Source organism: Hermetia illucens, chromosome 5 (assembly GCF_905115235.1).
Source record: "Hermetia illucens chromosome 5, iHerIll2.2.curated.20191125, whole genome shotgun sequence".
NCBI classification, from domain to species: Eukaryota; Metazoa; Arthropoda; class Insecta; order Diptera; family Stratiomyidae; genus Hermetia; species Hermetia illucens.
In genome coordinates this window covers 56,838,344-56,980,374 of record NC_051853.1, presented here as the reverse complement: position 1 = coordinate 56,980,374, position 142,031 = coordinate 56,838,344, and the positions used below count along the sequence as shown (strand labels likewise).

Below are 142,031 nucleotides of genomic sequence, written 5' to 3'. Positions count from 1 at the left end.
GCTGACCCCGCTTGTGAACGGGAGAAAGGCTGAAGAAAAAGAAGATTCACATATATTGGGAGCTCCTCCCTTTAAACTCAACACAAAATAGCCTCATTACTATATGTGGGGGCGTTCACAGACCACATATTCTCACCATTTCTTGACAATAGCCTTGGCTGTTTCCGAATAAAGCGGACGTGACAGACATACAGCCATATAGACACACAGACAGATGGACAGATAGAGAGGCAGACTGACGGACAGGCAAACATTCAATCGATTCTAATGAGGCTTTGTTTCAGACAAAACCTTAAAAAACAACAAACGAAAATTTCAAGATCGCCTTGACGTAGTGCTTTAAGTGAGCTGGACGAGGACATTGCGAAGATGTTCGCTGAAGTGCGGTGTCCCAGCGAAAATCAGGTAAACTCGAAATGCCAAAAAGGCGTTGTAATCGTCTAATAGCTTGCTGTAGAAAAATCAGCATGACTCGTTTCATAAAAATTAATCTGGGAAAAGGTTAGGTTTATGTCGGTGAAGAAACAACCCGACGACAATTAAAAGGCCCATTGATAAGGTCGAGCCGTCAAGCTTGTCAACTTTTTGAAAAAGCACGGACTACTCCCGCGCACAGACATTCAGCAAGACCCACAAATACAGGAAAAATATTGTTTGCAGGCTAGGTGGAAGATAAAGGGTTGCCAGACGGTTTAAAGTTGCAAAAAATAGAAGAACCTCTGATAATTCCTATTTATTTTCTTCGCGTATAGAAAAGAATATTTGCAACGTGTTCATGACTCCTAGTGGAATATGTCGAAGCAAAAAGTGAAAAGATCACGAAAATTAGACCGGCCGATTGAACTTTTCTCACTTTGCATATTCTACAGCATTTCTGGAAAATTTCTTCAAATATTCATGAGGGTTTTAGAAACCATTATATTAAGATTATTTTGACAGATATTACAAAATTTATGACAAAGTGATTTTAAAAACAATTTCAATTTCTGTCTTCAAAGTTTTCTTCAAAAATAAGATCTTCATCGTAATGTTGTTATGCAACATAAATATTTTGCAGAAATAGGTAACATGTTTGTTACCTTTCATTGCATATAAAGTGAAAGAATATATTTTCTCAAAAGTGGCTCTAATAATTTGGACACCCACTGTAAATTTTCATAGATGGTGTTCTTCCTCCGTTGAACACAACTTACTGGCGATGAAGATAATTTGATGACAGAAATACTTTATTTCAAAGATACTATCTAAAAGTACCCTGCCCAGTATATGCTATATTCGGAGACTCGTGTCTATCGTTCTCAAAATATGAGGCGTTTCACACGAAAGATAAAGTAATGTAGCGATTATTTGTTACTGACTTTCTAAAAAAATTTAAACAATGGTACAGTCGGATTTAACAATTGTCTAAGGTCCTTTTTACCATCATCATCAACTGCGCAACAATCGGTATCCGGTCGAGGTTTGCTTTAATAAGGAACTCCAGACATTCCGGTTTTGCGCTGAGGTCCACCAATTCGATATCCCTAGAAGCTGTCTGGCGTCCTGACCTACGTCATCGTTCCATCTCAGGCAGGGTCTGCCTCGTCTTATTTTTCTACCATAGATATTGCCCTTATTGACTTTCCGGGTGGAATCATCCTCATCCACACGGATTAAGTGACCCGCCCACCGTAACCTATTGAGCCGGATTTTATTCACAACCGGACGGTCATGGTATCGCTCATAGATTTCGTCATTGTGTAGGCCACGGAATCGTCCATCTTCATGTAGGGAGCCAAACATTTTTCGGCGGATTCTTCTCTCGAACGCTGCCAAGATTTTGCAATTTTTCTTGCTAAGAACTGAAGCCTCCGAGGAATACATGAGGATGTACGGTACGATGTTTTGAGCGAAACTGTTTTTGTAAACAACCGTGCGCGGGTTTCATTGTCATAGCTTTTAAGTGTTGTGATTTTCAACCCTAGATAGGGGAAATTATCAACGGTCTCAAAGTTGTATTCTCCTATCTTTATTCTTCCTTCAAGGCAGTTTGTACGTCTCTCAGCAGTTGGGTGGACTTAAAGAAGATCGTACCCCTCGCATTTACCTCAGCATCACGTATCACTTTTCCCAGAGCCAGGTTAACGAGGATGCATGATAGAGCATTCCTATGTCTTAGACTGTGGTTGATGTCGAATGATCTCGAGAGTGATCCTGCTGCTTTTATTTGGACTAGCACATTGGTGAGGGTCAGCCTAGGGTACTTTTACTAATACCAAATAGTACAAAAATGGTCAATTTTTGTCCACTAGATAATGCACTTTGCCACAGTTCGAAAGGGTGCATTATGCCAGGAGTTGTTTCTCAAGGTTTTGCGCTGGCACCCTTTCTATTAACGTTGATTGGTTTTGCTTGGCACCTGGCGGTGTTCAACCTAGATCTGGTGGATGATAGATGGGTGCGGTCTTTTTTACCAATCGCTCGGAAAACAATGTTGTAAGTATTGAGGTTAGTTAGAACTAGGTCGTCTCAAAATCGATCATTATAATCGCAACTTCCTTGTTGCAGTCGTGGTGAAGTATATTCTACTATACTGTATTCAGAGATAGGGCATGTAAAGATACGGAGAATTTAACTACTACGTGACGCAATATCTCATGGGACATGGTGATTTTTGGAAGTAATTGCATCGCTCCAGATTGGAGGTGTTACCCGTATATCCCGAAAGTTCCTCAACAACCAAGGGCTCGGAGAATATTATGTTTCATCGCCCGAGGTTTACGAATGAATAAGAGTTTGACGGTCGCCATTAATGTAGTTAGCTTCATTCTCGTGGTTTTTACTAGTCATTTTCATGTTTGTTTCGAAGCTCCCGACAAAGTATTTGAGCAAGGGAAATGGATCATAAATACATTTAGAATGTATTTATGAAATACATTTAGAATATATTTATGACCACTTTTCCTTGATCAAATATTTTGTTTGCAGAACCTAAGCTTCGAGACAAATACAAGAATACCAAGACTTTTGTAGTACTTTTCTTTGAGGGAAAAGAAAGTTGCATTGCCATGAAATCGCGGTTAATTTTTCCAGGTACTCCATTGGCTAGCTTTCTCTAACTAGTGTTCTGGACAAATTGTTTTTCTAGATACATATGTATGTTTGAAAGCTTTTCATTACCTTACGGAGGTATTATGTTCAAATTACTCTTTCATACACCATGTGTAATATGGTTGTTTTGTCGTAAATTGGGTCCTCCGCGGTGTTGTTTTCCACAACTATCAATAGAATTCTAAGCGCGGCAGGAAATTTCCCCGTTGTCTGCAATAATGTGCACAAAAATTAAATGTGTAGGTGTTAAATACTAGTGGCGGCCACGACATTGTTTATCGAAACTGCTCCTATTCTCATCGATTACTGAACGACACAAAATTGAATTTTCGATATGTCCTTCTCTCACGTTGGGCATTGATTAATATTTCAAAAGGGCTATATCTTATGCAATGCATGTCGGTAAATATGTTACTTATATCTCGAAGTACGTGTATGCGTATGTATTTTCTGATAATGCTATCAATCCTGTACAGAAATTCATTAGCAAGTTAATTAGTCAAGTTTATGTATGAACAGGTGATAAGTTCAAGTGCTTCGTCATAAAATTCCTATTGAAGAATAACAAAACACTTATGATCTGGATTTCGGAAGGTTTCCCACTGGTTGGTCAAATGTACCACATTTTTTAGAGTTGATTATGCATGTAGTATCTGTCGATTGGAAAGTTGTGAAGCGGGAGGGATTATTGATAATTCAATTTGTGAGTTGGTGAAAAAATATAATTTTCCCAATCATGTTGGATTCTTGGAATAGATAAGGAAAAAATCCGTTTTGAATCTGTTCTTATAAAAGAAGAAAGTAAAGCAAATGAAAGTGCTAGCTAGTGTTTAATTTCATTTTTAGTCTGAATAATATTTTTAGCTAATGTACATTTCTTCCTATTAATATTGAAATATTTAGTTATCTAATTATTGTAATAACTCGATTTCAAATCACTGGTATGCTTTTCTTTCACCAGTCGGTTTATCTCACCATTTGCCCCTATTTGAGAGGATGGGAAAATCAACAGCTGCCATATGGGACTTTAACCTAGTAAATTCATTTCAATGAACATAAGGAGCTGAAGGCAGCTTTGAGTAGGTACGGACGTGATGCATTGAAATTCGAATAACATCACAAAGACGGGGAAGTGCAGCGTATCGTACGCCGTAACAAGCGCTGAAACCGAGAGAATTTACTATTCTACATGTCAGGACGGCAGGAGGCGTCGAAAATATGAAAGATTTCAATCGTGACAATCAAAGTCTGGACAAAATGTTCATGTTACAATCACATTTTCTAATCATGGATGTGAATGTTAGGCTGCTTATTTACGACAATGAGAACATGGCAGATTGTAGTAGCGCTTTAGCATGATTTCAAATCGACTTACACCTTCTGAGTCCCTTAAAATGATCTTGGATAAAATACTTGGCCACTGCACAATTTCTCAAAGTACCACGTACTTTTTAACTTTTAATATCGAAACTTCTTTAAATGTTCGAAGGAGGATATCTGGGAATAAACTGAATGAGGAGAATTGCATTGCATGCGTCCATTGGATGGAACCAAACAACTGAAATAATCCTTGGTTGCATGGAAGAAATTTGAAAACCTCATAGGAAGGAGGCTTATTTTCATTCATGTGTCATTCATCTTAATACCTTATGGGCAATATTGGTAAAATGCACTTGAGAAAGCCACCAGAAAGTTAAGCCATCTTGAGTGTTCTGTATGAAAGGAACATTTAGACGAGCTAGTTCAATGAAGCATATATCCTCAGTAATACCTATCCCACAAATGAATTTCATCTATTGCCACAAGGTAAAGTTTGAAAGGAACTTCAACTTCTGATGATAAATTTATAACTGCTGATTACCATACCAAAATGACGTCTGATGACGGCAAGTAGTTTAATGTCATAGTTTCGTTTCTGTGAAGCAACTTTGCCTTCATTGTTCTTAGAGTATGATATTGACAAATGTCATGAGTGATCTGATGTCAGTGGGTTGGCACTTACTTTATACATAGGTCGGTGGGAGAAAGTCGTAGTTAAATTTGAGATGATTTTTATTGCACTGAAGATTGTCGTTGAGAGCTAAATGAAACGTTTCTGAAAGACTCTCGTTTATGAAGCTAATATTAAATTATTTATAAAACTATGTATATTAATGGCTCAAGTGATAATCAAAAATAAATAATTTTTTGAATATGTAATTGGGTTGTATTTTTTTGCCTCAGGTATCACGCAATTAGTTGTTTTCTGTTTTGTATTTTTCTCTATCGTTTGTAAGACTTTGCAGGAAATTTGATAGTGATTTTATCATGAATTTTATATAATGTTTATGTCAATTGGGGGGTGGTCCATGGTTCATTCATGTATACACGTTCTTTCAAATATCCCCGAAGGAAAAGTCAGGACCGGTTAAATCCGGTGAACACAGATGCCAATTGAAATCAAGAAATTCTTCGATGCAGCAGTTGATTCTCTCGAAATTGTATTATTATTTTTTTTTTGGTTTCACTATTGTCTTTGGTTTTCTATTGTCTAGTGCTCAGTTGCACTACACAGTATATTACTAAATATCATTTTTAATGATTTTGTGTAAAACTAAACCTTATTACGATAGGTTTACCATCTGTTTGTCTGCCACACGCAGTTTTCCCAGAAACGATTATATCGATTGACATGAAACTCGGTGGAGAGGTGGGAACTGTGAAGCATACAGTGAGTTACATTGTTCTATGTAGAATTTAATGGAGGGGGGTCCCCATATCTACAAATGGTAGCGATACATTTTTTTTTCACAAAATATATTTTCCAAATGTGGTTTCAGTTCTGACATTTTATGCAAAAAGGTGGAGGATGGGAGCTGAAAAGCGATCATTTCTTTCAGGGACCTACTATACGTTGCCGCACATAATTGTTAGTAATTGACTGTAAGCTATCCTCACTTGAGCGCTAGACTAACTCATTGTTATTCTAATGAATTTAATCAGTTTTGCTGGATAGAAATTACGAATACTTTGCATTGGATTGAGTGATCGATACTGTTGTGCATCAACGTTACATTACCAGTAATTTTCCAGTATCTGCCTTTCTGAGACTATTCTACTAATGGTTGACCTTTTCCCTGGTATTTACCAACAATTGTTTCTGAGTAGGGTAAGCGCCTCCTTTCGATAATTTTTTACAATATTTTTTTAAGGTGCCCACAATAAAGATATCCCTCCATATACAGAGGGAGGCCAAATTATTAGGGCCCCTTACATTTTTCATCTAATTTTTAGAACATGATATTTTGTTCATGTTATTTAGTTGCTATTATCATTGTTTTTGAAAGATATGTGTGTCTACTATAGTTTGTTATATATCACTGTGACAATGTATTTTGGAACGGAGTTTATGGTGCCTACTATTATTTTGTGATATAATAGTTGTTTAGAATTACACGTGATTTTCATTGAAGGTTAACTTCGTCTAGAGATGCGCTAAAAAAATCAGTAAGGCCGGATCGATGTCGAGTAACAGAAATGGCGTCCATTAAATAATGAGCTTCATACCCCTGCGATAATGATAAAGTGACCTAATAATGCAAATAACATTTGGATTTCATTGTTGATATGTGGAAAAAGGTGACTAGACTTCTTTTTAATAAAAATAATCAGCCAGTTACCTTCCCTGTAGTCTTTGATTTGCAAAGTCCGAACTCAACAATTTTTTCCGAGTTTGCCTGATGATGTTATTAGTTTCGTATTTTTGTTTAACTTTAAAACTGACCGCAACGGTAAATGTTATCTAATAATAATTAAACAGACCCATTTGATATTTTCGCGTTGCAATGTATTTTTCCTAAGTGGGCTGCAGTAGGGAGTATGGACGTACAGTCGTTCCTAAAAGTATTGACCCACTGAATGTAAATTTTATAAGTAAAAGTTGTGTAAAGAATAAAAGAATTTACCCCATATTCAGGCGATACGTTGGCTCCTATCGCTTACAAAAAATTCAAAGGATAACGGACTGTGCCAATATAGACTCGGATCACTATCTCGTTGGCATGGTGCTCCGGGCTCGAATAACAGCATAACCCAGAATTCCCTCTGACAATCACGTGAAGGTTAACACTGAAGCCATCCATAGCACAGCCTTCTACAACACCTATAAAGGGGAAATGGATGCCGCAATAACCGCAGTCAACAGAGATCCTGGAGATGAAGCATCAACAAATAATCTTCACAATCACCTGGAGAACGTTATGGCTGATATGGCCCCAGTCGCGGAAAAGTAGGATTCGACGATGAATGTGAGCTAGCAATGGAGCAAAAGAATGCTGGATTCCGAGTAATGTTGCATTCCCAAAGAAAGCGAGCACGCGGTGACTTATCACGAACTCCGTCAAGCGAAGAAGTGACTTCACACACGGAAAAAGGAAGTCTGGGTGAACCAATAGATCTGTGAACTCGAAAAGTACAGGGAGCAACCGCACCAGGCGCGCAAGTTATACCAGCAAGCCAGCAGGATAAAGCCTTAGACACCTCGATGTTCATTCTGACGAGACAAAGAGGGAAACCTTGATTTGAATACTTTGATGAACTGCTCAGCAGCCACAAAATCGGCGAGTTGAAATCGACGGATAAATATTGCCATCACCAGTGCAGCAATTATATTATCACGTTGCTGAGTACCATCTATAAGATATTCTCCCCTAACTTGCTAGGTGTAAGGGACTACCCTTACACCTAGAACATCATTGGCCCATACCAAAGAGGCTTCACTCCAGGCAAATCAGAAACAGATGAGATTTTCTCTCTGCGGCAAGCGATGGAAAAGCTGTTGGAATATGGACATCATTTGTACCATCTTTTAATCGACTTCAAGGCCGCCTATGGTAGCATAGTCAGGATAAAATTGTACACAGCCATGAGGGAATTTGATATTCCAACGAAATTGGTAAGACTGACTTGGCTGACTCTGACTAATGTCCGACGTCAGATGAAAGCAGCAGGATCAATCTCGAGACCATTCAACGTCAACGACGATTTAAGACAAGGGTATGTTCTATCATGCGTTCTCTTCAATCTAGCCCTATGGCAGATTTCAACATCATGGGAAGAACAACCCGAGAGGTTCAAACTGCCTTCAGCCAAATCGAGCAGGCGGCAATCGGGGCGAGATCTTGCGCTGCCCATCAATGAAAACAAGACGAAATACATAGTGGCAATCTCAGCACAAAAGCATGCAAAACCCATATAATAGAGATAAGAGACTACAACTTTGAGATCGTTGATAATTTCTCCTAGCTAAGGTCGAAAATTACAACCGATAACAGCTACGATGATGAACTCCGCATTGGCAGCCAGCTGAGCCTTTGTAAGTTGACAAAAATTATTCCGGTAGATACTCTTATTGCACAAGACAATGATCTTGCCAATCCTCATGTATTCCTCGGAGACTTGGGTTCTAAGCAAGAAAAATTGCGGACTCTTGCCCGCGTTTGAGAGAAGAATCCTCCCTAGCACTTCTGGCCTCCTACATGAGGATGGACGATTCCGTACCTTATGTAATGATAAAATCTATGAGCGATATCATAACCTCAGGTTGTGGATAAAATCCGGCTCAATCGGTTACGGCAGGCGGGTCACTTAATCCGTATTGATGGGGATGATCCGGTCTGAAAAGTATATCAGAGTAATATCTATGGTAGAAAAAGAAGACGAGGCAGGCTGTGTCTAAGATAGAGCGATGGCGTAGGCGGTTGTAAGTTTTCTTTGGGAGACCATTGTCCCGGTTTTCTCCACACATCCTTCCATCTGGGTGACTGAATCATTTGAATTTACATTCGTCACCGAATAAAACATTTTCCCAGAAGTCGATTGGTTAGACTACATGCTTCTATTCAAATGACATGTATTTCCCCCTATTCACTTTATTCACACGGTTTTGAAGAGCGACCCTTCCTTCCAAACACGTTTCTCCCACAGTAATACTTGAATTTCTTTTCAGACGTCTTAAAATTTTACGTGGAGTTATATTTTCAGTCGTCTCCAATGTGGTTTCTTTTCTGCAGTTTTGGAGTTTTATTTTTTTAAGGTTTTGTGTAAATCAAACCTTATTAGAATTGGTTTTTCTCTGAAACGGGTCTAGAAAGGGGGTGTACATTTTTTTTCATCAAATATAGTCATGAGGGTATCAAATGGAAGTTCTAGTGCTTTCCGAACCCGGTCTTTGGTTTGCCATTTGTTGGAAAGGTGAGGAGTGCGGGGTGTTGAAATCATCGAACCCATTTTTAGAAACTACCCAACCGAAAAATCTGAAATAAAATCAAGAGGCTGCTACGATACAGTCCATATGCTTTAAAATACACTCCATACCGATACCTGTTCAAATGAAGTTAATAATAGCATGAAAAGTAAAAATTGAATAGTATTACTAACGACCTTATAATAGGTCAAACGACTTTTAATGAAGAAGCTTCCAACCTCCGCTTTCCCGACTTATTTATTGTGTTTTTCACGTAGTGCGACGCATTCCTAACTCGTTTCCCATTTTTCTTTACGGATGAAAAAAATTAATAAATTTCCTTCCGTCATGGCACTTTTATGCGCCTTAGACAGAATTACAGAATAAATCCTTCTTAAAACAATGAAACTACGAAGGAGTAAATGTAAACTTCGTTAAATATTTAACTGTACAACTCTATTCGGACTGCGCAAAGAAATAATTCGGAGATTCCCCTTATTCCAGAAAACATTCCTTACTGAGTGAATACTCCGCCGTATTTCTGTTAAATTATCCATATCAAAATTTAAAAAGATTTGCTAATTTCATTGAGTGAGTTAATATTTTTGGCACTGACTGTATATGTATTATATTTATCCCATTGTCCAATTTTCGGATGCACGTCTTTCTGTTTGTCTGCCACACCAGATATACTTAGAAACGGTTAAACCAATTGTAACGAAATTTGGTGAGAATGTGCAAATGGCGCCATTTTGTATTGGAGGAAGGGCTCTTCATAGATACGAAACGGGGTGTAATTTTTTTTGCACAGAATATGTGGTGTATCAAATGGAGAGACTTAATTAGTACTTTTCGAAAGTGGTCTTGTTTTTAATATTGGGTGAAACATATCCTCTGAAAAGTGAAACAAGTCTGGTGTTCGGAATTTATCTAGTCGAAAAATCTGAAATAATTCACAATGGCGCATGTATATAAAATCTTGGCCTTTAAACACATCCCATTCCGATATCTACCCAAATAAAATTAATAATAACATATTATAATATTTTAGAAATTTAGCGAAGACCCCTCCATCCTAGAAGTACAAGATTGGAATTGGTATAAGGGATAATATAAGGCATAACTTTGGAAACTTTGAATGAAATCCAATTAGTATTAACAAAGTTATAGAAGATCAAAGTTTTGCATTTCTCGTAAATTTATTGTACTTGAAGATATGTACAACATCATCATCATCATACAAAGTGGACTTTTATGAAGGGCGGGGTCTATGGGGATATTTCAGTTTTCGTTTTTTGTTTTTTTTTAGTTTTTTACTTGCGGATCCCGGCGTGCTTGGCTATGCACGAATACTTAAACATTAGATGAAATACATAAGGTTCTTTCGCTCAATGTAATACGTCAGTGTATACAACATTTTTTGTTCGATTTTGTGATGCATGAATAAATAAATTTTTTGGTGTTCCCTCTCTGGAGCATGTTACGTTTGCCCTTAAGCTTTATTAACGGAAAGGATAAACGCACGGGAATTTGGTATTAATGGGGTGCGCGGTATTAGTGCAACTTATCCTTTTGTTTTGCTGGGGATGATTGTTGCTTCGATCAAATTTGCCATTATTTTTTTCATCGAAAGTCTCGTTTCGTTGTAAAGTTTTGGTGAACTACGATTTCGAAGAAAACTTTTAAATTCATACGATGCGGTGGCATACCGGGTGGTGGAATATTTAAGAACTCAATCGGATAATTGACTGCCTCTTCATCATTCCTAGCAGTATCAATGGTTTTGTGTGACACCAAGTCACCTGGAAAATTTTGTTGAGTTAGAGCATCAACATTTGCATTTTTTGGTGTTATATCAGCTGATCGCACTATTCACTTCTTCACCGCGTATGCACCACAGACAGGCCGACCTGATGCCGAGAAAGATGCCTTCTGGCAACTTCTCGATGAAAAGACTAGTCACGTGCCTGCTGACGATTACATAATCATTGCCGGCGACCTTAATGGTCATGTGGGTGAAAAGGCAGACGGTAACAGGTGCCATGGGGGAAAGGGGTTCGGAGCGCGCAACGAAGGTGGCGAGCGTCTTATCGATTTTGCGGACACCTATGACCTTGTACTTAGGTTCAATCGTTTGATGAACCATGTATCCCACATTTTATAGTGGGAACAATAAAACGCAAATCGACTATATTCTCATAAGACGCCAACATTTAACCACTGTCACTGATTGCAAAGTCGTTCCCTATGAGACCATCGCACCTCAACATCGGCCGTTGATTGCTGTCCTGCGAATTAAGCCACCGATAAAACGGCGTGAGGAACACACTGGCCCGCCGCGCATTAAATGGTGGCGATTTGGTGAGAAGAAAGAAGAAACGGTCTCACTCATTCGATTGCCGGCCATTACGAATGTGGAAGAATCATGGAACCAAATGAACGACATGATCTACAAAGCGGCCTCTGCAACCCTCGGGGTCACCAAGCCGGGTAAGCGGTACATCAACCGAGATACTTGGCTTTGGAATGATGATATTGAAATGAAGGTCCGTGAAAAGAAACGCCTCTACCACAAATTTCTCGACGATAAAACACCTGCTAATTGGCAAATTTATAAGAACGCCAACCGGGAAGCAAAGAAAGCAGTCGCTGTCACCCGAGCGAACCATTTCAAAAATCTTTACGATAAACTGGACACTCGGGATGGCGAGAGAGATCTGTATCGACTTGCTAAAAGCCGTGATGAACGCATACAGGATATCGAACACTTCTGTTGTGTTAATGACAAGAACGGTACTTTGCTTACCAACCGTCGAGCCGCAACGGATAGATGGCGAGAATACTTCGAGCAGATTTCAACTGAAGAATTTGCTCATCCTCCACTTCCACAATCATTGCCGACATTTGGAGCAGTTCCACCAGTCAGCGCAACTGAAGTCGAGGAGGCAATAAAACAAATGAAATCGGGGAAAGCAACAGGACCTGACGACATCGCATCTGAGCTCTGGAAAGCGAAGAACTGGGACCCAACACTGTGGCTCAGTGAATTCTTTAACCGGGCTATTCAGGAAGGAAGAACACCATCTGACTGGCAAGAAAGTACCACTGTTCCAATATGGAAAAAGAAAGGTTGCCCAGCAGAATGTTCAAATTACCGTCCCATCCGGTTACTTTCCCATACCATGAAGATTTTTAAACGCATTCTTGACAACCGTATTCGCGAAATCGTTGAAATAACCGTGAATCAAGCCGGATTTGTCAAGAACTGCGGAACTACTGACGCAATACACGCTGCGCGGTTACTCATGGAGAAACACCGTGAGAAGCATCGCCCTCTTTACACTGCCTTTCTGGATCTAGAGAAAGCGTTTGACCGTGTACCACACGAACTCATCTGGTATGCTTTACGACAACACTTCGTGCCAGAAGAACTCGTGCGCTGGGTTCAATTGCCCTACCACGATCCGAAAAGTAAAGTTCGAAGTATGCCGGGTGTATCAAAACCGCTTCGTGTCCCTGTTGGTGTTCATCAAGGAAACGCCCTCTCACCACTCCTCTTTGTCCTTGTTATGGACACCGTCACACGGGATATCCAACGTCCAGCGCCCTACACACTGCTTTATGCGGATAATATTTTCCTAGCATCTGATAGCAAAAATGATCTCGAGCAACTTGTTCAAAAATGGAATGATCGCCTCATGCAACACGGTCTCAGATTGAATTTAAACAAAACTGAATTTTTGACGACCGATCCCCATGAAACAGGCACAATCACTGTCAGCGGCAGTGATCTGCCCAGAACTGAGCAATTTAAATACCTCGGGTCAACGCTATCAGCCAATGGAGAACTGCGTTATGAAATTGCTTCACGCATTAACGCAACCTGGATGAAGTGACGTTCCACAACTGGTGTCCTTTGTGATCGACGTATCAACGAGCGTCTCAAATCTGAAATTTACCGCAATGTCGTCCGTCCAGTCGCTCTCTATGGTTCTGAGTGTTGGCTGACCATAAAAGACAATGAACGGCGTTTTGCGGTAATGGAGACGAAGATGCTACGTTGGACTAGTGGCGTCACACGTTTAGATCACATCCGAAATGAGGATATCCGCGATCGTTATGGGGTTGCACCGATCGTGGAAAAGTTGCGAGAGAAGCGTCTTCGATGGTATGGTCACGCAATTCGTGCAAACGAGAATTCACTTGCAAAGATTGGTCTGAACATCGAAGTCGATGGTAAACGACCAAAAGGCAGACCTAAGCAACGGTGGCTTGATACGCTGGATGGGGATTTGAAAGCCTCGAGATTGCACCCAGATCAGGCATTCGATAGAGCCAAATGGCGAAGCCGATCACGACGAGCCGACCCCGCTTGTGAACGGGACAAAGGCTGAAGAAAAAGAAGAAAGATTTGCATTTTTTGGTGCTAAAATGGTGCGTTCTCTTAACCAATTAAAATTCTGGTAAAGTCGGACAATGTTTGAAAAAACGCTGTCAATTAGTTCTTCTTCTTGATGGTAGAATACCGCAAAATTTGCTTGGTAACGTCTTAAAACTATTTAAGTCGCTTGCAACTTTGCCATCGCCAATTTCGAGTAGGCTGCTTTGAAAACTCACGGGTTGAGCGATTATTTCTGTCCATTTCCCCCCCCCAAAAAAAAAAATTTAAACATGCCTGCTTCACATATCAATCAGACAAATTGCTGAGTCGACATTAGATATCAGAGAGAGAAATATATGCGTCGGACAAATGTCGGTTTCTGACAAAACTTTTTCTGCATCAGACAAATGTCTATGCCTGTTTCACATATTACTCAGACCAATATCAAATAGACAAATGTCTGCGTCGGACTTGAACTTTTTTCTGGTACTTTTTTCTGATACTTTCGGATGAAGCTACATTTCAAAGGGAAGGCTTTATTAACATGCACATTTTGCATTGGAAAATACCCACTCCATCCGAAAAGAAAGGTCCCAATACCGTCTCAAAGTTATCATGTGGATCGGTATCTTGAGTGGACATTTGAATTACCAAAATCTGAACTGGCAAGCTTACTTACATTTTTTTCAAAATGGTCTCTTTTAGAAGTTTGCCAATATTTAGACCAAAGGTTCATCCAGAGATGCATTGGCCAAGTTGTCCAATTTTGTGGCCTCCCAGGTCTCCAGACTTGAGCCTGCTAGATTGGGGTTCGATAAAAGAAAAGTCTTGTGTAAACGCCATAAATAATATCAGGGAAATACGTCTGCGATGCTGAATTTTGCAAGAAATGCAAGATAGATAAATAGGTCGTTTTTAAGAAGATACGGTGTCTGCATTTGCTTTGGCGGTAAGCAATTCGAATTTGTTATTTAATTTTTTGTAGCTTAAATAAAAACTGTACGTTGAACATACTGTAGGTCATTAACACTAAATTACTTATTAAAACATTTTTTTTTACAGCATGGGGGTTTAAACCTTAGGGATCATCATCATCAGTGGCGCAACAACCGGTATCCGGTCTAGGCTTGCCTTAATAAGGAACTCCAGACATCCCGGTTTTGCGCCGAGGTCCACCAATTCGATATCCCTAAAATCTGTCTGGCGTCCTGGCTCACGCCATCGCTCCATCTTAGGCAGGGTCTATCTCGTCTTCTTTTTCTACCTACCTACCTTTCTATATATGTTGCCCTTATAGACTTTCTGGGTGGGATCATCCTCATCCATACGGATTAAGTGACCCGCCCACCGTAACCTATTGAGTCGGATTTTATCCACAACCGGACGGTCATGATATCGCTCATAGATTTCGTCATTCTGTAGGCTACGGAATCGTCCATCCTCATGTAGGGGGCCAGAAGTGCTAGGGAGGATTCTTCTCTCGAATCGGCCAAGAGTTCGCAATTTTTCTTGCTTATAACCCAAGTTTCCGAGGAATGCATGAGGACTGGGAAGATCACAGTCTTGTACAGTAAGAGCTTTGACCCTATGGTGAGACGTTTCGAGCGGAACAGTTTTTGTAAACTGAAATAGGCTCTGTAAGCTAACAACAAGCGTATGTGGATTTCATTATCGTAGCAGTTATCGGTTGTGATTTTCGACCCTAGATAGGAGAAATTATCAACGGTCTCAAAGTTATATTCTCCTATCCTTATTCCTCCAGTTTGACCAGTGCGGTTTGATGTTGTTGGTTGGTTCGTCTTCGGTGCTGACGTTGGCAGCATATATTTTGTCTTGCCTTCATTGATGTGCAGCCCAAGATGAAGGCAGTTTGTACGTTTCGGATGGTTCTTCCCATGATGTCGATATCGTCAGCATAGGCCAGTAGTTGAGTGGACTTAAAGAGGATCGTACCTCTTGCATTTACCTCAGCATCACGGATCACTTCCTCGAGGGCCAGGTTAAAGAGGACGCACGATAGGGTATTTCCTTGTCGTAAATCGTTATTGATGTCGAATGGTCTTGAGAGTGATTCTGCTGCTTTTATCTGGCCTCGCACATTGGTCAGGGTCAGCCTAGTCAGTCTTATTAATTTCGTCGGGATACCGAATTCTTTCATGGCCGTGTACAGTTTTACCCTGGCTATGCTATCATAGGCGGCTCTAAAGTCGATGAATAGATGGTGCAACTGTTGTCCATATTCCAAGAGTTTTTCCGCTTGCCGCAGAGAGAAAATCTGATCTGTTGCTGATTTGCCTGGAGTGAAGCCTCTTTGGTATGGGCCAATGATGTTCTGTGCATATGGGGCTATCCGGCCTAGCAAGATAGCGGAGAATATCTTATAGATGGTAGAGGTATCACGTTGCTGAGTACCATCTATTAACCTTAGGGATGGAAAATAAAAAAATGTGATACTTCAGTTTAATTCAATAAACAACTCACCCAATTGTTACTTATTCTGCTTATTGTATCTAATCCACTTATTTTTCGCTAGTTAAAATGCATATAAACCAGTTGGCAACTGTGCAAACCACAAACAACGTCGATCGTAATGGCAACTACGGTGATTTCATATGACTCCATGATTATGATTACGGTGATCATGGCCTGTGATTATGATCACAATCATATAATCACCCAATCACGCTTATATCTGGTTATAATTGCAATCATAATCGTAATCATATGTAATCATGATTATGATTTTGCCCTCCCTCTGCTATGAAGATTAATATCAGAGATTGGCACCCAAACAGCTTGCCTAAGTTGAAGAAAAAATGTTTTTCGGTAAGGATTGGAGAAGTAAAGAGTCGCCCCATAGTTAATTTTGTGTGTCAAAAGAGTATTTGTTCCTTGTTAGCTATATCTAGATTCGGTTCCGATGCTCCTTTGTTGAATGGAACGTATGTTGGGTATTTAGCAAATAAAAGGAAGATAGGGTGAGTGTGGAGAAAATATAATTCTCAATAGCCGATATTTTGCAGTTTCGCCTCTTTATCAAAGTCATTTAATTGGAGTAATGCAGTATTCCTTGCTGTCAGTCAGCAGCTCTTCCGATTCTTTTATTATGTGTTGGGCAAAATTCCTTGGAGAGTCACGTACTTTTTCTCTCATCCTATTTTTTTTCTCTTCGCATCTTATTTAGCTGGAATTCATAATAAAAGTAAAGCAAACTTCACAGTCAACTACTTATTAGTACGTTTTTCTTCCCTTCATTTTCCTTAATTAAATTAAAGTAAATATCCATTACCCGTCCCTTCCTATTTATTTGATTTCGATGCTAGGGAAATGCAGTTTCATTAACCCTAATGACCTACATTTGAATTCCGATTTTGACCTATGACAATTCCCTTGAGATCAATCAAGGCATAAATAACTTTTCTGTTTTGTATCATGGCATCAGTAAAAAGGGGTCTTTGATGTCTGCCTTCCTTATATGAGATGAGCCAATGTACAGAAAGGTGGTTGATTTTCCTTAAATGAAGTAAATTAAAAATGTAGTGAATTGGACTGCGTATTCTCGGAACGGGTAGAACGTGAATAGAATGCGGGAATGTAGAAAAAAGTGAGGACATTGCTGATTTTTCTTAAAGTATAAGTATATTATTATATAATACAATTAGCGATATTGAGATCAAACTTAAAGATAGAATGATCAAATGAATGGATTTCGTCAGAAAAGTGGAAACCCAGCAAAATATCAACTGTGTAGCTTTATAGAATGTTAAATAGAACCCCGCAGGTGGGAAAGCTGGCATGATTCATGAGTCAGTCAACCAGTCAGAAAAGGGAAAACACATCCCCGGTAAAGTAGACTTTTTGCATTGCACTGATCCGATATACTATGCTTTTTGTTGTATTCTCTTGCAAAAATTAGATTTCCCTATCTCCTTTTTATTATTAACGCTATTCCATTTTGTTTTTAAGATTATGTGTAAAACAAAACTTTGCCAAAATCGATTCACTGTTTGTACGTCTGTCTGACTTCCTTTTAGGGAGGTGAAAATCTTCAAAAGACTCTCGGCTAGACACGCTAGTGTGTTGACTTTTTACCCACTAAAACCCCCAACGAGAATCTCCCCTTCCCCCATAGGGCCACCATTACATCACGATTTGAGTTAGCTTATTTTTCTGTCTGGAGTTGTCAAATTGTCCATCGCACGCGTCCCATTTAACGCATAATGGAATGCTTGACGGATGGGTTATCCAGTTGTGTGCGTGTGCATGCTTATACGCAGGTCAGGCACGTGAGAACAAAAAGCCCCCCTTCCCGAAATAAAACTAAACACAAGGGGAATAAAGTTACGGTGAAGGGCTTTGCGAACTCAGTACTGGCGGTTTCGGATTGGGTCGTACGAGTTGGAATCGAAGATTACTACAGTCTGCAAAGATATACGTAGATTGGAACACTACAAAGGAGGAGGTCCGCGAGGCCTTAGAAAAGCAAATCATCCGCGAGAAAATGTGGATGTGGCCATAATTAGTGAGCCATATCGAAATCGCGGTGATGGGGGTGTGGGCTTGCGGAGAATAAGCCTTTCAGGAAATAATGGAGCACCCGGAGCGAGGTTTCATCAGAGTGAAGGGAAAAGGAGTTCATATCTAAGGCTGCTATGCTCCACCCAGCGTTACGCTTGTCAAGTATGAGCGGATGTTGTGCGTTCTGGTTCTGGTTGCAAGAGTACATTGGCCGATATCCATAGCAGGTAGTTTTAATGAAGGGGCTTTTGAATGGGTTAGCCAAAAAAGAATGTGATTGAACGTGTTCTGCTCGAAATATTCACGGAGTTAGACGTGGTCTTTGCAAATGTTGGGACCTCATACATTTTCTGACGATGGGGTCTAACGTGCATAGTGGACCTACCATAGGAAAGTGTCGCTTTAGCCACTTGGCAGGTCAATGAGGACTACTGATTACCAGGTACAGTGATTACCAGATAATCTGCATGGAAATCAAGGTCGAATCGAACTCGAAAAAGATCTTCCCCAGAATGGCGGGCAGTTTGCCCCGGCGATGTCAAAAGCTTTTAGGGAGACATGTTTTCTGCGGCGTTCAAGCCCAACATATCCCTGGATTGTACAACCAGGGAAAAAGTCACCCAAGTTAACACATGAGTAACGGAAGCATGCGATAGTACTATGCCAAGAAGGCGACTGCTCCCCAGCAACCCAAGTACTGGTGGAACAAATAAATTCCTAGTTTACGTGCCGAGTGTTCCCGAGGCTTTACCAGAGGTTCAATGAAAAACTAAGTACCGACACAGGCAACTGCGTGGCCGCCATTCAGAGGCGTAAAGAGAACTACTTCCAACAACTGTGAGATCATGACAACATACACCCTTGGGGTGGAGCCTTCAAGTTGATAATGAAAAAGATACGAAAATCGCGAATATTGCCACTCGGATGCAGAGGTGTATGCGACAGAGACTATGGGAGCGATAAAGTCCTGGCAAAAAAGCCGGGCTTCCATTGCCTGAAGAAAAAACGGAACCAGTTTTAATAACGAATTCCAGAAAGAAAAGCTCTGTAAAAATGGAGGTTGGTGGATATATGATCTTCTCAAAGCCGACTGTCAACTATCTGGCGGTGATGATTGATGCCAAACTGAGCTTGTATATATCCTTAGAGTGTGCATGTCAAATGACAGCTAGGGCCACCGTGGTACTTGCAAAAATATTGCCGAATATTGGCGGGCCGTGCGATACATTCTGGCTTACGGACGAAGGCGCTTGCAAACTCATCAGAGATGGAAGCAGGTGAATCGAATTTACCTTTTAGAACCCCATGAGATGTGGGCATGACCATAATCGTCATCCTGCCGAAAAAAAATGACTGTACTGTATTATGCAGGACGTATGGAGGGGCATACAGAGTCGTAAGATATCTGGTAACATATATGAGATAAATTTTCGAGGGGTCGCTGGATGCATAGGCTTAACAGGGAGGACAACAACCATACCCGGTGGGACACGGTTTTTGCTACAGGTAGTATCTGCATCTTTGGATTGGACGTTGAATTGTCCTGGATGCGGTGGTATAGTGGAGAAAGAAGAGCATATGATGTGTCGCTGCCCAAAGTTCGCAATGGAGGGAAAGGGTATAGTTGCGGAAATGATGACGTTGAAGAAGAATTGGCTCAAGGTTTTCTCCGCAACCTTAAAAATACAGCAGGAGTTGCTAAAGAAGGTAAGCAAAAATGGAGCAGAAGCACGAGTGCCTATAGGCAAACCTCTCCGCCAAGTAATTCCCACGGAGTTGAGGCTGGAGAGACCGGAGGCGGGTATTAGTGGTCGAGAATCCCACATGAGCCAACTTTAGCTCCGACGTTTACGCACTTGTCCTTGAACGAATGTGTTCTTCTAAGATTTTATACACTTCTGTGTACGAACAAGAAAACAAAAAAACAACATTAATATAACTGCATTTGCACAAACGATCTTCGTAACATTGTCTCAAGAAAAATACAACCTTGAATTTGATGAATAAAATATTTTTCATAAATAAAAATTTAATTTAGGATTGAATCGACACCTCTTACTATGTGAAGTTTGGACTTAGGTTTCAATTTGGTTTTAACAATGAATGAAATTTTCACCGTAACAAACATTTTTGCCGTAAAAATATTGTATTTGAATTTGAAGAAATTAAGAAAGCTTAGAGCAAACAATTTATTTACATGTGCCGCCTGAGAATTGGAATAAGTGGTGCCGTTTGATTACTAATTGAATACCTTCGCTTGGTACATTACTTTGGGCTAGCCTCGCCCTAGGGAACCTGCAAGTCAGGGCGTTACTTTCACCAAAGGGTGAGCAAGAGAGGAAAGGAATTGTTACTTTCGAAAATCCCGTGCGATCCAGTCCCTCACCGATCAAGCTCTGCCTGCTGCGTAACAAAAACCTGAACATAATGATCCATCTGTCGCCGCTTCTTAGCATCTTTCTTACAATTGTTGCCCGTACAGATATCCGCTATATATGCATAAAGTTATCCATGAATCCCATCCCAACTTCCACTTGAAAAAACTTTTGTATTATTTTTTTCGTGTACTCATTTGGTTTCCACGAGTATCAAGGGCCGCCGTGCCATGGCCTCCCGTAACAGGGACATATCACCCTTAGGAGAGACAGGTTGGCCCCAGGGAGCTATATTCCGCATCAGTCTATCCTCACTGCTTGACCTCAATTTCCACCATACAAAAGGCGTCAACCGCCATTCTGAAGGACATTCTTGCAGGACCGCTTAAAAATTAATTCTACATGCTTGTTGATAATGCAAAACATTGTATCCACGTGCAAGAAGACTACTTTGAATAAAAAGTTGATTTTTGAAGAAAAGAAAAAAAATTGTCTTGTTTTTAAAATAGTCTCGTTTACTTTGTGGTATACCTTGTAGAATGGTGACAATATTGACAAAAATTTAAATTCATTGACTAGTTGCGATTCCCAGGACGAGAAGTTGAACATACGCCCATGCAGAGACAATTAATTTTGCGAATAGTCTGCTTATCTCGACTAAGCAGAACTATTTGCTAGCGTCCAAAACTGTTGCCAAAGCCGTAAGCAAAAGCAAAAGCTGGCAAAACAAGTAATTTCTTCACTCCCCAATCTCATTATTTTATACATTTAGAATGACAAATAGATTATAAATTCAACATACGCCTAATTAACTTTATATGAAATTCTTTTGGAATGTAGGGTTTATTTTTAACAATTTTAAAAACGCTTGAAAATTATAAGAAATAAGATAATTAGCGAAAACATTTCTTTCTAATATTCGAGCGGCTACTATACATATATCCTTATATTCATATATTTTAAATTTAATTTTGTTTTTATTATTTAATCGAACCATGACTATTGCCGTTCAAGTTGGTTTCGTCATAACGTGTTTGTTATTTTTCCCTTATATGACGAGCTTTCATTTCCCTATGTAGAGATTTGCATCCTTTCATGCGCTACGTCATTGTTCCAACTGTTTCCTTGTATTCCCTCACGGACAGTCGTCGTCATTACCATCAGCTTCTTTGCCTATGTATTTGTGTTGTTAACATTTCCCACGTTTTTGAGTTTTCCACAACTTCGCCATTTCGCCGCCGACACAAGAAAATGGAAAGCTCAGAAATCCTCCTGCTGATTGGTTACAGCGTCCCTATTGTAACGGAAAATTGTTATATAAAACGGCAGAAGCAAGGCAGCAGCCGTTCATTCATATCTTCGCCATCGTCAAGGCACGGGCTAACACTATCTAAAAGCTTAGTGAAAGCGAATTGTGTTGCATACTACAGTTGCCTCGAAAGTGAACCGTTAAAATTTGTCCGTTACCATCAGGAGAACATCCGTGTACCATTGCATTAATTCGGGATCTACACAATTCTGGTTTATTTGGCTGTTTTGAAATAATTGTGAAAGTTCCTACTGGTTGTGTGCAAGTTGCAATTATCGCAAGAAGTTAGTGCAAGAGTGGTTGCAGTGCTTTGAAATTTGTTCGTTTAGAAGGATATTATGTACGTATGACACTTTTAGACAGTTTTAGACAGTTTTAGACTATCTTAGAGCAAACGATATTAGTATAAGAAACGTTCATAATTAACACAGTTTTAATTACCAAATCCTCCCGGTATGATGCTTTTCCTTCAACCTGTTGATCATGACCCTAATATTGCATATTAATTGCTTTCCTTATTTCCCATGTGTCCACTTGGATCTAGTTATTAAAGAAGAGAATGAAAGCAAAAGGAAAGCTTAGGCAAGGAAATGATTAATTTTGATTGTTAATTTTGTATTGGAGTTGCAAATTATTAATTTTGGGACGAAAATTCCCTAGCAGAAGATCCTGACAACATCGCTTTTCATTTAGAAATTTTCGCTGAACGATCTAAGTATGTTAAGCTTGACAACTACTCCTCCAAATCTTTAAAAGGCCTTTAAAATGAATTTCAAAAGGATTCAGTTAGACTTCTGTAAAAATTTATATGGAGGTATATCAAAGGATAGTCTATTAGTCATTCCACAAATTGTTTGAACTTCACTGCTTTGATAATTTCCTTTTAGAGGACATACTTTCACACATGACTTCCACTCGGGATTCTAGTGTCCTTTGCTGTGTAAATTTGAACTTTATTTTCTCTGGGAAGAATATCGGAAACATGCCGACCGAAATGCTAGATTTCTTTTACATTCGATTCCTGGGCCTACTCTATTTAAAGCGGCAGTGACCGAATGTCCCATGTTAATGCTTCAACTCCTTCGGTATGGGAGAAATGCAGGTGTACATATTTCTACGTGTCTTGCTGAGCCTTTTTTTCTACTTTACGTCCAGGCTTTCTCTTTTCGTAGAGCTACTTTTCCTCGTAGCCAAAATATGGAAACTATTTCTGGACAGGTTTCTTATAACTACGAAAACCACCATTCTGCGATTAGGGTGTGGAGAGAGACTGTAATTTTTCCTTGCAAATTTTTCTATAATATTAATCTGCAATAATTCAAAAACATTACAAATTTGATATGTTGAACCTGAATTACTCGTATATTGATATAAATATTTCCGAGATGCAAAGGCTACGTGACAAACTAAGTTTTTCCAACATTTTGGAATTGTATTGACAAATTATTTGTATATGTTTGAACTGTCTGCCGTACAGTTATCATGAGATGCTGGAAGAATCAATTGGGTTCGTTTTTATATACATATGTCCATATCCGCCTATTTAATGTTATCCTTCTGTAGGCCCGCATACTATAAGTGCTTTGATTAGGTCTAATCGAGTAGTATAAAAGGATTAATTTGAATGTCTCGCAAGCAAAGGTGCCCACACCGTCTTTAAGAACAAATAAAAGAATACTTGAAAGTTGCAGTGATTTTTTGAGAATGACTACACCTTATGGATAATACATATGTTCATATGTATATGTGCATGGCAGGTTTCGCGCCACGCGATAGGAACTTTCTTTCACCTCTAAAATTAATTCAAGTGGAGAAAGAAAACTACATAATATTATAAAAAAAGTAGCGATTGTCCCATCAGTCGCATAATTTACCTTAGGAATCTGTTCATTAATGGTAGTAGAAAAGCCCTTCTCCTGCTTATTTTAGCGAGCAATTATTTACTGTATTTTCTTTCTATAAAAATTCATAGCGATTCATCAAATATTACTGTCAGAAACTACTCACCAATAGCATTTCTTGCCAATCTAATGGAATACTTTTCTAATAAACTTGCGAATGTAGGGAGGTTGGGACATAATGAAACACGAAAGTTGGTTTTACTCATAGCACCCCACCTGAGACTTTTTCAATTTTTCATTTTTTTTTCCATTACCTTAGGACCTAGTCTATGCAAGAAATGCGTCAACTACTATTTTTTTGCATCATTGTGGCCGTGGCCAATTTCAAATTAATTTTGCTTCATTGCACCCCATGCCTCGGGTACAAGCAGCGCAAGGGGTACCTTGAAACGATTGAAAAAATACCACAATTAATGAAAAAACTTTTATTTCTCCAATTATTTAACTTAAAGCACAGATAGGAAATTATCTTACATTTAGCCCATGTTCAAATTGCTGAAATTGATCTTGAACGAGATTAAGCCTTTTTGTTTTTGAGTAACCTGAGCCATAGACGGATTCCCCAACAGCATCTTTATATGCAAGAAACATGAGGATGGACGACTCCGTAGCCTACATAACGACGAAGTCTATGAGCGATACCATGACCGTCAGGTTATGGATAAAATCCGGCTCAATAGGTTACGGTGGGCGGGTCACTTAATCCGTATGGATGAGGATGATCCGGAAAGTCTATAAGGGTAATATCTATGGAAAAAAAAGGAAAAAGAAGACGAGGCAGACAGACAGATAGACGAATTGGTGGACCTTGTCTGGAGTTCCATATTACGGCAGGCCTAGACCGGATACTGGTTGTTGCCCCGGTGATGATGATAATGATCTTTATGTCTGTGCTATTAACCGAGGCAATGTCATCTATAGGAGACTCACCAAAGGGGTTCCATTTTCGGTATGGTTTAAATTTGACTTGGCTTCTAGTTTTGAATTCAACTAAGACATAATCATCTAAAACGGGAACGCCGAATAATTCTGCAAAGTGATCAGGCTCAACAGCAAAGAAATCCTCATCCATGTCCATACCGTCGTCCGTGTCTACATATTGAACGCCTCTATAGTCATCCTCTGATGAATAAACGTCCCCTCTTAGTGCAGGTTTTTTGTACTTTGGTCCAAATAACTTCTTTTTGGCTGCTTTTTTCTTGGAAAATGAAGCCGGCTTCTTCTTTTCTGCAATGGCTTTCATTTCTGGAGTGCTCGTAGCTATTATACTCTTGCCTTTTTTCCTCGACTTTCCACGCATATCTTCAGGAGTGGAGAAAACTTGAATTAGATCAGCTTGTGATCAAGGGCACTGATTTCTGCATGATTTTTACTTGATCCTTCTTATACTTATGGGAGGGAACCATTGGGCAATTCACTTGGCGCAGTATAAATACATATGTGCCTTGGGTGGTTGATAATGTACAGTACCAGCTAGCGGTCGATCAGTCACATAATTGCATAATAAGTCTGCTTTTGTAAAAACATGTGGATCAAACCTTTTTTGAATAATAATAATAATAATCGTTGGCGCAACAATCCATATTGGATCAGGGCCTTGAAGTGTGTTAGAGCACTTCATTCAAGACCGAAACGGTACACTACAGTATACTGTAGGAGGCAATGTGGTCAGCATTGCGCTCGCCCGAGATTATTACCCTGATTTGACTCAGGTACTCATTCACAGCTGAGTCGACTGGTATCCGACGTCAAATCACGATACAAATCCCACTGCCAACCAGTGAGATTTGAAACGCGACCTTCCGTACGATAGCCTTGTGCTCTAACCACTCAGTTATCCGGACATTTTTTGAATCCTGAAATTATATTGGAAGGCGTGGTGCTTTTCTCATTAGCTGTGTTCGCGAAGAATTCTGTATTACAAATTGAAGATGCTTTCCAGGGTTTTGAATCATCCAAGAGTCAAGAGCCGCAATATAGTAAGACTTAAAGGCTCAAAAACAGCAACATCTGGTTGCATTTTACTGGATAGGGTCGTAAAGTAAAAAATGAAACGCCATTTTCCTCGCATAGCATAACAGTTGCCAGGGACAAATAGCTTTCTACGTTGTCAAAAATGAATAGAGTAAGGTTCCCGCCAGAACTGCAAGTCTGGCGAATGAAATGCTTAATAATTTCGACAAATAGCTCTGATGTCAGCAAAACGGTAGGGGTAGCTAAGCAAAGTGTGCCTGGAAATGCACATTGAATCATATGGTCCTTAAAATGGACATGTGGAAAAATCATGATTGGAGGAATAGTGTTGCCAAAAGCAGAAATTATGAATATTGTGGTGACGCTAGTGCCTTTTCTTTCACTTGCGGCTTTGCATACTTGCTTGAGGCCTTTTTAAGCCACTATTCGTCGGGGTTTTGTACAGTAAACCTTTCTCCTATCATGAAATTGTAGATGCTGTTTGTGCAACATTCCCAAATTATTCAAGAACAAATCTACATTCTATCTCGAGGGTTTTATGTGTAAAACCAGTCAATCCCTGAGGGGTGGCTAAGCTAAGTGTCTCTTCTTGAGTTATATGCTCCTTAAAATGGACACGTGGAAAAATGATGACCACCAGATGCAAAAATTATTAATATTGTGGTGACGCTAGTGCCTTTTTCTCCACTTGTGGCTTTGCGCACTAGTTTGGCGCTTTTTTCAGCCACTATTCGTCAGGGTTTTTGTACAGTTGATATGGCCCTTTCATGTAAATTGAATACCCTTGTCGAATCATCAAATGCTGATGGCTGATTGTATATTTCCAAATTATTGAAGAACAGATCTACGATTTTTTCGATTCAGGGGTTATTTGGGATATTTTGGGGTGCCTTTTTCTTTCTCTCCCCATGATGGAGGACATGATATTTTGTTCATCACTGCTATTTGATATGCAGCTCGTCGGTAGTCTTCTACTGATAGGCCATAGTACATTTTAGAGCATATGATTAGGTTGCCCTGCTGTGAAAACCATAGTGAGTAATTTGGCGCATATTTCACATTCTCCTTACTACAGTCTTTCGTTTTCTTCACATATCTTGACAACTTGCCATGATTTACATTCTTGGGACCATTTCCACTGCCGCCTTCATGTCATCTTTAGCAAAGAGTCCCTTACTGGTTTTCCGCTGTCGATTTCGAACCATTCTGAAATAAAACGGCAAAAAACACCGGCTTACTGCACAATGAAAAACAGATGGGCCACAGTGAAACACTCGTGGGGCTCCATGAAACGTTTCAACTTTGAGGAAGCCCATACAAGCCATTTTGATTTCTTTCACTCCCTACGATGAACGTGAAGAGGTAAAAAAGCCAAAGTCGGGCAAAACCTTATGAAATACATGCTCAATGCAACGTTGTAATGTTTTTAGAACCCATTGAATAAAATAAGTATTTTTACCTTTTAAATGTAGGTACGTTTGAATAAAAATTTTAGTTTCACTACACAAAACCGCATTTCACCTGGTGTAGTCTATCACGCAACTAATGGAAAGGGTGCAATTTCTGGTTTTGTTTGGGGTTTCATTCAACGGTCTCTACCAGAATTCTGTTGCGCTAGAGGTTTTGGTTCGCTAGGTGTACCGACTGTTACTGTTGTCCCGTACCATTCTTCACCCATTAGTTAGACAAGTAGGTTGAGCTGCTAGCAGATGAGGTTTAAACTCGATCAACTGAGCAAAACAGCTAGAACGATACTTGAGAGCAGAGTGTGGCTGCGAAATGAGGCTACTGGATCGCGCTTCTGGCGCGGAGTTAACTACTGTTTGGACTGTTCTGAAAGGTGAAGTTTCAAAGATTCATTCAGCCGAATGAAAAAATTCAAGCTTATATTTGATTGCCATAAACCGCTGGGGTATATCACCTCAATGACGCCTACGTACTATCTTTGACGGTTTATAGCACTGAGCTTTAACTCCTCTCCAGAATTTCCCGAGATGCACGCACTTTTTCCCAACGCTTGAAGTCATGGATCTAAGTCCATTCAGATTTATAGAAGCAGCCTTAAGTGAAAAGTTACTTCAAACTCAGGAATTGGCAAACAATGGCCATACAGGGTCACCAGCACCTAATTGCAATTTAAAGGATGTGTTGCGGTGTGTGCTGGCCAGATCTAAATCATAAGGTCAGTTTCGACTTGCGTTGAAGTGGAAACTTCGTTCTTTGGCGTGGTAAACTGCGAGGCTTTAACCGCAGAGAGGTGAAAATGTAGCTGCCCAATTGTACGCGGGGAAGAATGGGGATTCCACGGCGGATCATATCCATATAGAATTATCAGACGTCGCAGGGCGGCTTTTTCCTCTCACGTATCATGGCATTTTGGGACCTAAATTAATCCAAAATATCTCAGTATATTATATAACCGGTTTTGTAACCAAAAAGTATACAAATCCGAGACAACTTTGCCATTTAATTAGTCTGTTCAAGGTGCCCCCGATTCTTCACTGGAAAAAAAGCTCGAATCAAGTTAGAAATTCAATGGACTTAAAATGCGCCATTCTGCCGCGCGGCCGGTTGTGGAAATTACCTTTCTTTGACATCGGACAGCAGTTGCGTGCGGCTGTCGTTTGTTTCCTGTTTGATTGTCTGTTTGTTGATCAACTTTCACTCCAAGAAGGAGCAGAAAAGTCAAACGATTCATTTCTGCAGTGAATCTATTGAACCGCTATCCGTGTTCATATCTGCTGTGGTGGAAGAAACGGCGAAGAATCCAAACTATTATAAAATGGTTCCTAAAAACGCTTGTAGTTGGCCCCCACTCACAGAGCTGGGGAGCTATGCACAAGGGAAAAATTAATTTTGTCAAATTCCCATTTTGATGGTTAATGATGAAACAGTAGCCTTCCATGGACGTCGCAAACACTTCATTCAGACAGTGGATCATTACAATCGGTCACTCAGGGATAGTGAATTTTATTGCATGGCAATGGCAATCGAATTGTGATCTATTCACTATCTATTCACTTTCGTCTTCTAATGAACTCGCAATTGGTTCCTACGCCGACGGAGTTCTCCCTTCAATATCCTCTACTATTAAAGGACGTTGATGACACCAACTTGATGTTTGGTGTTGAGATAGCTGCATTTGCATTTGGTGCTGCTTATGCGTTGAGTGACATCAAATTCAACGTCAGCTTCGGCAGGGAATCGCCATTAATGCAAATAGGAAAAATACTAACGTCCATTATACTGAGAACTTTGGTTTTGTAGGGATTTATTTTCAGCCTGGCACTGCTTACTTGTTAATTCAAATCCACATCCATGTGGCCAATTTCCACGCCGCTGAGAGAACCAGGAGATATCATTAGCGTAGCAAAGGTATTTGAATAAAGATGACATAATTCGTTGAACCCATCCCATCCCAAAAAAAAAAAAATCGATGGCAGAACGCTTTTGACTTAAATTTTTTCTGAGATTTTACCTGGATGCCGCATACATTACTTTCCACAGCCAAATGTCGCCTTGTGGGGCATTACAGATACGCTTTCTTTTAACGTTGTCGAAAGTTTTTTCAAAATCTATGAAGAACATATGGATCGGCGGTCTAAACTCCTCGTTTGGTCTACAATGATCCGAAAGGCGTTAATGTAGTCAATACAGGGCGTTCCGAATCGAAAACCGGCTTGCTCTCTGTCGACCCAATTTTCTAGGTATTCTTTGAGGGATTTATGTTTATTTTAACTATTAATAATAATAATCGTTGACGCAACAATCCAATTGGATCAGGGCCTTAAAACCCCTAAAGATACTTGTAGCACTGATGAAGGAAAGAAGCAGTTCCCGAAATGTCGGTATTTGCAAGGCTAATAAATATTATAAGCGAAAGGAAAAGGCAAGTATTAATTATTTAAAATTACTTAATCGGTAGAAACACTGCCGAATTACACTTAGGTCCAACTTGGAATTAGTTATTAACCACCTTTGTCGAGGGTGAGGGTGATTTATTCTTCGCTTTGAACTGCAATACTTTGATACTCACAAAAAGAGTAATCTTATAAGAGGCGTTACATCTAAGTGACCACAACGAGTCTAAAATTAATAAGGTTCGATAAGTTAAAAAGAAGATAATGTTCTCTTTAGTAAAAAAAAAGTAACAATCAGGAAAATGTACTATTTGGCTTGATGCTGTTGAATAAGGGAGTAATACGAAATAAACCTTACTACTTTCTTCGATTTCGGAACTTCCGAGTTTTGCTAAGAGAGTCAAGATTTAGAAACACTTATTTCAATTTACCGCCGATTCTTGAGTTGATTGGGAGTCAACCTCTCGATCTCGTCGCCATGGTTCGAACTTCGTTTGGTTATGGCTGTTTGTGTTCATCATTGTGTTGTTTCGGGGCAATAGGCTTATCTCTTTTCTTCTCTATTTTCTTTTCCTTCCGATTTTTGTTGTTCAGCAAGATGTAATCAATTTTCAGCTGCCTAGCGGTAGTTGTTATACTTTTTTCATTTTGTGAATTTCTCCAAATCGGCTCTTAGTTCCTATGCTGTTTAAGTGACCTTTTATGATTTGGTCTATAGGCCGAAAAGAACATTCCATGTAATCATGGCTATTAAAACCAGAGAGAGAGTTCGATAGTGGTTTCATCTTGGAAAGTTTTGATTGAAAAGATGTAGTAACAATGCCTCCTAACAGAGTTTGCTGAGATCGAAGTTTATAAAAGAAAATATTATTGGTAGAACTATCTTCAATTTCATTGTGATCCACGGTAGCTCCGTTGGAAGGTTGAAATACCCCTACCTGGTTAGGTAACCATCACAAGGCACACAAATGCGGTTCCGCATTGACATATTAAACAGAAAGCAGTTAATCGAAACCTCGAGTTCTGTGGCTAATCGATTCTAAAACTTGGGGCTGCCTCCCTCATTGCTGTGTTAAGAGTTAACCAAAAAAGGGCAAACCTCAAAATTTTACTGCTGCCAAAGCGCCAACTACGTCCCGCAACTGCATTTTGGCTATTGAAAACAGTTAATGATTTGTTTTTGAAATGTGCGCACGCTCCTTGCCAATGGTATCCACCGCCGCCAGAATGCTCGCTTTCTCTAAATCGAGCAAGAATTCCAGTAATATATGCTAAAGATTATGGACTCTAGCGGTGTGATATGGTGGGACTCTCGAAAGTACTCATCTCCCTCTTCCTTTCGCACTTTTAAAAGCCAAGCGGTAGCAAACGCGAGTCTGGTATCGGACTGTTAGTGCCGGCTTCTATCTTCTGATGTTCGCATATTTGTATTCGCGCGTTGCTACTGCATCTACTCGAAGAGGAACAGATTGTCAGCCCGGAAAATTCAATTCGTGCTCTTCCTGCATTCCGACTGCCATCCAGCAATGGGGAAAAACTTTTGCACTGTTCAAGTAGTGACAATATTGATGAGACCTGGGTCGTCATCAAAGATACCTTTGTTTATGGTCCGGGTGAAGTTGGCGGGCACATCCCAAACGGAAGTTACAAACGTTTGTTCATTAAGAGGGCCTTGAGGCGGATCGATGAACGTACGACGCTGAGAGCTTTGTTGTTGACTGCATGAAAGTGATAAACTTCTCACGCCGGGTACACCATGAAAAGAGGAGTTCCATCATTGCGCTGGTGAGGAAAATAGAAGCTGCCGGAAATAGCAACGATTTCGCCACCGCATTGTTCGCCAGTTTTCGTAAGCCTGTCGGTACTTTTGTAAGGGGCGTTAACGGTAAACTTGTCGTCCACTATGATTGCCAACTGAACAGGTGGATGAAGCATTTCTATTTTATTCTTCTACTTTCAATCATGCAACAGTCGCTAAAGTTCTACCCCGCGCGGGTCATAAGGCAAGCCACCGTAACATTCGTGTATGGACTAGTCTTTTAAATGGAAACCAAACTATCATTGTCATCAACGCACTCAAACGAAGAAAATTCGACGAATTTGATGGTCTCCCTGCGGAACGGAAGACAGTTCCTGTAGTTTCTGTAGAGTTGTTACTTCCACTTATTTATAAATGCTTAGAAATCTTTCCTAATAAATGGAGGAGGGAATGATCGTCTTAAGTGCGATAGTTGGAGGGCTATTTGCGTGCTTCCTACTGCCGCGAAGATATTAGCTAAAATAGTTCCGAAACGTATCAAGGAACACTAAATGATTTTATATATGGATGAAGTTTTGTTTCTGCCGAAGGGGGCACCGAAATTCATAACATCCGACGCGTTAACAGTTGCGAAATCCATCTTTGCTGTTTTGTCCAAAATTTAAAAGAGAAACTATTTCAACATTAACATCAAGTTGAGGCTGTTACTCGTCAGTGTTCTCTCAGTCCCATTATATGCACTAAATTTCATGAATGCGTGGTATCATTTCTGGCCCAAGACAATAATAAACGAAGAATTTGGTCGGCGTACGGGGTGGATACCTGTAGATGTGTTGATCAGAAAGTGGTAGCGACAAGTCCCTTTCCGAATTCTACCTCATGAAGGAACCCATTATCCCAGAATGGCACACAAATGGATCGTCCTAGAGCCACATGGCGTGGAACAACGCAGAATGATTGCAAGCTTTTCGAAAAATCGGTGAAATCTAATGCAGCACTCTAGAATGAAGTTATTTTTCTCACAGCCTTCGCTTGCTAGTTTACTGCGATGCGCTATCAAGTAACCTGCCTGAAAACCGGCGCAGCGATCTTTTACGACCTAAATGTTGCCTCGGTTGTAAAATACATAGGTTCGGCATAATGGCATTTTGGTTGAAAAATTGCGGACCTTTCTCCTCGAGAGCCTGATTTTATATAGATTAAAACATTTATTAATAGGCAACATATTTGTGGTTGACGATCATGGGATATTTGGTCAAAAACGTACATATGTATATGGCGGAAAATATAGGTTCTAGAGGCAAAAAGAAAAGAAATGAAAACCGTGGGGCTGCATAATTTCATTTCTATCATTCTTTTCATGTTTATTTTGATATGTGTCAGTACGTGAACTCTTTAATGATGGCGTGTTTAAAATTTATTTTGTTGTTTTTGGTCATGTTTGGGTTGATAAGAAAAAATCACATGCGAAGACAATATACAGAGACAAAATCAACTTTCCAATCTCACTCAACGTTTAGCGCTGGAATGTGTGTGTTTATCCTGTCCTGTAAAATCATCACTTGCATGACTTTAATTATGAAAATAATGGAACTAAAGCACAAACCCATTAACAATGAAATAAAATTTAACGAATAAAAATTATCCTCGTACCGTTTAATAAAGGCTACATGTGTGCAGTCTTTTTCCTCAGTAATAAATGGCATGGAATGATATTCATTATTGATGTGTGATTCTAATGATAAAGTGAATTATTCGGTGCAATGAATAAATTAGATGTCTGCAATGAAATGCACTTGTGTCGCTATCATATTCAACCGCTAACCAATTATAAGCACATTTTGCTGTCTTCATGCAAAATATGGAATCACGAATCCGCAAAATGACCCATATCTGTTCCTTGATTTTACGCAGTCCTTGGCTATTTCTCCAATTAACCGTTTTTTCGAATTCACTGACAAACACATTAGAAATTCAAAACTTATGAAGAATAATATTTCCCCATGCAATCTATACCTGCCATTTAATGTAATTTCGATTTTGAAGTTAATTTTCAGTTAATTTTTTGTAGCACCTGACCCAGCGTGAAGGATTTTACATTTGCGAATCTAAAACTTAATCTACTATTCCATTCATTAACATCCTCTAATTACATGTTTTTTCAGCAGTCAGCTAAGTCTGCTTGGTTTAGGCTTGTACTTTCTTAGCCATATTTTCTTAGAATTTAGAATTAGATAGCTCCCTTCCCTTCCCTTCATGAACCTTATCAGCTGAAAACTAATCGCAAACGACTGCGATTCTCTGTCATAATATTTAGCTATAAAATTTGAAATGCCGTGGATATTTGCAAATCTTAACCATCAGTTCTTAATTTCCTAGCATTCTGGTTGAAATATTTGCGCATAGGGCTCAGTATAATGAGAAATAATCGATCTAAACACTAAAATAATAAAATGTATTGGCATGGGTTACAAATCAAATTCTAAGATAGCTTTCCGAAGAGATTCCGAACCACATTAATCTAAAGTTCACATTTACATATGTAGATATTTAGAGTGGGCTCCCTTTTCCAAATTGGAGTAATTATTTCCCTGAAAATATAAGTGAGTGAATATTAGGATAGGTTATTTTTGGCTAATGGTTGGGATAACTTTTCATGGTAAATTGAAATATTTTTGTAATATCGGTTTTTAGTCACATGATCTGAAATTAATTTGTAGGTTAACTACTTCGAGATTCTAATAATGAAATTTGATTGAGGAAAATCTTTGTTTGGTTTGTATAAGTTTCCATATATGTTAGCATTTTATGAAAAAAATTTTGCTATACTTGCTTTGAAGTAGGTAATAACGAGGACCAAGAAGTTTTGGCCTGGCCGCTCTTATTTTCCCCAAGCTCATGAGCAAATACGAACGTTCTACACAACATTTACACTACCAGGAACAAATCCCTAATTGCATCTGCTAGTATATTTTGCGGACATGCGGAAAATGCCATTAACATCATAGTTGATTACCTATTGTACCAATAATTAGAGATGCTAATGGATCCAGAGTTGCTACTTAAGTGACACCCATTACAACATATATGTCTGATGTATGTTATCCGTTACTGAATCATACTGCTCTAGCAGTATTTTTTATGTTATTTGTCATTTCGTTACATCGGAGTTCATTCCCAACTTTAGTTGCACTTAACATTGAGTTTTCTGTCAGCAATCTTCATCATACGAGAAACTAACCCTTTCAACGGGTTTTGCTGTAATGTGTCTAGCATTCTCATTTTTTCATACTTATACTCTGGGTTTTCTTTCGCCATAGTACGCATCTCGAGAAGCTACCAATTCTTTTGGAATAAAGTTGCAGGTACACACATTAAAACTTTTAATGAACGGGAAACGAAGAAAGCACTTTTAATAGAAAGATATTCGAAACATTTGCGAAACTGTGAAAAATACGCATAAGTGGAACTTCATGAAGGTAGTAAATGAAAATTGTTTACTCCGGCTTGTTACGTTATTTAACAAAATTTTGACTGTTTTCGAATCAAAAAAAAAATAATAAGAATCGATTTTAAAACTAAATTCGAATGCAGTGCTATAATGCACTGTGTTATCAAAATTCCAATCCTTGACCAAAAGGGCATCAAATTTCTTTCGGACTAAAATATACATCTTTTCAGTCTGTATTGATTTGAGCTGCGCCATATATATTGAGTGGTATTATTCCATGCAGGGTGGATATTTTCTTCCAATATACATACTACTGTAACCAAAAAGTAAGACCAGTTTTTATTTATTTGAAAATGCATTTATTTATTCTTGCAAACCTTCCAATAGGGCCCATACACTACCAAACAAATTGTTCAACTTAGGCTGTAGCGCGATAATTTACTCATGTATGGGCGCGCTTAATGCGTTGCGCAAATTTTTGACAAATTTCAAACACGTTTGAAATCTTTTGCGCAACAAAGACGTTTGTACAACGCGATGTCTTGTTTATGGGCATATTGTGCTTTGTTTTGCAATATCTTTCAGCTGACGGCTGAAATATAATTTTCGTAAAGGTTGAATTTCAACCTCATCCTCGGAGGGGGCGGAAAGTTTATGGAGGAGGAAGGGCAACGCTTTGCCGCCATCGTCCTTATAATGTTATGCCCATTCAAAGTGGGGTTCCTTTTACATCATCATGACCAGGTTGAATTTTCAAGGTTATCCCGCGAAGAGGACGGAATGGGGAGAAAGGTTCTCTTTTTCTAACTTCCTTAAAGGGCAGAGGCAGTCATCATCCCTTTAAACGATAGGGTTTAATTTTGAGCCCCATTTCCGCAGTGATAAAAGATGTCCTCTCTCTCAGATTCCCTCCGTCTAATGAGGGATATTTTGATATCATCTTGGTAAAGTTTGGCCAACCACACCCCCGGAGAACAAGAGTGTAAAGGGACTATATAGGAGGAAAAAAGATGTCCCTCCTTTCCATTTTTCTTAAAGTTACGGCGCTCCGAAAAAGGGCTAGTTTAGAATCAAAATAAGCTGTTAGAGTAATTATCGTGCTAATGTGGACGGGGGCTACGGAGGGGGCACTCCTTACCCTCCTAACCCTCCCGATAACAATACGGATAGATGCAATACCATATTAATGGCATGTTACTCGTACCGTTTCCAACTTGTGACTAATGTTTGATTGTTTGAAACCACACGATTCTAAATTCGGCGAGTACGATGGGTGTGGAACCATCTCTATCGAATATTCGAAAATCATGAAGAACGAGTGCAGTGTGAGAGAGTACGTTAACCAGCTTCAGAGACCGGGAGATTTTACACGATTTAGGCCCAAAATAGTATTCACAAATCTTTTCAAAATCTCTTCAAGGTCTATAATAGTCGTTCGACGATTGAACTGCCTTCGCTTTCAACACCTCTACGAACTTTTTCCAACTGATTATATCATGTGTAAACATTTCTGAATGGATCAGAATCTGAAATTTTATTCCACAGATAAAATTTAATGCAACTTCTTGCACCAATTCGATATCCCTTAAAGCTGTCTGGCATTCTGACCTACGCCATCGCTCCATCTCAGGCAGGGTGTGCCTTGTCTTCTTTTCCTACCATAGATATTGCCCTTATAGACTTTCCGGGCTGGATCATCCTCATCCCTATGGGTTAAGTGACCCGCCCACCGCAACCTGTTGAGCCGTATTTTATCCACAACCTGATGGTAATGGTATCGATCGGATCAAAAATTCTTCGGCCAAGAGTTCGCAATTTTTCTTGCTAGGAAACCAAGTTTCCGAGGAATACATGAGGACTGGCAAGATTATTGTCTTGTACAGTAAGAGCTTTGCCCCTATGGTGAGACGTTTCGAGCGGAACAGTTTTTGTAAGCTGAAATAGGCTCTATTGGCTGACAACAACCGTATGCGGATTTCATAATCGTAGCTGTTGTCAGTTGTGATTTTCGACCTTAGATAGGAGAAATTATCAACGGCCTCAAAGTTGTATTTTCCTATCTTTATTTTTTCCGTTTGACCAGTGCGGTTTGGTGTTGTTGGTTGGTTGGTTTTCGGTTCTGACGTTGCCTTCAGCAGTTGGGTGGACTTAAAGAGGATCGTACCTCAGCATCACGGATCACTTTCTCGAGGACCAGGTTAAAGGGGACACATGATAGGGCGTCCCCTTGTCGTAGACCGTTGTTGATGTCGAATGGGCTTGAAAGTGATTCTGCTACTTTCACCTGGCCTCGCACATTGGTCAGGGCCAGCCTAGTTAGTCTCATGAATTTCGTCGGGACACCGAGTTCTCTCTTGGCCGTATACAGTTTTACCTTGGCTATGCTATCATAGGCGGCTTTAAAGACGTTGAAGAGATGATGCAACTGGTGTCCATATTAAAACAGTTTTTCTATTGCTTGCCGCACAGAGAAAATCTAATCTGTTGCTGATTTGCCTGGAGTGAAGCCTCTTTGGTATGGGCCAATGCTGTTCTGGGCGTATGGGGCTATCCGGCCTAGCAAGATAGCGGAGAATATCTTATAGATGGTACTCAGTCACGTGATACCTCTATAATTGCTGCATTGTGTGATTTCTCCCTTTTTATGTATGAGACAGATAATGCGTCATTGGTAACCGTCAGGCATTGATTCGCTGTCCCATACTTTAAGCATCAGGTGATGAACCACTTGCTGTAATTGCATCGGCTCTTATCGACTTATGGTTTTTAACCCGATGAATTGCACGTACTGTTTCTTCTATACTTGGTGGTGGGAGTATTTATCCGTCGTCTTCAGTTGGCGGGACCTCCAACTCGCTGATGTTTTGGTTGTCGAGCAATTTATCAAAATACTCAACCTATCGCTCCAATATGCCCATTCTATCAGAAATCAGACTTTCCTCTTTGTCTCGGCAGGATGAACATCGAGCAGTATATGGGTTTATGCTTCTAACATATTGGTAAAGCTTGCGCGCCTGGTGCGGTTGCTCCCTGTACTTTTCGAGTTCACAGACCTGCTGGTTCCCAGGCTTCCTCTTCCGTCTATGAAGTCGCTTCTCCGCTCGACGGAGTTCGTGATAAGTCTCGGCGTGTGCCCGCGTTCTTCTTTTGAATCTCCACTTCCCTGTTTAAAGACAAGGTACTTTACAAGCCTAGTAGAATAAGATTCGATTTGAAAGAAGCCCCTTGCGATGTCGCCCTGCGACAAAACTATAGGAAATTGCAGACTTTTAATGACTTAAGTGAAAATCAACCACATAAGAAAAAACCATGCATATGGAATAATTAGTTTAAACAGGCACTAGGGTTTACTAATGAAGGGGTGAGGGCGTTTTCCAAAACTCTCAGATCTGACATTTGGTATAAAAGTGTGGATTGCGGGAACTGGATAATGATCGTTTCTTTCACGGACTCATTCACAGAATGATTTCTTCTATATGGAGGATATAGATCCGCTCAAATAAGATGAATAACAGTATTTCTTTGAAATTGGCTGTAAGCCCCCGTTAAGTTCACCCTAGAAACAGAGTCTATAATACAGAGCATAATACTACTAAATATAAATTTGGTGGAAAACGCCCTATTAATAGCAAAGTTATAATGGGTCAAAGTTGTCTCGTCTGTGCAAATTTATTACACTTTAAGACTTTAAAGCATCACACTAATGTGAAGAGCTTGACAAACAGATAAAATATACACAAAGCCTTTCATACCCGAAACGCCGAGCTTCTGGTTTTCAACTAGTTTCTTAGCTGCACTAAATTATAATTGATCTGTTCGATCATTATGGTGGAAAAGGAGGGTCACTCTATGCTTTGCTGCAAATTCGACGCCACCGTCGCAAGAAATCAGGACAAAAATAAGCGCTTACATATGTACGAAATTTTCAAATTATTCTTCTGCAAGCCGAGCATTTACGGCGAAAAAATATAAATGTACGCTGCTGCTAACGCAGGAATATAAAGACGTTTTTTTATAATTTACACAACATTACGTGCACGAGTCCAGAAAATAAGGGAGAGTGGTTTTTTCCGGTGGGGGGCAATTGAATTTAGATGCTATAAATAAAAAATCCAAAATCGTTCCCATTAAGTTTACTAGAGATTTCGGCGACTATATGTCACCTTCTTCAGTTCTTGGGTTCAAACTAATATATATCTAGTAAAGTTATCGAAAACGGTTTTGGAGTTATTATTTATTGTCAAATAATTTTACTTAAACGCTCTAAACGCAGGCTTTTGTTAACAGTTTACATGGCTCTGTTGGTTTCCTCGGATGCAGAAATATAGCATAAACCGATACGTCTGTACAACATTGTTGTTCCAAAGGTTGTTAGCGAAATATCGGCATAGGCGTACCAAAATAAATAACCACTAGCGAAAAGGAAATCATTTCACTATTTACATTCAATATAATCGCAAGAAATACGTAGGAATTGGTTATTAATACTGTTCAAGACGACCTTCAAACCATGTTCCCCAATGAAAGGGAGACCGAAGCTGTTCCTCTTTTGAACCTTGATTCCAGAAGGAGCACTTGACATTGAAGACTCCTCTATCGTTTGTTGATCAAACTGTAGGCGTGATATCTACTGCGCCTTTCGAGAAAATAAACAGAGTTGGCATGTAGTGCGCAATGTGGTTGAAAAAGGAGACTTTGTACTAATAAGCGTGATCCGAAATCTTGGGGATGTCTCGTTTGATATCCCTCATTTCCTTCCTTTAGATTCCCAGATCTCATGTCTTCTGTTTCCACAATAGCAGATCTAAGAATGGTAGTTATCCTCCCTTTTTCATCTCGAGGGCGAATTCGACATTTTAAAGTAGTCTATGGGAACAGTTCGTATTTTCGACTTTGTCTTTTACGATAAAGGTGGAGGTATCATCAAAATATCTCCTGTTGGCAGCAGACCAGGCAAATTTAACTCCTTTTCAAGTTTGGCTATGAAAATTTAGGTGAAGAAGGTTGGGGGGGGGGTTTACATAGGTGCTCATAGCACTCACCCCAAAAAGTGAAGTAGTTTTCCTCCATTTCTCTGATAGTTTTATATGTATATTGTTTTATCTTACCCTTTCACTGTGGACCATTTTGTTGTTGATGTAGCCAGCCTTCTACTAGAGTGGTTGCATTTACATCGGGATACTGGGAAAAAGAGCCGTGATGCCAAACGAAACCAAGACTTCGTTTTCCTAGATTTTCTCCAGAGGGAACCTGGGAGAGCTTACTCGAATACTTGACCGATCTAGTCTCAAATTAGTTTTACAATTAGGAATGAGTTCTTCCAGATCCTGAAATTTCTTTACTAACCATTTAGCTCCTTGATGCGTCGTTAGGCGAAAACGATTTTCCTCACCTTCTTGTTGGGTATTCTTAGTGTTCCTGATCTTGTCAATGTTACTCTCCTTGATTACATTCGCTGTTGCAATCCTGATGTGTTTGTTGTTGCGCGAAGGACATGCTAGTACACCACGAAGTTGTCGACTTGATGAACATAAAGTCAAGGTACTTTTGCTTGCTTTACAGATCTCTAAACTTCTTCTCGAGGAGTTTCCTCTTCCTTCAACTTTGCACATTTCCCCCTTTTTCAATTTAGTGAAAAATAACGGAAGTGCTTCAGGGTATTATCGTGCCAGTTTCAAGTGAAGGTTATATGCCTTCAGCGTTACTCTAAGACATATGGTGATCTGAAACCAAATTTTTCTATTTTTATAATTTTAATATAATCGAACGAAGCAAAGAAGAAAATTTGTAATAAGGCAAAAAGAGAAAGTTTCGAATTTTTATTTTAAATTCCATCACTTTATTTAAACGCTCTAAATAGGTTTTGTTGATAATCTCGACTTTAATCGAGTATTGAAGGAAGAACGATCGCTGTCTGTCTTCGGTATATCGTGCAAGATCACACTTTACTAAACTTTACTAAACATATCCAGGAAATGGTGGAAGTACTGAGACTGTGTCTGACCTTAACCTGCGTATTCACCAAACATAGCCCTTTTCAACTACCTCTTGGTTTGTTCAATACAACATGGACTTTTACAACAGCACTTCAAGTTTTATGAAGAAGTGACAAAAATTATTTGATAGATGGTTCACCTCAAAAGATGAAGTTTCCAGAGGAGTATTTTTAGTTGAATTGGAAGAGGAGTGAAGCTCTTTACTAAGGGTGAATATAATGTATTTTTAATAGAAAAAAAATCGTTTAATATATTAAATAACGTATTACCTTTGTCGAAAAATTTCGCAAGCCACATGCATACATCTGTTATATGTGGAATGCGTTGATATATAGCATGCACTCATATTTATGATATCATATATTTAAAAGTGGGCTTTCAATGAGGAACTCTTCAACCGAAAGGATTGTATAAATTCAATTGAAATGAAAAACATTTCAATAAATAACAATCCAGGTTTTTATACTGTTCATTATACAATAGCGGAGGATTGTGCTCTATTTGGGAAGCCCCGAAGGGAGCTGAAATAAAATTCCAGAATGAGCAACCATGGTGAGTGCGGTATGTGGCTGACGCTCTTTGTAAGCTACACTTATGGGTAAATAGTGACCGCTTTACTGATTAATTTATAAACCGTAAATAGTAAGGCTGTTCATCATGCATTTTTCTACATTATTACGTAAGTTCATCTCGGATTGCTACATTTTGTTCATTTTAATGACGATACTTGTTATGCTGAATGAGAGAACTTTTGATTTTCTTACAATAATCGTTATAAAAAGTCCCGAAATAAATGGAAAGCATTTTCGACATTTATAAACTTGCAGTACAGACCACATGGCTCTTCGTGGATGATAGTCGTTAGTACCTGTGAGAACGACGTAAAAGTAAAATAACATTGAGAATAAATTAGATTTCAACTGTTGCAGGATGTACATATATATATCGTAGATAACATACTATACCTCCATTCTAATGAAAACGGGAGCTTTGAAGGGGGAAATGCATTTTCTATTTTCATTAGCTAAAAGAAAACATGAAATAATGCAATGCTATTGGCGGTTTAATTTGAGAAACGTATTTCTACATATACATACACATGTATAGATACAATTGATAACGTTATTGGGCGTTTGTAACATTTCATTGATGTTATTTCATTCACAAGGATCTCGCCGATAGTTAATTAATTTTTTTAATTATCAGATACTACTAAAGATGGAAAGAATGTTCTTTGTGAAACGATTGTATTTGTAATTGTGAGAATTGGGGGGGGGGGAGAAATCTATTTTTTTTTTAAATACATCGATTGAGGCAGGAACTTGAAATCTAAGATGCAGAAATCTTGTAACTAATGGACTGTAGACGAACACTGCGAGGCTGAAAACATTTTTGCCTTTCAGTTAATTTTTGTTACCAAGGGGTGATAGTTTGAGCTTTGCAAGCTTCCGCTGTTTTTGATATGTTTCGCAATTGCTTGAGCTTAACGGTTTGAAAAAGAAATTACAACGATCTTTTACACAATTTTTTTCTATTAGAACCATGCAACCTCCACGTGAAATTAGAGCATAGATTTCGGGGCAAAGGACATCTTCAGGATATTTCATGTTGTTTTTAAAGGTGTTTGGATCCAAATTGAGTCTCTCATAGTCAAATCTAAGTCATCAGCGATAATTTTTGGGATTGGTGACACTCCCGCCTGACGAAGAGAGGAGGTGGAAAGGAGGAGATTCCTCGCCCGGGGGCCGGAGGATAGAAATTTTAATGAATTTTTTAATTTTCACCCCGGGCCATGTGTTTTCGCTTAATTTCCAGTCTGGGCCCGGGTTTTGTCTATATGGTCCTGGCGATACTGCTTCCTCTATGCTGTCGTCAATCTGTAACTATTTCGCCAGTGTATATATTTTTCAGGTGGTTTTTTTTGGAAGCTAAATACCAATGCGCCGATTCATGCGGGCTTAATTCTCCTGGGCAGTTCTGGTTTGAGTGTTACAGAACTCTTAACATTGCTGCTACCTGCTCCTACCATTTGCATTTGGTATCTTCAGGAGTAGATATTAATAATTCGAAGGACCAGAAGCTGAAGGGTTCGGGTATAGAACGTTTTGTGATTTTCTTATGCTAGAATGTTTTACATGGCTGTAAATTTAACTACAAGGCACTTTTCCACGCCGAGTTCATTTTTGAGGGTACTGCGTCCGGAATAGCACCCCAGCTTTAGTATCTGTCTTTGTGGTGACGTTGCGGTTCTCCGCTTCGAGCTGATTCCAGTTAACCCGTTGGGGAGTTCCGTCCCCACGTACTCGAGGAGGGCGGTCAGACCCGAGTCTGCAAGGGACTCATCTGAAGTGGCTCTGCAACGAAGCTTCACCTGAGGTTATCTGGTACCATGGGAACCGGGATGGCCCTCTGAGAGCATATGCTCCAGGAGAATTCCTGGAGGATGTGCTCTCGGCCCGGTTATTTGCGGTTGGCCCCCTAGTGTGAGTTTCATGGTGGTTGTGGTTATGCCTACATCGCGAGCAGAGCTCCTCGGAGCTCAAGCGTGGAGTTGCGCTATACAACTCTGGTGCCGTACCCCTTAGTTGCGGTAGAGGTGTTAGATAGGCCTTGCATCCACTGGTATGAGTGCTAAGCCTACACTCAGTATAAACCAGTACCGCTGTGCTAGTCATGGCGGGGCTCTAATTGTGGTCCCAAAATCAATCCGTGTCCGAAGAGGACCGTGGGATTATGCGTACATGGCAGGTACTCACGTTAAACCCCCAGGACTTTCATATCTTTGTGTTGAGAGTTGAGCATCTGCTTTGCAATTAAATAAACAAGCCGGGAAACCACTTTCGGTTGATATTGACATTCATAGTCTTGAATTTGCAAAGAAGCGACAACTGTGACGTATTATAGCTGTTAGTAATAGTGCGATTTCCACCAAACATGGTAGGATCATGCTCTATGTTATAGCCTACTTCACTGCACTGTGGGGCTAAGATCAATTTAAGGGCGGTTTTCCAGCTAATTACAAAAGTTTATGGTAATGTGCTATTATTAACTTTATTTTCACAGATATCGATATGGAAGGTGTTTCGGAGTCTAGGTACCATATAGTAGCAGCCTCCTGAATTTTTTCAGATTTTTCGGTTAAGTATAATAGTTTCTGAGAATGGATCCGTTCAAGAAATGATCACTTTCGGCCCCCGCCCTCCCCACCTTTCCAATAAACATCAAAACTAAAACCGGCTTCGGAAAATGCGAATCGAGACCTTTCATTTGATATTCCACGTGACTATATCTGGAGAAAAAAAATGTACATCCCCCTTTTGCATGTATGTACCTCCCTTTAAATTCGACGTAAAAGGATGTCACTCACTGTATTCATGAGCGTTCACAGTTCCCACCTTTCTAGTAAATTTGGTGTTAATCACTGCTACAGTCTCTTGCCAAAATATCAGCTTAAAGCGACCTCTGAAAGTGACGTCAATACCGCCAGTCACCAGTGACGAGCTGCAGGAAATCTGCGCTAGGGTATGAGATAACAAAGCTCCTGGTCTGGATGGCGGACCGAATAAGGCCCCTAACCTTCCCATGAAATTCACCTCGGACATGTTCCCTGTCTTGTTGGAAGGGCGCATGTCCGAGGGAATATTTCCTGTATCATGGAAGAGACAGAAGTTAGCGCTACCACCTAAGGCTGGCAAACCTTCAGGTGAGCCAACCTCCTATAGACCTATTTATCTTTTGGACACTGAGGGGAAAATGTTGGAGCGGGTAATCTATAATAAGGGAGGCCCCTCAGATCGACGTTCCGTAAAGCCACATCAACCATTGATGCCATCAAAATGGTTAGTGGCTTGGTCTAAGATGCAATCCGCGGAGAAAGAACGGAGGCTCTGGTATGACACTGATGACGGACCCCAGGAGTACGTTGTCCCTGCGGGTGTCCCACAGGGGTCTGTACTGGGCCCACTGCTGTGGAACATCATGTACAATGATGTACTTAATCTACCCCTTCCGGAGGAAGCCACGGTGGTGGGCTACGCCGACGATGTAGTCGCAAAGCACCCCGAAGATGCCGAGTTATACTCTTGCGAAGCGATCAGTGCTATTAAGGGTGGGCTAGAGATTTCTGGTCTGACACTTGCGGAGGAAAAAACGGAAGCAGTCCTCATCACTAAGCGCCGTAAAAGAAATCTTTCCCGTATCCAAATTGGGCATCATATATTCACTTCTAAGCCTGCCATCAAATATTTGGGAGTTATGATAGACGGTAAGCTTAGCTATAAGCAACATGTGTAGTATGCTTACAACAAAGCATCCACTGCAAGTGTGACCCTGGCAAGGATGATGCTGAGCTTGGGAGAGCCACGGCATGCTTCCAGGATGCTTATAGCTAAGGTAGTGAGTTCAATCCTGCTCTATGCAGCTGCAGTTTGGGGAAAAGCATTGCAGGTTACATTTAATGCTAACAAACTGAATTCAGTCTACAGAAGAACAGCCCTAAGGGTGTGCTCGGCATTCAGGACTGTCTCAGAGGATGCAGCATTTGTTATCTCTAAAATGATGCTCATTGACATCTTACCAGATGAGATAACGAATATATACAATGCGAAGTCTATCTCTCCTTTATTCCAGACGAAGAACGTCGAAAGGGGGAAATCTCTCAATAGATGGCAAGAGCATTAGGCACGCTCTGGAAAGGGTCAGTGGACACACAGGCTCATCCCTGCCATCAAGGAGTGGTTTTAGAGACGGCACGGTAAGATTAATTATAATCTTACTCAGTTTCTCACGGGGCATGGAGGATATCGCCACTGTCCAAGGTTTGTGGAGAAAAGGAAGAACATAGAGGAGACTCGAGAAGAGGTGTGGTAATAAAAAATCTCATGCGAAGAATGTGAGTATGTCAGGAAGGTTGGGACGTTATCAACTCCATCTTCGCATCTATCCAAAGCAAACTGCGAAAGATAGAGGAGACTAGAAAAGCGCGGTTACGTACGCCACGTAGAGACGAAAGAGGACCAAGGTAAAATGAGCTGACTCCGCCCCGTGATGTAATACCGTATGGTGGTTACACAGGGTTTGGGGGAGTCGGGGGTGGTTTTAGTGGGTAAGAATCCCACATGCTGACGTATCTAGGCCAGTGTCTTTGAACATTTCCAACTCCTCAAAAAAAAAAAAGGCAGATGGACAGACAGACAGTAAACAGATTTTTTTTACACAAAACCTTAAAAATATAGAAAAATTCATCTTAGTAACAGCTAACCCCTTCCAGCAACTCTTAACGGAGAATGATGAAAAGATATTGTAGAAAGCCAATTTTGGTTTACTATAGCTTTATAAACAAAACGAGAACTTGTCCAGAAGCTTTTGGTTTCATATCCAACGCTGTGAATACATTTTACAATCAACTAAAAGAAAAAATAATAATAAAATCCTCCTCCAGCTCCTTATCGAAATACTACCATACACAGCAATACTCAATTTCGGGATCGAATTCTGCTTCAGTGATTGGTAATGGAATGTCACAGAGATATTAGGTTATGTGCGTGTTCACCATGCATATATGGTTACCATTCATGGTCAACCATAACTAAACGCCAACGCTGCCGAAATGTGGCACGATTGGCAACTATCACATTGTTAAATATATGAATTTCGTTTACATGGGATTTTAGAGTAATTGCCCAGTAGTTTGAAGGTAGTAAGAGCTCTCTCGTTTCATATTTGGGGTATATTATTCACTATAGTTTGGTTATTCATTCTGGTATGATCTGGTGGTATTGAATGCAATGATAGTGAAAGTGAAGTATAGAGTAAGGGAAAAAGTAATAAGAAGGAAGGCTCCCTGTTAATGCTCTTTACTCCACTATATTGTGGAGTAAAGAGCATTAACAGGGAGAAATTTGAAATCCTTAGTTTTGGAAGGTTGACAGTTTATAGAATGTGCAATATTTTACCGAAGAATGTAATTGATCAATCAGTAATCAGTATTGATGAATATTTTGAAAGTTGTAGCTATTAACAATAACGTCAAGGGGCCTTAGAACCCTATCATCATGTTATTCCGCTGTAAGTGTCATTATTCTTGTCAGAATTAGAGGTCCTACCGCTAAAGCTTTAAAAATTCCAAACAAGCATATAAACACAACAAGCCTTTTATTATTCGAACTTTTACCATCAGGAGCAGGAGGTATGATAACGGAAAGTGATATTACAAATGTAGACACTAGAATAGTCTTTCAACCTACTCAGTATCAGATAATTTACTTCTTGGTAATATGAATTGTCCCTTTCTGCTTTTTTTAACTGGCCCATACTCAGTTCAAAGCTACCTTTTTTTCCAATCCAATTTTGTTATGCTATCTACGCATAACGTACATAAATTTGCATTGAAAACAATTTACTTACTGATTAAATCTTTCAGCCTTTCGTCAATAGTATGAATCATTCAACAAAAGCAGATTGGTAAACCAGTGATAATATTAAAAAGGTCCAAACTCTGTTTCTAAGCACTTCAACAATAAACTGATTATCTAAATAAATAAAAATATTTTACTCGTGAAAAGCCGACCTTTGAAAAACCTGAATGAGTGAGGATGTATGTAACTGGATTTTACCGGCAAGAGTAAGCAAAGTTGATCCAATCGTCTTTGACGGACTTTTGTACTTGACTTCTTCTAGGGAATTTTTATAAATAGAAACAGAAAAGGTAATTTCCAACTGACTCTCTATAATTTGATTTACGTACCCACGTTTTTATAGAGAACTTTCTGAAAGTAAAAATATGATTATAAAATCTTTTGGAATTGCAAATAAATCATGAAATTTAGCGTCAGTTATTTCACTCCAGTTGAGTGTGAAAGATTATGATAAGGTACAAGCTGTAGTAATACTTTAGGACCAACAATTCTATCAAAATCAAAATTTTCTTCGGAGTAATTGGCATCTATGAGTACGTATTTACTGAACTTTACCATCATATCATCAATGCCTCCGATTTAGGACTGCCTTATTAACGAACTTTAAATACCCGGGTTTTGTGCCGAGGTTTACCAATTTTATATCCCTAGAAGTTACCTGGCGTCCTGGGCTAAGCCATCGCTCCATCTGAGACAGGGTTTGCACGCCTTGTCCTTCCACCATAGCCATTGCGCCTATAGCATTTTCGACCTGGTATCTTCATCCCATCAACAGAGAATTGTGGTTTTTTTAAGGCATTGTATATTGCTTAGATTATATTAGACTTGAGGAGTCACTTCGACTTCCTTTTCGGGAAATTGGCATCACTGAGAGCCAGGGTACACAGAGTAGGTAAGGTGTTCCGAGCTTCGCGTTTAGAGTTTGGCGTTCTGTGTGCATTCAGAGGACAGGAATTTATTGCGATGGGGTTGTGAAGCAGCAGCTTGTTGCCAGCGACGATGCGACTCTTTCGAACGACAAGTATTTCAATTCGGTATGATTATTAATGTCGAGCGCGCAGACATGGATTTGGATGGCAGGCTGTAGTACTGACAACGTCCTTGCATCAAGAACTCTTGCCGCGTCGATTGTGACTCAAAATCACTTCTCCAAAAGGCTATTAACTTTTGCCAACGCTATTCAACGGTTTTCAGTATTCATATATATAAATAATGGATTTGTAGTATTATAAATAAGTATTATAAATTAATTATTATCCCATAAAGTAAATCAGAAATTATTAATAATCTATAATAACAAACATCAATCATACCATGAGTTAGTTAAATTTAATTTTGTGATAATTTTAGTCATTACTAATTTTTAATATAATTATATATTATATGTCAATGCTATAAGATATCGAATTCAAGCTCTTATTGAGTACAACAGAGCCTCATACAGGCGAGTATTCCAAAGCTGGTGCATGTGGGTCCAGCATAACTGTCTGAATTGGGAAATACTTACCATTAAATATCCTTTCGCTCGGAAACAAGGAGCAGAACAACACTATCTAGTTTTAAGGTTTTGTAGAAAGCAATTACTTCAAGGACCCATTCTCGGAAACTAACTAACCGAAAAGTCTGAAAAAAATAACGATGATCCATGCACATGTTGTCTGGGCCAATTGGAATTAGGTTCACATCCAGAATTCCAAAGTGAACGTTTTATTGCTTTATTTGTTTGTTTTGCCTTATTCCGCTTTCTTTTTTAAGGGTGCCCGATGGTTTTAATTGGACTTAGCTTATTCTCGTATTTTTCTACTTAACTGAAAATTCTTGTCGCGACCCAAACTATTGCACTTGCCTAATATGTAAATGTTAGAAGCGCCCTCATAAATTTAGGTCTTATAGGTCAATACTTATTACAATTAACTCATGTCACTATATATCAAATTATCTAACATTTAAGTGTTTGTTCGGTGATAGACATTAATTTTAATACATATCATATGATTCCTGCTTTCTGGCCAATTTAATTGATTTAATTGAGTGGTTTATGTTCTTTTAATAGATAATTATTTCAAAATTTGCAAATTTTAATTGTAATAAATAACAAGTATGTAACTGTTTTATATCATCATTATATACAGTCTATCCTATATTACATTATGCATTATATCTTGGAAATTGGAAAAGAAAGTCAAAATGACTAGAAACTAATTTCGAAATAGGGTCTGTAAAACAATAAATCGCTCCGAAAGGGAAACTTAATTAAAATGTATCTACTTTCTAGTATGAGAGGTGGAGTGAAGAATTTAAAAAATAAGAAATTCTCAGATAATAGTGTGCGAATTCAATATGTATTTTACCCTTTTCATCGTGTACAAGAAATGGTTATCGATATGTTCAAATGAACCGGGTTTTTAAAGTTTTGAGTAAAGCGAAACCTTATTAGAACCGGTCTATCGTCAGTCTGTCACATGCGCTTTTCTCAGAAACGGTTACCCCTATTTGGTTGAAGGCAGTTGTGAACAGCACCCAAGCAGTGAGTGGCAATATTTTTGACAACAGTTCAGTTTAGTTCTGATATTTGACGTAAATGGGAGCAGTCCAGGTGCTAGAAAGAAAAATGGCAAAGAAGAAATTTCAGATCTCTCTCGTATTGAAATTGGACAACTTTGGGGAGGGTAAATTTGAGTATTAAAAGTTGCCTTTAATAAAAATACACCCTACTGTGTGCTCCTAACTTTAAAATCCAAAAATAGAGCAAATGTGCAATTGACAAGCCAGCGGGGTTAATACAGATAGCCTTTTGTCAGACCTTATTTCACAAACTGTAGTACGTCTATTTTGTTCAGTAGACTTGAAAGAAAATATCTTAATAGTATGTGCTCCATGCTCTTCAAAATCATAGGAATAAATTCATGCGAGTTAATTTAAAATTTTCCATTTACCATAGCAAGAGAAGCGTTTTTAAGATTTTGCGAAAAATACTGTCTGTCACTGTCTGTCTTTTAGAGTTGGAAAAATCATAACCATGATTAGGTGATTATAATTATGAATTTCAAGACTACCTGATTGTAATCATAATCAGGCCACCGTGATTATTAATGTAATCATGTAATCACGTAATCATAATTATGCAATCATAACACTCTATTTTCCGTCGGGATTGATCGCCGTTTGATGACAAGCATATTTTTATCACCTCAGCTTGAAATGTATTTGTAGGAATAATATTCAAGATCCGAGCTCGAATAACAATACCACCTAGAATCCCCTCTGACAATCAGGTGAGAGTGAACACTGAAGCCATCCACAACACAGCCCTCCGCGGCACCTATAAGAGGGAAATGGATGCCGCAATAACTGCAGTCAAAAGAGGACCTGAAAATGAAGCATTAACAAATGATCTCCACAACCACCTGGAGAACGTTATCTTTGATACGGACACAAAGATACTTGGCCCCAGCCGCAAATAAAGTCGGAACTGCTGGTTTGACGATAAATGGAAACTAGCAACGGAACGAAAGAATGCCGCATACCGACTAATGTTGCATTCTCAAAGAACGCGGGCACGCGCAGAGACTTATCACGAACTCCGTCGAGCGGAGAAGCGACTTCACAGACGGAAAAAGGAAGCCTGGGAGAACCAACAAGTCTGTGAACTAGAAAAGTACAGGGAGCAACCGCAACAGGCGCGGAAGTTTTACCAACAAGTCAGCAGAATGAAGCCTTATACACCTCGATGCTCATCCTGCCAAGACAAAGAGGGAAATCTGATTTCCGACAGAATGGGCATATTAGTGCGATGGGTTGAGTACTTCGATGAGCTACTGAACAACCAGAACATCGGCGAGTTGGAGGTCCCGCCAACTGAAGACGACGGACAAATACTGCCACCACCAAGTTTAGGAGAAACAGTCCGTGCAATTCATCGGCTAAAAAATCATAAGTCGCCAGGAGCCGATGGAATTACAGCCGAATTGGTTAAATATGGAGGCGACCAGTTACACCAAGTGGTTCATCAACTTGTGCTCAAGGTATGGGACAGCGAATCAATGCCTGACGATTGGCAACGAGGTATTATCTGTCTCATCCATAAAAAGGGAGATATCACACAGTGCAGCAATTATAGAGGTATCACGTTGCTGAGTACCATCTATAAGATATTCTCCTCTATCTTGCTAGGCCGGATAGCTCCATACGCCCAGAATATCATTGGCCCATACCAAAGAGGCTTCACTCCAGGCAAATCAGCAACAGATCAGATTTTCTCTCTGCGGCAAGCGATGGAAAAACTGTTTTAAGATAGACACCATTTGCAGCATAGCCAGGGTAAAACTGTACACGGCCATGAGAGAATTCGGTATCCCGACGAAATTAATAAGACTGACTAGGCTGACCCTGACCAATGTGCGAGGCCAGATAAAAGCAACAGGATCACTCTCAAGACCATTCGACATCAACAACGGTCTACGACAAGGGGATGTACTATCATGCGTCCTCTTTAACCTGGCCCTCGAGAAAGTGATCCGTGATGCTGTGGTAAATGCGAGAGGTACGATCCTTTTGAAGTCCACCCAACTACTGGCCTATGCTGACGATATCGACTTCATGGGAAGAACCACCCGAGACGTACAAACCGCCTTCATCTAGATCGAGCAGGCGGCGCAAGACAAAATATATGGTGGCAACGTCAGCACCGAAGACGAATCAACCAACAACATCAAACCGCACTGGTCAAACACAAACACGAACAAGAATAAGTATAGGAGAATACAACTTAGAGACCGTTGACAATTTCTCCTATCTAGGGTCGAACAACCGATAACAGCTACGATGATGAAATCCGCGCACGGTTGTTGTCAGCCAACAGAGTCTATTTCAGCTTACAAAGACTGTTCCGCTTGAAACGTCTCAACGTAGGGTCAAAGCTCTTACTGTACAAGACTATGATCTTGCCAGTCCTCATGTATTCTTCGGAAACTTGGGTTCTTAACAAAAAAAATTGCGAACTCTTGGTCGCGTTCGAGAGAAGAATCTTTCGAAGAATTTTTGGACCCCTACATGAGGATGGACGATTCCGTAGCCTACACAATGCCGAAATCTATAAGCGATACGATTACCGTCCTGTTGTGGATAAAATCCGGCTCAATAGGTTACGGTGGGCGGGTCACTTAATCTGTATAGATGAGGATGATCCCACCCGCAAAGTCTAATCTATGGTAGGAAAAGAAGACGAGACAGACCCTGCCTAAGATGGAGCGATGGCATAGGTCAGGACGCGAGACAGCTTTTAGGGATATCGAATTGGTGGACCTCGGCGCAAAACCGGGATGTCTGGGGTTCCTTATTAAAGTAAAGTAGGTCTGGACCGGATACCGGTTGTTGCGCCGTTGATGATGATGAATATTCAAGATAATGGTTTGTGATGCTTGGTGATGATAGTGTGATATATATATAGATGTGCATTTCGTAAGTGGCAATTATTTATATGTAGGTACTGTGTGAGACGCGAAGTATCCAATCTAGATGGAAACGTTTGTTTGATTCAGTCAAAACAATCTGTTTGTCTGTTATCTGATTTAGATAGATACATTTGTCTGTCTGCTGTCTGCGACGGACATAGGCATTTGTCTATCTGAAGTCTGAGACAAACATCGACATTTGTTTAGGATAAGCACAGACTTTTTCCTAACCGAATAGTTTGCCTGGAACAAACATTTGCTCGAGACACTATCTGCTGTCTGAAATTGGTGCAAAAATCAAAGGTTTTTTTGCTTCAGATAAAAATTGTAGTCGCTACACGTTCCGCAGTAAAAGAAATCTTGTTACGACCTTTATTGAAATAATGTAGCATAAGTTCTTTATTCTCGGAAGATGAGTAATATAATGTCCGAATTTGATTGAATTTTAATTAATTTTTCCACAAAAAAAAATCTCCAAAAAGTACGTGAAAAAGGCCTTCTAATGTGATTTCCCCTTTAACAGGAGTTCGCAATTATTTTGGAAGATACAATAATATATTGTTATCAATTTATTTGAGCAGATATCACAATGTAGAGTATTTTGATACCTAGATACCATGTTCATGGAGCACTAACATTTGTTTCAGATTTTTCGGTTAGACAGTTTTTGAAAACGGGTCTTTAAAGTGATTGAGTGCTTTCGGACTCCCGCATGCCTTCCCTTCTCCCCAGCAACAGAACACTATATTTGCACACATTCTTTCAACTTTTGATTCATGGTCGATTATCGGGAGGGAATAATCGCTGGAGGGCGTTAATACGTTTGGTAAGACTGTCCTGAGCTCGATCAGTTCAAGCCTGATAGTATTCACCCTGTTTGTTATGTTGTGTATATGATCAGTTAGTTTCAACTCTTCCGTCTATTCACGCTTGCTGATTTTATATTCTGCATTGGGTGAAATTGCTTCCAGTAAATTCATAACGTAGGAGCTACCACTACCTTACGAGAAGTAGCTCTCTGTACACTGATAATTTTTGGTACACGCTAGTGTTTTGATTTTGTCGAGCTAAAGTTTATTTGCGGGAAGAGTTTTCCACATTGTCTTCATTTCTGAAACATTTTACATGCAAAAAGTTGTTAAAATGGTTGCGGTAGTCACTTGGTAAGTCCTAGGGGAGGAGCTGAAAGAGGCCGCGGATCAATCGGAGTATAAAGTGTAATTGCTTTACCAACTCGGCTGCAACCCTTTACAAATACCGTTGTTAATAATACCCCTGATGCTGACTGCTTAACTGGCTTTGGCTATACACATCCTAGAGCCGGGTGGGGTAGACAATTCCAAAAAGGCTTTTTTTGGGTTGTAAACTGACCTCTTTCTTCGGTAGTAGTTTCAAAGGGATTACACGTTAATATTCTACGATATCCTTTGTAGTAGGAACATTCTGCAAGCGTTGAAAATGTTTTTTTTTCCTCGGGAGGAGGAAAGCACAGTTTGTTCACTGAGGGCAAATATTTGCGATCTCCCATGATCACTTTAGAGGTACAAAGAGTTTCTTTGCCGAATTTACTGGTTCCAACCCATGCTGAAAATCCAAGATTGCGGAGATCAACCAGACAGTTGCGGATTGCCATGTATTATACATCCTCCTGGTGTCGACTGCGGGCATATTGTCCAAGTTTGTTATGTCGATTATTGATTTGGGTCACAGCTTGCCAGGTGTTTTAAAATCATAATGATTCTCAAACATAGAAAAACTCGTAGAGTTATCGCGCTTTAGGCAATAAGCTTTTCAGGTGGAGAATATTGAAAGAATCAGTAATTGGGTAAAGTATGGGTTAAACGATAGGCAGATAGAAAGGCACAAAGACACATGTGAAATTTTGCTCGTACGATGCAAAAGGTTGTTTTTGCTTTGTGTCGGCACTGGCATTGAAAAGTGGATTCATTTTGGGAGGCCTAAAATCAAAAAGTCATGGGTATGCAGCAGTCACATCAACCACAAAACCACAAGACAATAGCTTTCACCAGAAGGCAATACTCTGCGCTGTGTGGAGGGTATAATCTATTATTAAGTATTAAAGTACTAAAGTACTGCGATCTAAAACGTTTGATATTGGAAAAGTAAGGAGAATTTTGAAAGAAATTATCTCAAAGTTTGCAGCCCATAATGCATGGGATTTTAGTTACAAAATAGGTGTTCAATGAGACCATCCTTCTTTATTTTTAAAAAAACCTAAGATAGTACAATGAAGGCAATAATCAGCAAAGTGCCTTTCGCCTTCAAATGGATATACCTGTTTATCATTCGAACACCTCAATTAATATGTTAGATGACTCTCTTTTATTCGCTATTGTCATTGTGACTATGACAAATGCTAATAATACAAACTGCATTTGGTTATATCACCCTTTTATTGATTTACGCCCAAATCGTCACACCATTTCTAATTGGTTGAGTCAATATTCTTCTTCATTTCAATGCAACATATATGTACATATGTAATCCTAATTGATTGATAATTTTCAGATAAAGAAAATGCTTCTACTAAGGCCATAAATCTATATAATCAAACAATTAGATTCACACAATTCTGTAAAATTATCCTGGAAATTTCATTAAAGTTTTGATTGAATTTGGAATTGTAGGAAACATTAGTTTTCAGGATTTACTCCTTCTGTGAGTTTGTATTCATTTATGTAGTTTACTTCAATCTCAAACGGAACTTGTTGTGCGTTGTAAAGGTTTGGTGTTGGGGAGAGCTTAGTGCATTGTTACTATAATATATAAGTCCTAATAACTTGTTGGTATACAAGGAATAACTTATTTACGATATCCTAATTGAGTGAGAAATTTTAACAATAATTGGTGTCAATACAAAATTAAATGAAATGATATAAAGCAATAAATGGTAATACTGTTTTTTTTTTATCATATTCAAGAATTGGGAGATTTTGTGGGATTTAATATTTATCAATTTGAGGTAGTCTTTGTCATGAAATCACTGCGGAAATATTGGCTTTGAATTTAAAAATTGTAATATATATTCCGTTCTTGCTAATTTCTCAGCTTGAGAATTTGTCAAAACCTGCTTTATCCCTTTGTTTATTGAAGCTGATTAATATATATTATATAACTTTGTATTAGGAGCCATTTCATTGCTGCGTTACTGAACGTTGAGTGAATTGTTGTGTAGCATAACTCTTGCCATATTCCGTTAATTTTTGATGAATTCAGGAAGCTCAACATCTTCCATATTGGAACTCTGCGCTTTCCTGTTCCCTAAGTCTGCGCACACCGGAGTAGTTAAAAAGCTTGCTTGACATAAAGTTCTGCCTTAACTTGACATTGGAGGAAGTAGCCAAATCGACAAACTTCTCCTTTGCATCCAGCGCTTGCACATGATTTCTCTCCTACAACCCCTGCTCTTGCTCAAGTGCGATTATGATTGTCGCTTTCGTTGCCGATATTTTGATGAAATTACCTACAATGTTTGAATACTTGCTTTTTAAAGCTGCACAGAGTAATAGATAGCCAGGCTATTTACCACCAATGTACTAAAATCGAGGTATATTAGCGACTTGAAGCTTACTGCCCCATTTAAAAAAGCGGCCGGTACTAAGGTTTCAGGTTTTCCCTTTCTTTCGTCTTAGATTCCCGAAGTATATACACAGCTATAAGTGCTTCAACACATATTTGCACGTCAATAAGTGAGCCTCTTTATTTGCCATCTGGGGGGAGATGGAAGATCTGATCATACTTTACTAGTTGTCCGTCTGTGGAACTGTCCGTTGTATGCACTTTATTCGGAAATGATTGTGTCCTTCGGCATAGAATTGAATAGGTATGCGAAAATTTGAATCTCCATATATGCAATAAATGGAATCATTTCATGCTGAATTTGAGGGGACTCAGCATACGTGCAAAAGAAAAGTGTATTTTTTCCCTAGAATAAATAATCTACATAAAAAAGTTTTGAAATTAGTTGCCAAGGAAATAGTCTTAAAGTGACATAGAGGTATGAAACGAACGTTGGGAAAGGGGTGACCATGGGCTGCAAGATGCCAGTTCGGCAAAATCCAACCAAAACAGAGCTAATGCTATTTACCATCAAGAGAAGGGAACACCAATTCTACCTTACGCGGCTAAATTAACAAGGATTGGCACTCTCCTCCAATGTAAAGTATTTGGACGTGATTCTGCATCCTACGTAAATTGGAGACTAAATATACAACTGAAAGTTAAGAGGGCCTATGTAGTCCTCTACGTCTGAAGAAGGATCTTCGTAAGGAAAGGGACTTTTTGGCCGAGGACGGTTTATTGGATGTGGTTCATCACATCCCTATGTAGGGTTTCATTGTGTGATGGCATGAAATGCAATGGAAGCAAGCTGAATATGTTCTCTCTAGACCTGTCCCAATATATTTCTTCGCCTCCTCTTCTAGAACCTCCTCGCGGGACCGGTGCGTATTCTCGATATAGTTCAGTCATATGGTCTTTCGGAATTTACCGGTGTATTCCAAGCGAAGGTTTTGACATTCTGAGAAAACAAGGCCTTGAACTCAGGAGCGACTATCTCACCTTTCGAATTACTGTTAGTAATACAGGGAGCTTCCACTCATTTGTCTATCCTGGAGCAGGAATATTTACACCGAACGCACAGCTTATTGAATGTTCGGGAAAGAAGGAGCCCTCCTGTTTTTAAATTGTGTCATTTGACATCAACACTGCAAAAATAGCATTTATCACTATGTTCTTTTTTGTTCAATCCAAACCATTGGATTTGAATGATTTTTGTTTTCTTGTGACTTTCATGCTAACGAATTAGTGCTTATGATTAACATAGATGGAACTGCTTGGAAACATCCCCGTCAATATAAATAACTGTAGTCTACAATTAAAAATTAAAAAATAAAATCGACCAAGCATCCAACCAGAAAAAGTATGTAGAAGAATTAACTTTTCGGTTTTCATCAATTTTGATGAACAAGAACCAGTTGGGTTACCTAATTCAATCTCTACAAACCATTTTCTTTCTAATATTCCGAAGGCAGACTCATTATGGATATTTGGAGTTAATACCTGCCTATTAGGACCATATACACTATTCATATGCTACATTACCAAGCGTATTAAATTAAAAGCTTATCTATTGAATAAAATTTTTCTGACATTGTCAGTCATTGTTGTAGTAATGTATTAATGATCCAAAGTACTATAATGTCAGATTTTTATTTTCCATATATGAAATTACAGTCCTGATCTATTTATGGCTTATTTTTCATCCTGAAAGTTCAATTTACTAATTAATCAATTACCGCTAGTAAAACATTATTTACGCAATAATTGTCTACGTTTATGTCCCCTCTTTTTCTTGGCAATTTAAGTATTATGAGATTCACGGAAATTTCAAACGACGGGAAGTATGGCAAGCTTTTACAGCTTATTGTATTTGGTAGATTATGATGGATTACCTGATACAAGTGAGATGATACCTGCTTTGCATTCATCTCAATTTTATTAGCTGTGAAGGTTGTCGCCATGCGAGAAAAGAAGATAAGTCCGTAATAGTCTGAAGAATTGTTGCATCTCCCACCTGAGTTTATATTTTTATGAAGGATTTAGAGAAAGTTATGAAAGTATTTCTAAATAGACGCACAGGGTAGTCAGTCACTTACAAGTTTCTAATTTTAGTATTCGTGCATACTATATTGTACAAGCAGATACACAGGCCACCCAAAAACAAATTCATACAAACTTTTTCAGTAATTCATGCTGATTTTTGTTTTTGTTTCATTTTTATTTTTAAGAAATAGGTAACAATAGTATATGGATTGGAAAAATGAACAATAAAAAACAATCTTTTAAAATAACAAAAATAACTTAAATCTAATGGCCACTGTGGGAGAGAGACAGAGAGACAGTAAGAGATAAAAATCTAATTTTACAATAAGTTGTCGAGAAATGGTCAAAAACCCGACAGAATGCTGATTTTTGTGATTTGAAAATTAAATTCAATTATTCAATCCACTTTTTTCTATCACCCACCATTCTTGAGTAATATTAATGCATCTCTGCTATCATAATATTAACAGATAACCATGAAAGTAAAGTTGGAATTAAAAGAATAGTTCAATTGTAGGTATATGTAAAATATTCATCATCATCATCAACGGCGCAACAAACGGTATCCGGTCTAGGCCTGCCTTAATAAGGAACTCCAGACATCCCCGTTTTGCGCTGAGGTTCACCAATTATGTAAAATATTATATTTTTTAAAATTAGAATGTTTGGGGTTGCGTGGACTTTAATTTAGTCAGTGGAATTTTCATTTCTTTATCAGCGTGAATTTCTTGGGAGATGTTTATATAGTTTCTCGATGAAATATTCAGCAGTATCACCAACCATATTTACATTCCTACGCCTTTGATATCGATTTACCATTCCTGGCTAAACGGTGGAAATACTCTCCTTGTTTTTCGCCTACTTCACCAAGATTTTCAACGAAAAAATCTAGGTGGAGATTTAAGAAATGAACTTTCGATCTCATATTACAGCCGAGTTATTGGAATTTGCTCATCATATTCTGAATTATATTTTTGTAGTCAAGGTTGCTACTGCTGCCAAGCAAACCCAAGGCTGTCTGGTTGAGCTTATTACTTTTATGACCGATACGAAAACTTTTTGAGGGCTCAACCAAACTTGTTCCCAAAATTTTGTTGTTTCCAGGCTTCATAATTCTTCGTATCGGCCATCATTTTCATGTAGAGTGCTGATTTCGTACCAATCATAAATGAAGCGGGGGAATTTCTTGAGTCTATATTGTCACCCAAGTAACAATTTTGAAACCTTTAATCCACCACAAATCATTCACTCATGATCGGACGGAGTATTTGATCTTCTGTAAATCATGGAAAAAGTTTTTATGTTTTCTTGGAGATTAACAGAATAGTCAGTTGGTAATGAAGCATTGCGCAATTCTTCTTGCATTTCTTTCAAAAATTGCGAAGCTGCCACTATACGTTGTCTAAGCTCTGAAATATTCTCAATACCGATAGCTACTCAAATAAGGTTAAGAATAATTTATTATACTATTTTTTTTTGGAAACTGACTGGGAACCCCACCCTCAAATCATAAAATGTGCATTAATATAGGCAATAATATAAAACATGATATGCCAAGTTTCGTAGAAGTCGCTCTATTACTAACAAAGTTATAATAAGTCAAAATTATCTCTTTTGTGCAAATTTCCGGCAATATTATATGCTGACTGTCAGTCTCACACAGAAGTGTGTCTGACATGCACTGCACAGCGGATGTTCGAAAAGAGTCAATTATTTTGAGACCGTGCATATGGTATTCACTTGTACCCTCGGGAATATGCGGGTCCTAGTGAACAATTCGGTTCCTCTCACGGCATGAATAAAATTGCGTGTATCATATATTCGTTTCATTGGACCACACCTGAACCTGAAATATCGGATGAAGTATACTGCAAGAAGTTACAAAAATCAACCCAATACTAAATGGGATAAAACAAAATACAGACTCGGCCACACGTGCAGAGCCGGAGAATTAGTGATTGAAGAGGAGATCCATGTAGGATTGCATCCTCAACCTATGTCCCTCCTCTCTCAGATTATAATGAGCTACGACGTTTGGGATTCCGTCATTAAAGGCAATTTATTATCAAGATGCCCCATTTATGAAATTTGGGTCCTGGGAAAGCAAAGAAGAAAAGAGACCCTGGAATTAAAAACAATCTGTTAAGTTCTCATTTCCATTGATGAATCCAAAAAGGTAGAACTAATCATAGAAAACATGAAAAATAATCAAAGGTTAATAGCCGTACAATTAAAACAAACTTCCTAGTGAAAAAAGTAGCGGAAAAAAAGAATTATAATTTAAATAGGAAATAAGGTCAATCACGAATTAAATTTAGAAGAAATAGTTTTTACTTAAAAAATAATTAATAAAAAATGAAATGAAAAGATGACGTGTATCCCCCACGATCTATCTTTCTGCAATTTTATGATTCTCGGGTGGGATTAAGAAGGTTTCTTAACAAACAAAAAAATATTTATATTCACTACTATTATTAGTTTTATTTGAGTAGATCTGTCGAGATCAAATTTTTTTCGGTTATTCAATTTCAGTTACAAAAATTTGCTTCGTTAGGTACGGGTCACCCATAAATTCGTCCAAACACCATGCCATTTACTGAAAGACAGACATACAGTAAACCCCTGTGCGGAGTTGCCAAATCTCCCATCAGGCGCGTCCCTTCGTGCGGATAAGGGAATGCTCGGCGAATGTGTCATGGTCATGCACATGCACGCATCCGGAGATGTGCGTGTATGGGCATGCTTATGCGCAGGCCGGGTAAGTGGGAAGTAAACGCCCACCCGTGGATAAAAATTGGCTATGGGAAGGACACCCAGAAATTAAACCAAGTATGGAAGAGGAGAAAAGTAGTTTTTTCACGGTGCAGGGCTCCGGAAACCCAGTGCCGGCGGTTTTTGGGAGTGAGCAAGCGGGCTCCCGGCTCCCAGCTACATACCGTAAACCGAATCTAACTTTATCATGCAAAGAATATCAAAAACGTCGTTGATAATATTTGGGAGAGTACCCTATATATTTACAATAATTCGTTTAAATCAAGACGAATGTGTCTAGGATCAGCGATTTTTTGTTGAGACGGATTTCGTGAAAATCTCGAAGAATATATTTATATATTTTGGTTTTCCTATAAGGTAACTGTACTATGCTAGATGTAGATAGGCTCAGCGTCGAAAAATTTTACCAACGAGGAATGTGGTGGCGTGAAATTCTACTTTTTAAGGTTTTGTGTAAAAAAAAATCGGTTCACTGTCTGTCTGTCTGTCCGTCACACGCATTTTCCTCGGAGACGGTTGTAGCGTTTCACACCAAATTTGGCGGAAAGGTGGGAACTCTGAACGCTCAGGTATACCGTGAGTTACATAATTCTACATTTAAGGGGAGCCCCACATATGCCCCACTCCTCTTTATTCTTATTAAGTACATTGTCCTCCGAAGAATTTTTGGTCCCCTACATAAGGATGGACGATTCTGTAGCCTACACAATGACGAAATCTATGAGCGATACCATGACCGCCTGGTTGTGGATAAAATCCGGCTCAATAGGTTAGGCTGGGCGGGTCACTTAATCTCGCCAGGAAAGTCTATAAGGGCAATATCTATGGTAGAAAAAGAAGACGAGGCAGACCCTGCCTAAGATGAAGTGATGGCGTAGGTCAGGCCGCCAGACAGCTTTTAGGAATATCGAATTGGTGGACCTCGGCGCAAAACCGGGATGTTTGGAGTTCCTTATTATGGCAGGCCTAGACCGGATACCGATTGTTGCGCCGTTGATGATGATGATGATGATGTACATTGTGATACGACACATCAAACATCCAGCGCCCTACACACTGCCTTAAGAAGATTATGTTTTCTCGGCATCTCATCGTTAAGCTAATCTTGAGCCACTTGTCCAAAAGTGGAATGACCGCCTCATGCAATAGGCTAACTTTAGACGATCAGTGTTTCATCATTCTGGCGTCAGTCATAATGACAAAATTATAATTAACTCGTCGTCAAGGTTACTTTTATGTAATGACTGAAGTTTTTTAAATAAAATCTATTATTAATCGAAACCTCCAATGGTTCGGCCCTATAAATACATGTAACAAAAGTGTTTTTTGTCATATTGTTTATACTACATATATATAACACGTCAGTCCATCAGGTATTTCATCAGTGATGAAATGCTGATCATGTGAGACTGAATTTAAATAAAATAGAATTTTGGAGGATTGACCCGAATGAAATGGGCACTATTACTCTCAATGGCAACGACCTGGAGAGGATTGACTGTTTTAAATATTTTGGATCAATGCTCTCAGCCAATGGTGAGCTGCGTTGTGAAATTACATCACGCGTCAGCGCAACTTGGAAGAAATGGCGTTGCGCAACTGGCGTTCTTTGAGATCGACGTAACAGCGAATGCTTTAAATTCAAGATTAACTGCAATGTCGTCCACCCTGCCGACCCCTATGGCTGCAAAATCTGAATGTTGATCTACTATAGAAGACAATTAACGGCGGCCCCCGGTAACGGAACATGCAATGATTACATCCGAAATGAGGACATCCGCGATTGATATGAGGTTGCACCGATGGTAGAAAGATTGCGGCGGGGGCTTCCTAATGTTAGGGACATATAATTCACACCATTTGCCATTTGAATATCGAAATCGATGGAAATTACCAAAGATGGCTTGATCGGTTGAGTGGTTATCTGCGAGCTTTTCGACTTCACCCAGATCAGACCCCATCAGACACCCAGGGTAAAATCTATTGCAATCGATCGAGATGAGCCGGCCAGAGAAAGGAGTTGATGGGGTTTTGGGGTAAAATTTCGTAATGAAGTTAATTCAGTCATGTAAAATTAATTATTTAAAGTTCTTAATTTTGAAAATAATCAAGTAAAATGATTAAAATTTTATGTATTAGGAAAATGGGGAATGTTGCAACTGCGAAATGAAATAAACAAGTTGGAAACCGGAAACTCGGCGCTTCAGATGTGAGCAGTCAGGTGTATTTTTATCTTAGAATATTTGGGTATAAGCTGATTTCATTTGTACATAGATTATAGTGAATATACGCTGAATATATTCGAAATTTAATTAGAGGTGATACTGACAATTTGTCTCTTAGGGAGCAGCAATTTGACACGAAAGGGATAATTTTGACCAACTATAACTTTGTTGATAATGATATTATTTCCACCAAACCCTCCAGAATGATGCTGTGTACTGGATCTAGCATGCTAGAATAACTTTGCTTGAGCAGATACAGCGCACTCCTCCTCTTTACAACAAAAGTCAAAAGTAAGCCCTACTTCGAAAAGTACTTACCATTTGATACTCCACATGGCTATATTCAGGGAGAAAGCAATTTACATCCGTACCGACGTATGGGGACCCCCCTTAAGTTCAACGTGGTACACAGTTCCACTATTCACTGTAACTGTGGGAGTTCAGACTTCCTACTTTTCTACCATTTCGTGTCAATATATCGCCATGCCGGAAAATACTAAACTTATTTATACATGCAATGAAAATTTCCAAGTAATTTTTCGATTAAGCTTTCTACAAGCTTCAAAAAAAACTTAAAACTATGAACAACATTTTTTGGCGGTTGGTTTGTAAGGAGCAAAGTAGAAATTAGCCATATGTCCCATTTTACAACTTTTGACTAGTCAAGATTTTCAGCATTTTTCCCGGATCTTTTAATACTTTTTTTATCAAGGTATGATATCCCTAATTTTTATTTCCGAATCCAAATAATCCAATGACTTTCAAAAGCTGATGTACACACTTGGTTGGTCGCGAAAAGTATCTTAAACAATGCATATATTATTAATTTCAGAAATTGCTTCAAATTTCGCGAGAAAAATCTGAAAACTCGTGTTTGTTACTTCTTTCACAATCCTTCAATTGTTCAGTTAGGTCTGCTCAAAATACCAGTACAGCATTTTCATAAAAGTACTTTCTGGACTTCAATTATATGTACAAAGTTAAAGCTTCATTATGCGAAGGTCGGTACACCTAATTGAATTAGCTCGACTTTCGCTAATTCATTTGGGTGTTCCCTTTTATCCTCAATTATGCATTTTCTGTTTGTTCAATTGTTCCCTTTTTATTCTTGTCTCAATTCTTCAAGTACTTTTGAATCTGGAGCTTATTTTTAACTTGACTTTCTACGTTGTGAGATGTTTCTTATTCTGAATTTTCACGATAGGAGCACACAACTTCGGTGGTACGTGGTAGAAGCTTGCACCTGTCTGATACAATTACCGACCTATCTGTAAATTGAAGTGACATGATTTATAAATGTTTCATATCACACATGACAAGGTATAGATTAGATATTAAGCAGGGTTAATATTATTGGCATAATTTAGTACTTTATTTCAGAATGAACAGATATAATGTTACCAGATCTTACTTGCATAACCCAGGTAAACTGGAAGAGCTATAAGCAGCGAACAAATAGACAGGCGGATACTGAACCAAATTGAATAATCTTTTGTATACTTTTGTTATCTATGCTATGCTATCTATCCTTGAACTTCGTTTCAGTAGCAAACGTTTTCCAGATATTTCCCAGAAGTTGAGGGTTAGGTTATGTTAAACTGGTTTGGGCTGTTTTTAGCTTTAAATTGCTGATAACATTCAAGACTGAAAGAAATATCTATTCTTCTAAATCCCTCAGATCCTTGTCCATGCTTTTCAAAAACTTAAAAGAGATTCTTTTCGCTATTGATTAAATTTTTTTCCGGCAATTCTATATCATTATCGTATGCCTTAATTTCTTCCTGAAAAGCTTCAATATTCTTCAAGATTTTCTTAATAAATAATTTTGTATAATATTACGATATTCATCCATAGGATGCAGTAGGGAAGTGGTATTTTATAAATGGAAGATCTGCTTCAAATTTCCATTGCTTTTACCACAAGGTGCAGATGGTCTGTAGTATTATTTGCTAACAACAAAATCTTGTGGTATAAGTTATTTTTTTTTACAGCATTCCTGGAAAGTTGGGCAATATTCATTAACGAATTGTTAAGCTAAAACCTTCGAAATGACAAAAGTCTTTTTATTATACCTTCCAGTTCCTACCAGATTAATTTTCGAAAGGCAAAGGTTTGACTTCCAATTCACATACCGCATTTCCAATTAAAGTGGGTGTGTGTCTTTCCTTTGAGATCCGGAAGCCGGCGATATGCCTTCTTTCTTGGGAGCAGATATTTGTGAACAACGCCAACCACTGGTGGGATGCTGCAATAGCGAAATGTCTGCAGATCAGATGAGAAACTCAACGCTGAGACAGCACATGGATCCCAAGAATATAAATATCATCATTGTCATCAACGGCTCAACAACTGATAACCGGTCTAGGCCTGCCTTAATAAGGAACTCCAGACATCCCAATTTTGCGCCTAGGTCCACCAATTCGATATTCCTAAAAGCTCTCTGGCGTTCTGGCCTACGCCATCGTTCTACTTCAGGTCGTCTTAATATTGCCCTTATAGAGTTTCTGGGCTGGATCAGCCTCATCCATACGGATTAAATGACCCGCCCACAGCACCTGTTGAGCGGGATTTTATCCACAACCAGACATCGCCAGGTAGATTTCGTCATTATGTCAGCTACCGAATCGTCCATCCTCATGTAGGGGGCCAAAAATTCTTCGGAGGGTTCTTGTCTCGAATGCAACCTAGAGCTCGCAATTTTTCTTCCTAAGAACCCATGTCTTCGACGGATACATCAGGACTGACAAGATCATTGTCTTCTACAGTAAAACCTTTGATCCTATGGTGAGGCATTTCGAGCAGATCAATTTCGTCGGGATATCGAATTCCCTCATGGCCGTGTACACTTTTACTATCATAGGCATTCAAAGTCTATGAAAAGATGGTGCAACTGATGTCCATATTCTAACTGTTTTTCTATCGCTTGCCGCAGAGAGAAAATCTGATCCGTTACTGATTTGCCTGGAATCAAGCCTCTTTGGTATGGGTTAATGATGTTCTGGGTATACGGGGCTATCCTACCTAGCAAGATAGTGGAGAATACCCTATAGATGTTACTCAGCAACGTGATACCTTTATAATTGCTGTACTGTGTGATATCTCCCTTTTTATGTATGATTGATAATGCCTCGTTGCTAGTCGTCAGGCATTGATTCGCTGTCCCACACCTTGAGCATAATTAGATGAACCGCTTGGTGTAACTGGTCGCCTCCATATTTAACCAGTTCGGTTGTAATTTCATTGGAGATGAGAGTATGAACACGTGAGTAAAAAGTTACTATGGACCATCGTGAAAATTAAAAAGGATTGTTTAAAACCATTTGATGAGGAGCCAGATCCCAGTCCCTGGGTATGTATGGACAAGTCAGTAATTTCGAATATAAAAGGGAGCAGTTCTTCTCTTAATACATGCCAGTACCCCCCCCCCCCCCCCCCCCCCCCTGCATTATTTCCTTGACATCAGGAAAATACTATCCCAACGAGTACCGAACACACCTTTTCAACCACAAAATACTAAATTCTGGACGCAACGAAAAGGCTTCTACGATTCTGATAATATCTTCCAAGGCAGAGAGACCGCAAATTCTTGGTTTGTCAGTTACCAATAAAATGCATTTATCTTCTCCTGGATTATGGCCGCCATTTTTATGAGTTTGGGCCAGTTTCTTAATTAGGTTTTCTGAGAACACCCCTAAGCCCAATCCGTTTTCCGTAGGTGAAGATTATTAATCTGTAATCCAAAAAGAAGCGATTTGTCGGCAATTGTTGTCTTTTCGTGATTATGACTTCTCAACGGTAAATATTGAAACTACAGGAGGTATACCACTTGATGTTTGCCAAGGAATTTCCAGATGGATGCATAACCGTACGATTTGTCGCCTTTCAACGGGCCAACTCTATGAAACCTATTTGCGACGTTAGCTGCTCTTCGTTTCACCTCTCAATGAATTGAGGGTTGATTTAGGACAGATTCGTGGACCCCGGTCGACGCAGTATTCATTGCTCCAGGAATACGAATCTGCGCCAACAGCTACTTGCTGTTTTCAAAATTCAGTCTTAGCCACCAGACGACTTTTGCGTACATCAAAATGGGTTTTATTATGGATGTGTATATTTAACGAATCAGAGGAAAGTCCCTATGTCTCATCCATTACGTCTGCGAGATTTCTGGTAATGTTACTTTTACACAGCTTGGGGTTGAGATGTGCTCTTAAATATGTGATTACCAGTTGGATTTCCACTCCCTATACGGTGTCCAGTTTCCCTAGCGTTCATTGCGAATCCGATACGGAATTACCAACAGCGGATTATCTGCTGATTTTCATGTCTGCAAACTTGGTGATAATTACCCACGTCCGTAAATGCTTGCACAAGGACCTTTGTGTCCTTTAAGAGACATAGAAAGGTGTCCAAGGCGGTCATAACAGAGGAAAGATAGCTCCTCCGTGTGGGCAGCCCCAAAGACATCTTGCTCAATAGACTTCTGCACAATATGTCCACTCAAGTATGCATGAGTGGATGGATTCTATGCTGTCTTTCTGCGTCACAAATCTCCACGGGTAATACATAATTGAGGGCACATCAATATGTCCATCATGAACTGAAACTGAGGCATTTTCGGGCGGACATCGCTTTGTCAATTTTTGCCGAGGTGTGATGGAGTGCTTTCTCTGTGGATTTACTCTTTTTGTAGGCATGTTGCCTACAATGAAGTGGCCACCAACGAATGTATTTAACGCTAATGAGCTGCTCTATTAGCTTTCGCAGCCTCATTTTTGTGAAAATGAAGTTAGGCTAATCAGCTGGAAGCTGTTTGCGTCAGTGTAGCTCGTTTGGGAATTAATATGCTTGCACATCATGCCAGGTAATTGAAAAATAAGCATCTGCTAAGCATGCGCGGTACATATTCTGAATACTTGCATGGTATTTATTCCGAATACCACTATGGAGGACCGAACAGCATGTCTTTTGCCCCGGATTTTCCCAAAAATTATCTACAGCTTTTATGTAAGGTATATAAATGTCTTGCAGCTATTGATTCGACGATTGATTAGTGCAGTGGCCGCTTTACAAAGCTGGAAATTTCTTTGCCAAATATTGCACCTCATTTACGCTTTAGATGAAGATGCAGTGGGCATGTCCCGTTCACAAGCCTTAGAAGCCAACTTCAAACGTGATTGTCCCAAGGTCATTGTAGAGTCGACAACCCATATGTTCCTCCTTGCTGTCCTTTGGGTTGAAGAAACGGGATCGTCAAGGGCATTGTTTCGCCAGAAGGCAATATCGCCGACGGCAGTTTTTTGCTGGAAAGCAAATGCTTATCTGTTGGTAGGACTCAGTAGGTGGCGCTGACTGAAGACCGGGATTAAGAATGCTGACGGATGAGGGTTATGTCGGCTCGTCCGATTCAGGTTCTCTAACGATGAGCTCAGGATTGCACCCCTCCTCAGGGTCGAATCGTCCTTTAGCTTGTGGTTTGACCTCTGGTTCTTGTTTAGTTCCCCCCTTGCTGAGCTAGCGCCCTGTTGAGGGACCACAACGACGCCATGGTAAGTATTCCTCGAGTGAGTTGCTTGTATGAGAAGTAACAACCAGCCATATGTAAATAGGCCGAACGAATGAGGTCATTGGCTGCATTGTAAACGGCATGGGGCTAAGTGAGGAATGATCGGAGGACACACAGACTTATCCAAAGCATAAGGATGTGGAGGTTTATGCTGACAGGAGACCGACATGTTTTCCCCATTGCCAAGAAAAGATCAATCAGTAGGTAGGAGAAGATTGATTTCGAGTTACAATTGAATTTTATCTCAAAAGGGCCTGCATATTATATTTGCGATAAGCCAGTATACGGCTGCATGTATTGAACTCTTGAAGAGGAATCTGAGAAATATATATCTATTTTATTTCCGGGGTCGTTGGTTGCTTCATAAAGTTGAATCTGAAGAGTTATGGAAATACTCCTACCGGACTTTCAATGATTTTGTTTTACGATAATTTTCATTGTGTCTGTACAATTTCCATCCATTATCCTATGCCTACATAAGTAATCAAATTTTATGACCAGTGCAACAAAAATCCAATTTGAAATGTTTATATTCGGATGTTATCTCCACGTAAGAAAACTTTGCATACCTTGTGCCCCGCTGATGTACTTACTGGAAACTCGTGATGATTGTTCCAAGACGCTTGTATCCAAACCAATTAATCTTAAGATTTACTGCACATCCCTATCATGATTAACCGCAATTCATCTTTATAAAGCAGTCATGCAAAAAATGATTAAGTATAATATTCCAGCTTAACTTTTCTCTTCTCCTTGGTAAGAAAAGTTTTATTTGTATAACGATTTAGTATCTTTTGTGACCAGTCATTAACCGAGAGCCTATAATGTATCTCTATCGAAGAAGTATGGCGAAGTGATGCTTTTCGATCCCAACATTTTCAATGATGTGAACTACGTCAAGATTTACGTGAATGGGAAGGAATCGCTGGCGAGTTAGACAGTCATAAAATGCTATTAAATCGCTTCAATAAAGTCTTATGGCCTCCTGTTTATTAAAACTACGAGAAAAATCTATGGGATTCACGGTAAATGACATTGGAGGAACTTTCAACTTTCGCTGCCCTGTCCTTGTGCGGATGCCCACAATTCCTCCCTTCAATGGACATATCACGACAGTCAACAGTTTGACCAGTAGCAAGTTTCCCCGAGGCAATCATGATTTTGAAATGAAAATGCAAATTTTCCCAAAAAACATAATTATGATATTCGCGTGTAAATTATCCACGGAATTCTGAAATTTTGAGCCAAAAGATCAAAGAATGGTTTTAATTAACATTATTATTTAAGCGTTTAGCCGTTACGATGCTGTGGTTGCCATTGAGCTAAATGCCGATAGGAAAACAACTGAAGTTTGGGTTGGAGAAAGTTCGAGGGTGGCATAATGCAATTACGCTTGGGTATTCTCTAGCGCAGGAAAACACTATGAGACTGTCAATAAGATGGGTCTTTCAAATGTTACTGTGCTTTTCGACTTTAATGTAAACATTGTTGAAGTCATGGGGGAATTATTATATTCAAGGACAAAAGGCAGGGAAGAATGGAATATACATCGGATGAAAAGGGTAGCCTACTCAAATTCAGAGTAAAGGTCGCGTCATTGAATTGATATGAGTATTACAAAGGGGGTGGCAAATTATATTCGCTTCACAAAACAATTATGCATTAGTTTATCATATTAGGAAAATGAAGGCATCCACCGTTTGTGGAACCTTCTTTGAATTGTAGATTTTTCATCCTATTTCCATTCCATGAATCTACTAACATCAATTGAGGTCGGCTTGTTTGTGCAATGTTTAATGTAGGGCGACATACATACATGTTGGTCTAGTTGCAGAAGTCATTACGGATTTAGGACTGGAATAAAAAGTCGGTCTTTCCAAATATGTGACACGCCCGTCGCCAATTTGATATTTAATCAATACATCGTCTGATATTTTTCATAATTTGAATTAACTCCGTTTGATTCCACTTTTGAAGTAACTGCATTGCATGCTACAGGCAATGTAAGTAACACCTTAAGGCGTGCTAAGAAAATTATGCCACCACCATAACAATTATTTTGTGCTGCTTTTGAAATTTCGTTCAGTAATACTTCGTTAACCTTCAAGTTTTTGAAATCAAACAGTATTTTATAGTTTGTAGATTCCTACAGTTAGCAAGGCAGCTTTCAAACGATTCCAATCTGCTATAATAATTCAGATTTACCCGGTGGCCCCATGTGGAGGATAACATACCCATCATACCTAAGTGCTATTTCTGAAGGTTGCAGATCATGTCCTTTAAACTCTCCACATGACTTTTCGAGAAGTCCTTCCTCCACTTCCAATAGTTGGTGTAAGTGTTAGCTAACTTGACGTTATTGTTGAGATGGCTGCAATTCCACATTATGAGCTAAATATTGGAAGCGCTGTTAATTTGCTAAATGTGGTCAAGTTTGGTCTCACTGCTGGCAGAAGTAGCCCTTCCCATATATTCAAATATTTCGGTTGATCTGGCCATGAATGCAATGATTTGCTAGACTCAAAACCTTAGCTTAGATGGTATTTACTTTCGACCCGTTTCAGCTTCCTTCCTTCTACAAATTCAGAACCTTTTGGCGAAGGTCGCGGGTGTCCCGACACCTGAGTGGTTAGAACACAGCTGCCGTATGGAAGGTCGCCGTTCAAAATTTACTGATTGCAGTGGAATTTGCATCGGGATCCAACATTGGATAACAGCTGTGACTGAGTACTTGAGCCAAATTAGGGCAATAATCTCCATAGGATGCTGTAATCCTGTAGTGTATCAAGACCGTACTTGAATGAAGTGCTCTAACACACTTCAACGCCCTGATTCAATTGGATTCGGGCGCCCACGATTGTTAAGTTGCGCAGCGTATTTGGCGTGTTTGAGGAAAGATGTCATGGTCCTTTGGACTCCTTGATGTCCTCTAGTCAAGGCAGCATGAACGATTTCACCGAGGGAGAGAAATAATATTAGTGGCTGAATGCGATCCTGTCGGGCTCTGCTTTGGAATTTATTAGTAATAATAGCTATTAGTTCATTCCTAATGTTCTTCCTAAGTAAAGTACTCCAGATATACACCTTATTTACGCCATTGAAACCTTCCTCGAAATCAATGATGAGAAGGTAGCATGAGCAGCCTACCGTTAACACCCTCTAACGAGAAGTACTAATATCTGTATGTTCTTCCGTGATAGTATATATAATAGCATTTGGTAGTGAAATCGTTTTTGGTTGCGAAAGGATTCCTTGACCGGCACAGTCGTACATTTCTTTTGTCACATGTGCACTTCTCACGTTATTTTGTCGAATTGCTTCCGGGTTTTACCCTGTTTTATGGAAAATTGATTACAACTTGCATCAGACATAAAAGTGTTATTAATGAGTAAGTATATATAATAGCATTTGGTAGTGAAATCGTTTTTGGTTGCGAAAGGATTCCTTGACCGGCACAGTCGTACATTTCTTTTGTCACATGTGCACTTCTCACGTTATTTTGTCGAATTGCTTCCGGGTTTTACCTGCTTTTATGGAAAATTGATTACAACTTGCATCAGACATAAAAGTGTTATTAATGATGGTCCTGTGGTGCCCTTAGTTGTCCAACATTTCTACTGGCCGTGCCGTCGGAATATTTCTCCATTGCTGGACGACAGCCGGACTGCGAAAACGTTTCTCGTTTCCCGGTGTGATAAGCAGGGTGCGACGAGCAGCCGAAGCTATCAAATTATGACTCTTTTCAAAGTCGATGCAATCATCTGTAAAGGCTATTGGGGATTTCAAGATGATCTAATATTTTGGTTGACCAGATCCGACTTAAGGGGGCGAGCTATTCAAAAAATCTAAGAATTTGGGGGCTCGATGTTGTGTCATTTCGTCCTCAACGTTTCATTGTCCCTTTATTTTTGGATTCCAAACGAAGCAGATTGAATTCTCGCGATTCGGTTTTTGATTTAATTTGTTATGTGATGAGGATGATGGTTGAAATTGCTCCGTATGCCGTATGGTGCCTGATTGGATCATTTTTGTTGGTAGGTCAAAATGTAACTGGCTTTATGACCGGACCTGCGGTCAAAATCCATAAACTGTTATTATGACAGTCAAAAGATCGTGGTTCCCATCACTCATCTGGTCAAGGTATCGCTGGCCAATTCCACTTTTAGAAAGTCTCTTTTGAAGTCTGTGCAGTTGATAATGGAAAGCATCTTTCTTTTCTATAACGAAAATTTCCACTGAGGCGCAATCTTCTGACGTCTTAAACGGGAATGGCAATTTCGAAGTCGAAATCCTGTCAGACACCGACTTCCAGACTAAGAGGATGCTTGGCTGAGTTGCTGAGTTCACCAGAATATAGAAGTTCAGTTCTACAAGGTGCAGAATAGTGCACCTAAGAACCCCACGTTCTAATTCTGCTTGACTTCAGAAGTTTCAAGCAGTAGCTTTAGAACTTTTGTTTAAGCAAGGCAAAACGAATCCTCCGGATCCGTTAACATGGAGTGTATATTTGTTCGCGGATCAAAGCAAGAAAAGAAATAATACTTCAACTTTGGTCAAAACTTTAGATTTTCTTAGTTATGATAGCTCTGCTGTAGCTTAACCCCAACTAAACTCTTACCTGTCACCAATTATTTTATTATTATTGGCAAAGAGCGAATGACCGGTAATTGCATTCTTTGCGATTTCGCGATATGCTACTGCAGCACTCATTTTAATTGGGTCACCAGATAATTGGCCGCTATGGGTTCCAGTATCATGTGTTACTCACCGCAGAAAACTCACTCCGTATACCGTTAACCAATAACCAACAGCTGAAGGCCCCAATCGATAATTCTGTCATTATCCGAGGCAGAATAACGAAAAGAGGAAACCAAATTTGGAGTGTTTTTCGATTCAGCGAAGAATCTAAGTTGTCGATGGGCCACCTGTTTCTTGATTTATTTTATCAAGAGTGGCCTCTCATTTATTGTGCGTTATTGTTCTTTACGATCAACCTCGCTCCTTACGTTTGTAGATAACTTTACGTTCCTTAGCAGAGATTAGAACGACAAAACTCCTGTAATGGTCATCATAGCGGTTTCTAAAACAGTGTGATAGGCAGACGTTACTCTTGAAGCTTCTCGTCTCTGCACTTTGGTAAGGCATTTGTGATAACCCTCTTCGCTATCATCGCTCATGAGAAGACGTTTAATGTTAGATGTAGGACTCCCAGCGTTTGCTAGTAGCCGACTTAATGCCAAAGCTCCAGTTGCAACCTTATCCACTGCTTTGATTTGCTCGCAAAGGTTCATCTTCGAGTCGAGCGTTAACCCAATATACTTACCGTTAGTTTTGGCCTTATAATCACCGCGCCGATCAAAATAGGACACTGGATCAGGATTCTCTTATTAGTTAAAATGACTACTTCAGTGTTTTCCAGCGCAAGTCTGAAGCTGTGACTAGTTTCTCACACGTTTACTCGTCACGTCATTATGGTAAGTTTTCACTCGTTCAACAGTTCAAAAAGTGCTGCTATATCATCCGCATAAACGACCAGCCACGACCCTTCTACTGCTTAGCATATTTGCCCATCTGACGGGATTGAAGGTATTTCTGACATCAAGTGTGGCGAGGAGCCTATTCGTCAAGATTGGCGCTATGAACCACATCTATGACCTCCATGACAGTATCAATTCGATTTGTTGCACTAAAACCGAATTGACTTGGGGATAAGCCCCTGGTGGCACATATCGCAGGGAGTACTACTCCTTATAAGCTTTTCAATTACTTTCCCAGCAGAGCCAGTATACAAAGTGGTAGGTATGCAGGCGGGAGTTCAGGCTTTTCTTAACTTTTGCTGGTGAGTGCAAACCTCTCCATCTTCCAGCGGTGCGGAAAAAATGCCAGTTTATATATCTCTACTAGGATACTATTAGTATCTGGGGCCTTCTTATTTTTCATAGAAGCTCTTTCATGGTGAAAAGCGGGCTGTCCAGGAGACGTTTCCACACTGTTGTTACCACCCCGTTACGATATTTAATGAATAATGCATTTACGATGCTGTCCATCTGTTCTGTATTAAGTGAACAGGATTTCCTCAGAGCTCCAAGTTTTCGGATATTCAATGTCATCGGGGCGCATACCTCCCCTACCCACTAATATATAGAAGGCTGTCGGTTCATGACTGAATTTGCGATAGTGTCACCTGTAGCGCAATCACCCTAGTGTCCTCTGCACGCCGGAGAATAGCGCCAACCACTTCGAATATCATGTAAATTTGTAGGATGTTAGGATGTTAGTTCCAACTCTTTCCAATTCTGCCCTGAAGACTGGACACCTCCCATAATCCGTATGATGTGTAATGCCCTCACAGGACATGCTACAGTCCCTGCAAAGACGCAAATCTCTTTTTCGTTGCAAGGGTAGATCTTCAAGATTGTCCAAGTGAACCCGTACAGAATTTCACGTGTCTTACAGATTGTGATCACACCACAATCTAAAGTAGCAATTGGTTGGAGTAGGCGAGATGTTCTGGACAACGTACCTGAAGAGGTTAGATAATGTCTTCTATTTGTAGTTAGGTCTAAAATTGATAGACCAGTAGCTTACTCCAAACTACAATTTTATTTTATTATGTATATACATGTTTCGAAGTCAGTAGCTTTTTACTGATGAAGCGAGTAAGTTGCTCCCGAAATATATAACATATATGCATAATAAAATAAAATTGTAGTTTGGAGTATGCTACTGGTCTATCAAACGTACCTGAAGTAAAAAAAGAACTGTTCGACCGCGCACTCTGGGCCGCAAAAATCGTCACCCGATCGTCACCCGATCGTCACGGGGAAATATCCTTATGCGATGTTCTTCGTCGAGGCAGGCGAGTTGAAACCTATGTAAAAAAATGCACATACCCGTTTTTGAGAGAAAATTGAAAAGTTTAAAAGAGTCGCCAAGTTCCATCGATTTCTAAGATTTTGTAGAACACAAAACAGATACAGCTATTGACACGAAATTCGGTAGAAAGGTTAAAACTGTGAAACCCTGCACATGCGGTAAACTATATTGTTCCATATTGATCTCGCCATACACGTAAAATAGGGGTGCAATTTTTTTTTCAGCAATATAGGATATCAAATGAAAGGTTTCGATTAGTACTTTCCGAAGTAGATATTGGTTTTGACATTGGCTGCAAAGAGAAAGAGTTTTGGGGTCCGAAAGTTTTCAACTACTTGAAGGATCCATTTTTAGGAACTACTCAACCGAAAAGAAATCCCTAAAACCCATCATACTTGAATCACCGAGCTTCTAGTTTTCGACTTGTTTTCCATTACGAGTAAGACTGATTGATTTATTCTTGATTTTATTCCTTTGCTACACCATACTTAAAGTCCTTTGGTTTGGAGTTGATTGTCCTTTATTTCTGGTCTCTTGGCTTCGAGTGGTATAGAAATGTCATATAAAAGTGAGCTTCTTTCACGAGATCAATATATCTTTCCTCTCGTCTATTCGAGCTTGACTTTCTGGCGCATCGCCCTCATTGATGGTGGTGTGAGGTTGCGTGAAGAAGATATATTGAAAATTTACGGAATCGGTAATATAAAACGTTAAATGAATTCGAGGCTACAGGATCACCAGAATAAACATTTCAGCTAGGGCCGTCCGTGGTAAAGTTCTCCAAAGGAGTGTTCACTGATAAGCGGTTGGTGATCAGTTCGATAAAGCGGCCTGTATTCTTGGTACCTCTTCGTTACAAAGGTTATTGTAAAAGTCGTGTCTGACTCACTTGAAATTTCCACCAGAATAGGTCTTAAAATCTGAATATGTATCGGTTTCTAGTTACAATATTAAGATTTCTCTTTTTGTAAATAGAGTTCCAAGTAGAGAAAGCGGAAGGAAAATGGACAAGTAGGAGACCCTCAAGTAAAAAGGTGGTTTACCTGATATAAATCACTTCCTTTCAAACAAGCCACTAGAGGTATTTTATAAATTAACACTGACAACTTTATCATATAGTCTACGTTATTAAATTCCACACAGGCTAGGTCGTGGAATGGAAATACGGGCCGGAGTGAAAATTATGCAGAAAACCAGGCTTGGGGTGAAAATTATGCGCCCTTCTTATTATACTAGTTTCAATGGACATTTCTATTCCATGCCCTGAGAAAATTCCGGGAAAACTCGTTAGGACTGACATCATTATTCCGAATTTCTATTAATAGTATAATTCTTCTGTCCGGATAGCTGATTGGTTAGAGCGCAAGGCTGTCGTACGGAAGGTCGCGGTTCAAATTTCACTAGTGGCAGTGGAGTTTGTATCGTGATTTGACGTCGGATACCAGTCGACTCAGCTGTGAATGAGTACCTGAGTCAAATCAGGGTAATAATCTCGGGCGAGCGCAATGCTGACCACATTGCCTCCTAGTGTACCGTTACGGTCTTGAATGAAGTGCTCTAACACACTTCAAGGCCCTGATCCAACATGGATTGTTGCGCCAACGATTATTATTATTATTAGTATAATTCTTAAATTTTCTAAGGAGAATTAAAAATCATGCAAAACTTATTCGACAAGTGAATGCTACCAAAACCGGGGTCTTGACATGTAATCAATTCGAAGCAGTACCATGAAAGTCAATATAAGAATAGTAACGCAATACCGACAAATTATACTAATTAAACTTAGCAACAGCGTGAGTGTCCCCTTATTCTACATATATGTATATAAAGCTACTTCTAGAGAACTCCAAGTACAGAATAAAACAGGGTAATGAAATCACGGCCATTCATTCATGTAGGTGTTGCTTCTCTTGGGAGTATAAAAGGAATTATAATACCTTTACCAATAATTAGAAAGGGCAACGTGTAAACGTTCCTTTCTTGTCTTGACTCGAAGTTTTTAAAAATGCGTCCTTTAAATTCCTGACGCAATTGTACCACCTTACTACTACAAATAGTACGAAAACTTTAATTTTTTTTTGCACATTACTTCTGTAATCAAAGAAATATACCCTAGAAATGAAATTCATAATTTCTTCTGTAAAAGGTTTTCTATTGCTTCTTTTTGCGGCTTTTCCGTTCTGTAACATTATTTTAAGAAGATCACTTAGTAGCAACTCTACAGGAAAACGTTCCTTTGTTCCTTGAAAAAAAATTTTTAACTTTCAAGAATGCATGTTGTGTCTGAATTTTCCAAAAAAGCTCTGTTGCGCTGCTGCCAATGCAATATGATTTTACATGCAATGTCTGAAACTGTATATCTAGCTGTTCCAATAACCGCGAAAAGCACAACAATGATGCGAATGAGCAAAGAATGTAAATAATTTGTTAATTCGACTAAATGAAGGTGTAAATACAGATTATAAAGCCAGTGTATTTGAGGAGAAGGAAATCTGTAATATGCTAAACTGTGGCAGGGAATAGAATAGAAACACGGGGATGTAGTTTCGAAAGGATTCCAGATAAGACCAAAGGAAGACCCTCGGCCGTTTGTAAAAACAATTCAAACTTTGGGTTTATACCAAAGAAAAGAAGGTATCGCTTTTTGTCTCACGAGTAAGGGAAGTAGGGAACTGGGCGGCGATTGCTGGAGCATAAAAAACGGATGTTTTATAATTTAGTAAAAGTACGGAATAAATTGATCACTCAGAATACTGCTATATAGACTGGTTAATTTGCTCAATAGGAATACAAGGAGTTGAACATTCTTTGTTGATCAATTATAATATAATTGTTGTAAGGCTTTGAAAATGAAAATGAAAAAGGCTTTGGTCACAGGCGGAATATTTTAAAAAAAACCCGGAAAGAGAAACGGGTGGGAAAATTTCAAATTTCCTGGCGAATAATTCAGTCTCGAATGCTGCACGGACTAAAAGCTAATAGTGATAAATTTTTGTTTGTACAAATGTGTAATGTAATTATAGATAATTCCATAAATCCAGCTCATTTAATCTAAGATTCTGGAAGACGGAGGGTTCTGGAAAAAGCCAAATTTCAATAGAGAAGGATACTAATTGATGATTTCAGGTTCAAGAGATGCTAGGAGAAAGTTCCCATTTCTTGAAGGAGACTCTAGATTTTTGAGATAAAAAAACGCGTGGAAGTTTTCTCAAGTTACAAAATTTTGACGAATAATTTTAGGCTGCACATATAGTATATGTGGAAAAATTACATTCTTGTGTGAAGTAACGGAAAGGAAATGTTGAAACAATGACGTCAAATCAATTTCAGTCCATGACATATGTATGTATTCATTATTTAAAAAAAACTGAGATATCATAAGTTTATAGACAAGCATCAAATCCTTGTTAACTTTGGTTACGAAAATTTTTACCAAGTACAGGATTAAAATATCAACATTTCCCTAAAGTACGTCTAACTGGATTGAATACTTATTGCCTGAGTAGTGGTGTCGCAAGATATGCTTGAAACAGAAACATCAAATATACTCGCACATGCCTAGATACATCAACTGCATGAGAAGATAAGACTAGAACAGCCCCAAGTAAAATCTACAGATTCACTCACATGGTAATGTAAAGAAAACTTGAGGGATATAAGCCTATTCACCAACTCATATACGACAAGTCTTTTGTTTCCTTAAATTTCTGTCTGTTTGCTATCCTTAACTCCACTTGCACATATGATCTGATGGACCATCCTCTTACATTGTTGCAAGGAAAAAATATTAACACGAACAATGCTATTTAAATTTCAAGTAGGAAATTGAAAACATTCCGTGGACTAGAGTAAATTGGAGTTGAGAAATTTCAAAACGATTGTATTACGGTAAGAAATAACATCCGCCATTTGAATATTCTGAGCTACCGGGCAAGGATAGATGAATTTCCAAGAAAAGTCTTTAAGGAGCGACCTTTCGCGTAAAGTATGTGAATGAAATATTTCGGAAGCACTACTAAACAGAGTGGGTTGCTTTGAATGAATGAGAGAGCCACAAGTCTTCTGATGGCGCCTTTATACGAATGTCATCAACTTTGTATATAAGATATGGCTTGCAAAACTTTCCGGGGACTAGAAATTCGGCATTCAAGGTGTGAAGAGAAATCTTTCAGGGACAGAATTCTGGGTTGACACGAGGTATGATACATTTCCTAACAACAGAAATATAGTGCATTATTTTTGGTGTTGGACCAAATTTATTTGAGTATACATACTGCTACGCACTGCAAACATGTCCTGCGAGGTCTTTGAATGAATTGATTTGCTTTTATGTAATAGGATTCAATGAATTGTAACAGAAAGGATCTACGCTTCAGAAAATAATAAGTAATGGCTAATAAACTCCTGATCCAACGGGCAAATTTGGTAACTTGGAGGAAGAATCAGTCTAACTAAAAAAACAAGTGGATAGTATTCAAAATTTATATTCTAGGATGCGTTTTAATTAATAATCAGTAGAATCACCATCATCATCAATAGCCCAACAAACGGTATCCGGGCTAAGCTTGCCTTAATAAGGACCTCCAAACGTCTTGGTTTTTTGGCGAGTTCCACCAATTCGATATTCCTAAAAGCTCTCTAGTGTCCTGGCTTACGTCATCGCTCCATCTGGGGCAGGGTTTGCCATGTCTCCTTTTTCTGCCAGATATATTGCTCTTATAGATTTTTCGGGCTGGATCACCCTCACTCTTACGGATAAAGTGACCCATCCACCACAACCTATGGAGCTGAATTTTATCTAAAACTTGACGGTCATGTTATCGTTCATAAATTTCGTCGTTATAAGCTACGGAATCGTCCACCTTTTTGTAGACCTGTTATCCGGTCTGATTTGCAATCCTAATTAGGAAAAATTATCAACGGTTCCAAAGTTCTTCTTTATTGTTCTCAGTGACCAGTGCTATCTGATGTTGTCAATTTCTTCGTTTCTGGTGCTAACGTTGCCACCATCCATTTCGTTCTGGCTTTATTGATGTTCAGTCCCAGATCTCTCGCTGGTCGATATGTCAATATCTCCAGTAAGCAGTTGAGTGGCCTTAAAGAGGGTAGTACCTATCTCATTTACATCAGCATCACGGATAATTTTTTCTAAGGCCATGTTGAAAAGGATGTATAATAGGCCATCACCTTTTATTAGACCGTTATGGATGCTCAAAGGTCACGAGGGTGGTCCTGGGTCAATCTTGTTAATTTAGTTGGGATACCGAATTCTTTCATGTACCGTTTTGCCCTGGCTATGCTATCATGAAGTCGATGAAGCGATGGTGAACTGGTGGCCATATTCAAATAGTCTTTGTTTTGCATTGCTTACCGGAGAGAAACGATGTGTTGCTGATTTGCCTGGAGTAAATTCTCTTCCGTATAAGCCGATGATGTTCTGGAAACATGGGCCTATTCGGCCTAACAAGTTAGCAGAGAATGTCTTATAGATGGTCGCAGCGATGTCCTCCATGTCCTAGGTGAGAATATAACTAATTTCACTATGCTATCTCCTCAACCATTTCATGATAGTAAGTAGGTACTTATTCCGAAATCGAAAGATTAAGGACACCTTTTCATATGATCTTCACAGCAGTGGACCCATTGCGGAGCTCTATGGGACACCCGCGGAGACAATATACTCCTAGGGTCCATCATCGAAGTCAAACCAAAGACTCTGTTCATATCTATCTATTTATCGTTAGGAATTTCCGTATTAGTTTCCAATTGGCCCAATTTAATGCAATTCTCATATCCAGGGTCTCCACCACGCAATATACGCTGAAACTAGTTTTACGAAATCAATACTGTAGTTTTAAAAGGCCTTCTTTATTCGAACAATCGGGAGCAATGTATTGTAGATTACTCGCTTCAGAATTTTCTCCATAGTATCCAGAAGACATATGGGTCTGTTACGAGGATGGTTCGCCTAAAGCTTTAGGTTCTTTACCAGGGAATATGCATAGATGCGTAGCATGCTATGGTGATGTATTGTATCATATGGAGAACTCGTTCTGCAGAGGTGCCTGATTAAGTTGGTTTGTTAGATTTACATCATTACAAGATGTGTTAATACAAAACTTTAGCAGGCCAACTGAGCATGCGGTTTTTTTGTCGTATGGCTTCCCCTATAGTCCAAAAAAGGTTGCCTGGTGATGACTGCTGGGCAAACCCTCATCACTGCGCCAGTACATACAATCCCAGTCCCGGAGGGGGTTGAAAGTTTATGGAGGAGAAGGGGATGTACCCCTCTTCAAACCCGATGAAAACTCGTGGCGGCCATTCCCTTTAAATTGTTATGTCCCCTCAAATTGGGTTTTTTGTATATAAACACAGTCAAGTTTGATTTGGATGTGGAGGATATGTAGAAGAGAAAGAGAAAAGTCCTCTCTTTCTAATCCTGTTAAAGAATTGAAGCGGCGGCCGCCCTTTTAAATACCATAGCTCCTCAAAGTGGGTCTTTGTTCAACATTAGAGTTTAATTTTAAACCCTTTCCTTGCAGAGATGAAAGGTCCTCTCTCTCAAATTTCATTGAAAGATAGCGCTGGTCACGCTCTTTTAAAAGTTAGGGGGCTCTAATTGGCTGTATTTTGATATTATCATGGTAAAGTAAGATTTGAGAACCACACCTCCGGAGCGGAAGAGGAAAGAGCATATCGTAGGAGCAGCAAAATGATTCCGCTTTTCTACTCTAGCTAAATACCCATAGCGGTCAATACTCGGTAAAAAGTTACGGCACTCGGAAAAAGGACTATTTTCGTATCATAAATAAGCTTATTGTTAGCTCAATCTTCGTCGCGATGTGGAAGGGGGACTACAGAGGGGGCACATTTTTTAACATTAGTTGGTACTCTAACTCGGAGGACAAATTTGTAATTACAAAAACTCTTTCTAACCATTTATAGAAATTTATGTCCTGGACTACCACTGATAAATACAAAAGAAGAATTATCGAATTTTCTTAATTGAAAAACTTATCATCCTCTATTGCTCTTAAATAACGACAAAAAGAAACTCTACAAAAAACAACATGCGTGTGTAAAGACTTATCTACCATAAAAACATTTTTCGTGTAGTAATTTGAAACCAATATTGTGATTTCGCCAGACTCAATATATTCGGGTGACTTGTACCATAAAATTTGTCAGGTAAAGTCAGTTTAGAAACGGAGTTTGGGAAAACAAATCGAGAGTAGCTGCCTAAACAGATTTCCAGGGACAAGAAATAAATGGCACAGGTACATTATCCACTTTTCAAATAGCTCTACCAGGAATAAATGCTAGCTCTGAACTATTGGGTATATTTATATTCCCATAGCTTCGGCCATGAGTAACCATATCAAGCTCACTTTCGTAGGGACTTGAATTTTAGTGCTGATGCTTGATTTTTTGCTGTCTTTTTGCTTTAACGTATCTATTGCAATTTTTCACGGCACGAGTAAACTACATATGCTATAAGATAGTTTGACTGAAATCGATTTATATATAACAACAGTTATATGTAGAAATTAAGGACAATTGAAAGGAATTTTTCAGTAGAAAGTGACGAAAGTACTATTCCTCCAAGTTGCAAGATGTGCACTACGAAAATTCACTTTTGTGTGGGATTCTTCTTTCTCTTTTGAAATGAATTCTTCCTGAATGCTCCATATGTCCTTTAGATGTACGTACGCTAATATGGACGTAGGAAGAATGGAGACGACATTGTATTTTTTGCTTTAATAGATAACCAGCCGTGCGTGTATTCTCCATATTGGTATGTAATTTGCTATCGTATATATGTGTTGTTTGCGGTTGCTTTCCTGTCTATCTACATATGAGATTATCTTCAAATCTAATTCTAAAGTAAGCACAGAGTGTCTTGAAATGTTAGCTATCTATTGGCCACAGTCTTTGACCTTTTTACAATTTTATTAAGAGTACTTATGATGAATGCTTCTCAAGTTGATGACATCTTGGAAAATGCAAAGGGATACACATCTGTTCTTAGCCCTTTTCGAACTTTGAGGTTTCTAAGTAATTTTTCTTGTTAATTTTATTATTGTTAATTAAAAGCAGGCAAAAATGTGACTTGGTTCATAGCTTTATAGATAAGATATGAGAGCTTCGCTCCATTTACTTTCGAACGAAGTCATCAAACAATTCGCTAACTTGGCTGGTGAGCTATCTCCGTCGATGGCAGCACCAAGCTTTACCAGTGCAGCAACATAACCACTGGGTCACTATCGTACTTCGCTGAAATAGCTTTTGAGGTACCCCCCTCCCTCCTTGAATAGCGATGATTTGATGTGGCTGCTACTGATAGGAGAATCTTATAACTCCACGAGAACTTACGACTGCGAGCAGTGTTGACCCAGTTCGAGACGAGCCGATCCCGATACTGAACAGGACATAAGCCAAAGAAAAAGACTGCACTGATGTCGAAGGAACTTTCACCACGATCAATAGGAAGTTCATCTGAAGTGCTCTACGCAAGAGAGATATATGGAAAGGTGGTAGTTGCTGTCAGAGCGAACATATGACGAGGCAGAATATAATGTGTGCATAATGTGTCACACTTGCATCCTGTCATTAATACAATTTTTTATTTTATTGGTGATGTCTTTAATGCTAGACCAAGATATCTTTCCTCAAATACCTCCACTACGAAGATAACATCTGCTCACTCTCTTTTCAGATTGAGAGGTTAGCAGCTTAGAGCTGAAGTTAAATACGTATAAAACTAAAGACCTCAGCCTGACGTGTACTTCGTATCTGCATCAACGAGTAGAATATCTTGGGCCGCAATTCATTTTCCATTCGTATACCGTAACAGTATTTCCTGTTGCCGCTGGCGTTGATGTGGATAATGAATCAATGCATTAACAGCATTGAGCCTTGAGCAAACTGTGACAGTTTTACGCCCTATCTGTCCTATCCTACCTGTACTGGTTTATGGAAGCAGTATATGAAAAATGACTCCAACTGTTATCAGAATACTCCAGCTTCACTAACTCATGTTTACGTTAAGTTATCACAGTGCGTCTGTGTATAGGGTGGGGGCCGTACATCCCGGATTCGTTCATAAATCGCAAGATCTCCATTATCAGATGTGATATGACCCACTGCAATTACAGTTCATCAACTACCAAAATTAGGCGATTGTTGCACCCGCCGGTGGTTTACCGGTATTTAATCTCTGTTACTTATCGCCGTAATGCGGCATTTGCCACTTCTATTGATAAAAATTGCTTACGTAATCGTCCATCCTCGTGTAGGGGGCCAAAAATTCTTCGGAGGATTCTTCTGTCGAACGCGGCCAAGAGTTCGCAATTCTTCTTGCTCAGAACCCAAGATTTCGACGAAAAAATGAGGACTGGCAAGATCATTGTCTTGTACAGTAAAAGCTTTTTGTAAAGATCTTGCGCCGCCAGTTCGATCACGGCGCGATGAAATCAGGAAAATGTAGAAACGATGCTAAGAGAAATAAGAAGAACTCAACAGCTCGTGTATAAGAGTGGTGACAGAAACTATATTACAGCCTGTGACGGTTAGATGATTAGCCAATAAGTCTGAAATAGTAACGAAACCCGCCAGAGTTATAAGAATATCGTGGAAAATAGGAAAATGGTCGAACCCAAACATTTTACGAGTGTTGATTTTAGTAGACTTCGTTTATCTAGGTAACCGTTTTCGAATTTCCCGGGCGACGGGAATTCGGTGTAAGTTGTTTGATTTGATGATTACCGACTTCCATCCCCCCGCCCTCTCTAACTCTCGAAACCCACAATAACAAGAGGCACTCTCCAATAGCTTCAGGATGCCGAAGCTCTTTGGAAACCGTAAAGGTCGCGGCTCACCATATATCTGAGGCAAGAGAAGCATCGATTGAGGATGTTACCAGTCGTGGATCTTCCTTGTTGATGGCGGCACTCAGGTCTGGAGTTTAACGGTTCCCACACAATTTTTAGGCTTTTTGAATAGTTTTCCACTCTGGGTCGACTTCTTTCTTTTTTAAAAAAACTAATGGATCGAATGTTTACAAACTTTGGGGATATATTTTTGTATAAATAATGTGTAGATGGTGAAATTTTGGAAAGAAAATAGTCAATCCCCCGCAAATCATCTGTGATCTACTCCAAAAACAAAAAGTGCCACTATTGCTGCAATATTTATGACTTTCACAGTGCGTGAAATAAAACAAATAATTAAAAGGTCCTTAAACTAGAATGACACAATGACCTACAGTTGTGTCAAAGAAAAGAAAAAAAATTTAACAAAATGGTGGAGTTTGAAAAAAAGTTTTGCCTAAAATTTTGGTGGTTTTTAGCATGACAAAATTATATTTTTCATCCAATCAAAAAACTGGATGGTCATTGCATGGAGAAATATGTACCAAATATGTTAAAAAAACCAAGTCGATCGGGTAAATATGTTATCAAGTTAGAGCTAAAGAAAATTTTAAAAATCTAGTATTGAGAAAGATGCGAGTAAACATAAAAGTACTGATTTTATTGCTGTGAATCGATAAACGTAATATATTATACAATATAAATAGTGTGTGACAAATTTCTCACATTCTTACCCACTTATACACATCTGTGTATGTGGACCCTAATACAATTATGATTATTTACGACGTCCCCCTCACCTCTCAGGTAGTGCACATTTATAACCGACTAGCAGCTACTCTTAGAAGGCTGTAACCCAAAAACTCATTTGAGATACAATCTTCAGAATTTTATGTTTCTTTTAAGGGTATAAACAATCAAAAAATGCAAAAGAAAAAAAACGTTCTATGGAAATTTCACACTAGTTGTGCTCCTTAAACTGGACGCAGAACTATATCACGCTGCATTCGTGAGCTTCATAGTTCCAACATTTCCACCAAATTTGGTACCAGTAGCTGCAACTGTTCCCAAACATCCAAAGTGCATGTGACAGGCAGACAGACTGGCGGATGGATAGACCATGTACCAATTTTGTGTTACACGAAACCTTGGAAATGTGCCGAAAAGGTCTTTCGAATTCTGATAGATTAATCAGTTATTAAAGCTACAAAATCTTTTTCATAAATGTTGCGAACAAAGTTTTAAGTCCTCAAGGAACTTTTCTTCCTTTATAGTTTTAATTTAAGGAGATAAAGAAAAACGAATTTTATATACAGATGTGGTGTGAAATGTGTGTATTATTTGAAATTATTCTTTAACTTATTAAAGCTTTTATTTTAGAAGGATCATAATTATAATCGTAATTATACGGCGTTCACATGCCCTTAGGAACCTGCTTATTAACCGTTAAGTCATAGTGCATATTTCCGGTACAGAAAACGACAAGTCAAACAGTTAAAGCTGCAGTCAAACAATCTCATTAACATAACCATCTGAAAACTTTACAAGTGAATAAAGTGAAGACATCTATGATAATATGATAGCGTATATCCACTACCCTAATAGGATTAAAGCAATCTACCCCGTAGGGTATGGTTGTGATGTTGATGAAGGTGTCGGCAATTCTAATTCGACTAATCTCGGAGGATTCATGGCTTATCTTTAGGACTACTAAGCGTCACGATGACGTATCCGACAGAATATTCATGACGATGTCGATGATTCCTATCACGTCGTCCGTTTACTTTACCTTAACGCAATAATCAGTGTGGCTGTACGCATTTAAGCAGTTTCATCAACAGGTAGATGAAGATAATTGTTTGTCACCGAAACGACCCCGTTCAGTCTAGTGAAGTTTGTATAGTCTCCACGGAATTTTCATTACCACAGAATGTTTGAATATTCAATAATGGGTGAGGAAAGTTGTAAGTTTTAATTTCGAAAATATGATTGATCTGATATAATTGAATGATGATGGGGAAAACCGAAAGTTTAAGATATTTGGAAGGTCACAGTAGGATGAGACCAGAAGTTTATTATGAAAGCTAATTTAGATGAAAGTGACATCATCAATCGTTTTTGGGGCATTTTAAAATTTGATTTAGTTCAATGAAATTTTCTCTATTGAAGAAATTCCGGGAAGCTTTGACAGAAAGAATCGACTATGTTTTCAATCAAATCCTGATTCAATTTGAAAACACTAAATTCTCTGCCTGTCGATCACTTCATATAGACGAAGACACTATCATGTCATCAAATCATCATTTCGATCAAAACCTTATTAAATCTTTAATAACCTTGAAATCAGAAAAGAGAGTTTGGTATTATTCAATCGCTCATTCATTCAAACATTTTATGGTATCTTTATTAACGGGCCGTCAGCAGATTCAACACTTTCATTGCTGATCATTCACCTATATGTGTCAAACGCATCAAATTTTGTCATTTCATTTGATACCTTATATATGCAATATTTACATTACAAAGCCAGCCTTTTGAAGAGTGTCTAGTCCAATCAAATCATTTAACATTTAAATGCCTCTGCGATCTTGAGATTTGATTAATGACCGTCCGTGAGTTGTGCTATCTGCAATGTCCAGTACCATAGCGAATTCATCTCTTGTGCTAATTGTTTGTGCCTTAAAAATAGAAAATGATAAACAAATTTCATCAGCGCCAAAATATAGTATTCGCCCAATTTGTCAAAAAGATGAGCATCATGCGTTCATCGCTTCTTGCTCTTTTACCTTTCTTTTGATTCACAAGTGCATTGGGTATCTATGGTACATTCAGCAGAATAGATGTACTCTATGCAGAATCAACTCATAAGGTAGATAAACTAATTAAATTTTAAGAGCGTCACTACGTTTATTTTTTCACTAATTGCATTCTTATCTTTCACAGTTGCAGATTTAGCAATGAGACAAATTGTATATGTTTACCTGGTGCTCATTTTTGCAGCGGCACTGGCCACACAGAGCGACGCGAAACGTAAGTACAGAAGTAAGTTGAACGTCTTCCAAAATTTCAAAATTTTATTTTATGACCACAATTTTAATCTGTTTGGCAATTAGAGTCACATGAAAAAGATCTTTTAAAACTGAAGTTGATAAACTAAAATTTAATTTTTGTCATAGACACGAAAATTCGCCCATTAAAATAAAAATAATAATGGCCATAAATTGAGTTTATTTTTGTGTAATTATTGTCGTATTTTTCACTTTTTGCATAGATTTGTTAAATTTCAAAGTCAATCTTATTTCTAGTCGGGAATCTGGATCTCCAGGATTGATTTTTCACACTCCATAATCTCATAAAATCATAGATTAGTTAAAGAGGAGAAGAAATCGTTTATCTAATTTCAGGTGAAATTATCAAGTTCTTAGAATTTGCCACTGCTATTACGAAAAATTTATTAAACTCAGTGAAAATTATACCTTTCGGAGAAACTCCTTGTTGAGAATTTATTTGCAATATTAGACCTCAGCATGGAATTCGTTTGTATTATATATTTGGTGGGAAGTACTTACTACTTGTTATTTTCTTTTATTCTGTTTTATTTAAATAAGTATTTATTTCGAAATCAATCAAAAGGTTTTTCATATTTTGAAGTAAGGACCCTGCGCATGTCAAATGAAAGTTCAATTGAGTATCCTAGCTAGCTGCCTCGAATCATAGGAGCAGAGCTATGTATTTAGCAAACCAAAATGGTGACGGGTATCTAAGTGAAGCTCGAAAGAAATACCGGTCAACAGGTACTTGCTTGTCTTTTTGGGTCCTTGGTACTCCATTCCTTCAGGCGTCATTATCAGGATCGATATATTGAGCAATAAGCAATCAAGAAAGCCTTATCACCCAGCCGATATTGCGTAGAATTCATATGGTAGAGGATGCCAAAGATAAAAAAATAAATGTCTCGCTGGCGTATGGAAATGATCAACATGCTCAACAGGATGCTGTAATCGCGGAAGGGTGGAGCTACAACAATTTATATGCATAGATAATACGCCTTTTAACTTCAGGTGGCATTACTTTGCAATCTATTTTTTAATTTAGTATCTCCAGACGTACCAAAATTAAGATGAGATAGCGATGGTCACCATTCTTTGTGACCGGAGACGACCAATGGAAAGAGATGTCCCAAAAACCTGAAAAGAAATTAGCCGTGAAAATTCGCTTCCAAATATTGAAGCTCCATTGAAGTTTTCCGTCGGCACGTGCTTGCATACTTTTGTGTTAGCCAGGCCCGGGAATATGGGAGGGGGGGGGGGGGGGGTTCTTTGAACACTTCGATATCTTACGTGTCATTATGCGAAAATTCATGTGTCCTTTACAGATGCATGGCACCGCAACGGATCCTGAAATATAATCAAACATGGGAATTCGAGGGAGTCTACTGAAATATCATCACACGAGCTAAACCTAAAAAATTAACATGGAATAACGGCTCTACCGGACACGTGAAGCCGTAAATCCTCGGACCCGGTTGCCGCAATCGAAAGGAAAGATCCACGATGAATTGCATCCTATATCGATGTTTCTGCTGCTTTAGGTGTGCAATAAGGCGTGGTCTTCGAGGTTCCCGCTCTGCCTTGGCATTCCCAGGTCATTCTACTGGAGAGTGCCCCTTTATAAGTGGAGTCCTCAAATCAAAACGAATTTATCTGGGATTCATGTTATCATAAGAAACTTAAATAATAATAATAATAATAATCATTGGCTCAACAATTCATATTGGATCAGGGCTTTCAAGTGTGTTAGAGCACTTTATTCAAGACCGCAACGGTACACTACATGATAGCAGTACCCTATAGGAGGCAATGAGGTCAGCATTGCGCACACCCGAGGTTATTAACTTAATTTGACTCAGGTACTCATTCACAGCTGAGTCGACTGGTATCCGACATCAAACCATGATAGAAATTCGGCTGGCACCAGTGAGATTAGAACCGCGACCTTCCGCATGACAATCCATGTGCTCTAATCAGTCATCTACCTGGACACACACAAACTATTAAATTATGTAAATGTATAGATTACTGCAAAATAAAGGATACTTCGCTCCTCCTTCAGACCTCCAGTTAGACTCATTGACGAAAAGGCACCTCAATTAATTTCAATAGATGCCAAGGAAGGTGGGAACCTACAGTTCATATCTCAATACCAGATGAGTTGGGAAAAGTAACAGGTAAGGTAATCCGTTAGGAATTTTCCCTCCTTTGAATGTAGCATCTATACGAGGGCTTGGTTGTGGATTGTCCAATTTTCTTTTTGCCTGCACCCGCCAAAGTGCTGTATTCGTTTCTTATCCAAAGCAGAAGTGTGCCCTTTTTAGTTAGTTCGTTTTCAAAATTTTACATACAAATTTCGCCCAAGTAGGTGAGAGGATGCAGAAGGGGTTGCTCATTGCTGTTTCAAATTGCTTTATAGAATCTTCCTCTAAGCCTAAAGCATGAATGACTCGCTCGTGTAAGCTCTTGTGAGCTTCTCGTATAGCTTAGACCTCATTCGACTATTTTTTCGTGGGTGTTTATTCATTCTTTAAAAAAGTTGATGGGTCTCTTCGCTGACTCACTTCGAAGTAAGATTTCTACATCTTCACTCAGCCTGTCGATGACCTCTTTACTGCTTTTTACCGCCCGCTTAATTATTTGTAAATGAAGCTTCTTGACTTCTTTCATAAAATTTTGCAATTTTCATGTGGGAGAACTCATGGCTGTGATGATTTCCTTTTATTCTCTGATTTATCGATTCTGTTGAATTTATTTCCTATTCGTTGAGGACTTTGTTCAAGTTTTTTATCGAGTATAAGAACGGGTTCTTGCTTACCCCTTAGAATTTCTCTTCTGTTTGATTTCATTGATTTGGTAATTATATTCTTCCATATTTATCTAAAATGATCACCTTACCTCTGCTGGCTTTCGGAATTCAAATGTGGACTTAACCTGCTAACATCGATTTAGACAAGGTTACGTTAAAGCGATTTCACCTTGAATATCCTATGTTGGAAGCTTTTAGCTTTTATTAGATTTCATATGGATTTCAAAGGAGTCAAAAGTTTAAAGTGAAATTCGCATTGGGACAACAGCAAATAAAGAGTGACATCTTACCATCTTTCGTTTCAGGTTTGATGAAAGATATGCTTCTTGCTTTCTCCTATTGGTTACTACGGGCAACCCACGTACCCTGTGAATTGAGGTTTAAAAACAAACTCAAAGTCTTCACTGCTAGTCGTAAGAGGCAACAAAAAGGGATAGAGATTTGTGGGCTTGCAACCTGCAAAATTTGAAACTTTATTGTTACCGAAATGTCAACAACGCCTCCGATAGGGACTGATCTCACGGCAACTACCTATGGCTGTCAGAAATGAATTATGATTGGTTTTTGGAATCTGTACGCGTTCCTCGATAATGGTAGCGAGGTTCCTCAGAATGCTCGCTCTTGTGGCCATGTGCTTTTGTACTCTGGAAAGCTAAGTGGTGGCAGACGCGAATTCGGTGTCGGGCTACTTCTGACGGTTATCGCGACGCGCGCTCTCTTGACCTGGGACCCAGTTTCCCTACTGATAATTTTGGAACAGTGCACGGAATTTAGATTTTCGCTGCACGTTCTCTTGATCGATTTCGAAAAAGCTTTTGATAGTGTGAACCGAGAGTGTATGTTTGTGCTCTACTCGGAGGAGCACTCTGGCGAAACTAACGGCTATTATCAGAGCAACATATGATGGCGCAAAAATCATGTGATACTCCGAGGTAAAACCTGAAAGGATTCTGAGCTCCAAGCGGAGTTCACCAGGATTGCATCCTGTCACCGATATTATTTCTTCTCACTATCGGTGATGTTCTTCATACTGCCTAGTCCGGAGGACGTGAAGACTACGCTGATGACATTTTTTTGCTTTCTCACCTAGCCATGGACCTTGGTAAAACGGCTTGGTATTTGGAAAGAGAGGTAATAGAGTTTGACTTAAGATAATCAACAAAACCAAGGTTCCAAGCATGAAAGGCATCCATCAATTTTTATATCGAGGAAGCTTGGTTTCAACGGATGGTGGCACCGAACTGGATGTTACCCGACACATTAGCAGCTCTAGATTCGCTTTCGCGTCTAAAATCTGGAAGTGATAATAGCAGCACACACCAGGATCAAGTTGAGACTGTTCTGTGCTAGTGTTCATTCTGTGTTGCTATATGGGGGTACCATATGCAAGGTGAACTCTACTGTTACCCAAAAGCTATAAGCTTTCGTCAATATCTGACTGCATTCGCCTGACATTATCTCCAGCTAAGAACTTGGTCGGGACACAGGCCTGGCAGTCAAACGCACGGCGATTGGAAGATAGAAGTGGCAGTGGATGGGTCACACATTAAGGAGGGACGACAATTGCATCGCTGGGTTCGCAATGTAGTGGAATCCACTCTCCGAAGATGGCTTTCGAGTGGGAGTAGAGAGGGACTGCGAGCATCTTGGGAAGTCGTGCAGGGTGCTGAAGCGCATTTTAAGTAACCGCGAGCGATAATTTTATGAAATTACTTTAGGAAGCTTGCAACGACATTTCCCCCGATGTGATTCAATACTTTTCCAACTCGATGCATTCTTGTTTTACAATTGTTATTGTGTATATAACTTTAAAATTGAATTTCGAGTTTGGTTGGCTTTTAATTTAATTTGGTTGATTTTCAATTTTCATTGTATTGTTAGATGTTTAGATATGCGCTCTTCAACCTCTTCCTCAATACTGGTTGTCACATGGGTACACCAAATACAACAACAGGGAAGCAAAGAATCGTTTCTTTACAAGCCTGCTGGTTCTCCTAGGCTTCCTTTCCGCGTCCTTTGCGTGCACAACATTGCCTGGTATGCAGCATTCTTATGTTCCGACATTTTTTGCGAATAGGGCCAAGTATTTTAGCGGCCCTACCAATGGCACCATTCTGTAGTTGACTGTGAAGCTCATTTGTCTCCTTTGTTTCACCTTTAGGAACTCTGTTAACTGCGCTTATTGGGACACTCATTTCCGCCTTATAAGTATTGCGGAGGGCTTTGTTGTGAATGGTCTCAATATTTGCTTCCACCTAATTGACGGAAGGGCTTCTAGGTAATTCGAGGTTTCGAGAATACATTCCACTACCTGGTAGGAAGTATATTTTAGGTTTATATTTCTAGGATTATATTTCTAAATCTGCCTCGCAAATGCAAAGTGCACAGCCTTTCGCTTATGTTTTAAAGTCGATAACAGCAAGTTTAATTTTTTGGCCGGCGGTATGTTGTGTAGTGGCTCTTCTCCAGGAACCGCGTCCGTGATCAGCGTATCTCTTGTAACGCTGTGATATCAATCAGAAATTGCCGGTCCCTAGACTCCCTAGCAACTAGAAATGAAATGCCCTGAAATGTCTAACCCCGAATTGCACATTATCATCATCAACGGCCCAACAATCGGTATCCGGTCTAGGCTTCCTTTAGTAAAGAACTCCAGACACCCCAGTTTTCCGCCGAGGTCCACCAATTCGATATCCCTAGATCGCTCCATCTTAGGTAGGGTCTGCCTCGTTTTCTGGCTCGATCTACCTCATCAATAGAGATTAAGTATTATGCCCACCGCAAGCTGTCGAGCTGGATTTGCTCCACAACTGGACCGGCTGGCAAGATCATTTCTTCTACAGTAAGAGCTTTGTCCCTATGGTGAGACTGTTCGAGCGGAATAATTTTGGAAAGCTGAAATAGGCTTTCTGTGCATTGTTATCGTTAACTTGATTTTTTTTTGAAAAAGTGACTTATGCCACTTTCAAAATAAACGGCTCATGTGAGGAACTGGAGGTATGCAAGTGCACGTCGACGGGATACTTCAGCAAAGTTGTATTGATTGCAGGCAAACTGACGATTTGTCAATTTTAGGTTTTAAATTTTATCGTGCTATCGCCAATATATTTTAAAAATCTTGACCTAACGGAAATTTCTAACTTTCATCGGCTACAAAATTTTCAATAAATTTACCGTGTGAGATGGTTTTTCACATGTATTTTCACTGCAAGCAATATATATATATTATATATATAGTATATTTACCATAAATTGTTGACTGAAGGAAAAATGTCTTTTAGCAAATGAAAGCTTATTTAAAGCTGAAACGAACAAAATCTGAATATTTATGCGGACCTTGTAGAAAAAATTGAAATATTCTTGTTACTCAAGCGAATCATTCATGGGTGCGGTAGAAATATTTTCCATATTTTTTCCCCGGGCGGGGGCTCCATAAAATTGGCTCCTGCTCTATGCGCAATGAAGAATACTTTTGCTTGCCGAAATGCAAAAGCAACAAATATTTATTTATCCGAAAATAATATAGCGATAGCATTGTGGTCGCGTGGCTTATCAAAATCTTGTTAAAACTGTTTTGGAATATGATGAATGGGCTTCAGTAGATTAAAATGAAAATGTCTACAATAAATAGGAATTGGGTGTGGAATTGCAATTCTATTTGAAGGGACTCGTTCTTCGAAAGAACACGTATGTCTGAGAAATGTTCCGTTGGCAAGTAGTAATCTAAACCCAACATCGGTATCCATATTGATAGCAAATATAAAAAATTAAAAATATATGTTTCAACCAAATTTGAAAATTAATCTCCAGCAGGAAAATCATCTCTGTCATCAACGCAGTGTTTAGGCTGAGCTTGACGGTTTCCCTGCAGAACTTCTTCATGCGGTTCCTGCAGCTTCTGTAGAATTGTTACTTCCACACATTCGTAAATCCTGGGAGGCTGAGATCTTCTCGACTGGTTGGAAAAAGCGGATTATTGGTAAGATTTACATCAGGCACAACTCAATCAGCAGAGAGCCTTGACATGGTTGACATGGTTTCCGCGCGGATCCATCTGTGCCTTCTGTGTATTACGGAAAGATGCGCGAAATTTAGATTGCTACTTCACCAGCTTCATCGATTTGAAGAAAACTTTTAACAGTGTCAAAAGGGAATGTATTTGTAATGCTGTATACAGAAGGGGCAGCTAGTAGCTATTATCAGAGCGACATATGATAGTGTAAAATGTTGCATCCAGGTAAACTCTCAGAGGAAGTCAAGAGTCAAAAAGGGTGCCCACCAGCATTGCATCCTATCATCGACACTTTTTCTTATTATTAGCGGTAGCGTTCTTCCTGTTGTTTTGGCTGGAGAACGCAGGAGGCTTCAATGGTATCAATGAATCGTGACCGTTGGACAAATTACTATGCAAAGTAGGACTGAATATAAACACCACCAAATCCAAAGTTCTTAATCTGAATAGTCATCTCACTCTTCCTGTTTCCATTACTGAGTTTCTATATCTTAATAGCGTTGTTTCCACTTTCACTCCTTTTTCCAAAACCTGGAAATGCAACTATCTCAACGCCAACATCATGTTCCGCGTCAAAGTACTCTCTGTGCTATTATATATTACTCGAAAGCTCATTAAATCATGTTTCTAGCTTGAGAATAAATAAAGAAATGGATTGGCGTATAGGCTAGACACCGTCGAATTGTTGATTGGGAGGCGGAAATGACAAGTGGCCCATTTATTTGATTTCTTGATCTATGGCTTGATTTCCGCATGTCCATGTCGCTGCTTTTCGCCTCTTATTCGTGAACCAGATCCCTCTTTGTAAATTCTTATATAGCTCCTAAAACATTCCAATATCTATTTTGTTTAGAGCAGTCCCTGGGCGAGCTCTTGTGATCTTTGTAATGGTTCGAGTTTAGCGGTTAGAACCTCATTTGTACATAGTGTCGATCGCTTTTTTAAGCACCGGGAAATGCTGTTGCGTTTCCAGCTTTGCTACCAAACCTTATATTTAACCTACACTTGGTATCCGCTGCGAAATCGCAAGAGCTGCAAATGAATAGCGGTGAAAGGCGAGTTTTCTGCGCTTCAAAGCGCAAATAATAATTGGGTTGGGCCCGCATGTTGAGGATTTCGGAATGATGGGCTCACAGTCATCCACAAGAGCTCAATAAATTGTACAGCAATAGCATGAAGAGCCTTGAGAATGATCCTATGTAAACGACCGCGCAAACGAACAACTGATTCATCAAACCGAACATCATTGATTTCAAGCGCAGTGAGTGTGTGCGATCTGATAAATGTCCATGCTCTAACCGAAGATAAAGACAACTTCTACGAAGTTTACAAAGATTTTTCGGTTCTCTGCCATCAAATGATAACCAAAGTTACCCTTGACAACTTTGGCGCACGAGCTTGATAATGAAGAGACCCTCTAGCGTTCTTCACAAACAAATGACGAAAAAAGAGAACTGAGATAGCAAATAGTACCATGATTAACCAAGTGCTAAAGATGTGCTGGAATTCGTCGACGTCCCCCAAATATTTGTGGATTTGAAGAAAGCTTACTTACTTACGATAATACTTACCTTCGGAATTTCATTAAAACTGGTCCGAAGTACCAGAACGGCTATGAGTAACTCGGCTGCGCGCAGGATCAAAACAATTAAAGAAAGTTGAAGAACTGTCCCGATTTCATTCAACCTCGCAAGGTAGATATCAAATACATGCTGCTCTAATAGACCATTCAAATGGTTGCCCTCCCTCACATCGTTGAAACAATTTTTTATAAGCCTTCATTGCCGTCATACGGAGTTGACTTATGAGTGAATCAAAATTGAACAAAATTTATTATGCAAACCAGAAAGATGTCGTCCATCAGACAAAATATTACAATAATTAATATAATAAAGAAAATATAGACGAAGACGAAATACATGACAGGCTAGAAGTCTGGATGATCATCAATATGTAAAAAGCACGATGGTGTGACTACGCCCAAAGTATCGACAATATTGGAACACCAAAACAAGTTAGAATACCGGAAGTTGGACGCTCCTAGTATAAAGTTTTTGTGTTCATCGTGTGTGAGAATTTTCATATCTACATCTTTCCATACGTACATAGCTAAAAATTCAAAATATATCTTAATATATTCAAACCCGTTGTTCATATGATGATGGCGTCATACACATTGTAGTTTCCACCGCTTCGTGATATGAGCAGGATTTTATTCGCCTTTTTCGGGATTAATTTGATCAAATAATGTATACAATAATGTGCAATTAGCTTAAATTTCGCCGCATATTGCATTTTATTGAATGCATTCGGGCGAATCGATCATCACAGAGGGGAATGTTCTGCCGCATCCGTCAATGTCGCTGGCTAGATGAACTCAAGAAGTTCACGGCCATGTTTAGCAAAACCGGCTAAACGAGAGGCGGCTGATGGGCAGAGGATCACTCTCAAGACCATTCGACATCAACAATGCCCTATCATGCGTCCTCTTTAACCTGGTCCTCGAGAAAGTGATCCGTGATGCTGAGGTAAATACAAGAGGTACGATCCTCTTTAAATCCACCCAACTGCTGGCCTATGCTTACGATATCGACATCATGGGAAGAATGACCCGAGACATACAAACTGCCTTCATCCAAATCGAGCAGGCGGCGCGAGATCTTGGGCTGCACATCAATGAAGTATATGGTAGCAACGTCAGCACTGAAAACCAACCAACCAACAAGATCAAACCGCACTGGTCAAACGGGCAGAATAAAGATAGGAGAATACGACTTTGAGACCGTTGATAATTTCTCGTATCCAGGGTCGAAAATCACAACCGATAACAGCTATCAGCCAAGAGAACCTATTTCAGCTTACAAAAACTGTTCCGCTCGAAACGTCTCACCATAGGGTCAAAGCTCTTACTGTACAAGACAATGATCTTGCCACTCCTCATGTATTCCTCGGAGACTTGGGTTCTTAGCAAGAAAAATTGCGAACTCCTGGCCGCGTCCGAGAAGAATCCTCTGAAGAATTTTTGGCCCCTTACATGAGGATGTATGATTCCGTAGCCTACATAACGGCGAAATCTATGAGCGATACCATGACCGTCAGGTTGTGGATAAAATCCAGCTCACTAGGTTACGGTGGGCGGGTCACTTAATCCGTATGGATGAGGATGATCCAGCCCGGAAAGTCTATAAGGACAATATCTATGGTAGAAAAAGAAGACGAGGCAGACCCTGCCCAAGATGGAGCGATGTCGTACGCCAGGATGCCAGACAGCTTTTAGGGATATCGAATTGGTTGACCTCGGCGCAAAACCGGGATTTCTGGAGTTTCTTATTAAGGCAGGCCTAGACCGGATACCGGTTGTTGCGCCATTGATGATGATGAAATATCTCGTATTTCTTTTCGATAACCTCACGAAGAGGTGAAAGATTGGTGGAATACGGCGAACAATGTCCGGACGGATCGAAACCGCTAAATTGCTGTAAAAGCAGATATTTATTTCGGATCGCTAAGGAGCAGTTAGGTTATCATTCTTTATGAAGTGAAGCTCTCGGATTGCTTGTGGTGTCAGCAGAGAAAGGAGAGCGGGCGTTTTTCGCACTGAATTCACATCGAACGGAAGGATTGCTTTTGGTTTTCCGCGATTTTCCTTTCTCAGTCAAGGAAATTTATTTAAGGCAGATTGTAGCTCGGAGGGCTTTTCCTTAGTTAATTGTTTCATGCAGTTTTCTCTGAATTTTGGTGGATTTTGTAGTCTCAAAATTTGCAAAGTTAGCAACCGAGCGTGGTGAAAGTACAAAAGGTTTCACTTTGTCGAGTGGAAAACTTGAATTGCAAAAAGGCCATTTAGAGTGTTGCATTTCTTTCTTGCGTCAATTTCGCTTGAAATTGTGTGATATTGAGTGCAGGCTCATAGTTTGAGAAGAGTTTTGCGTTCGACGTAGGGGAGATGATTTTTGCGGATTATTGTACAATTCCGAAGAAATTCTGTTCGCGAAGAAGGACCGTATCATTGGCTAATTGTAGTTAATGTATTTAATATTTAAGCGACACCGTGCTCACTCAATAACTTGGGAATCTTATCGCTCGGTGGGGTAATCGAGCTTCCCGCGAGTAGCGCTTGCATGAACAGAATTTCAAGAACATTAAAGAATTTTCTTTTGGAATTGTGACTGTAGTGTTCAGTGAACGTCAGTTTTCGCCGTTCATCAGGGCAGCCGTCCCGCTTCCCCTTTGTTATTCTTCACCGGAGAACTGACATGAAAACCAACCTTTTTACATCCTTCCAATTTCTATCTGATACATCGATTGGAATAACCGAAAGCTTTCTCGATATTGTAAATTTTTACCTTAACTAATTTCTATTCTTATCTGTAGAAATAAATATGAATTTTAAGATGCAGAGCTCTGGGTGGGGTATTATTTCCCTTCTAATTTCATTACTTATTATTCATTTTTAAGATTATCATTTTTAATTTTCCTATTTTAATTCATTTATTATTTATTCTTTCATTTTTATTTATTATTCCTTTTTAAGTTATCATTTTAAGTTAGTATTTAAATTTAAATTACTATTAAATTTCACACTTCAAGGCCCTGATCCAATATGGATTGTTGCGCCAACGATTATTATTATTATTTAAATTCATTTATTCTTTTAGTTTAATTAATTATTCTCTGATATTTCTTTAAGAAATGGGATGCCGATAACCCAATTCTTAAAGAATTATTAGGTTTTCCCGTCATCTCACCTTATTGTTTCTCTATATGTATAAAATATTTTATCTGCATTATCGATAGTTGTAATGGCACTAGGATTTCGAAATTTTTCGCTTGAATACATATACCATGCATTTTAAGCAATTTCTTTAATTTGAGGGCTTCTTTCTTTTCACGTCCTCCTTCACGCCTCGTACACATAGAGATATGGTCCAAAATAATGGTCGGAGGATGTCAAGGAAGGGGAAGGGACCGCAACTCATTGAAAATCTGAGGCAGAGAAAATAACCATTGAGGCTGTGATCCATCATGGATAATGGCCCGGAGTCTCACGGCTCCACGGGCGTGGCCGAACCCTTTTGTTGTTTATTTTCAAGGTTTAGCTCGGATTCTCGTTCATCTCGTTAGGCTGCCGCGAATTCCCTTGTTCGTTTGATTATGGACCCACGGATCGGTATAAAAATGTTGGTTTTGTAAAAATGATATGTGAGGGATCGAAGCGCTCAAAGGAAACAGTTTAATTCTACTAAAATTGTTTCTAGTTTAATTCTACTAAATTTCTTTTTTTTATTAATTTGTATTGCATAATTCGACAACTACTTGTCGCCTTCCTCAGTGCTTAGCAGTTAAAGGAATCTATTTTGGATTTTCTATCTACTACGTCTACGAAATTGTGACCTTTGCTAACTTTGTTAAAAATGTTTGTATTTCCTTTAAATCTGTCAGAATTGTGTATTATATTATTAGCTACAATGATTCTTTGTCCTTCTAGGGTGAATTTAAAATGCTGTTATTAACTTTATTTGAGCAGCTATCGGATGGGGTGTATTTCGAGGCCTAGATTTTGTATAGGTGCATCATTGTGAATTTTTTCCAATTTTTCGGTTCAATAGGATCTGAGAACGAGACCTGTTTCGAAAAGTACTAATTGGGCCCTTTGATTCGATACCACACACAACCATATTCTGTGAAAAAGAAATATTTAAGCTTATTTATAATACAATATTTAAATTTATATGTATCTAAAGGACTCACAGACCACATTTTCTTTTCGTGGCAATTACCTTAGTCGTTTCTGAATAAATCGGGTGCGACAGAGAGAGAGGTAGACAGACTGACGGACAGACACGAATTGAATCGATTCTGATAAGGATTTGCTTCACCCAAAACCTTAAAAAGAAGAAGAAACCCGAAAGACAAAGATCAGTTGGTGAATTGAGACTTTTGAGTGCAGTCCGTTCTGAAGATTTACATCCTGAATGGGCGATGGAGCCTCAACGAAGACGGTACCTACAAATGGACCTTGCATGCACCACTCATGGGAAATATACAAAACCTTGCATACCAAGGTTTTTTGACTCAGTGACTACTGAAACTCCAGATGGCTAGATTCAAATCAAAGTGAATACACCTCTTGATTAGATGAAAATTAAGGGCTTGAAGGTGGATATGAAAATTCCAGTTAAATTAGTATGCACCACATACAAGAAATGCTGAAGTGAAAAGTGGTTCCACGACATGGTCAACCGTAGTACGTCCATAATTGCCTCGGACTATTCGCTGAACTAATTCAATTTCTACTGATAAATTGGTGTCCCACCTTCCTGAAATAAGTTTTAGTTTCTAATCGAATTGTCCATTATTGAATGAATTTCAGGCGACCTCTTCAGCATAGTGCATTAGGTTGTTAAAATAGCAAACAAATAGCTGGTGTTGAACAAAACAAAGATAGATGGGTAAAAATGGGTTGGGTGTACGAGCGGGAGGCGAATTGAGAACGTAGCCCATACAACCTTCTCGCAACAAGACGTCTCTCTATAGAGACGACAATAAACAGACACACTTCAATGCTGGAGGCGTTTGCATCTATACGAAGGGGTGCACCTACCTTACGAAAAAGGGTATAAATGAAAGATGAAGTCTCCTTGTTAGCTTTCAATTCGCATATTGTTTTCAGCAAGGTGCATTATGTCGAAGGTAGTTGACGAAGTTAGAATATGCTGTTTATATGTTCGTTTTCCGGTGATAACTAAATGGGAAAATATATCTCTTCCTACCATGCGAAGACAAATAGAAAGCATTTAGAGGTAATGAAAGATATTCAACGACATTTCATTGTCTTGATGATATTCTGAGCTACTGTGTTAAATGTTAATGAAGAGAATTGGGAGGACAATTGCGTTGCGTATGTTGGATATTCATCTTGAAGCTCTTGTATCTGGTTGTTCAGGAAAGGCGAAGTTGAAACTTGTTTGGGTTGGTTTTAGTTTACAATCAAGATTCAATTGAATTCAATTTTATTGGTACTTAATGATGGGTACTTAAATGTGAATATTCTTATAATTTCTGCGACAATTTTCTGGATATTGAACAGGATTATGTGGTTGGCTTCGACTTAAATATAGTAAGCGTAATAGGAAGTATTCGTACTAAACATTTTTATATGATTCCAACCATACATAGCAAACTTCAGATAGATCTCAATTCATTAATGTAATAAATAACATATTCAGTCCCGTGTTATTGATGAGATTTCAGGTTACCTGCGTTAACTTTTACTTTATTTTCGTTATAACAATTAAAAGAAAATTGAAACCAATATAGACCGAGATCACTAAATATGTAAGTAAATAAACAGAAGACCAAAGTGTTTAATTTGTTATTTGGGCAGATACATTTCGCACATCCAAGAGGTCTCTTGAATTTCCTGTGGGACAAAATTCTGTTTACCATCGCGGCTTTTCAGCCTGGCTAAGTATCATAATTGCTAGCGCAATATTCAATTTTTGCCCCTTCTGTTCTAGTTACGGGTATTTCAAGGAGCATCGAAGATACATCATACATACTGAAGCAGATTATTTAATGTTGGATGGTTTGGCAAAGCCACGTAGTTGAGTCTCATATAAACTTAACAACTTTCAGTTCAAAAGGTGTCGGAACATTCAGAAAAATTGTTTGAAATTAAGTTTAAATTTTTAAGTTTTCGTACCTATTTGCCTCTTCCAAATCAGTTTACTTCTTGACATGTATTCTCATGTAAATAATAGTGTATGGGGATGTTGTTGATTTTCACTTGACACCCTTTGATACATTTACCTTCATCCTCAGGTCAAAAGATCGTAGCAAATTCGCCTTATTCAAGTCATCAATCCACCACTGTTGATGGCGATAACATTGAAAAAGTGAAGAAAATTGCTGGAGTTGACATTAAAAAATATTGTTATTGCATTCATCAAACATATCATTAACGATGGCGACACTTGAATTTTTGGATATAACGTCGCAACCCCCCAATAATCCAGCGAATGACGTACCAGATATGAGCCGAAATCGAAAAATTTCGTGTGATAAACAAAGAGTAACCGACTTTAATAAGGTTTAGTTTTATAAAAAAGAAATTTGTGAAGAGTATACCATTCGATTCCTCGGTGGCCTGCTTGTGTCGGTTCAGAAATAGCTTATTTTAAGTTACGTATCATAATTTGTGTTGTAATATTATAAAAATTTTGTTTTTTTTAACCACCCTCGATAACCGTGAACCTCACAAAATATCTTTAGGAGTAAGTTTGCAAATTAACTCGTTTCATTTTCTTTATGCCGCCTGCTTAGCCTTGACAAACATACGAAGCCACTGTTCCTCATAGACACAGATGCCGATAAATGCGTTTATCCGCGTTTCAAAATCTGAGGATCATACTACGATACGAGTCAATGTTTCGGGTAGTCAACCGGAGACCAACTACCACATATGGGATCACCAACTTTACATCCATCTCGGTCTACTGGGATTTTCTGTCCCTGCGCTGCACCGTGGTACATGATGCGGAAAAATAATAAAGAATAAAAGCCGAACCTGCGTCGACTAGTACCCAGTTCAATTCATTCGTTCGTCGATTTCGTTAAAAAAATATCTTTTCAACAATAGATTTAGCAAAAATATTTAACTACCTTCCTGGTCGCTGAAGATTACTTCAATGAGTTTGCATTCATGACATTAGACATACGAAATAGAGGCGCAAACGTTCCAGGGATTCATCAACGAGGCATTGAGAAGATTCGACTTCTTCTATGCCTAAATCAATGACATATTAGCCGTTTCATCGTCATTTGAACCACTTAAGAACTCTAGTCCGAAGGTTCAAAGAAATAATATGCAGTGGTGGTGAATCTAAGTAAATGCATTTATTGTCAGTTCGTTGGGATACCTGGTCTCAGAAGCGGGAAGACTTTCTTTGCCAGCCAAAGTCAAAGCTATCCAGTCATAAAGCAACTTGTAGAATTCTTGGGCGTGTTAAATTTTTATAAAACGTTCACACCAACAGTCGAAGGAGTACATGCAGGCACCACTCAACGAGATTCTTCACTGCGAAATCAAAGAAAATTCGCCAATTAACTAAAAAGGCATTGAAACGCCCGTAACGCATCCCAAAAAAAGTCGCACCATCTTCGTCAGTTTAGGTATCTAGATTATATCACACGGTTTACTATCGATACCTTGCAGGCATCTATTTATGACAACATTGGCACTGATTCATCATCATGCATTGAAGAGTTTGAATCAATGCATTAATAAGCCAATGGTTGCAGCATCCCAGTCCGCTGAGGAAGAGCTCAAAATGTCCTATAAGGAGATTCATTTCTATTATCTGACCATGCATCCTTCCCCGCAAACTGTGTTCCAACAGCGTACACCACCTATCCCACCCGGGAACCTGTGCTACCAGTCAATTGATAACAGAGGCGTTATTAGTGATCTGTCAACTTTCCCATTATGTTATCACGCCAGTCTTGACCGTCGCACGGTCATCATTAAGACTAGAGCACTTACATCAAAATTTTGTTGTTTTGCCCCATTGTAAAGGGTCTACTACATTATCATGGTAGACTGTTTCTGACGTTGGCCATAGGTAGTATTACTACCTGATCAAGGGGCTACCTGAAGGTAACATTGCTTCCTGATCAAGGGGCCATTACAATTACCAGAGAAATCATCGACGTATAGACGCCCAGCACTTTGGATTACTTCAGGTTAGGAGAGGCAATTTGAATCGATGTTATATCAAGAACTTGGTAACCTAACCGACAAAAACCCATATCGGAACTAGAGCAAAGCAGCCAATAATTGTTGGAATAGTCGATAATTTTCATTGCCAGTTCAATGCAGCAATGTACTGACTCAATAGCCTCTGAATGGAAGCCTTATTTGCCGTGCTAATAGGGAATCGTAGTACTTTGAAACGAAAACCTCGCCATAGCTGTGGCGGAGACAATATATGGTTAACCATTACCCTCTCAGGTTAATTTTTCTATTATTTCCATCGATCCATGAGTTTTCATATTCAAGGACCTGCCGAGAATAAACTACTTCTACATTCGTAACGATGTTTCGAAGAAATTACTCCAGCCCATTTCGAGTAATTAGCAGAACAAACAAGCTTTTTAAAGTTGACGTTCATCATCATCATCAAAGGCGCAACAACCGGTATCCGGTCTAGGCCTGCCTTAAAAAGAAACTCCAAACATCTCGGTTTTGCACCGAGGTCCATCAATTCGATATCCCTAAAAGCTGTCTGGCGTCCTGGCCTACGCCATCACTCCATCTTAGGCAGGCTCTGCCTCGTCTTCTTTTTCTACCATAGATATTGCCCTTATAGACTTTCCGGGTGGGATCATCCTCATCCATACGCATTAAGTGACCCGCCCACCGTAACCTATTGAGCCGGATTTTATCCACAACCTGACGGTCATGGTATCGCTCATAGATTTCGTCGTTATGTAGGCTAGGGAATCGTCCATCCTCATGTAGGGGCCAAAAATTCTTCAGAGGATTCTTCTCTCGAACGCGGCCAAGGGTTCGTAATTTTTCTTGCTAAGAACCCAAGTTTCCGAGGAATACATGAGGAGTGGCAAGATCATTGTCTTGTACAGTAAGAGCTTTGACCCTATGGTGAGACGTTTCGAGCGGAACAGTTTTTGTAAGCTGAAATAGGTTCTGTTGGCTGATAGCTGTTATCGGTTGTGATTTTCGACCCTGGATACGAGAAATTATCAACGGTCTCAAAGTCGTATTCTCCTATCTTTATTCTGCCCGTTTGACCAGTGCGGTTTGATCTTGTTGGTTGGCTGGTTTTCAGTGCTGACGTTGCTACCATATACTTCATTGATGTGCAGCCCAAGATCTCGCGCCGCCTGCTCGATTTGGATGAAGGCAGTTTGTATGTCTCGGGTCATTCTTCCCATGATGTCGATATCGTAAGCATAGGCCAGCAGTTGGGTGGATTTAAAGAGGATCGTACCTCTTGCATTTACCTCAGCATCACGGATCACTTTCTCGAGGACCAGGTTAAAGAGGACGCATGCTGGGGCATTGTTGATGTCGAATGGTCTTGAGAGTGATCCTCTGCCAAGATCATAGTCTTTTACGGTAAGAGCTTTGACCCTATTGTGAGACGTTTCGAGCGGAACAGTTTTTGTAAGCTGAAATAGGCTCTGTTGGCTGGCAACAACCGTGCGCGGATTTCATCATCGTAGCTGTTATCGGTTGTGATTTTCGACCTTAGATAAGAGAAATTATCAAATTATCAATCTCAAAGTTGTAGTTTCCTATCTTTATTCTTCCCGTTTGACCAGTGCGGTGTGATGTTGTTGGTTCTCGCGCCGTTGACGTTGCGGAGCATACATCAATCATTGTGTCTATCAATTGACAACATCGAAGGTAATCAGATTTTAGACTTAGATTAGGAAACCATCGTACCAATACCTAGCATCGAAGAGAGACCCCGAAAATCTACTTCCAACAAATTGCAGTGGTGAACCCAATCAAATCTCGTAGATAGGTTAGACTGAATGTCTGATACCAAGCAGGACTTTAGTAATTTCATAGCCTGTTAGTCAGAGCCGTAGAGAAAAATTACGCGAGTGAAAATTATGCAGGTATGGAGTGAAAATTATATTTGTCCCCCCACTATCCATTTCTTTCATTTAGGTTTATATATTATAGTTGATCCATCGTAATTTCATCGCCCCAAACACCGGGAGGAAGTGTTGTGGTGGTGCTGGTTGTTTACAAGCTTTCAGATAGAATTTGGTGAGCTCGCTGTACTGCATCCCAAATTCTAATCGATGATCCGGTATCAGGTTTCTGTCCGCTTCCGGACCAGAAGTTTTTCGAATACTTTGAATATCTTGAGAATGAGGGTAAGCGGTCTCTATAGTTTGCAATTTCCCGGCGCCACCAATTTTTTCCAATAGTTTACGATCATCAGCAGATTAGACGCTGTTCGACATAGGTATCGAGGATCTCCAATGCTGGCTTGCTCCAACTTAAGCAAGAATTTTTGCAAAACAGGCTGAATATTCTGGCGTTAAGTGACGCAAGATGTTAGGACTCTGGGGATCATTCTTTTCTCTGTTGAGGCTCAGTGCTGTCGACAAGGCCGCCCAAAGTGATAGCGAATTCAATGTCGGATTAGTGCTTACTATATCCTCCATATCCTGGGAATCGATATCTGAAAGAATATTGACTGCAAAATTTTGGACCAGAAAAATTAACGTCTCCACAGCCTCAACGGAGACTCTCGACACACAGCTGAAAGCTGTAAAAAGCGCTGCGTTTTTGTCACGTTTCAGCAACCATAAGGGATTCTGGACAAAAGAACCGTCTTAAGTGCAAAAATTGAAGGGGTAGCTAACATAATCCTAGAACGCATTAAGGAATACGACAGAAAACTGACTGGTTTTCTCTCTAGATGTGACACTGTCACATCATCATCTTTAGTATAGTTTTGGAGCAGTGTTCAGTCCCATAGGGCCGCCTTTGGTCGGAGATGGTGGTTTTCCCTGCCCTTGGTAATGCCCTTCATGCAGCGTTGGACGAAGAGCGTTGAGGTATTCAGTGGACTAAGTTGATAGCATCTACTTGCTCATACAGTAATGGACCTTGCTCAAATGGCTCTGGTTTTGGAAAAGGTGGTAAACAGAATCGGACTGCAAACAAAATGGTAACAATCGGTAGGCTATACGTCAAGAAAGAGCGACAACTTTATTGCCGGCTATACCATGGCTAACACTATTCCAGAATGGCCTATGAGTAGGCCCCGCTGGGAAAGCATGGCGCACAAGAGTTAAGGAGGTGTGCAAGTTTCTCAGAAAGGCCTGGATTGAGTGTTTTTTAGTATATACTGTTACTGTTCTATGGAACATTGCAAAAGACACACATTATAGACTGTGCAAGATGACCTGATCTGACTGCATGGATAGGACCACTCCGTTTATGTTGTTCACCCATTATGATTCTGCTGTGCAAAGAAAGATAGCGTAGGGTGTATGTAAGGTAAATGTCCCTTTTTCCCAATTGGGAACCTCAAGATACAACTGAACTTTGAATAAAGATAACAGAATTCTGTTTCGGCTCATATGATTTCATCACATGTCCCAACTCAATGAATTCCTCTCTTATTTCAATGGGATCAACCCCGAATGCGTTAAGTATGAGGTATAGACCGTTACTGCTGTTGAACCGATATGTGCCGCACTGTCTTCTTTACATCACACAATGCTTGATCACCTTCTGAGTAGATTTGTATAATATTTTCATCACTTTCTCCATTTTCAATGGGAACAATATGAAAATCGTACATAAAGGAGCTATCTAAATAGCTGTAATATAAGAAACAAGATGCACTCATTGGGGCAGCCACCTTTTGGTTGAATTTCTTAATAGAATTATTTGAAGCAAAAAGTTAAGGTTATTGAAACCTTAAAGCATCCATCCAGAACTTCGACAATTATAGAAATAAATTTATTCCATTATTATAACCTTCAAATCCTTCCTAAAGCGTATATATCTATAAAAGCTTTCCGCCAAAAAGCAAATATCAACTTAGTGTTAAAGAGAGAGAAATACCGGTTTTCCAAAATTCAGCGATATCATAATTTTAACCATTAATATTCTGTCGGAAATATCCTTGTACAGAAAATTTACACAGATTTATGAACTCATTTGCAAAACATCCCTTAATAGTGCCTTCCCTCGCCATATCCTACTTAAGTGAATATAAGCATCCACAATATACATACATTAAATCCTTCCTGATGGCAAACAAGAAACACGTGGGTACAGATGATTAAATCTTAATAAGTAATTGTTTTGAATACGCTTATTCAGAGCCGCAAGAATATTTTTTTACCAGACTGACAGGTAATAAAAGCGTAATATGTACGCGTACTAACAACTTCTTTATGCTGAAATCAGGGATTTTTCAGTGTTTATTTTAAATTAGTCTGAAACAGCAAAATAAAATTCCTAATATCACGTGTGAAAGTGCTCAGGAATCTGACTATGTTGGAAGCCTTCTTCTGAGATAGGGCCTGAATCTGTGGAATGCTTTGTGAGTTCCATTGCCTTTATACGTAAGTAAAGCGTGAGATTTGGCAGAATTATTTTACATACATATATATAAATCAGTATGTTTAGGTGCAAACAGCTAGGGGCATTTTAATTTGAGTGATTATATGATAGCTTCACTTGGATCAAATATCGAAAATGCCAAGCACTTCAAACTAGAATGCTTTGATGGAAATTGGATATACAATAGATAGATCTACTTTTCTTTATCAGAAAAAGCTAATATTAGACACACGTTAAGCTTTAATAAGGAATAACGACAAATAATTGTGCTGTAAACATATGAAATTAGCCGGCGGCAGATACTTCAATCGTCTCTTCTTCATAATATCGTCAATCCTATATTGTTATTGTCACCCAACTAAGGTCTAGGCGTTATGTAAAATTATATACTGTTACCATCGTTCTTTAGGGGGTCTACTTTGGTCATAAACAACATAATATTGGTTAGTACAAAATCATTCAGAACAATCGTCTATTATTTTCTGGTTGAAAAAAAACATAATGAAATAACATTAAAATTTCGAACATCACACTGTATTGCTACATTAAACCCTATATTTCTAGGAACCCTAATAGCGTCATTGTGATTGGCTGTGCCCCTGAGTAGCATACTCATAGTCGTTTAAGCAGTAAATAAAGCAATTGTTGGAAGATTTCAGGTAGTAGTGGTTCTTGCTTCCGATATTCTATTATTAATACAGAATAAATACTTATGCGGAACCCCGCTAACTCAATGATACTTTGTATATATGCCCTTGGGTTTAAGCGGAATGACTGAACATCATTTGTTTTGATATGAGCTGAATGGTATTGGGCTCAGCGTTCGAATCTATGGGAACAATGTGACCTATATATAGAAATTGTCAAGGCTTTCTAATGAACTATCCACCGGCCTTTATCAAAAAGCTGTCACTCCTACTCTGCAAAGTCAAGGCTAGAGTCGATGATTCAATCAAAGAGGAAGCATATGCTATTTACTTGCGAATCACTTCAGAATCACGTCACCAGCCATATAAACAAATAAATTTGATAACTTAAAATCATTTTAATAGACTCTTTTTCGGAATTTTGGATAACTAAATTCTTTAAAAAATATTGGGAGAAGATAGCTTCACGGTTTCTTACCAGGGCAGAGGCTAATCGTAAGACATTGCCCCACCTGTACCCTGAGAGCACCGTAACCGAAGCGGCTCGCAGATATTAAATGTTCCTTTATATAATTTGCAGAACACGACATAAACTGATATATTGAGCGCAAATCCACACATATTTTGGGCCAAAGCTTGCCAGAGCTGAAAATATTTTTATTAAGGATTAGTAAGAAGCCGTAAAGTCGTCTTCGCCTAATATTTTTGTAAGTTTTGGTGCTAAGCCCTAGGCGAGCGGTTCGTGGACCAAAAAAGACAGCATCAAGTGAATGCGGACTTAGGACCCCTCAACCCTTAAATAAAAAAAAACTTTGAGGCTCCCTTTCTACCTAATCCTCCTAACTCCCTATAGACTTCATATAAAAGGGACTTTTCTATATTAGGTGGCCGGAAGATGTCCAGGCATGGGAGGAGCGTCATGATTGGGATGTGATCGTCGTGGAACTTCCCTCCTCGGCACTAGATGAAAAGCTTTACGCGATCGAGCCGTTATTTTCTTTTCTATTATAAATTTAACTTCGTGTACGTTTTCTGGAACTTCTCACGGATTTCTGCAAATTGCTACTTTAGATTCGGATGTGATGCTAACCCATCATCTATAGGACATGCGAAGTTTTGCACATTACAAATGAGTTAGTGATGAGCCTACAAGAACCCTCCACATTCTCCAGCTTGGTTATTATAGACCGTACAACGAGTGTTCACGGAGCACTTTAGTTGTGCTGCATGCGCACCGTTCGCTATTTCTTCCGTTTATGAGGTGGCTCCGCAATCGTGGTCAACCTGGATGGATATTTTGCCTGTCTATTATATCTACATTCATTACAAACCGTTCTTAAGGGCACCTTTCTCACTAAGAGCGGAATTAGTAGAGTGCTTTTAACATTGTGATTTAATTGAAATGAAATGAAATAAATTATAATTGCGTTTTTTTTTATTTCTGAAGCTAAAAAATGAAATCGAAATAAAATATAATGTATCCGGTGGTTGTCGTTGTTACCCACCAACTTAGTCTAGGCGGTTTAGGGAGGATGATGCCGTCCATTCAATTCCCTCCCACGCTCCTTACGTTTTGCAGTCAGAAGAAAACTATCAGGGACTCCGCTTCCGACTTCAGATTCCTTTAAGATTTTACCTCGATGCAGCACATTCAGAATGCCAAAACCATCGGTCTATTTGTCGGTCACTCCCATTTTACTCTAGAGCTGCTAAAGGTACTGCAGCTAAATTTGGTAAAAGTATGCAGTCTGCGGTTCTCGTATACAATAAGTAACTACCAGTTTTTATTGAATGTCACATTTTAGATTTAGATTTAGCAGGGAAGACATTTTAGATATTGGCAGGGAAGACCTCCTTAAGTACATCGTAGAAGTACGAAATTAAATATAAGTATAAACATTAACGCGGAGCCTAATACTAAAAATTGAAATAGAAATCCTACTATTGCTAAGAATGTTATAGCAGGCCAAAATTGTCATTTTCAGATGAAGTTACCGCACTCCAAGAAATTATTTAACGTCATTATCAAATTAAAATGAAAAATCTAACATACCAAAAAGCCACAGATACATATATGAGAGGAATTATGACTAGACATAAATTATTCTATAATCACTTTAGAGCTTCATTTTAGTAAACTTCATTTATTAGGCAATGTAGATTAAGAACTGTAATCAGCCGAACTCTAGTCGTGATCACCGAAGTTAAGCATTTTTGGGGATGGGTAGTATTTAGATGAGGGACCAGACATAAGTTTTATTTTCGCTTTTTAGTGATATTTTAGTGAATTGTAAAATATATTCCCAATTAGTACGCAGTTTTGTGAAAATCCTATGGGGCGTCCCATAACTATGGGGCCACCTTTCATTTGGCTGACGACTCAAGTTTTAAGTACATGAAATTTATTGTTCTTAAAAAACGGAGCCTCTAATACCGTGAATACCCAGAATATATTTCCACACCGCAGGTTTAGACCATAGGTCGCCATATTTTTAGTCAGGGTGCAATTAGCTATTAGTAGGCATATCAAGGCAAATTGCACAAAACTTCCTGATCTGCTGGTATACGAATGAATCGATGATGCCATGGAAAGTTAGCTGCGGGAGCACCAGATTTGGAAGCTTTGAATTTCGGAGGTTGTTATGACAAGGATAATCAACCGTGTTCAGAATCATCTTTTTCGTGCACAACGTGAGTTTCGTATAACTTGAGATAGCATAAATATTTTGACGGATTTCTTGGAGAAAACAGTATTTCATTTACTTACTCGATAACTGTTGGCTGATGTGTTATTGATTTCGTTCTCCTAGAACCTATTTGGCAGTACTCTTTTACGGCAGTGAAATGTCTGACGTGACGAAAGTCTGGTTGTATGTCTGATAATAAGCTCATTCTTCTCAGAGCCTGGTTGTATGTCTGATAATAAGCTCATTCTTCTCAGAGCCCACGTCTAGAAGCAGATTTTGCAAGTACGTGAAATGATGGCGAAAAGCCAAGAGCCAAGCCCTTAACTTTTAAATCAGGATAATTGTATTTGAGCGACTTCCAATCTAGGTAAGACGGCAAAGCACCACAATTTCCAGCTGGATCAACAGCCTTTGCAGGGTAGGATAATCAAAAGGGTTGAATGGGCACTAAACATCTAGAGACTTAAACATCATCTTAACCTTCAGTTCTTGAGCGGGTCTTGAAAATAAAACTGCCCAGTATTGTCCGTTTATTTTCTCATCCATTGGGAATCCACTATGTTTTTTTAACTCATTCCATTGCTTTTGGGAGTCTAGCTTTCATTTCCTAAAGCAAAGGATTTTTCTGATTAACCTTACCTCAGATTCAATTATAAGCTGAAGGTAACTCGACACTGTCATTGGCCTAGATAATTTCCGACAACGCCTTTTTCATTAGTATACTCAATCTTCATATGCTTGGATACGATTTCCACTTGTTCCTTTGGCGGCAACTTTGCAAAGACTCTCTCTCTCTCTCTCTCTAGTACGTCAATATTGAGATTTTGTTCTCTTCTGGCGTGAAAGTTACTCAGTATTTTACTAGCGACTGTAGCCCTATTCACCTTTCCAAGAGGCAACAATCCCATCATTCTAAAGTTCTGAACTCCTCTTTTGCTAGAAGCAATCGCATTTTTTCCCGATTCACTATTATTCAACGGAGACTACGGCATAGTTTCCATCTACTACCAATCGCTCTTTATCATTAGGATTGTTGGATGGAAGGTGAAGTTTGATTTTTTCGGACTTTTCCGGTATATTTCCATTGATTTCGTCAAAGTAGTGCATAAAAAATTGGTTAAACTTTCCCAGCAGTCTTCAATAAAAATACAATTCTTTCAGAGCAACGAAGCTATCCAATTCTCACTTTATCTAAACACGAATCTTTCTCTTCGAATAGGATAACTGCAACCAATATTTCTTAATATTTTGATGAAGTAAAATAGTCTTATCTTACTCCACCAATGGTAATTAATTTTAAGTGTTCGCTATGATATCTAATCTCCGTTTCAATTTCCACATTGCAAAGTGGTTTATGTATTGCAAAATCTGTTGTTTGGGATTTGTATAAGTCTGTTGATATGGACTCTGCTGAAGGTGCAATGCACGTACTATATACTATACTCCTAACCGCCACTAGAAAATTTTGTATGGAAGAAGAGACATTGAACTACTGAATATCTCACATATATGTTTTCTCCATACATCTTTTATTATCAAGAATAACGTGGATAGTTTCTTTTCTTTTTCTCCTTGCCTTACTTTTTATTCTCGGCTGTATAAGGTGTATCGAAGATCCAATATGTGCTTTTCTTGTTTCTGTTATTTTTGCTCGTAGGTAATGTGAACATCTTGTATAGTCGTGGTTCGAGTTAAAAGTACCTGTCCGTGGCGTATTTGTTGTTTTTCTGTAGACCCTATATTCGAATCTTCCTTCTTTCCTGATGATCTTAGGGTCCAGGAAAGGCGGTTCCCCTCCCTGCTCAATTTCTATCGTGAATGCTAAATGATTGTCCACCCTACTTAATCTTTCCAATATTATTATATCGCGCCCACATCTTTCACAAACCTCACCATAATGTAGGTACTGTGACCCTCTCTTTAAGTTCTAATTGTCCATGAAGGTTTCGCAAAGGAGGGTTCGGAGTGAGTTTCCCATCGGTGTGCGCTAAGTTGATCTTTAAATTTTTCCCCTAACCTAAAATGTGACTCATTCATACACAGGGTTGCCAGTTTCTTATACAGTTTTAACTTGCTCCTCCACTCTGCCGCGTCCATATGAGCGTTGAGTTATTCTTCGAGCAAGTTTAATGTTTCCCCTATTGGGATATTTTGCAAAAGGGCTTTTATATCGAATGAGACTATTTCTTCTTCTTCCTGTACTCCTTTGGTCAGCCTTATGCCCTCTAGACTGCTATTAATAGATCTCTTACCTGTTTGTAGGACAACCTTGTTCATTTTGTTAAAAACCCACTTCGGAAGCTTCTGTGTGGGTGAGTTCGTTGCTCTAATGAATTCCCTGAATACATTACGCCCTTCGTATATTTTTGGGAGACATTTCATTCTAGGCATGGCAGGATTTGGCATTCTTAGGTTCGAGATAGTTGGTTATTTAGGGCTTTGGGTTGAACTTTCAATTTCTGTGATTTCGTCGGGTGTAGGATGTCCTCCCACATGCATTATCTTTCTTCCTGTTGTATCTGTTTGATGCCCTTTTTTATGTCCAAAACGATTTGCTCCTTGGGGGCGATTTTGTCTCTGATGGCATACTTTAGTCCGCTGTCAAGTATCATAGCTTTTATAGTTCCGTGGAGAACTCCTCTTCAGATTTGTTTATTATGTAATTTGGTATTTTCCGATTGTACTGCCTCCTTTTTCGACTTAAAGACCTCAAATTTCGTTTCTAAAATGCTCCTTCGTTTCTTCCGCATATGTGTGGTTTGTTGATTTTCTCCCATATTTCGTCCGTATTGCCTTCCTACCCATGATTCTTTAAGCAAGTCTCAAATAATCCAAGTGTTCGTTGAGTGTGTTCATATCCAGTATAACATATATAGATTCGATGTTTTGTAATATGGCTTCACTTTTATATTTTTTGCTTTTTTGTCCTGGGTTCTGTATGCCGATGACATTTTTCTTGTATTGCTCCTTCTCCTCCTTACATTAAACATGATGCATTTCTCAAGAAATTCAATATTCTATCTGACACTCCCCAGCGCCTTGTTTTCAGAAAGTTGCCCTACTCCTGTTTTGTTTTGAGAATTGAGGGATCCTCAGTGCATCCACTTGATGTCGCACCGCACCAAAAGAGGAGCAATTTATCATTTTTTTTTGGGCCACGGATCCTTTGTTGGTCCTTTACACCAGAACTTTAAAAAATAAAAAGCGCAGACGGTTTTACGGCGGTAAAGGAAACTCGTCAGATGCTCGATATAATTCGTAATCAAGTCATGTTCTGCGAATTATATAATTGAGCTTTTAAGATTTGCAAACCGCTTCGGTCAAGCTGTTCCCAGGGCAGAGGTGCGGTAGCTGACGAGTTGCCTCGATCTTGGTAAGAAACCGTAAAGCCGTCTTCGTTTTCTTGACCTGGTCGCCTCGTTCATCAAGTTAGTTATTTTTGAAGTGAGTTTGGAAGCCAGTTCTGTTCGTGAAAAAAAAAGAAAGGGTTTCTTTTGTTGGCTATAGTTATCTTTATGAAACATATACAGACTTTTGGGAATTAGCATTTCCTTTCTCAGTGTTTCGTCCCTTTTAAAATTCGGCTACTTTGTTGATGATGAGGTGTGCCAAAATGGTACTAAATTCAAAAAAACTGAGGTCGTATAAGTATGCAGAAGAAATTTAAGGGAAATAATATCGAAAGTTTCTCCGGATTCTACCGACGCGCACCGGAAAAGTTTGTTTAGATAAAAACGCGTTTAAAGTTTGTAACATTCAAGGAGAGGGAGACTGCGCTCACTTCTAAGCGCATTAACATGGAGGCGAATATAAATGTAGATTTGAAATTCTAAACGGGTATTTATAAAGTACTTTTCTGCCAAAACAAACAAACAAATAAAACTCAAAGAAAAAATTTGAATAGTATGTTGCCCCCTTAAGGGGTCTGCAACATTTGGGAATCTAATAATTGGGCATCCCACGGTTGCACAGTTTGTAATCAAATGAAGCGTTGTTATGATGTGGGCTTTTAAATGTTTCCTTAACGCCATCGTTTAGTGCGTTCTTCTAGGTCTGGTGGTCTAATTCGAATGATACCCCAGTTTGATTATCACCATACTTAATTCTAGGCATGTGACAAACCTATAACAGTCAAAATAGCAGGTTTTGTTGAAAGGGACTTGATATGATATGCTCCGTACCAGTATAACCGCATCAATTGTACGATAGTTTTCTTTATTTGTTGCTCCCCAGCTATTAATTGAATAAATGAAATGAATATCACAACACTTGGAAACTTTCATCCATAAAAACATTTCAAACCTTGATAAAACTTTTGATTCAAATTTATGTATTTGCCAACTTCCTGGTGACTTTCATGTGTTGATAGTGAAGTACTGTAGTTGTAGTTGTTGTTGTTCTTCTACTTTAGTCGTTTTCCTGGTCATTGACATTGCGCCATTTTCCTCGTCTTCCTCCTCCTGATCTGGGTGCCGAAAGGGTCTGAAACCATCACCGCGTCAAACCATCATTATTATGATCGGTTTTTGGTTGTTTTAAATCAACTTCGACGCTAACGCCCAAAAATCGTGAGTTTATATCACCTCTCTCGTAATTTTTCCACAATAGGTGTAACCCGGACGTAATTATGGCGTGTTACTCTACAGATCTAAGGCAACGTTTTTGCCTCCATTATCGCGGGGCGCTGTTCATAGATGGTTCAATGTTGGCCGATAGTGTTGTTCTGAAATACCCAAATCTGACAATAAAAGTGGCTTCTGTGTTAAGGTTGATCTTAAAAATTCTGTTTTGTTCAGATTCAGTCTTAATCTGTAATGTGTCAGGCGATCATTCCACTTTGGGTAAAGTTACCGGAGATCGGTTTTATTAGGAGAAAAGCATCATCCTCATGGATAGAGCGTTGGACTTTAGGTGACTCCTGTGTCCACGGCCCATAAAACAAGAACAAAGCTCGTGGCCCGTCAGTTGGTAAACAAAGTACGATTCTTGATTAGGGTTAGCTTTCGATTAGTTTTACGCCGCCCCGAGTACCCAGGTAAAGTCGATCTCTTTCTTTGCTTCCAGATTGATACTTTTATAAATTTGCCAGTTGATTGGCGTTTTATCAACGATAGACCTATGATAGAGGCGTTTTTTCTTATGGACTTTAATTTGATCTTTATTGCAAAGCGGTATACCGGTTAAAGAACCGATTACCGGTCTTGGCGACCCCGTGGGTCGCATACGCCGCTTTATTGATGGTGTTCGACAATCGCGTAAAAGAGATCATTTTTTTCTCACACAAGTTACAGACAGTGTTGTCGGAATCGGAAAAATTATGACAAAAAGGTATCAAATGGTACTTTTATATGAGCGTGCTTACCAATATTGTTAATATTCTGCGAGAAATTGTTCTAGGAGAGAGAAAGTTGAAGGGCGCACATCTAACCACGTATGAGACAATGCAATGAAAAGACCAGAACACTTAGATATTACTATGTAATACAGATAAAAACAAGGAAGGCAAAGAAAATTAATGTAACCCAGAGGGAAAGAGAGATATGGACACAACAAGAAAAAATAACCGATTCTAATTAAAAATCAACCAAATTCAATTCAATTTTAATGGTATGTACGCAATTATTACAGTAAGACAACAATACTTCGAACTGGAAAGGTATTGAACCACATCGGAAGAAATTTCGTTTGCAGCTAACCTCCCGGAAATCATTTTTTGAGGAGACCTGCTGTTTTGAACCAGAAGTTTGGCTAAATGTTGCAGATGTTCTACCAGGTTGAGGTTTACTGAGCGGATAGCCATATATGTAGATTCGGTTTGGGGCAGAAAACATTGCCGACAAGGAAGTGTACTTGAGGTTGTTGTCCCACTGGAAGACAAAGGATTGTGCAACGCCTACAGTGACGTTTTCTAACAAACTGAAACACAGCATATTAGAGTAAACTTCTTTTTCATTCTGGTGGCTTTGAGGCCCCAATTTAATTGATTCCCGCCACCATGCTTGAGAGTTGCATGTATGTCGCGAGTTTTAAACTATATATTGACTTCCCTAAAAAATCTAAATAGATTGTACCTTCTTTTGCTTACAGAAATAAATACCGAAAATTTAGGATTTCTATAATATGCTCTTTCAGATGGACTAACGGTTTCTCGGTTATTTTCGTAGATTAACGATTTTCTTCTGACTCTTCTCTAAAAGTGCACCTTCTGCCTTGTATGACGCATCAACTCCCCTCCCCGTTTTCGGAAGGCTTTTTGTGTGAATTGCAAGTGACGTTGCGTTGTTTTTGAATTACCTAATTCTGTAGTGGATCGTTCCACTTTATGTCCAACTTAGTAGGGAGTAACCGCTGCTTTGTTTCTGCGATTTGATGTACGTTTTGATCTATTTCACGAATTGATGATAGGCGGCGTAGCGTTACCAATTTAACGTTTCAGCCATTTTGTCATTAGGACTTGTTATTGCCAAATATTAGCTTCGTTTCGGGTGAAGCTGAAGAGTAGATATTTAACTAAACAGTACTGAAAAATAAGAAGAAGTGCTGAGATGACCCTGATTACAGAGCTTATAAATCTTTGTATCAAGTAGTTGTCAGTAGACATCTGTCTCTTGAGTTGACCTGAATGTTCGCCAATGAAATGGGATAACAATAAGTTTTCTTAGCCTGTTATCAAATCGCTTGGCTTCTTCAATGGCGTCATGAAAGCGCTAGGTGATGGCAAAACACACTTTATATTAAATGTGGGTGCTACCAAAGTAGATAAGTTTGTAGTCATTTTTATTTTAATTCACCAAGTTTCTTGTAGAGTACGAGTCTTGCACGTTCCTCCGTCTTGCCAATGAGGGTACGAATATTTAGCGTGCAGACTCGGATTTGTGTGTACTAATTTGATTACGTCCTAAAGTCGTCCATAGTTAAGAACTCTTGCTGCTTTCTCGATAGGGCCGGGGTCCACTCGCCACATCGATTGACGTTGGCGACCAAGTATTTTCCGAAGCGGAGAATAGTACTAAGTACTCCTCTTTTTTATGGGTTAAATTTTCATGTGGAAAAAGTCGAAAAGGCAAGAAACAAGGAGAATGACGTCCCTCACTAGAAGGGAAAAGAAGAATAGGGGACACACATTCTGCGGCTTCGTCGAAACTTATAAAAACGATGAAAGGACTTTGAAATAATAAACACTTATTGTTTCTTTTTCGTTGGTATGAATATTTATTCTTGCAAATACCGATATTTCTGGAACCACTTGTTCCCTTCATCATCATCATCATCAACGGCGCAACAACCGGTATCTGGTCTAGGCCTGCCTTAATAAGGAACTCCACACATCCCCGTTTTGCGCCGAGGTCCACCAATTCGATATCCCTAAAAGCTGTCTGGCGGCCTGACCAACGCCATCGCTTAGGCAGGGTCTGCCTCGTCTTCTTCTTACCATAGATATTGCCCTTATAGACTTTCCGGGTGGGATCATCTTCATCCATACAGATTAAGTAACCCGCCCACCGTAGCCTATTGTGCCGGATTTTATCCACAACCGGACGGTCATGGTATCGCTCATAGATTTCGTCATTGTGTAGTCTACGGAATCGTCCATCCTCATGTAGGGGGCCAAAAATTCTTGGGAGGATTATTCTTCCGAACGCGGCCAAGAGTTCGCAATTTTTCGTGCTAAGAACCCAAGTTTCCGAGGAATACATGAGGACTGGCAAGATCATTGTCTTGTACAGTAAGAGCTTTGACCCTATGGCGAGACGTTTCGAGCGGAACAGTCTTTGTAAGCTGAAATAGGCTATTTTGGCTGAAAACAACCGTGCGCGGATTTCATCATCGTAGCTGATTCGTCTTCGGTGCTGACGTTGCCACCATATATTTTGTCTTGCCTTCATTGATGTGCAGCCCAAGATCTCGCGCTAATCGCCGCCTGCTCGATCTGAATGAAGGCAGTTTGTACGCTTCGGGTGGTTCTTCCCATGATGTCGATATCGTCAGCAGAGGCCAGTAGTTGGGTGGACTTAAATAGGATCGTACCTCTTGCATTTACTTCAGCATCACAGATCACTTTCTCGAGGGCCAGGTTAAAGAGGACACATGATAGGACATCCCCTTCTCGTAGACCGTTGTTGATGTCGAATGGTCTTGAGAGTAATCCTGCTGCTTTTATCTCGCCTCGCACATTGGTCAGTGTCAGCCTAGTCAGTCTTATCAATTTCGTCGGGATACCGAATTCTCTCATGGCCGTGTACAGTTTTACCCTGGCTATGCTATCATAGGCGGCTTTAAAGTCGATGAACAGATGGTGCAACTGTTGTCCATATTCCAACAGTTTTTCCATCGCTTGCCGCAGAGAGAAAATCTGATCTATTGCTGATTTGCCTGGAGTGAAGCCTCTTTGGTATGGGCCAATGATGTTCTGCGCGTATGGGACTATCCGGCCTAGTAAGATAGTGAAGAATATCTTATAGATGGTACTCAGCTACGTGATACCTCTATAATTGCTGCACTGTGTGATATCTCCCTTTTTATGTATGAGACAGATAATGCCTCGTTGCCAATCGTCAGGCATTGATTCGCTGTCCCATACCTTGAGCACAAGTTGATGAACCACTTGGTGTAACTGGTCGCCTCCATATTTAACCAATTCGGCTGTAATTCCATCGGCTCCTGGCGACTTACGATTTTTTAGCCGATGAATTGCACGGACTGTTTCTCCTAACTTGACTTGACTTGACTCCTGACTTGTTGGTAAAACTTCCGCGCCTGGTGCGGCTGCTCCCTGTACTTTTCTAGTTCACAGATTTGTTGGTTCTCCCAGGCTTCCTTTTTCCGTCTGTGAAGTCGCTTCTCCGCTCGACGGAGTACGTGGTAAGTCTCTGCGCGTGCCCGCGTTCTTTGAGAATGCAACATTACCCGGTATTCGGCATTCTTCCGTTCCGTTGTTAGCTTACATTCATCGTCAAACCAGCCGTTCCGACTCCTTTTGCGGCTAGGGCCAAGTATGCTTGTGGCCGTATCCATGATAACGTTCTTCAGGTGATTGTGAAGATCATTTGTTGATGCTTCATCTCCAGGTCCTCTGTTGACTGCAGTTATTGCTGCATCCATTTCCCTCTTATAGGTGTCGCGGAGAGTTGTGTTGTGGATGTCTTCAGTGTTCACTCTCACCTGATTGTCAGAGGGGATTCTAGGTGGTATTGTTATTCGAGCTCGGAGCACCATGCCAACGAGATAGTGATCCGAGTCTATATTAGCCCCCCTATATGTTCTGACATTCATCAAGGCTGAGAGGTGGCGGCGTTCGATCAACACGTGGTCAATTTGGTTGAAAGTGGTCCTGTCTGGAGAGCCCCACGTATGTTTGTGGACCGCTTTCCGCGCAAACCAGGTACTTCCAACAACCATTTCGTGTGACCCTGCTAATTGAATAATCCGCAGTCCGTTATCATTTGTTTTTTCGTGTAAACTATGGGAGCCAACGTATCGCCTGAATACGGGCTCCTCCCCTACTTGGCTGTTAAAATCCCCAAGTATAATTTTGATATCATATCTGGGACAGGCTTCGAGAATTCGTTCTACTGCCTCGTAGAAGGTATCCTTCTCCGACTCTGCAGTCTCCTCTGTAGGGACATGAACGTTTATGAGCCTTATATTTCTAAACTTGCCTCGCAAGCGCAGAGTGCATAGCCGTTCGCTTATGTTTTCAAAGCCGATAACATCAGGTTTCATCTTTTGGCTGACTAAGAAACCTACTCCGAGCACATAGTTTACTGGATGACCGCTATAATATATGGTGTAGTGGCTCTTCTCCAGGAAACCGGTCCCTGTCCATCGCATCTCTTGTAACGTAACGTTGTTCCCTTTATCAGTGCTAACAAATGAAAGGACTGAGCATCGACATGGTGCCATCGAGTAGGATTTCGCAGCTCAAAAGCTGACTGGCCATTCCTCAAGGACAGCTACTTAAAACATGAATCCAAGGAGATGTAGAAAGTGACATGTTCAGATTGTGAGAAGTGCTACATAGGACAAACTAAATGACTGGCTTGGGCACGCTAGGGAGAACACGAGTGAGAAGCGGAAAAGGCCAAAAAGAATAAAAAGAGCACAACGCTGAAATCAATAATAGCGCGGCACATGATTGAAGGGAGACATAGCATTACATGGGACATAGTAGAAGTCATCAAGGAATGCCGGAACAGGAGGAAGTTGGACGCGCAAGAGAGAATTTGATGATTCTAAATGAACCAGGAGGGAACAGATTGAACTGCGACACGGGCAACCTGCAATCAAAGTTTCTGAGAGAGGTGGCAAGTGAGACCTCGGGCCACATTAGCGTCACCACGACATCTAATTAAGTAATCTGTTAGAAATGATAAGATCCCAATGTTAAATTTAATATTTAGGAGTTAATATCTTAGTTGATCAAGTACTGAAGGAAGGCACAACTTGACCCCGAAACACGTATATACAAATAAAGACTAGATTCAGATTCAGGAAAAAGTCAATTGTATTTTATTTTATTTAGATTCTGGGAAATTTTCTATAAAACCTCAAAAAAGTTATGGTGTTCCTAAAAACTACCCGTATGACTTAGCGAAGCTGCCACTGCTGAAAAATCATATATTTTTTCCAGAAAAGTGTATTTATATATAATCGGTAGAGTAAATACTAGTCAGTTCAGGGTTTTTATTTCACACTCAATTCATATGTACTTGTAGGTTCAAGCAACATTATACCCTCTTTGAATGGATTAAATTAGTCCAGTGACAGACAGTTAAAAGTTTTGGATCATATTGACTTTTGGTACTATATATAAACTACATCTAAAACTATGACGGTAGTATCATGTGAAAACATTATTTCCTTTTCTTGTTGGACTACAGACTTTTTCTACCAATCGTAAAGTTACCCGACATTGTGACCATTTATCATTAAGATAATATGAAGAAATGCATCTTAAAAGAAAATATTATAGAAGAATGGAAAAGTTGTAGTTTTTTTTTTTTGGGAGTAGGGTAGGTGAATGTGTTTACGCACAGAGTGTTGGACTCCCGCAACAGCACGCTGGCGGACTACCAACTAAACACCTCCCCGTCATCAGAGAACTAGCCTGGAACCGTTTGACACATTACTTCGGGCTAGCCCTCCCGCTCTCCCGGCTTTGGGAGCCTTCAAGTCAGGGAATTCCTTTCACCAACGGGAGGGGAGGGGAGGAAGGGAGTTGTTAGTTCAGGGAACCCCTTACCGTCCGATCCCTCTGCCGGTCGAGTTCAATCTTCTTCGTAGTAAGAAGAGCCCGAACATAATGCGCAATACGATTCCAGCTGCCAGCGCTCTTCAGCATCTCTCTGACAATGTTGTCTGGAGAGAGCTCCCCTGTGTCTGCATAAAGCTGCTGGCGGAGGCCGTCCCACCTCTCGCAAGAGAAAAAGGTGTGTTCAGCGTCATCCGCCACTCTATTGCAGAACACACAGTCAGGAGATCGCGCCTTCCCAACCCTGTGCAGGTAAGACTGAAAACCTCCATGCCCATTTGGAAGTTGGGTAAGGAAGTAATCAATCTCACCGTGCTTTCTGTTCAACCACGGGTCTAATTTGTCGATGAGCCGCGCAGTCCACTTGCCCCTTGGCTCATTTTGCCAAGAAAGTTGCCACTCGTTAAGGGTGCGTTGACGTTCTTCACGGGCAACCACTTCTCTTAAGTTTTCGCCCTTACGGCGATAGATAGCTTTGCGCTCCTTGGCAAGGAGGGCAACGGGGATCACTCCCGCAATCACCATCACAGCCGGTTCGGAGACAGTGCGATAAGCAGACGCCACTCGCAAAGCTCCCCGCCTCTGCACTTGAGCGAGGCGTTTACGATGCACCTCCTTGTCAAGGGCATCAGCCCATACCTCCGCACCATAGAGAAGGACGGACTGCGTTGCTCCCATGAGGAGACGTCTCCTAGTTGATATAGGGCCGCCGACATTCGCCATTAGCCGACTCAAGGCCGCGACTCCTGCTGCAGCCCTGTCCGCGGCTGCTTTGATTTGCTCGAAGAAGCTCATCTTCGAGTCGAGCATTAAATCAAGGTATTTAACCGTTGGTTTTGACTCTATAGTCAACTCGCCGAAAACTCGAAAAACTTTACAGACTTGTCAAGAGTACAGTCAACAACAGAGAAAAACGAAGGATAAATTAAGCAACTATTCATTTCCTATTTATTCAAACAGTTTCTATATTAAAGGTGGGCAGGATGTTCAAGGATTATTTGTTTTAGATGGATTGATTAGGACGTTGTCTATTTCAGGAAAGGGAAAACTTTAATTAGATTTGAGGCCAAAATCGAAAGGTCAGACTGCTATTAATCCCTTTTGCTGCCGTTTGGAGCTAATTGGTAGATAAAAGATAGGTAATGGCTTTTGAGATATCATCATAATCTCACTTCATTACATAATATTATACATAGTCCTAAATTTCTAATATATGAACCATTCTCAATCGGGTAGCTGTAATTTTGAGCTTCTTATAAGAAACTTGTTGGATTGACGTTTATATATCTTTACCCATTAGACGATAAGAGCTAATTTATTACTCTTGATATGTCTGAGGGTTTCTTCAATTCCATTGAAAATTTTGACAAAAAGGGGTCGAATTTGAATAACATCATCATATTTCTTTGGAAGTATTTTCGTCTGACTTGCATTCATAATGAATTGTTTTAATATGAAATATGTATGTTCTCAAATAATTAAAACTCTAAGGCGCAAAATAATTTCAAGATGTGTTTGCGTTATTATACATTTATCTCTATTGTTATTCGAGTGGGTTTTGAATTCTACTTTGCAAATATCTCTCAGTCGTACCGTAGATAATGAATATTTGGGTGGAGGAATTTATGCAAAAATGGATTAAATTTTTCTGTATTATTTGCGATATTTGTGTATAAGATATTGCTGGGACGTGTTTAATTGATGGTTTTATCATAAATTCATCGAATCGAGATGTAAATGCAGGGCAAATGGATATTCATTTTAAAAGAAAAGTATTGTTTTCAATTTCCAACAAGTACTGAAAAATGATCCCTAAATGATTATATTTTAGGGTAATAATTCAATTAAATCTAGTAAATTGTAACTCATATGTAATTCTACTGGGAAAAGTCAACTGGTGGAGTTCTATACCCCCACGTATCTATATCTGACTTCAATTTGCTTTATGTTATGTTCTGAATACATACCTGATTCTTATTCTGGAATATTCAGAAAAGTCAGCACTTCAAATAGTTATGAAATTTTACATCCGGGTTTTGTTTAAAATTAATTACTATGGAGCTTTAGCGATTTCTTACAAAACAAAATATAATATTTTGCATTGAATATACTTCCGGTTATTTTGGAAGAAAACGTGCATTAGAAGATGAATTTTCTAAGCGACCCGAACATTCCTTTCTATAAACAGAATTTGCAGATTTTATAGCTTGACCAGAATAAATCACCCTAGAAGTTCCCTACGGAACATTAACTATAAAAAGAATATATTGAATAACACATAATGAAGGCCTATTCAAAAATTTGACTTTCAAATTTTCACTCACCGCTTTATTTTTTGGAACATATTGCTCACTTGCTCCCATATTGCCCTTGTCTTCAAGGAGCGAACGTAAACAAGTTGAGGGATCAATCCCAAAGGGAATTACCCAAGATGTTTTGCATGTATCCAAAACTTCTAACGTTATATTCTTCAAGGAGAATATTTTCAAATATGCACATACGCATACACGTATTTAATTCTGTTCAAAAATGGTCAAACATCAAGAATATGAAAATATCCACGCTTAAATTAAATGTAGATAGGTATAAGTTCATTATTACTAAGTTCTTGGATAGCTTAGTGTGTGCTTTGCTCATTGCGATTCGAATATAATTCTATTTCGCAATTCCAGAAAGTTTATGATCAAATGAAAATCAACGATTAAAAGTCAAGCCTATGAACTTTTCCACTGATTTGCAAATTTTGTTTGATAACGTCCCAAGAAGTGTGAGATTCATATGTAGGTGACTGCACTGCGGGTGGTATTTCATAACGAGATATATTCAGAGGGTAAAAAATATACGCACAGTATGTAATTTGAAATTGCTAAATGTTTTTTTCATGATAGTCAATTTCAATCATAAAATAAATAACTCAATTTTGAATTTTCATTTTACATAAGTGTTTGGTGTGGCATTTGTCAGTTCATTTGAGAGAGTGGGTAATTTCCCTATGAATGTTACCAAGAGGATTTATTAGCTTAAAAGGGAGTCAAATAATGCTGAGTCTCCCAGATGTGTGAAAGTCTATATATTCATTGTATGTATGTAGGTCTTGAGTGACATTGAATCATATTGGACTCAAACTCTAAATCGATTATCTGTTCTAATTGGGCCCGAACTATTGTCATGTAGTCCACACCAAAAACTGGTAAGATTATTTTCAGAAAAAATTGTCAAATTTGTACACGTCTTTTAAAGGTTAGGGTTAACTAAAAATCATAAGGACTTACTAGTAGTAGCCTCATCTGTGTGTTAGCCTACGAACTTTTCACCACAATTGTTATCTAGGGCATAGCATCTGCGTGCAGGATATTGAGCAGTACCGAGTACACCAGTCATGATAACTAGGTCTGTAAGATTATCCATCAAAATCTTGCATTGAAGTATGATTTGTACTGCAATCCGAAGAGCCTTGTCTGGTAATAGTCTGGCCTAGTGAGCTCTACTCTAAACTTACTTGTTTCGGGTATGTCTCTGTAATTGAAAACCGCTGCGACACTACTTTAGGCGTTTACAACATTTGACGATGTAATAATACATACTCTCATATCATGGCTGTAATGCAAGCCTTCGGTTGTTGCCTCCAGCCCGTCCTTGCCACATACACGGTTGCAATTCTCCCCTTGATAGGGCATAGCGTCTCCAACATGCCTTCGTGCCATCGTACACGGTTCGCTGAAATGCGCTTCTGAGATGCCGGCGCTCCTTCTCTACTATAATATTTTGCATTAAGTGCTCTTGGGGCGATTCACTCGACAACCATCTTAGGACAACGTTTCACTGCGTGTAGTAACCAGCAATGCAATTCCCGCTTCCCCTTAATGTGTGACCTATCCATTTCGGGATAACTGACTTGTGCGCCGATAATTTTGTTCAAAATAGTGTCAGGCCATCGTGGCACGATGATATGTCGCGAAAAATTGTGGAGGAAGGTTTGAAGCTTTTGAGTGATAATATCGGTCACTTTCCATGTGCTAATCCCATATAGCAGCACAGAAAGGATATTAGCACAGAGCATTCGCAGCTTGGCATTGTTGTTATAACAAATGTCATCAGCGTAGTTCCCTCCTCCTCTCAGATTTTACCTCGACTCAGCACGTGACATTTTGCACCATTATATGTCGCTCTGATGAAAGCTATTAGTTCCTCAGGAATCCTCCTCCTACGTAGAGTACACCAATTACACTCCCTGTTCACGCTGCCACTTTTCGAAAATGGTGAAGAACTGGTCAAGCGAAGACCCAAACTCCCTACACTATTCCAAAATGATCTGCAGGGTGTGAAGTGGTCGACGGAGGTTCTTTGATGCGTTTCATGATTATTTTTGCTATTATTTTTACAGCGGCAAGGAGGATGGAGATACCCGTCCAATGGTTACTCTCCAAACGGGTGCATTCATTGAAATCTTAAAGATCGTCTCCTTGTTCCAATCTCTGGGAAAGGTCTCGCATTGCCATGATTTCTGCACGAGTGGAACTAACATATCTGGAAACTGCAGTTGCAGTGAGTTACTTATCACTGCGTTGCGCACCGTCAAACCAGAGGGCTTTACACCGCTTGATGGCGGAAGTGATTTTCCTTCTGCTTGGGGGAACAGCCTGCACCCGCATGTTACGGTAACCAGCCATTTCATCCACAAGAGGAGGAATTTCATCGGATGTGTTACGAGTAAGACCCGTGGTGAATTGTTCTTTTCACCTCTCGGGTTGTTCATCATCGTGGATGAGAAGTCGACAGCTAACATTTATTACAAGACCATGCAGTATTCACTTTTGAAAACATTTCGTTCTGCGCCTTTTCCGCTTTCCTGACCAGCGCGCTTCCCTTTTGTTTGAGTGCACCGTACCCGCTACCACTCGCAACGCGCAATAGAGCCTTCAACCTGCATAGCACCCGGAAAAAGGAAATTTTTTGTGGAAACTCAGCGCTAATTGATATTTTATCACGACAGCGTATCTGCGGTCCTGTTGGTAAGATGGCTCTCCACTTTCGAGCGACAACTGGATCATACAAGTGAACGATGTAGCAATTGGCGGTTCCCAGCTCTCTAACTCAACGAAAAGTAGCGGAGGCAACATGTAAGCGACCATCTCTTTACGCACATCTAGGAAACAACTTTTAAATCTATTACTTACCGCAAAGTAGCTAATATGATTGCTCGTACGGTGTCGGTTAGTTGAAATCTAACTGACTTTATGGCAAGTTCTGTGCCCGAAAAATGAGTAATCAATGGCAAGGCGGTGAAAACTATAGAAATCCACATATCTTCCATGATTTTCGTTACGGCCGCTGAGACCATGTTTCCCCATCACATGTCCGAGCAAAATGTTGCCGGAGGTTACTTTGGCATTCAGATCATCCATTACGATTACAATTTCACCTTTAGAAAGTCCCTTCTAACCGCGTGTAATTGCTCGTCGAAAACCTCTTTCTCCACTAACTCGCAAATCTGCGTTAGAACAGAGCGCTGTATAATGTGCTGCTCCTTAACCTGGACCGGACCCAGGTCAAGTGAATGTGCCTTGCTTTATCCACCAGTAACAGTCCGACACCGGACCCGCGTCCGCTTCCACTAGGCTTTCCAGAGTGAAAAAGCATGTTGCCATAAGTGTGGGAAGAAAGAGAAAGAAGTGCTTTTCTGACTCCCACCATTTTACTTCGCTTAGGCCAAGAGTTCCTAGGGTATGTCGTTGGAATTATCGCTAGAGTTGGAGAAAGCGAGCATTCTGGAGACGTTCAATACCGTATCGAGCAGCGTGCGCAAATTCCACAAACCAATCATAGTCTCTTTTTGATAGCCAAAGATCTTCATCGTGAGGTCAGTCCCTATCTGAGATGTTATTGACGTTTCGCTAGCTGTAAAGGTTGTAGTTTGTTAGCCCGCAGATTTAAATTCCTTCTAGTTATCTTTTACGACAAGCAGGGGTGACTGTGAGTATATTCGTAAGCCCAACTCGCAGGGATAAAATGGATTTATGCAACTGTAGCATGGAATGGAATATACATCAATCGATCATTTTATATTTCAAGGCATACAATAATTTAATTTTTGCATAATAGATTGGGTGCCGGAGATTTTACCGTTAAATGGTTTAAGGTGTAAATTTTAAAACTAGGCGTGTTAGTTTTTTTTAAATAGATATTTACAAGATGTCAGCTGGTCATATTGTGGTGTTGGCAAGGGCACAGCAAATTGGAATAATGAAAATTATAAAACTGCTGAAACCAAATGAATTTGTTTTCCAGCCCGACGAAAATCAATAAAGAAACCAAAGTGATTTCATTAACATGAAACTAGCGAATGCTACAGGATCTAAGATTTTTTGCCAACTTTCAGGTAAACTTTTCTAGGATTTCATTATATCGAGACAAGGGCAAAAATATAACTCCAAACTCGTGGGCCCCGTATATGATTGCAATTGAACTATCCTTTGAAGTGTCTTTTCAAGCTTCGTGCCTGCAAATTTGAAGATTTTTTGTTGGGCGGGAAAACCTTTCCATGGTACTTTGCCAAAATTACACGAACGGCGCAACCACCTGCCCTTAATACTAGGGCAGGAATAATGATTGTTTTTACGGAAGAAGGCAAATGCTAAATTAAATTGCTCAAACGATACTATTCTGCATTTACAAGACCAGACTCTGGATGAAGGGCGGGGTATGACAACTGGTCTCGAATTGTAGGCTTAGATATTGCATGGTTAATACACTTTAAGAGGGTAGTCTGTCGGTTTTCTTATCGTTTTCAGTGTGTCTCCCAATAAACTTTTATATTACTATCAAAAGATTCTAGAGCTTTTATCGAAGATTTGAGGTGCTTCGTCATAATTTAATATAACTGTTCATATTTTTCAGCTGCCAACTATGATTATTTATCATATTAATTTTTATTTATGGGAATGCACATAACATAATCGTAAGCAACGAAAATCAATATCAATCAAGCACTAACTATTAATAAATATCAGATTTTGCTGTTCTATAAATAATATTTATGCTTATGTTTGTGTGCAACTACTTCAAGGTGCCAACGAAATTGACAGTATCTATGAAGAGTTACCTCCATGAGATGATAGATATGTGTATATGAGATGTGTCGATCAACGGATTGCTTACTTATAAATTCATAATCTCCGTCAAACCAAGGTTTATTATATTTTATTGTGGGCACATTGTAAATAAATTAACATCCAACGATAGCGACTCCCACATGTGTGGTGAGAATTAAGTTCCCACTCACCATATGCCAGTATTCTATGAGAAAACCCATAACTGGACATTGTTTTGACGGAGACACAGTTCTTACAGAAAGGGAGACTGAGGATAATTTTGATTTGGAATTTCTTAGTCCTGAGTTATTATCGAATGTGGTGCACTTTCGAATTTGATGGCTTTCTAACCTAATTTAATCATGGCTCCTGGTATCCTTATTTATGAGACATTTCACTTTTTAAATGTCCTTTCATGGTCCAACGCAAATATTCGCGGAAATTGTCGGCTTCGTTAGTCCACTAATCTGCATATTATATCAATTGCAGGTCCTAGGGGTTTCTTCTTTCAACAAAGCCTGTAACTGTCGCTTCAATTCCAAACAATAATTACATAAAGATTACGCGTCATTATTAGCTTTATCAACTTCAGAAAGAAATTTAATTAAGCACCCTATCATTTCATGAAGGTGTCTAATATTGCCGGATTATGTGGTTTCATGTATTTTAGGGGGTTGTGCTTTATACGGACACTCATGCTATGGTGGGCATGGAAAACGCTCCGAAGTGGCCACGACTGATGATATCGCGCAAGATAAAACAATAGGCTACAGACAGTTACAACCGCAACTACCAGTGAACGATAATCGGCAGATATTACCCTATGTAAGCGACATTTTAATGTTTTCATTATGATATTAAATTTTTTCTTACTTTTTGATGGTATCCTTTGCGGAGCAGCTGGTACCAAATGAAGTCAGAGACTTGGACGCATATCAACGATACCGTCTAGCGAAAATTATGAGGCAATGGGTAAGTGATTACTATTTGTGTAACAGTGAAATGAATAATGGAATTTTGCTCTTGATGTCAATTGGAATATCAAGCAAATTTTAAGATGGATGCTTTAATTTTATTTGTTATGTATATATTTATCAAATTCATTTACATAAGAAATGTAGATAAAACGTAAATACCGAAAATGTCTTACCTCAATTAAAATTAATTTTTTATCAAAATTACCACAAAATAAGTCGGGAAATCGGAAGCTGGGCGCTTTAGATATGAAAGGTTTTGTTTGTTTCTTGTGTGAGTATATCTGAGTGTAGACCTATCTCATTTGTACGTCGCCCGTTAAGAATATGCATTTAGCATGTTAGATTTAGTACTTCGGGTTGCAAATTTACACGGTAAAGACAACTTTGAGCTACTGTAACTTTGTTACTAATGGTATGATTTTGATCAAACTTGGAGATAATATGCTTCATATTATATTTTATACTACTACCACCTTTTATAACTCTGAGATAAACTTAAGGGGGGTTTTATTCAATTTTCCCAAAAATATGGTAATATACCATTATTAACTTAATTTGAACAGATATCGATATAGAGAGTATTTTGAGGCCTGGGCACCATACAGAGGCAGCTTCATGATTTTCTTCAGATTTTTCGGTTGGGTAGTTTCCGAGGATGGGTCCGTTAAAGAAATCATCACTTTCCACCCCTCCCACTACCCGCCTTTTTAACAAACTTAAAACTAAGACCGGCTTCGAAATGTACTAATTAAGACTTTTCATTTGGTACCCCACATGACTATATTTAGTGAAAAAATTTTACTATCTCAACGTAGGAGGATATCACTCACTCTGGGAGTCCACCGTTCCCACCTTCTCACCAATTTTCTTGTCAATCGGTATAGCCATGCAAACAAAACCTTAAAAAAGAAGAGAAAACAACCATCTGACAACAAATCAAAAGAGGATCTCTGTTTGATAGTACCACGCGCATAACATGGTACCTTCTTAAGAAACAGTCATTTAATGATCGACCAGTGGCTAAACTAAGTTAACAATGGCATTGCACAGCACAATTATGGAATCCACTATCTATGTATATCTATTGAGAATATTTACATTCCTCCCAATCAGAAATAGGAGCTCTAGGACTTCGATAACTGTACCAACTGCATGGTGTTCTGGCTTACTACTCCTATGCACATTCCGTGCAAAATTATCTTTATTTTTACGGATTAGATAACTTACCCACCACATGCTATTAAACTGGATTTGATTCACAACCAAGCGGTCATTTTATCACTAATGGATTTATTGGTTATAAAATTATATTGTATTAATATAGCAATCGATGGTGCGACAGTCAAACTGGGAAGATTGAAGTGAATTAGAACGGTTTGTAGAACTACCGATACTTTAAGAGCAATGTGATCATCGTTGCATTTTCCCGGATGAATAGGAGTCCAAAATTCTATGGAGCTTTCACTATATGGTGAGACGTTTCGAGTGAACTAGTTTTTTAAATTGAAATAGGTTCACAGAAAGCGAGAAAATGAAGGAGAATTGAATATTTTTTTTGCCGAATTAAGGATAAATGGCGATTCTTTATTTATTATTGTATTTCAATATATACATAGCTTCAATGCCGGCAACGTACGTTGCTACGTAAAGAAGAACACAGAGTGGAATCCCGATAATTCATATTTCCGAATAATTCGTACAAACTTGTCGATAGGATTCTGCGGAATTCTACTGTATTACCAAAATCGCAGAACTCAGAACACAGAACGCAGAAAACCCCAGACCTTGCGCCCCTTCCTAGAACTGATAGTTTATTCATCTATACAGTATGGAATAGACTAACAGTTGGGTCGACTTAAAGAATATAGTTCTATCCGCGCTTACATCATCGTTTTTTTGCCAGCGACAAGTTAAAAGGGATACATGATGCAATATCCCTTGGCCTTAGACAATTAATGATGAAGAACGGTCTAAAATATAATCCAGCTATTTTCTTGATCGTGGTCATGGTCAGCTTAATTAATCGGGGTATCAAATTTAAAAAAAGAAACCGGAACCTCAGTACTACTAAAAGTGCAAACGAGCTGGCGCCCAAATAAACAAGTCTGAATACCGGAAACTCGGCGCTGCATGTATAAAGATTTTGTGTTCAACAAATCTCGAAGTACGTTTTTCCATTCTTCCATAGCAAAGAATGGAAAATATTCCTGCTTACACTGCCAAACTCCAAGATATAAATATGTAGATAAATATGAGACATAAATATTGTGCTCATCCTAAGCAAACAAACTCAACATATACGTATATATGTACGCATCCAAATTTATCTAACGCATCTCCACATACTTCTACTTTACGCCGCACTCAAAAATATGAACATATGTACGTAAATCAAATTCCGCTGGTACTAGCGTGTATACATGTTCATCTTATTGTACACTACCTGCAAACTTCATTATCGGATACATATATACATGTCTGAATCCGTCGTTCATATAAGCCCACGTCTTCGAGGGCAATAAATTTACGTCAAACGCAAAACTTTGAGCTTCGATATCTTTGTTAATAATAGTTGGATTGTCTTCAAACTTTCCAGAATTATTATATGTCCTATATTATCGCTTATAATGATGCCTGATGATGATTTTATACTTCTTCTTCGGGTATATTTCTAAAATAGGGCGCTATTATTAATTTTATTTGAGCAGGTTGTATTTTGAGTCGTGCATTTTGTAAGGATGCATTATTGTGATTTTTTCAAATTTTTCGGTTGGGTAGTTTCTGAGAACGAGACCTGTTTCACTTTTTGGAGCATACATTTAGAGCTTTCACTCCCCTACGTTTCGTCCATTACCAGAAATAAGATCATTTTCGACGACGAAGACCTACATGCCGTACACAAGGTCTTGGAGTTACCATACAAGGTTTTGGAGCGACGATCTCTTTGGAGAGATGTTTCAAGTGCCTCATGGTCGATGATATTGCGAGGGTACAAGTCCTATTGATCTGTCTAGTGCTATGGAGTATTAAAGAGAAGGGCTTGAATGGTAGGCTACACTACATACTATATACTCCATACCATAAGCAGCAAGATTTTTGAATATCAAATGGGATTGACTGCTGTGAGTAAATGAAGCTGATTTAAATTAGCACCAATGACTGTAGGGTTGTTTGCTGTCAGTAACCATCTTCAAGTGGGAAGCGAAAATTGCGATATAGGCGATAATGCATGGGTGACCAATTTAACAAATGAAGCGACGGTATAGACGAACGGAACTCAAGCTCTTCAGCAGTATGCGTAGCGGCTATTGTTTGCTTGGGTACAAATAGATGACAAATACATACATCTATACTTTTGTAAGCCCCTTATTGACGACACTCCGTCCGGAGTGCGGGTAACCTGGCCGTGGATGCAAAGGAAGACAAAAGGCTGTCTTTCTTTTCACAGAAATATATATGGAGGTTTGGCTGGTTTAACACGTAGAATGGATTATTGAAGAATCGTACCAACATATTTGTGGGGTTCTTTGAGACATGTCTGGTATACGGAATCATCAGAAGCTAGCCTGATTTTCACTGTTTATCCAATATATTTCATGCATCTCCTCCGGCGTGGCTGGAGCTATGGGGTATTTATTGGTCATACCGCCAGTTGCTTTCTGCAGTTTTCATGGTGAGTACCGAGAGGATACCTAGGATAATCCGTGTGCTCGAAGCATTTTCATTGCGACCCTGTAAGCTATATGCCGTACACAGCTGCAGGTCTTTGTATTAATTTGCTCGTTTAATACTATCAGATTTAAATTACTAATATGTTACTAGCTGTGCTGATATTACGATATGAATACCCTTCTTCTAGGCCAGATGGGATCGCATGCTTCTGAGATGCACCGGGTAATTTGTAGGACTCTTTACGCCGCAATAGTTGTACATCGGATATAAGGTCGTGGAAAAATTACTCTTGGCCAAGAACTTTAGCTGTTTATCCGAATAGTCTTCAAGGCATTCTGTCAGCACTATTTCTGACACTTTACTTGATTTTGATCCACATACAATTGATTTGTGGACACTGTGCGTACAACATTCACAAATGTGCTAAGTGATTCTATCCATTATATCTCAATGAATCTTCCTCTGAAAAGGATTTGTGGTCTCGACATTGACAACTATCAGATCTTCATAGGTTTAAACCTGGTCCAGGTCATTGGCTGCAGTTCTTGGACTGTATTCTTTGTGTTTATCACTAGCATCCCCTCATATCCAATGAGTGTTGCACTAGACATGGATTTTTCTCACTTATGCCTTCAAAAGTTCAGTTTTAGAATGTTCCATAGTTCTGATCTGTTGCCCAGGTCCACGGTGATATCGTTTACTAATTATGTCCACATAAGTAGAAATTTTGCTCGCAAATGGTCTGATGATAACAAATACGCCCACCACAGTTTTTGACATCAGTAGATGTTAATCCTGTCCGTGATTTACATTGAGGACTCTCTTATACTTCAGCCTACTTCGTGTCGATGTTTTGTTCCCTCCTTGAATATGTCTAGTATAAAAATTCCGTCGGCTGTGTCAACTTACCTCTTGACTTAACATTTCGTGACAGTTCTTCACTGCTATTTTTTCTTAATTCGGCCATTGTTCACTATCCCTGTCGCCCTGCAGATTTCCCTATTTAGCCACGGTGAAATTGTTGGACTCCTCAATTTCCGGCGAGATATCTCGAACGGAGGGTATTGTCTCCCAGCTCCAGATCATTCCTAATCTCTCGGAAATATTGGTCCATGTCCCCCCTTTCCTTTGGAAATAACGATCACTTCCCATCGATTTAAAGAGAGTTTATATTTCCTCAGGAGTTACAGTTCTTTAGTCCTCTATGTTCTTCTTTTAAGGACTGAAGACGTTCACTTTTCGTAATCAAATTTAAACCTTATTTTCGTCTGTTTTGCTCCTTTGTCAGCAGAGACCTTCTGATTGATCTATTCATTCATTTAACTGTTCCCATTATTCCTCCTGCTGCGATTTCGTTCGGGGCGACAAATTACCGCAAGCAATTCATCAATTTATGCTCAGGGTATGGGAGAAGTATCATGGGTCTATACAGAAGAGCAACAAATCAAATTTTCTCTCTGCACGAAGCGATGAATATGGTCATCAATTGGTGCAACTTCTTTTCATCGTCTATTGCCCCGAGAAAAGTAATCATTGATGCTGAATGAATGCAGGAGGCACCATCCTGAAATAAGACAATAATCCCATCAGTCCTCATGGTGGGTGGGCGACTTATCTAATCCGCATGGAGGAGGAAAAATTAAACTCGGAAAGTCTACAAGGGTCTATTGTAGACAAAGAAGACGTGGCTGACCTTTCCTCAGGTAGAACGATGGTGTAGGTCAGGGTGCCGGACAGTTTTTAGGGATATCGAATTGGTGCACCTCAGCGCAACAGTTGCTCTAGCTTGGATACTGTTTGCTGCGCCGTCGATGATAAACCCAACGTGGGTAGGAAACATATCTAATGACACATTGTTATTTCTCCTTTTAGCTGGCCTAAGTTTAGACAAAACGTACTTTAAATTAAAATAATGTGATCAGACAATATCAGTAGTCGTTTTTGCTGGAGAATAAAGATAGGACAGATTATTGAATTGAAAAAGTCGGTGCTGAAAATGGTTGGTCGGGGCCCAAGAATATAGGAGTTAGTTGCTGATAAATTCAAACAACTAGTTTAGTCAAACTACATTACGAGCTAGAACCGTAGTGAGTTGTTTATCATTTACATTTCCAGCAATTATCGTGCTGCATATATACCACTGATAATGGGAAATGACCGTGATGACCGTTTGTCAAGCGCTCTCTTATGTGTGAATCAATATTCATCCTTCGATATGAAATGCACATGTCGACATCCATTGCCACATTGGTTAAGTTGATTGCAACTCAATTTCCCGATATAAGAACTCCAGATTCGAGTCGCGGTTGTGTCATATATACAATCATATTTGCATTTTCTCCAACATCAAACTATTCGTGATTAAGCATTTTTTTATTTTCCAGATAGGTGCTGATATTTTGGGAACAACTTGTTCCCTTCTTCAGGGTAAGGTGCAGCGTGACACCTTGCACTAAAATAGAGAACAATTTGTTGACGAAATACTAATATCTGCAAAGTAAAAAATGCTTGCTTAATAACGGGAATGGTATTTACAAAAAATTTCTGTACTTTATTGGTGAAATAACTTCATCAACTAGAAATTGTTTTATTTTAGCGAATAATTGAAAAGTATAGACAGTAGATGTTGATAATTAAGTTCTTGAAGAGAACCTAGATAGAGATATATAGATAATTGAACAATTGTCGAACTTGAATGTAGTCTATATCTTTGCCTTGTCTATACCTTTGATAAAAGTTTATAATATACTGAACAGAAAAAAGTAGCATTAAGATTTAATAAAAGTTGACATTATTGCATTTCAAGATTAAATTGATTCGCAAAATCCTTACAATGTCTTTAAAAACTTTTTCGTTCTCAAAGCAGTGTGGAATAATTTTCAATTTCCATTCTTCTTTCTGTCAAAAGTATTTCAATTCCCTTTCTTTTCAGATGGAAAACCAACGTACGATGGACAAACAAAATGACCAAGAAAACATATCCAATGAATTTCTAAAGGAAAATACCACGTTTTAAGATATCACGCTTCAGTTCTACTTATATCACTTTGAAATTCCACCGAGTAAGATGTAAATATATAGAAAACATACAAAACAAATGTTCTGATTATAATTTTCAGTATTTAATAAATAATAAAAGCAGCAAAATTAAAGACTAAGCAAATCCATAAATATAAACATCTTCATATACATATATTCGCTATAAACTACATCCTGCAACTACATACATGTCTTTGAGTCAAATTAATGTGTCAATTACAAGCAAACAATAATTATCAATCATTATTTTAAAAAAGAACGTTATCCACAGAACAAAATGAGATTATTGGACGAGGATGTATTGTAAATAGTTATATTTCGAAAATCAAGTATCAAACAATTAGTTACAAAAATAACTAAACAAAACACGAGTCTCAATTACCTTTACTATACATACGAGCATACGCTAAAAGCGGTAAATCAGTGGTTTGAAAAATTTGGCTGGGGTTATTTCAAACTCCGGATTTACTATCGAAAAAAATATGAGAAAGTATGGAAGTTTTTCCCATCAACATTTATAATAATTATGTGTAATCAATAGATTCAGAAATAATCTATATGAATAAACAAATAATTTGTATCTTCAAAAGATTATGTAATGTTACTGAATAAAAGTTAAAAGCAAATAAAAAAATGTTAGTATTCCTTGAAGGGTTTTTCTCTGTTGTCAGACTGTCTGTCTAAACATGTCACAATACTTTCTATAAGGGCGAAAGTACGAGTACCTCCTAGCCAAGGGAGACACTTGCTTTTCAACTTGTTCTAGGTTGGTGTATAATTCTGGCTCTAGTCGATACCGGATATTTATTCATTGTTGGCCGATATTATTTCTACCCACCATTTGGAAATGAAGTGAAAGATATATCAGAAGCCTTCTCAGTGAGATTTTGCAGCAGTAGTTTCGCTTGATCGCCCGTATTTCGAAAGCAATTAGACTAGTGGTCATATGTACACAGTTTCGCTCTTAATGAAAAGATACCTTATCCCCTGAAATGCATTTTAGTTTAGTTTAATGAACAATTGTAGGTCAAACACTGCCAGAGAGTCATGAAAACCTTTGTGTTTCTTTATGAAAATGTGGATCTATTTTATAAGCAAACGAGGTGAAAGGTTGCTCTTGACGAACAAAAATTGATTACTCTAACAAATGATTTATGTGTCCCTTGTTCAAAAGCCAAGCTAAGTAACCAATTCAAAATGGACATGTCCATTTTCGATTTACCGGCTAGACAATAATTTCTAGATAATATGCAAGGTTCCCCACAACAAGGAAGTACAGTCACACACATATCTTTCTTCAACCGTGGAGCATAAAACCCATTGCACAAATTGGTCATACTATATTTTAAATGTCTTCATCAAGCTTCGTCCAGCACTATACCCGTAGTAAAATTCAACACGACTCACGAAAGCATGTTCTAATAAAATATACACCACTTTATTTCCTCATTATCATTCACTTGATAATTATACTTCTAGCTCCATGAATTAAATCTAAAGATGCTGTGTGATCCATCAAAAGTCGCGGTTGTCTTGCGCCGAGGTCCGGAAACCTTGATATTTACTAGCGGCAGATTTTATTTCAATCTTCTTATTTTATTTTTTACTGAAGAGAATTCCCATCTACACTGTGGCAAATTGTATTTTTTTGTACCGGATTAGACGGAAACTTTAAGAAGATATTTTTTATATCTAGCTTAGAAGAAAATTTAACGGGTATTCGCGTAGACTAAACGAATAGATTATTCATGCTGCCTGTTAAAGTTTAGATGAATTGAATCTCACGCTTATTAAAATAGTAATTAATGCAAGTCATGCATCTTCTTTAGCAGCTCCATAAACGGATAAGAATTTGTTGAAATTAAAAAAAACTTCAAAGTTCAATAACGACCGTTCGTCTGTTCACAAAAGTAGAACAGTAAGCTTTCCGCCGTGATAATTAATCTTTATTTTTGCTGAAGCAACAGCGTAGTAGCCATCAAGAGGGTCATATATTGGGATGTCTTCATATTAAATATTAATCTAAATCCCTACTTATACTTTTACTTTTTATACATAAAGCTACAGATATATTATAACATTTTGGAGAGTTTTTGGTCAACATGTAGAATTTTTTTATCTTTATCAGATAGGCTACTGTTATATACTTTTAGATGAAGTTCAATAGGATAAAAATGGGCGATTTAATCCTACAATTTGAGGAATAGCGGCTAAAATTTTCTGACGTAGGTACATTCACAAATATTAATTAATTTCTCGAGGAATCCTGTGAACACAAAGGAAAACCCAAGCTTTCTATTTTTTGTATTAAAGCGTGAAGCCCGAAAGTTGCTGAACGATCTGAAATCCGCTCTGTTCAGAAAAATGACCAGAAGGTATATGTCGCTCAGCAGGTAGTGGCGAGAGCAGGGAATGATGAATCCGGAGGTGGCCTCCTCTACTAAATCAGACGGCAAATGAGATACTAAAAACCGAAACCTTCAACTTTTATTTTAATCCAAAAATTATAACAGGATCAACAATTATAATAGGACCTCTAAGATGTCTCGATTGATAACATTCGTGGGGAGCTGCTAAACATTTTCTATATCCAAGACCAAGAAGCTGGACGACCTTGACTTAGACCTTCTATGACTCAATTCAGATAGTGGAACACAAGGAACTGACATGTCAGAGGAGGAGGATAATACTCTGAAATTCTAGTAGAGCTCAAATCACTGACGGAGTCGATGGCCAGCATTAAAATAACCCAGGTAAACCTCCACCATGCAAAAACTGAATCTGCAGTAATTGCAAAGGCAAGTTCTAAGGGTAACATTGGAATAGTACTGACTTAAGATTCCTGGGTGTACCAGGGGCAGATTCGCGGTCTGCAATGAAATAGCAAACAGGTAATTTGGGATGACTCTAGTGGAAACCGAAGAGCTTGCATCAATCTCAAAAGAAACTTAAAATATATATGTCTTTCAGTGTTTTTTAATGCAGACCTCGTGACTGTCCAAGTCCCACTAAAAGCTGGGGGAAGGACT

General features: G+C 39.1%; 1 protein-coding gene across 2 annotated transcripts; it reads left to right on the top strand.

Moving 5' to 3' along the window:
- Positions 1 to 21,943: 21,943 nt before the first annotated feature.
- LOC119657025 (neuropeptide CCHamide-2) lies at positions 21,944 to 139,242 on the top strand. Of its 2 annotated transcripts, none has more exons than XM_038063775.1 (5): positions 21,944 to 22,236; positions 88,586 to 88,672; positions 131,985 to 132,139; positions 132,215 to 132,286; positions 138,896 to 139,242. In XM_038063775.1, exons 2-5 carry the CDS (start codon positions 88,600 to 88,602, stop codon positions 138,977 to 138,979), a joined length of 384 nt encoding a protein of 127 aa, XP_037919703.1. In that variant the 5' UTR covers positions 21,944 to 22,236; positions 88,586 to 88,599; the 3' UTR covers positions 138,980 to 139,242. The 2 variants fall into 2 exon arrangements, with proteins under 2 accessions (XP_037919703.1, XP_037919702.1); XM_038063774.1 differs by having other exon boundaries at positions 88,586 to 88,684.
- The last annotated feature ends 2,789 nt before the right edge of the window (positions 139,243 to 142,031 follow it).

Bases quoted from the DNA above. Each gene is read 5' to 3' on its own strand.
- LOC119657025 (XM_038063774.1), top strand. From the start codon at position 88,600: ATGAGACAAATTGTATATGTTTACCTGGTGCTCATTTTTGCAGCGGCA. The intron at 88,685-131,984 runs GTAAGTTGAACG...CATGTATTTTAG, and splicing joins CGCGAAACGTAAGTACAGAA to GGGGTTGTGCTTTATACGGA. The intron at 132,287-138,895 runs GTAAGTGATTAC...CTTTCTTTTCAG, and splicing joins CGAAAATTATGAGGCAATGG to ATGGAAAACCAACGTACGAT.